This window comes from Vombatus ursinus, unplaced genomic scaffold (genome assembly GCF_900497805.2).
Source record: "Vombatus ursinus unplaced genomic scaffold, bare-nosed wombat genome assembly UNPS02014801.1, whole genome shotgun sequence".
Lineage (NCBI taxonomy): Eukaryota > Metazoa > Chordata > Mammalia > Diprotodontia > Vombatidae > Vombatus > Vombatus ursinus.
Window position 1 is genome coordinate 16,613,450 of NW_020954579.1, and position 144,179 is coordinate 16,757,628.

A 144,179-nucleotide genomic window follows, 5' to 3' on the forward strand; every position below is an offset into this window, starting at 1 on the left:
AAAAAATCTAGTCCCCAAACCCCAAGATATTTTATGAGGTTTAAGTGATCAAAAATTTATATTCCTTTGGGCAGAGTATCCACATGTAAGGGTATGATTTCCCCTGTGGACAGAGGGAGAGGAGAGAGAAAGACAGAGATAGTAATTATATCCATGGGAGCAGATGGGATCACCAAGTGAAGTAATATAGGAGAAGAGGGTCTAGGACAGAACTCCGAGGGACACCGATGGTTAAAGGATGTGATCTGGATGAGGATCCAGCAAAGGAGACTGAGAAGTGGTCAGGAGAACCAGCAGAGTGATGCCTGAAAACCTAGAGAGAAGAGAGTGATCAACAGTGTCAAAGGTTGCAGAGAAGTCACGGAGAATGAGGATAGGGAAAAGGTCATTGAATTTGACAACTAAGAGATTATTTATAACTTTGGAGAGAGTAATTTCAGTGGAATGATAAATTTACACACCAGATTGTAAGGGGTTAAGAGAGTGGAAAGGGAGAAAGTGGAGATACCTGTTGTAGATGGTCTTTTCAAGGAGTGTAGCCACAAAGAGCCAAGGAGATATAGGGAGACATAGGACAATAGTTAGCAGGGATGAGAAGATTTGGAAGAGATGCTGTGGAGAGTGGGATAGTGAGTTGATAAGGGAGATATAGTAGGATTGCCTAGCAGCAGTGAGGGCCCAATTGAGGTTGTAACTCACCATTTTGTAATGTGTGCATAGGAATTTCTAATCAAGAACCACAAAGAATCCATGGTTGCAAAAGTGTTTTGGGAAAAGTATTTCTCATTGTGCAGACTTCCTGCCAGGATCCATTCTAACCAAAGTAAAGATTTTGAGTGCAAGCTACTCCAAGATATATTAGCTTTGCTAGATGAGAATCTAGAGCTATATCTTACTATGCCCATTGGGATCTCAAAACTGAACATTTCAACCCCAGCTTGCTGAAAATATTAGTGTGGAGAGATCATGGGTGAGGCACGCAAAGGATCACAAGACAGGTGGTTTATTACTCACAGGCTTCAAAGACACCACTTTCCAACCCTAAAATCCCACAGGCTTAGGCATACAGTCAGATGCAAACCCTGATTAAGAGTTCAGATCTCTGGGTTTCTGCTCTTATATATGCAGTCACAAGAACTAAGTGGAAGAGGGGCCTTAGGAGAAGTTAGTCAGTGGGCAGTCTGCACTGCCAACCCCCCTCAGCAACCACCAGGGCACTATGTGATCAACATTGTCAAAGGTTGCAGTGAAACTTTGCAGACATGGATTAGATGAAGTTTGTTTAAGTGATTATGATTATTAAAGGTTTTAATTCCCCATCTAAATGTAGCTGACCAAGCCCATTATTGGGACTTAGGGAATTTTTGATACATAAGCAGGTCAATCAGTGGTTAAATTTGGAGTCACTTCTGTCAGCTCAGGTCTGGCTAGCTTAGCAATAGGCTAATGCTCATAGTTAGAAACACTGAGACAAAAAAAAGTCAGTGTCATTTCTAGCACATTATGTATACAATTCCACCAGGATTGATGCCAGATGTACTTGCTGATATTTCAACAGGGGCCACACCTACCTATGGGCTTGGTCCACACAAAGGCGGGGTTTAAAATTGACTGACAGCTCTGCCTAACTATTCAGCAGTCCAACAACAAAAACAATCTGCTACATTTGCTTCAAAGCATAGAGTTGCCACACGTAGAGGCTGTAGATCAATAACTCTGCAATACACCAATGAATATGTGACATTTTTGATTGTTTCTTAATGATACAGATCACACCCCATCTTCATTATTCATCTTGTGCGATTCTTGTCCATGTTATCCCTAAGGTCACCATAGGGAGCCACCCAACATGTTGGTATCTCAAGGATTCCACTGGGGCTACACCCTGTTGTCTCTCATCCTCATCCATCTGACCAGGCTACCTTCTTTTCCTTTCATACGTTAATGACCTATTTTACCCCTTTTTGTCTTGAGGGTGGTTGTGTGTTGCAATTTACTCACATTCACTATTAGGAATGCCACCTTTCTCCTTCATCCTCTCTCCCCCCCCCCCCCCAACATCTGGTACAAGTTTGTGATGGGTAAGAATAAGAATAATAACTAGCATTTATATAGTGCTTACTGTGTGCCAGGCAATGTACTAAGTGCTTTACAATTATTATCTCATTTAGTCCTCACAACTCTGGAGATAGGTGCTATTATTATCCCCATTTTACATTTGAGGAAATGAGGCTAAATGACTTATTCAGGGTCACGTAGCTCACACATGAGGTCACATTTGAACTCATGTCTTCCTGACTCCAGGCCAAGAACTCTATCCATTGTGCCACCTAGAAGTATACCACAGTAAGGAAATGCTCACTGTTAAAAAAAGGTTATTGTTTAGTTGTGTCTGACTTGTTGAGACCCCATTTGAGGGTTTCTTGGCAAAGATACTGGAGTGGTTTGTCATTTCCTTCTCTAGCTCATTTGACAGATAAGGAAACTGAAGCAAACAGGGTTAAGTGACTTGCTCAGAGTCACGCAGCTACTAAGGCCAGATTTGAACTCAGGATGATGAGTTTTCCTGACTCCAGGTCTGGCATTCTATCCATTGTGCCACCTAGCTGCTCTTTAAAAAAAAAGGTGCCCCAAATTTTTCTGAACTATTCAAATCTTACTGACTTTAATGTCTATCCCACTTTTATTTACTCCTTAAACAAATATAAAAAGAAGTTGATAATTGGGGAAGAAAATCAGGTCAAAGAACTCAGCTACTCAAATACACACTTTCTCTGTAGGTGAATTCTTTTGATCTACAGATTTGTCTTTTTTAATGAGAAGCATCAGCCACTAGGAATGTCAGGCTAGCAGTTTTATGGACTAAGAGCAAGGAAGAGGGTGTAGGTCAGATGTCCTGAAGTCAGTCTGCTCCAGTAGAGTGGGTCAGAAAATGTGAGTCTGAATTCCTATTCTGCTACTTCCAGGCAAGTAAACCACTCAATTTCTCAGCTTCAGGGTCTTCATCAAAATGTGAATTTTACAGATGAGAATCAGAGATTTAGAGTGGAAAGGGATCTTAAAAGTCATGGTTTGACCCTGGGCAAGTCACTTAAGCCCAATTGCCTCACCAAAAAGCAAAAAAAAAAAAAAAAAAAAGTCATGGTTACTGTTCAGTTGTGTCCAACTCTTTGTGATCCCATTTGGATTTTTCTTAGCAGAGATACTGGAGTGGTCTGCTTTTTTCTTCTCCAGTTCATTTTACAGATGAGGAAACTGAAGCAAACAGGATTAAGCGACTTACCCAGGATCACACAGCTAGTGTCTGAGGCCAGACTTGAACTCAGGAAGATGAGTCTTGCTGACTCCAGGCCTGGCACTTTATTCACCATACCCCCTAGCAGCCCAAAAGCTATTATTACTACATCTGAAAATGCACATTTACAGTCTAAATAATTATATATATGATTTGGGAAGTCTGAAGATGGACCAAAATTGGGCAATTCCCACAGATGAGTAAACCCATTGAGAATGAGAACTAGAAAGAGTTATTGCCCAGAGACTAATATGGGAAGTCTTGATCAAGAACTCCAATTTATGGTCCAATGATTTTCTGGAGAACAATTCAGAACTATGCCCAAAGGAGTATAAAACTGTATACCTTTGACTCAGCAATACCACTGCTAGGTCTGTATCCCAGAGATGAAAGAAAAACAAAAAGGACCAATTTGTACAAAAGTATTTATAGAAGCTCTTTCTGTGGTGGCAAAGAACTGGACATTGAGAGAATGCCCATCATACTGAGGAATGGCTGAACCAGTTGTAATATTTGATTGTGATGGCATACTTTGTGCTATAAGGAATGATGAGGGGGATGGTTTCAGAAACACCTGGGAAGACTTATAAGAACTGATGCAAAGTGAAGTGAGCAGAACCAGAACACTGTACACAGTAACAGCAATAGTGTAATGATGATCAGTTGTGAAATCTTGGCTATGCAATGATCCAAGGCAATTCCAGAGGACTCATGATGACAAAAGCTATCCATCTCCAGAGAGAGAACTGATGAACTCTAAGCACAGATTGAAATTTTTTTTCAATTTTTTTGGCAACATGGCTAATTTAGAAATATGTTTTGCATGAAAAAAATGTGAATTCCTTAAAAACAGACGCTATCTTACTTTTCTATTTGTATCCCTAGCACTTCACACAGTGCTTTGCATACAGTAAGTGCTTAATAAATGCTTTATTCCTCCTTGAAAAAAAAATTCCAACTCTCCATTTTATGATAAACATTATTCTGGTCACCATTCCTCTACTCCTTTAATAAATTATGGCATAAGGAGGAAGACTTTGGTGGAAAAACGATTTGTTTCAGGATCTAAAAGCATCCTGACACTCGGGCCTGTTACACCCCATTCAGAGGGAGAAGACAATATTTGATAATCATAGGAAGTGCTAGGAAGTCTAGGGGAGGTGGACCAATGCTGCCATCACTGAGTAACATAATTCTTAACTGATAATCTTGGGGGAAACACACCAGTTGGGGCTCAAGGTGATGACATTAGAGCACTGTTTCCAACATATCTTTTTGTTCTGTGAACCACTTTTAACAACAAAATGCTGGGAACTCCCAGGGTAATTTAATATACCACTCATAATATTCTGCTATTATTTACTACTTAAGGAGCCATTAAAGAAACTTTAGTACAACCCCCCTTGGGGATTTGTAAACCATTAGAGAACCATAGCCACTTCCTTAGAAGCACCCCTAGAACCCTGATGGAGAGATGTAGTGTTGTCCTAGGACCTGAGACTTATCTGTGAGAGAGCTGAGTAAGGATCTTCAGAGCCAATGCGGGCTTCACTGTGAGGCCAGCACCCATGATATTTCCTCACCCTCTCTTTCTTTTCCTTTTGAGAAATGACTGGGGGCAGGTAGGTGGCTCAGTGAATAGAGCACAGGCTCTGAAGTCAGGAGGACCTGAGTTCAAATCTGGCTCAGATCAAACACTTGACACTTACTAGCTGTGTGACCTTGGGCAAGTCACTTAACCCCAATTGCCTCACTTAAAAAAAAATAAATAAATAAAATAAAGGAAAAGGAAATGACTGGCCAGGGTTAGAGGTGTAGATTTTGGTCATGGAACAGAGGGTAGCTCAGATCTAGAAGAGAAACAAACTAGAACCCTTGACCTCCTCAGCACCCACATACCACATAGTCTTCTCTATTTGTCTAGACTTAATGTCATTTCGCTTCAGAGCCCAGAGAAAATTAAGTAGAATCTCGTGTCTGCTCTCACATGAGAATTGGGTTGGAGTAGTTACCTTCAAAATCAGCAATGCTTAGAGCACAGAGAGGTGCCCCACTGCTTTGATTATTACTTCACATTGCCCTTGGGATCCTATAGTTTGGGAGGAAAAAGGAGTGGGGTCCCACTACCTCTTGTAAAGGGGTAAAAAAAGACAACATTTTCAATAAAGTAATCTATCTTCACATCTGATAAATTTTCAGCCTGGTGATAGGAAAATCCTGTTATGTTTCATTCCAAATACTCTTCCCTCAAAACTATGGTTGTACACTCCAGAGAGGTTACCCACCTTGCAGGTATTCAGGAAAGAGCAGAGGAGCAGCTGCTTTCTTTCTCTCCTTTCCCCTAAGCCCCTGCCCCATCCCTATTACAAGTAAAAGTCCAAAAGACCATGCTCATTTGGAAGGCCCCAGATGGTCAGGTACAGGCTGGGGGAACCTGCGGCCTTAAGGCCACAGGTAGTCTTCTAGGTCCTTGGGTGCGGCCTTTTGACTGAGTCCAAGTTTTACAGAACAAATCCTTGTATTAAGGGGATTTATTCTGTGAAGTTTGGATTCAAAGGGCCGCACTTGAGGCCCTAGAAGGCCACATGTGCTCACGAGGCAGCAGATTCCCCACCCCTGGCTCTGGTACATATAGACAAAATGATTGACTGGGAACCAGGAAACCTGGGCTCCTTTCCCAACCTGTTGGGTCGTTGTACAAGTGTCCTCATGGATCAAGAGAATCCAGACTTCTCTGAATGCTTTATGTAAGACCTGTGTGAAGACTTCCTTTCTCACAGATCCATGCCCCCATGCTCTCTCTACTCATGTCTACCATCCTGGTTCAAATCCCCAGCCAAACTGACCTCCTTGCTCTTTCTTGCACACGACACCCCAACTCCCATCTCTGCATCTTTGCCTTCCCCACCCTCCATGCCAGGAATGCTCTCTCTCAAACTGTACTCTTAGGATCTTGTTTCCTTCAAAATTCTATTCAAATGACACTTACTATGTGAAATGCCCTTCCCTTAGATATACACACTCACTGCCATCCCTGAGAGAAAGTCACTATTTGATGTCTGGGCCTGTTTCATTTTTATCTTTATGGTTAGTTCCTAGCACAGTGATCAGAACAAAATCATTGCTAATAAATTCTCTTTGAATGACTGACTTCATGGATATGTACAGTTCAGATATAGGCTTCACCAGGACCAGGAAGCAGCAAACATAGGCTGTAAAATTGCTAGTACAATGCTCTGTACGGGCTATATAAAAAAGAAGGGTCTGGAACAGAGATGATTAATAGAATAAGAGCCAGGACTCAAAACCAGGGCCTCTTGACTCCAAGACCCTCTGTTACAAATTTAAAAGTAAGGCTGTCTTCTTGCAAGGCAAATTGGAGAACAGGATGGCATAGGAACTGAAGTGAGGACCTTTTCTCCCTGGGTAAAGTTTGCCCAAAATAGAGAAGTCAGTGATTTACTAACATTGCCCTCACATTCTTTGACTTTGAAAAAAAAAAAAGTTTGTAATCTCTATCTCTCCTAAGGAACTACCACCACATTCCGGAAAGAGTCAGCTCAAGGCTTGATGTTCCTGCGTGGCTGAGGAAGTTAGAAACTGACTCCAAACTTTAGTATAAGTGTTTATTTCTTTCTCCTGGGCAGGTACATCCACATTCAGGCAGAGGTTTCCCCATTTTGCTCCTTCAGGAGCCCCCAAAAGAATGTTCCATTTACATGCGTTAAAAATAGCTGTCCTAGTTACAACAATGAAATGTTAAGAAGCAAAACCTTGTGTAACTAGTCACTCCTAGTCACATGGTCCATGGTCACAGATATTCAAAGGCTGTTTCTATGGTACAGAGTATATACAGGTTATTATTAGTGAGGGACACAGTGAGTCACTGATAGTTCAGTAGCTCTAATGGAAGAGCCCTGGGTTGGGATGGCCTGGCATGCCAACACTGGTTTTACCTGCCATAAGCTAGCCAATACTCCACACCGTCAGCATTGTTATTCCAACAAGGGAGCACTTCCAAAGCTACAAGAAGTCGCCCCATCTCAAGCTAAAGTAGAATTTTATTCCTGCTCTAGGAGGAGCTTGAGCATGTGCACTTTGGGTTGGCAGGAGATTGGAAGCACCAAAGACCCTAACCTTTAATCCTTAGGAAGGCAGAATGGTAGGGCATTATTTCCTCCTGGTTCAAGAGCCTATTTTCACAATGGAGGTAAAGGCTGGTAGCATAGTATATGAAAAAAAATATGTCAGTGGTAGGGAAGAGGTGTGACACAGTAGAAGACACATTTTCCTGCTTGTTACCAAGACTCCACATCTTCCTCTTGAAAAAGAGAGAAAATTTTGCATGGAAATAAACGTGAAAAAAGTAACATGTCTCTCTCACCTTTTCCCCAGGGTGAAAATTCAGTTCCATTATCCTGGTTAGCTGCCTCTCTCATTAAAGAGACTTTCTTCCTGAGTGGGATGAAACCAGGATCCTCTGCAAGCACTAGTAGATGTCTCATTCTTAGTTTTCTATTGCATTTTATTAAAAAAAAAATTCTGCTAAACCCAGGGGAGCTGATCAGTACTAAGAATAATACCAATATATATATATATTTTTAAATGTAGGAAATGAACTCAGAATCCCACATCTTAAAAGGATAATGTGTTGAAGGTTTCTCTCCTTTTGATAACCAATTAAAAAAAAAACACTGGAGGAAAAAAAGAGAGTTATATGCCTTTTCAAATGTTTATAGAAACACCTGAGACCAGCCCTATCACATCTGATAAACTCAGAGCAGAATTTTCATTTGTGGAGGAAACAAGGTGGTCAAAGACATAATAGGAAGGCTGGTTGTCCAAGGGCAAATGTGAATGATGCATGTACACAATGGAGGAGACCAAATCGGCCCCAAATCGCAATCCTAAAGTCTCCTGGAAGACTATCAATGTGCACTATCCAATGCTATCCCTTTTTTTCTGTCTCTACCACCTTCCCATCCCTATGTCCCATACTCAATGAACTTATTTCTACATGGTAAGACCACTGATACCAAAGAGTCAGTGTAGCCCTGTGGCCTATTTATTTGGACAGTATCAAACTACTTATTTCACATTTAACTTCTCTTTAAAAAAACAACAACTCTTCCCTCTATTTCAGGCAGGTAAAAAAAAAAATCTCTCCTAATCAGTGCAGTTAGGAAGGAGAGGGAAGAGGAGATTAAGAGATCTGATGACCTGTGCTTTTGACTCAGAATAACTATCAAAATGTAACAGAAGACAAAGTCCTCAATGAAGGTCCAAGGAGAGACAGCTCTGTCCCCAGGCTGCAGCATCTGGGACTGTCCAGGCCTCCCACTTTTTCTTTGAAAGGACAGAATGACTGAAATACAACTTGGGGAACAGCAGCTTCTAGGCTCTCACCATAGGGCATTTCCAACATGGAGAGGAAGACAGTTAGGGAGGCTTCGGCATGCACACCCTAGAGACTCCTGACATCTTCTCTTTGCCTGTGGTTGGCAGTCTGCCATGTTCCAGCACTCCAGCCTTGCTCAGGAGCCTGTCCTCTCTTGAATCAGCTCCACCAGCTCATGCTCTCTTCAGTTGAGCTTGTTTCATTCCCTTAGTTCATGCATTTTTCTAGTTTCCTGTAATTTCTATTCAAGAAATATAGCTTGTGTTTTCTTTTGGAAAAAAAAAAAGAAAGAAAAGAAAGAAACCACTGGAAGACTACTGGGCTGGAAACTCATTCCCGTAATGCCTCATGTGCTCATCAGTGACGGAAAGGTATGTTGCCCTCATGCTGGGAGTGTACTGGAGGGAGAAAAGAGAAAAAAAAAGAGATCAGGAAATGTATTTCCATTATCACTCCTTATTAGACACCTTGTTAGTTAAAGTTACATTAGAAAGTTCTAACAGTATAAAGACGTTACACCAGCAAAGGAAGTCTAGTATGGCATTCACAATCAGAAATGCACATGAGAGAATAGGATGTTCATAAATAGGGCAGTGTTCTCCAGACTTTTTTTGCAAAGAGGAATGAGTTAATCCATAGAGTCAAAACACAGAAGGAACATTTCTTCAGGAAATACCAAAGTGGGAAAGAGCACACAGGTCTCTGTCATACTGAGGGGATGAGGGGGAGCCCCTAATGTAAACCCTAAATACCTCTGAAGAGGGACAGTAGCCTTTATGAGACTTTTCTAGCCAAGAGCTCAAGAGGTACTAAAAATCCAGGCCTCTCAACGTTACTTTGCCTGCTTTAGAACAGATGTTCTTAACCTGGGGTATGTAAACTTGTTTAAAAACAAAACAAAACAAAACAAAAAATCCACTGTATTTCAATATCATTGGGTTTCCTTTGGAATCCCGTGTATTTTACTTTATCAATTTGCAAACATGTTGAGAAGGGGTCAGAGGCCTCACCAGACTGCCAGAGGGGGTCCATGACACCAACAACATTAAGACCTTCTGCTTTTAGAAGAACCACTATTAGCTAGCATATCTGAAGCCTTCTTAATCATCTACCCTCAAAAATCCTGAGATCTACATTTCAGCTTATAGTTTATAAGAAGGAGGAGGAGAGTGGGTCTTTCTGTGGTATAGTTCTTTTGAAAAACCCACCTCCAAGATACGCATGTGATATGTGCTTAGAGAGCAGATTATTCTGCCTTTGCTAGCTTAGAAATAGAGACTCAAATTAGTCTCTGCCCATTTTAAACTGGACGGCTTACAGCCAAGGCTGGAAAGGCAGCTTTTAAAGTAGGAGATTCAGTCCACAGGCCACTCCTAAGAGGTGTCTGCCTGCTGTGCTGAACTATTTCTAGCTTCAAGTTTTCCCAGCTAGCCCTGCTGGAAGTTCCTGACCCGTTCACCCTAACACCAAGAGGCATGTCAATACCACAAGCCAGGTGCCTGCCTTCTTCATACTGCAAGAAGCCAGCTGACCTCCGGGATTCAGGGATAGGGAAGTGGTCAGGAGTCACTGGCGAAGAATGAGGCTAGTAATAATTAGCATACACGGAGAAAATGGTTGAGGGGTCAGGTCAGTGGACAAGAAGCCAGGTCTTTTAAAACAAGGTTGATCACATCAAATAACCCACAATTCCTTAAATGGCCCCAAGTAACTTAAAATATCCATGGGGATTGATGCAAGAGAGGATCTCTAACTTCCAAGAAAAGGCAATACTGTGGACCGAGGAGGTGCGGCTGGGTGCTCTGGAGAGGACTTTGTTAATCTATAGCCTACACTATTAGGCCTCGGGGAAAGGAATGTGCATTTATATAGTGCCTTACTATGGGAGTGGGGGGTGGGGCGCAGCAATCTCCAGTTATCCAGATCTACATCTTGCTAGGGGAAGAAAGTAAGGCTGGTGACTGCACAGCCCTCCCTCACTTAAATTCAATTCATTTGCAAGTTGTGGCATTCTTCAAGAACTAAGGATAAACAATATGCACCAGGCACTGTGCTAAGCGTTTTACAAATATTTCATTTGATCCACACAATAACCCTTTGAGGAGAGTGCTGTTATTATCTCCATTTTGCAACTGAGGAAACTAAGGCAAACAGAGGTTAAGTGACTTGCCTAGGGTCGCACAGCTAGTAAATTTCCAAGGTCAAATTTAAACTCAGGTCTTCCTGACTCCACACCCAGTGCTCCTGCTCTCCCAAATTCTTTTGCCCATGAAATTCAGTGGTTGTGAAAGACCCCAGACTAAATTTCCCTGCTTTTAAACCATTTCTTTATCATTTGTATTACTTTGAAGCACCTTCAGCAAAATGCACAGTACCTTAGCCCCAGGGGGAATACTCATCTTTGAGCTTGCTGCCTGGGCTCCCTCTGGTGCTGGGGCAGGAGATAAATTTACTATATTCCACTATCTACCATTAGAATTTTAGATGCCAAAAGCTACTCTCCTGCATCAGTCACTATATGTCTAGGGACTGCAAGAAGATTTTAATATTTAATGCATCTCGTTAAGGGAAATCTGTTGAGGCAAAATAGAATTAAACATTGCCAAACATAAATTATTTTTGATTGCCTATTTTCTCCCCTCATAGGCATAGATAATCAACAGCAGACCTTGGACGCAAGGCTGAAGGGCAGATAAAATAAGAATTCCTTGCCAGAGTTCTAAATTGCCTGGGACCCCTTCTCCTGGATATGGGACAGGCCATTGGCTGCCCAGCCCAACCCAGCCCCAGGTTGAACCTACCACCCCCTCAGCCACTCTTTTGTTTTTCTCCTTGTCCCAAGGGCTCCAGAGGACCCTCAGAAGCGGCTCAGATCTGCTTCAAAAAGGCATGAGCAACAGTACAGCGGACAGAGCCCTGGACCTGGCCATAGTCAGGAAGGTCTGGGTTCAAATCCCATCTCAGACACCTACTGGGTGACCCAAGTCCGGTGTCCTCTCTCTGTGGGCTGTAGTCTCCTCATCTGTAAGAGGAAGGGGTTTAGAGGTCTCATCGAGCTCAAATAATCTGCCCCGGGGGTGGGGTGGGGTGGGGTGGGTACAATCCTGGCTTGCTGCTCAATCTCCCTCACTTTCTCCTATGATGTGCTTTCTGCCTTCCCAGGACATTTCATTCATGACCAGCGCAGTCTGGATTACTGACCAGTTCTTCCTCCTTCTGCCATCTGACTCCTGCAAGAGTCCAGGGCTCCAGGGCAGCTAGGTGGCACAGTGGATAGAGCGCCAGCACTGAAGTCAGGAGGACCTGAGTTCAATTCCAGCCTCAGACCAAACACTTGACACTAGCTGTGTGACCCTGGGCAAGTCACTTAACCCCAATTGCCTAAAAAAAAAAAGATGGGGGGAGGAAAAGAGTTCAAGGCTCTCACAAGTTATCATGGGGGACACAGGTGAGAGGCTAACCCTCAATGGGAAAAGACCAAAATAGGAGTTAACACACTTCCATTATCCACCATCAATAGGGAATTAGGTGGTCCACATCAATACATGCTGCAGACAAATGAAACCTCAAGCAGACTTGGAATGACAGGACCTGGATTCAAATCCTAGCTTTGCCACTTATTTATTAGCTATATGGTCTAGGGTAAGTCACTTGAGTTCTCTGTAACTCTTTCATCTCATCTGTAAAATGGGGGGACAACTAGGTGGTGCAGTAGATAGATCACAAGGCTAGGATCAGGAAGACTCATCTTCCTGAGTTCAGATCTGACCTCAGACACTTAATAGCTCTGTGACCCTGGGCAAGTCATTTAACCTTGCTTGCCTCAGTTTCTCTACCTGTAAAATGAGCTGAAGAAAGAAATGGCAAACCACTTCTATATCTTTTCCAAGAAAACCCCAAATGGGGTCATGAAGAGTCGGACATGACTGGAAAACAACTGAACAACAAAAATGGGAGGGGAGGGTTGGATTGGATGGTCTCTAAGGTCCCTGCCAGCTTTAAATCTATGATCCTATGAACTGCTCTGTGCCTCAGTTTCCTCACCTATAAAATGAGGAGGTTGGGCTAGATAGCTTTTAAGGTCTCTCTATTTTGAAATCCACAATCCTATGGCACTCTAATCCCTTCATTCCTCCTCTCCCAAAATATCCATTATTGTACCCTGCTATAATTCAGCAGTGAAAGGCACTGTGGATAGATGGCCAGGAACACCCAAGCTCGAGCCCTGCCTCTGACACATAGTGTGACCTTAGGCTAATTACTTAATCTCTCAATGTTCTACCACAGAGGGGGTCAAACTCAAATAGAAACTGGTCCACTGCTGCTCAGTCCTTTCCGACTCTTTGTGACCTATGGACCAAAGCACACCAATGCTGTCCATGGGATTTTCTCAGTAGAAATACTGGAGTGGTTTGCCATTTCCTTCTCCAGTGGACTGAGGCAGATAGAAGCTAAGTGACTTGCCCAGGGTCACACAGTTAGGAAGCTTCTGAGGCTGGATATGAACCCAGATATTCCTGACTCCAGGCCCAGTGCTCTATCCACTGAGTCACCTAAATGCCTCTTCATATAAGAATCCCTGAAGACAGTTTATTGACTTAAAAAACCAAATGTCAACATTATCTATGTTCTATTGTATTTTTATTTATTTTGTTTATTTTTTTTTTATCTGGTTGCAGGGGGGAGTGTTGTTAAGTGTTTGATACCTCTGCTCTACAAAATTCCACAAGACCACATATAAATTACAGAGAAGGTGCCAACTTTCATTAGTCAAGGGAATAACTCTACCCAGGAGTCCCCTGAATATTTCAGACTCTTTACATTTCATTTGATCTACTCTAAAGAATGCCAGATGGTGGACAGCTCAGGATCTAACACCAGCCCAGCCACTGTGGGATCTCCACCCCTTCTCCTCCACTTTCCCTCCTTCTTTCAAAAGGAAAGGCTGTTAAGGAGGGAGAATTTGGGAAAAGGGGAATTTATTGCCATGACTTAACTTTAGTAGGCTAGAGTACCGTGGGGGGAGGAGAGGCTCTTCCGATCAGCGGGACGTTCTCATAGCGTGGGTTCCCACCAAAGAGCATCGCTTGGTTCCTGCAAGGTTGGAGAAGACTGCTTAGAAGGGGGAACAAGAAAGCTAAAATAGAGGGGGAAGGTGAAAACAAAAGGGGAGAAGAAGGTACAAACAAGCTGGGTACAGGGCAGGCTCACTTCAGGAGGGAGATGCCCAGATAGGAAGATATGGGATTTGCGGCACCCCAACAACTGTCTACATCTAGAAATGTCTATTAAACACTCACACCTGCCCTTTGGTCATCCAGTAGAGACTTGTACATGTGATATGATATGATATGATATAACACAACATAATAGAACATAATATAATAATATAATATAATATATAATAACATATCGTAGCTGCTAAATATCACTGGCTGAGTACAAGGACAGAAGGAATGGCTAGTGAGCACACATTAGGACCTCTGCCCCAGTCCCTGGATCTCTCCAGGATTAGGGCTTCTTAACCTGAGGGCTGTGGACCTAAAAACAAATTTTTTTATAATTTTATAATTTTATAATTTTTATAAGACAATTATAATTTTATAGTAATAGAATTATTTCCTTTGTAATCCTACGTATTTTGTTTTATGCATTTAAAAACATTATTCTGAAAAGGTGTCTATGATACAAGCTAAGAACTCATACTTTGTGATATTTTTTGTTCAATTGCCTTTACTACCTTTCTATGCAGCCCTATCTTGTCTTGATGATTCTAACCATGGTCAGTGGTGCCCCAGCCCAGGGCTAGCTCATCACAGGCCATGTACAGGGGACGCCCCTTTCATTTTATGGAGTAGGGGCATTTTCTCTATCCTGTTGGCCTAGGAAGTCAGATGCAGGGAAGCCCTCAGCATCTCTTTTTAGGCAAAATAGAATTATGAAGGAATTTTGTACAATGGTTTGTTTTCCTAACTTGGGACTGGGGGAAGCTGAGGGTGCTGAACCCACTCCTCCCCTTGGCCTCACATGTATTCTGAGACAGGGGCATTTGAGACTGTCTGGGCTGGGGGATGCAGGCTGGTCTGACTGCCCAGGCTGCTGCTGTAGCTACAGAAACTTCGGAGTTGCCCCCGGGTAGGGTTGTGGGCAGCAATGCGCCGGGCCTGGGGGTTGAAAGGGTCATCTTCATCAATGTCATCGTAGCTCCTGTCCCTGAAACAAGAGGCAGAGCATGGCATGTCAGAGCTAGGAGCATGGGTCAGAACACTAGGCGTCCTTAGCCTGGCATTCAACGCCTTCCACAATTTAGCCCCCAACCCACCCTGCTAACCTTGTTGCCTGCTACTCTACATGAACTCTCCACCCTAACCAGTCTGGTCTTTTACTTGTGTCCTCTACAACTGGAGTACCCAGCCTTTTGTCATTTTTCATCCAAATAAAACAGGAGTCAAGACTCACCTCCTCCCTGAAGTCCTCCATGACCACATCAGCCCAGGACAACCTTCCCTGTCTCTAAATACCAATAGCACTTATCCATACCCCTTATCTACCACTTCCCACGTTACCTTTACTAAATAGGACACTTAACGAGCAATACAAGACAGTATAACATTTATTTTCATATGTATACATTTTCTTTTGTGAGAACCTTGAAAGTAGGGACTTGTGTTTTATTCTGACCACCTCTCCACTTCTGGACCACAGGAGCCTTCTCCTCACTATGGCAAGGCCTCTGCCCCCGTGGCTTCTGCCTCTCATTGGTGAGTTCCTCCCAGAACCTCTATTTGAGGTCCTGCCTCTATTAGTGCCCATGCTAGCCATCCTGTTTTCTTCAAAGCTAGGTCAGTCCATGGTGCCCCAGATCTCCTCTCCACCTTCCCCTATGTGAATACCTTCCCTTATCTGCCCATCCCCTGCTTTTCAGCTCTCTTGTATGTCTTGTCTTTCTTTTTCTTGTATTTGTGTTCTCACGGTTTAGCACAGGGCATACAGTGAGTGCTTACTACATGCTCCATCTACTTATCTCTAGCTATCTCCCTATCTCTGAAGGGACAGGGTAGGGGTGTCTTCTCACACTTCTCATTTGAGTCCTGTTTCATCTTTATAATTTTGTTACATTTACTTTTGATTTTTTTTTTTTTTTTTGGTGTGTCATTCTTTCCATCGACATTGCTGGAGTTACTGTGTATACTGTTTTCTTGACTGTTTGCTTCACTCTGCATCAGTTCATATAGATCTTTCCATACTTTTCTGTATTTATCACATATAATTTCTTACAGTACAATAATATTCCATTACACATATGTACTACAATTTGTTTGATTATTCCCCAATTGTTGTGGATTTATTTTGTTTCTAATTCTTAGCTATCACAAAAAATGCTGCTATAAATATTTTGAAGTATATGGGGACTTTTTTTCTTATTGATGGCTTTCTTAGAGTATAAAGCCCAGTAATGGGGTCTTTGGATCAAAGGGTATAGATATTTTAGTCACTTTATTTGCATAATTCCAAATTACTTTCCATAATAGTTGTACTATTTCACAACTCCATCAACAATGTATGCTACCTTTCCACAACCCCTCCAACATTGACTCCTGCCATTTTTGGTCATTTTTTCCAATTTGCAGGATCTGAGTGTAAAACCTCAGGGTTGTTTTCATTTGCATTTCCCTTATTATTAGGGATTTTGGAGCATTCTTTCATGTGTTTGTAAATACTTGGCAGTTTTTTTGAGAACTATTTGTTTATATCCTTTGAGCATTTATTTATTGAGGAATGGATATCAGTCATATATGTGTGTATATAAAGAGAGACAGAGATAGACAGAGGGAAGGAGAAAGAGAGAAAGAGAGGGAGAAGGGGAGAAGGGGAGAAAGGGAGGGAGGAAGGAAGGGAGGGAGGGAGAGGGAGAGAGAGAGTTTTTATATATCCTGGATATCAAACTCTTCTCAGAGAAATTAGATACAGATTTTTTCCCATTTGACCACTTCCCTTCTTATCTTAGATGCATTAATATTGTCTGTCCAGAAGCTTTTCAGTTTCAAGTAATCAAAGTTATCTATTTTATATTTTGTTTGCTTCTATTTCTTGTTTGGTTAAGAATACATTTCCTACTCATAGTTTTGAGAAATATATGACCTGTTTCTCTTCTAATTTTTAATAGCATGATTTTTAATGTTGAGGTGTATCCATTTTGAAAGTTTTGTGGATTATGGTATAAGATGTTAGTTTAAGCCTAATTTCGGCCAGACTGCTTTCTAGTTTTCTTAGCAGTTTTGATCAAATAGGGAGTTTTTTCCTAGGTAATTTTACATGTGCTACTTTATCAAACAATGGGTTATTGAGTTCTATTATTTCTGAATCTCCCTTGCCTATCTAGTCTGTTCCATTAATCTCTCTCTGCTCCTTAATCAATACCAGATGGTTTTGGTGATTGCTGCTTTATAATATAATTTGAGGTCTAGAAGTACTATTTTCTCTCCATCCTTGGAGAAGCATCATCATTTTCCTCAATATTCTAGATCTGCTTTTCCAAAGGAATTTTGTTATTTTTTTTTATCAAGTTCTGTAAAGTATTCCCTTGGTAATTTGATTGTTTTGGCATCAAAAGAACAAATTAATTTCAGTTGTATTGTCATTTTCATGAGCACTGAATATTCATCTAACTATTTAAGTTCCTTATTTTTTTAAAGAATACTTTGTAATTGAATTTATACAAGTCTTCTGTGTGCTTTGGGAGGTTGATACCCAGATATTTTGTGCATTTTGTGGTTATTTGAAATGGGATTTTCCTTTCTATTATTGCTTCTTGTGTTTTGCTAGTATTACTAGAAATGTAGTTGATTTTTAAGAATTTATTTTGTAGCCTGCAACTTTGCTGAAGCTATTATCTCAATTAGTATCTTTGCTGACTCCCTAAGATTTTCCAAATAGACCATCATATCATCAGCAAATAGGGGTAGTTTTATCTCCTCCTTACCTATCTTTATTTCTTTCTCTTCTCTTGTCTTATTACTATTAGAATTTCCAGAACTACATCAATAAATGAGGAGAGCGAGCATCCTTGCTTCATGCCTGTATTTACTGGAAAAGGTTCTAGTGTATTCTCATTGCTTTTGATGCTTGATTTTGGTTTTAGATTGATGCTTTTTATGATATTAATTCTCCAGGACTAGATATTCCTCTGTGGAAATCATGTGGTTTTAGATATTTTAGTTTTTAATATGATTAATTATGTTGATTATTTTCCTAATGTTGAACATTCCTGGTATAAATCTCACTTGATCATAATGGATGATTTCTTGGATAAATTGCTGTAGTCTGTTTGAGGATTTTGTTTAAAATTTTTGAGTCAATGTTCATTAATGATATTGGTCTATCTCTTTCTGTGTTTTATCCTTCCCTAGTTTAGGGAATTAGGTATTAGGACTATATTTGTTTCATAAAAGGTTTCTAGTGAGGTGCTTTCTTTCTGAATTTTTGAGAATAATTTGGGTACTGTTCTTTAAAAGTTTGATAGAATTCTCCTGTGAAACCATTAGGACTAGGATGGTCCTTCGGTAGTTGCTTTACAGCTAAATCTATTTCCTTTTCTGAGACTGGGTTATTTAAGATTTCTAACTGGTCTTCTGAGACTTTGGTTATTTTATATTTTTAAAGGTATTTCTCTATTTCTTTTGTGTTCTCAGTTTGCTTAGCATATAATTGAACATAATATGTTCCGATTATTCTTATTATTTCTTCTGGTTTTGTTGTGATCTCAGTTTGCTCATTTGCTATTTTACTGATTTAATTTTCCATTCTTTTTAATCATACTGGCTACGGGGTTACCAATTTTAGTAGTCTTTTTAGAGATCCAGCTTTTAGTTTTATTTATAATTTCTGTTGTTTCCAATTTATTTCCCCTCTAATCTTTATTAACTTTTCTTTTGTGCTTATTTTAGGTTTATTTGTTGGATTTCTAATTTTTTAAAATATATATTAAATTCATATCTTTCCATCTTTGCATCTCCATTATGCTTAGCATACAGCAGAAATTATCTTTCTTGGTTGCTAGAGAAAGTATGGGCAGCAGTGGGAAACAGAGAGAAATGAGACTGATAAGAGAACACTAGTATAACCTTCTCCCGCCCCACCCCATTCATTCTATAATGTAAGGTCTCCTGTAACACAAGACAGTGAAGGGTAGCAACAGAAAAGGAGCTGTCTAGGGCACACTGTCTGCTTAGCTTTCTAGCTGTCTAGCTTCATCCTGGTTTCTTCTAACTACCTTTTAAGGCTTAACATCAGAGGAATTCATCCCTAAGGGGAGGGGCAGCTCAAAGATACCATGGTCTAACTTTAGTAAAAGCATTCCCCAACCCAACCCACTATGATCACCATCACCTCTCCACATTAAAGCTCCTAAAATTTCCTGGATACTTCCACAGAAAATCAACCACCTGCTGAAGGCTGAAGCCTCGACCATTCTCCCACTCTCTTCTAGACTTATATGGGCTCTTGTTGCTTAAATCCCAGAGCAGAGGACCAAGACTGGTCATCATATCCCTCCTTATCCCTTTGCAGAGATGAGAAACAGGAGGAGACTCCTGTCTTCTCTCTCCCATCAACCTACCTCACAACCAAATATTTCCAGGCCTGAGGCCCTGCACAGATCATGGTCGAGAAGGCCATGGCAGCCAAGAGGGAGAATAGGCCAAGGTAGAGCAGCCCTTCAACGCCATCATAGCAGATACCAATTAGGGCATCAAGGTAATCCTGGAAAGGGATGGAAAACTCATTCTGGAATGAACATGACAACTCAAGGTGCCATTCTTGTTGAGTACTTCTTCCTGCCCTTCCCTCTAAAGTAGGCATTTGTTGTGAATACTTTCATGTTATCATAGACCAGTTCATTGTCTCCTATCACCTTACATTTTTGAGGCAGCTAGCTGGCACAGCGGATAGAGTACCTAGCTTGGAGTCAGGAAAACTCATCTTTCCAGTTTAAATCCAGTCTCAAAATCCAGCTATACTAGCTGGGTGACCCTGGGCAAGTCATTTAATTCTGTTTGCCTCAGTTTCCTCAACTGTAAAATGAGCTGGAGAAGGAAATGGCAAACCACTCCAGTATCTTTACCAAAAGAACCCCAAATGGGTCCACAAAGAGTTGGATGTGACTGAACAAACATAGCCTTATATTTAGATCTTGAAGAAACTTTAAAGGCCATCTAGTCTAACATCCTCCTAAGAGGTTACGTGATTTGTCCAAGGTCACACTGGTACTAAGTAGAGAAGCTGAAATTTGAATCTAGGCCTCTTTCCACTGCACATTCTCTATATAGGTATAGTACAGTGGACAGCGCCTGGCCTTGGAATCAGGAAGACCTGAGCAAGTCACTTAATGTCTGTATGTCTCAGAAAACTCCCTTGGTTTTATCTAAGTTATAGAGATCTGAAATTTCTGTTGTAGAGGAAGCTCCCAAACTAGTAATATCTTGCCCTTACAAAATATCAGATCTTTTTCTCTGGTGTGCACATGCTCTCTCTCTCTCTTTCTCACACATATACACACACATATATATATATGTTTTCTGTCCACACACATAGGCCTTCTTTAGAGGGCAGGGACTGGGTCTCTCTAGTTTTCTTTGCGCAAACAAGTCTTTAAATAATCCTTTTGGATGATAAGAGAAAGGCTGGGATCCTAACTCCCCAGGAGAACAGCTGGGTAGGCTGGGGATTGTGTGTCTGCAGTATGGGGCAGTGACTCATCATTCCCTGGAACAGAAGGCTTCAGTGATTTACTCAGAGCCTCCTTCTCCCAGCTGCTAAAAGGAATCTCAGGAGACTCACGAACCCCAACACCCTCCCCTTTACTCTACAGCTATAGCTCCTTCATGGTGAAGCCTAGCCTAGGTCTCAAAGCAACTGCTCCCCACCTGCCATCCTCCGTTGGTCACCCTAGCTTGGGCAAAGCCCTTAATCCTGCAGTGCAGGCTGTATTCCCCTCCCCAGCTAGTATACCTTATGCAGCCCTCTGCAATCTAACATGGCAGTCAGCTGATGGAGGCTGGACTCAGATGAGTTCAGCAGCAGCTGTATCCCAAGCAGATCTTTCTGAAGTGGAGAGAGGGAGACAAGGTTTATGGTTGCAACAATAAGCCTGCTTTTGCAAAGCAGCTTTTAAAACCAGGGGGAAGAAGCCAACCCGGGAGGAAGAGGGATGGAGAGAGAATGCATTACACATTCTCAGCACCCTCTCAAAAATACTGGAAAGCAAGTCTGGCTCATGCAAGCGGGAACCTGGCTCCAGGGAACCAGGTGGGTAAGGGAGAAGGAGGAGGAGAAAGGGCAGGGGAAAGGGAAAAGGGTGCGATGGGTATTAGTTTCTAGCCGAGGCTCTTGGATGCTCTGAGTTACAGGCAGTTTGCAGGTCATGATGTGATCACAGGATGTGAGTTTGAATCAGAAGGGACCTCAGAGGTCATTCTGTCCAACCCCCTCATTTTCCAGACGGGGAAATTGAAGCTCAGACAGGAAAAGCGTGATTTGTCGAAGATCCCACAGAAAGTTTAGAATCAGAGGCAGTATTCTAACTGCCTACAAAGATTAAGATAATCCTCAGTACATTCCTAACCATCTGAGAGGGCATGAGGGAAGGGTGAGGAAAAAACCTCTTAAATATCAACTGATGCCATGGTAAGAGAGAGATTACCCAGGCTAGATCTGGTGCCCAAAGGGCCTTTGTCAGTCCTCATTCTACTGTATGACCCTCTCTGGAAGATGGACTAAATGATCATGCCTCCCGGGCTTTAGAAAGACATGAACACTACCCTTCTTCCCCCCACCCTCCCACTCCTACTCCCCATCCTTACTTCCTGCTGGATGCACATTTCCTCTCCTCACCTCTGCTGTGGGGAATAAGGGCACTGCAAATTGTAATAGGCCAAGGACCTGGATCTGCATTGTAGTTAATGATCGCTGGAAGATGGTCAATGCCTGAGAACAACAGAGAAGCAGAGCATCAGATGTCATTTGCCATTCTCCACCTTCACACTCAGGAGCCAAGGATGCACTAGGATCATTCTAGGGACCCTGCTATTATAGACCCTGGGGCTCAATCCTCCCCATGAAGTCAACGTGGACCCTTAGAACGAGTTCACCAGAGCATTCCCGATCATGCATGCCCCCTTCCAGCTAGCATTGGAATCTCCTTCATCTTCAGGCCCGAGGGTTCCTAAAATCCATTGTATGTTTTCCCAGCACAAATTGCCCCAGAATACAACAACAATACAACAAAACTAGACTGTTGAGGGTTTTAACATTTATATGTTTGCAAAGCACTTCATAGATACGATCTCATATGATCAACAATCCTGCGATGTAGGTGCTGTTATTGCTGTATTTCACTGCATAATCATCGCAGGTTTTATGACAATTTATGTAAAAAAGTGGGATGCGACCATTATGTGAAGCTTTAAAAATGTGTGCTGGTATTACTTAAAAATCATTTATTATAAGTGGAGCCTATATCAGAGTGCATGCCATGTTGGGGGTTGGGGTGGGGAGAGCAGTGGGAGGGGAAGAAAATTTAGAACTCAAAATCTTATGGAAGTAAATGTTGAAAACGAAAAAGAAATAAATTATCAAAGAAAAAATAATTTATTACTAAACTGTCTTTGGTGCAAGATTAGGATGCATGGAATACTTGTGAATATACATTAAAATTGAATACTGACAATGCACAAGTGCTGAGAATTCTAGGCTCACAATGCATGAGCGAGAGATAAATCCATATCCATATGCCACTGGTGAATACATGGCTGCTGTTTACCTTTTAAGCAGAGTGACAAACAGAATTATACCATGTGACGAATCGTGACAAAAGGTTCCAAACCAATTTTGGGACTGAAAAAACAGGGTGTGACAATTATGCAGTGAAATACGGCATTCCCATTTTACAGATGAAGAAACTGAACAAATCTTTCTCTAAAGGACAAAAATGAGGTGGTAGCAAACACAGCCCTAGAAACTACACAAATTTATTCTTACTAGCCAAGATGCAGGTGGTGATGATGGGGAATTTGGAGGAAACTGTGGTGTTATGGAGGAATAGGGCAGGGAAGGATGTGCATACCTGTTGGAATGGGTTACTCAGGCCCTGGCTGCAATACAGGTAGTAACGGGTTATCTCTGAAAAGCAAAGACACTGGCTGTGATGAGGGTCCTAATTGAGCATCCGCCCACTGGCAATCCAAGTGGCCCTCCCTCTGCTTTCCAGAGTCAGCCTTCCTCCTAAGAGCCATCCAGATTACCTCCCTTCAATAACCCCTTGAGGGCTCTGTCTGAGTCTGCTCTTTCTGGAGATTAGAAGAGCAAATGAATCGACAACCATGTGTTATACACCAAGCTCTGTCCTAGATGCTGGGAGAGCAAACCATCACAAGGAAAAGAATGACTGAAGAGAGCAGAAAACCAGGAAACCACATATTCTAGCAAAGGGGTGGGCATGGGAGTGGGGGAAGGGAAATGAATAAAAGAAGGAAGGCGTAATCACCAGCCTAAACTAACTGGACATAATTTGGCTTCTTTGCATTGATTCATCCCTTCACATTGCTTACCTGTGCTCATCCGGCCCTGCGTGACATTCAGGATGAACTTGTCCGGAGCTACACAGAAATCACTGGTGCCCTGTGGTAAAGAATGACAGGATCTCAGAGCCAGAAGGAAGGGGCTTTTATAGTCATCTAGTCTGACTTGTATCTGAGCAGAAATCCCCGTCCCTAACACCCCAACACTTCAGCCTTTACCAGAAGACTTTGAATGATAAAGAACCCCACTATCTCCTGAACCGGCTCACTGCCCTTTGGGATGACTCTAATAGAAAGGTTTTTTTTATCTCATTTTCAAGTTAAAATCTACCTTTTTCTAACTTCTACCCATTGCTATTAGTTCTGCCATCTGGTGTTAAAATAAATCGAATCCTTCTACCTGACAGCCCTTCAAATACTTAAAGGCAGCTCTCCTGTTCCATCCCTTCCATTCCTGCATAAACCAAGAGAGTGAGGGAAAAGTAGGTTTCAAGGAAAAACCACAGAGTCCAAAGCTCACAAAACAAAACATTCTGGCTGCTGCCACAAGACAGTAATATGTCAGAGACTGCAGTGATGTGTGTCTAAGTCATTTTCATATATCTGTGCTCTGCTTACCCAAGCAAACTATACAATCCTCAGGGATCAGGGAGGGTATCTTTTCTATTTCTTTTAAAATCTCTCTACCAGGACTCATGACAACACATTCTACTCACCTCCTGACAGAGAAAGAGGTAAATGATCAGAGTACAGAATGAGACATAGATCCACATGAATATATACATACATAGATGTGTATATATACAGACACACATATATGTATGACATGGCCAATGCAGGAATTTGTTTTGCTTAATTATTTATAACAGGGGTTTTATTTTTCTTTCTTAACAGGAATGGGAAGGGAAAAGCAGGAGAGAGAGAAGATGGATCTTCATTGATTGAATCAAATTTTAATTAAAACAAATCCTCTCTTCCACCTGATGTAGAACCTCATTATTTCCCTTAGTTCCTCTTTGTGAAGGGCAAATCAAAACAAAATCCATCTTAAAGTCAAGGGATTTCTTGAGAAGGCAGTGTGGTGTAGGGAAGGAAATACTGGGGGAGGGGAGGGAGCAAGCATTTGTGCTCACGTGCCAGGCAACGTGCTAAGTGCTTTTACACTTATTATCTCATTGGATTTTCACAACAACCCTGGGAACAACCCTGTGCTGTTACTATTGAGGAAACTGAAGCAGACAGAGGTTAAGTCACATGCCTAGGGTCACACAGCTACTAAGTGCCTCAGTAAGTGAACTCAGGTCTTCCTGACTCTAAGCCCAGCACTTTCACCACTGGGGGTGTCAAGGGATCTGAGGCTAGATTTGAACTCAAGTCTTCCCGACTCCAAGGCCAGTGCTCTCTCCATTATGAGTGACAGGGGGTGAGGGTCTGGTCCTGGCCTGCCACTGACTCACTCTGTGACCTCAGGCAAAGAGAGCTTTGGGTTCACATCCAGACTCTTGGCACGTAGTAGTTATATAGTCACTGAACTTTCTATACCTCAGTTTCCTTTTCTGTAAAACAGGGATAATAATATCAGTAATACCTATTTCATAAAGTGTCATGAGAAGCAAATGAGAAGACATGTATAAAGTGCTATGTAAATTACAGTTATTATTACCATAATTTGTAAATAACAGATGCTAACACTTGTACTGCTTACTTCATAGGTAAGCATTTAGGTAAACCTCATGGTATAATAGATTTAGAGCCAAGAAGGGACCTTAGCGGTCGTCTGGAACACTCCCCTTATTTTACAAAGAGGGAAGGTAAGGACCAGAGAGGTTAAGTGACATGTCCAAGGTCCCAAAGGCAGGGCTGCAGCATGATTTAGCAGGACCTGGTCCTAATAATTCCGTTTTTTCATTCTACAATAATTCCATTAATGGTAGAAGCCAGAAGACCTGGCTCCCAATCCCGGCTCCTCAAAATAAACTATTTGACCCTGCACTAGCAATTCAGGCTTTCTGGTCCTTCAATTCCTCCTCTATAAAACGAAGGGGTTGGATCAGATGATCTCTTAGCTCTAAATCTGCAATCTTATGAACTGTCTGTCCTCTGACGCCAAAGCCAGCGCTCTTTCCACTTGGACCATGATCTCCAGATAAGTGTGAGCCACTGTGATAAGGAGGATTCCAAAGAGCCACTGCAATGCATGGCCCCATAAGTCTAGTTCAGGGTGACAGTGGTGCCTGGGGGTAGTGAGGGCTTTGGGATAAAAGGAAACAGTGCTTGGGGCAAGAGGGAGTTGTTTGTGACCTTCTGCAGCTGCTCTGTCCAGTCCTGTCACTGCAGTGGACCCATTCCAACTCGGGGAATTAGCTCCTACCCACAGCGGGAAGCTCTCCAGCCAAGATCCCTACCCCACCACCACTGGTGTAATAGGCTAGCTGTCACATGCTTTGTCCTGATATAGAAGCACTGGATGTCATCTACCAGTGCAGTGAGGCACGACAACAATTCAATTTTGTATATAGTTGCCATCTATCTGTATTCTGTACACACACACACACACACACACACACACACACACACACACAAGAGCTAAGCATTTCAGAATGCTGCAGGAGAGGGAAGAAACAGTGTGTTGTAGCACAATTACAAATAACTGATAAAATAATTAATATCCATGATAATACAGGTTGGCAAAAGGCCTTCTTCCTCCCTCTATTCCCTTTCCTTTGATGGGCTCCCCAAAGCAGTAGACAGAGTAGCAATGATGAGGCATGCTACCCACCTCCAGAGAGGTGACGGACTTGACACAGAATGAGACATGTATTTTCAGATCTGGCTGACTGGGCAGTTTTTTGTGCTTGACTACGTATATTTGTTACAAAAATTTTATATTTCTTTTTTTTTTCCCTCAATGGGCACAGTGAGGAGGTGAGAGGAAAGAAAAGTTAAAGAAGGTTCCTTCTCCATCCTTCCTTCACTTCAAATTGCAAAGAGGTGAGAAGGAAATCACAGACAAGCAGAAAATTACATGTTGAACTTACGAGATACTTTAAAAGTAAAGCCAATGCTATATAATAGAGATGTCCGGTTTCATGTATAATTCTTTCCTATTGCTTGTTCTACATTGTACAGGATATACTCCTTTTATTTAGTGTTAAGTTCAGAATTTTAAAAAAATAGAGAAAGGGAGACAGAGTATGTGCTTGAGGGAGGGAAGATGAAAATATAAGTAGTTAAAAAAAGATCAGATCAAGTACAAGAGGCTTCTGTTCCTCTTTTGAACCTATCTTTTTCCTTTCCTTCTTTCTTTTTTTTTTAAAAAAGTAAAAAATATGTGTTGAATAAATGTATATATACGTATGTGTATACACACACATATACACATACATGTGTGTAAATAGGTATAGATCTATCTCTATATATGTTTATCTCTTTATATATCTATCTACACACTTTCCAGAAAACATTCAATCAAGCACCTCTAACCAAGCAAGTTCCCTGAAACAGTCTGGTCAAACTGCCTAATAACACATCATTTTTCTGGTTGAGTTTTGGAATCTAAGCAGGGCCAGTGGCCTCGTGGCCACAACTGTCAGCTGGGATATGCTTGGTCTGACCCGGCTCTGCCTTCTCAAGGCCAATCCTGTTTCTCAGTAGCCATAGACATTACAGGTAATCCCTGCCTTGCTCACCTTCCCTGAGGATGCTGCCTCCTGCAGGGGTGGGTGCAGGTAGAGGGAGAGGGTGCAGGGTGTGCCACTCCTCCCCCCATGAAGCCTCAGGTGTCTGTCTCCTTGCTAATGAAGACAAATACACGGTGTCACAGCTGGTGCCCATGGGAGAAATTACCTAATAATCAGTCCAAACTGGAAAATTTCTAGTTGGTTGACTAAGAAAGGGAGAGCAAACACATGGGGAATTGCCTCCAATAACCTCAAATTCTTGCTATAGGAAGACACAAGCTTGGCAAGCCCACTAACTAGTTATAGACTCCTTTTGTGTAGGGGTTCTCAATCTGGGGTCCATGAACTTCTAAATATTTTGATAACTGTGTTTCAATATCACTGTTTTCCTTTGTGATCCTCCCTGTTTTACTGTAGGCACATAAAAGCATTCTGAGAAGGGCTTCACTAGATGCCCAAGGGGTCTGTGACACAGAAAAAATGAAGACATCCTGTTTGACTGATACTTTACTCTTGGAAGACAACGTGGTATATAGTGGAAAGAGCCCTGGCTCCAGAGTCAGAGGACACAGCTTCAAATCCTGCCTCCAACACTTAGTAAACCTGGGTGACCCTGGGCAAGTCATTCAATCTAGCTGCATCCCAGTTTTCTCATTTGTAAAATGAAAGCAATGGATCCTAAGACCTCTGAGGTCAGTTTCAGCTCCTGATCTATGACTCATAGATGCTCTAAGGGCAGCTAAGGAGAACCAAGTTCAAATCCAGCCTCAGATGTTTACCAGCTGTCTGACCTTGGGCAAGTCACTTTACCTCTGTTTGTCTCAGTTTCCTCATCTGTAAAATGAGGATAATAATAGCATCTACTTCCCAGGGTTGTTTTGAGGATCAAATGAAATAATAATTGTAAAGTGCTTAGCACAGTGACTGGAACATAATAGGTGTTTAATAAATGTTAGCTAGTAGTAGCATTAGCAGTAGCAGTAGCATCAGTAGAAGTAGTGGTGGTGGTGGTAGTAGTAGTAGTATGAGAACTTCAGAGTCCAATCTAAGCAGGAATTCCTTTTAAATCATGACCCCAATAAGTGGTCATCTAGTCTCTACATGAAGGCTTTCAGTGACAAGGATGTACCCAATTTACTGAGGTTTTGGCTGGGGGTCTAATTAGTAAGAAGATTTTTCTTATATCAAGTCAAGATCTGCTTCTCTGAAAGGAATTCCCACTGCTCTATGGTAGCCCTCTGGGGCCAACCAGAATCTTCCTAAATGTTAGTGCCTTCCCTCTGAGGTTATAATTACCCAGTATACACTGGTTTCTACATAATTGCTGGCATGTTGTTTCACCCACCCTTGAGGCCTGACTAAACTCATCAGGGAAATGGCACCCTCCTCGAGGGCAGGGGCTGGTTTTGTATCCCTGACAGCTAGCTGAATACTTAATAAATGCTGGTTGACTTGGCTTCTTCTACATGACAAATTTTTTACAAACTGAATCTCTCTGACTCCTCCTATTTCTATAATTATGTACTTTTTATCTCATTCTTCTAGGATGGAAGCCTTTACTTTTGGCATAGCTGACCAAGAGCTAGGTTTGTAGCCAGAAAGACTTGAATTCTACTACCACCTGGACAATCTACTGGCTGTGTGACCCTGGGTTGGTCACTTAACCTCTCAGTGATAGAGACAGCTCTCTAACACTACAAGATACAGGGAGGATGCCAACCTGTACCGAAAAGAGGGAGTTTCTTCATCTTAGAATTCCCCTCAACAATGAAATCACAGGGGCAGCTAAGTGGCAAAGTGGATAGAGCACCGGCCCTGGAGTCAGGAGGACCTGAGTTCAAATCTAGCCTCAGATACATAACACTCACCAGCTGTGTGACCCTGGGCAACTCACTTAACCCCAACTGCCTTCACCAAAACAGAAAACAAACAAAAAAAACAATGAAATCACAGGTCTGATCCTATCCCCTAAAAATACCTTTTAGCCTTAAATGTTTTCAATGAACGAACACCTACTTTCTCTCCCTCCCCCCCCCCCCAAAGGGAAAAAACCCCCACAAATCCTTGTACATATGCATAGTCAAGCAAAACAAATTTTTACCCCAATTAAAATTTACAAAGCTTTTATACCTCTTCTTTCCTTTAATCCTCAAAACAACCCAGTGAGGGAAGTGGAGCAGAGAATACACTCACAGTTGGGAGAAATTGAGATACAGAAAGGTAAGGCATCCAAGGTGTCAGGTTTCTGACTCCCATGTGCCGTGTACTTTCCACTACTCTACCTCAGGTCAAATACCAAGAATGACATGACACTGATGGGGGCTCAATCCTAGGCGGCAGAGAGTAATTGTTGGTGAGGTGGGGGTGGGGGGGGTGTAGAACTGAGGATGGGGTCAGTGCAATACACATTAATGTTAGTCTTCTGGCCACATTGCTTTAGCAACTAGGCTGGGAGAGTTAGGCTTCAGCTCCAGAGGCAACACAAAATCGTCTTTACACAATAACTCATTGACAGCATCACATCCCCTCCCCATCTCCTCCTCCCACCACTTCCTTTTAAAATTCATCTGTATTTCAAATCCTATCAAAGGCCCATTCAGCTGGTCTTTCTCTGCTCAGCTCTCACACAAAGGCCTGACTAAACTCATTAGGGAAATGGCATCTCTAGTTCACTCTCTTGCTCCCAGAGGAATGCAAGCGATTAAATCAGGACTTGTTTCCTTAGAACTAATCGGAAAAAGGCTCCTCCTCTCCCCCTCCCCCCTGAAAAAAAGGGGGGGAATCACGCTGGTACAAGCTGGAATCTGCAAGTAACTCACAGGCTGTCCTGGTACCAGGCTTTTGGGACAGAGGAACAGCTTGGCAACTTGCTAAATCCCTTCACACTCACGCTTCTCCATTTACTAATATGTCAATAGGAGTCAGGGAGCTGTGAAGTTTGCTGCTTTAGCTGGCAGCCCAGCCTGGCTTTATCCCTCTCAGCCTCCCTCTCCTCTGCTGGCATCCACAGGCCCTTCCTGTCCCAGCCCCCTCAACTCGGCTTCGCTTCATCAGACTCACTGTGTAGCTGGTCAGTCAACAACAACTATTACCACCACTGCCACAAATAACTGACTTTTTTTTTTGCTTTTTGGTGAAGCAATCAGGGTTAAGTGACTTGCCCAGAGTCACACAGCTAGTAAGTGTTATGTGTCTGAGGCCAGATTTGAACTCAGGCCTTCCTGACTCCAAGGCCAGAGCTCTATCCACTGAGCCACCTAGCTGCCCCAATAACTGTCATTTTTATTGTGCTTTAAGGCTTACAAAGTCCATTACACCATCTCATTTGGTCACTGGAGCAACCCTGGGAGGGAAATGCTATAATTACACTCTTATTCTCAGTTTACAGATCATAATATTTTTCTGTACGAGGGAACTGTTTTGGGAGGAAGGAAATGCACATTTATTAAGCCCCTTACCACGTGTCAGGCACAATATTAAGAGTTTTGTAAGTATCCTATTTGATCTTCCCAACAGCCCTGGGTGGTAGGTGCCCTTATGATCTCTACTTTACAGCTGAGGACACTGAGGAGACTCATCATCCTATAAGATGAAATCAGCTGTGAAACTCATACCTCCCATAAATGATTTTAATTACACTCCTATTTTATTCCAATCAACATTAATTAGTTTAGTGTGATTCCATAGGGGTAGTGATTATTAGTAATTATTAGCATTATATTTGTCTATCAATATACATTTAGTTAATCAACTAATATTAGTATAGGAAAGTCCAAATTAACCTGAAGTTTACATTTGGGGATAATTAAATAAGAGAGGCTCTTACTTATAATAGGTTCCAAACTTTAAACTACAAGATTAGAAATTCACTTGCGTGTTATGAAGCTCGCTTGCTTAATCATAGGAAGCTAACTAGAGGACCTCCACTCTTTCTTCCTGCTGAGTAGGGGACCAAATCCAGCATGGCAGAGGTGACTCAATGACATGGAAAGTCCCCCAGTTATTTTTGTTGCCCCTCCATCCCTAGACACCCCTCTACTGCCCAACATGGGGAGATGGCCAGGAGCACTTGGCCAACAGCTGACTCTGCCGGCCTGTGGCCTGCCTATCTACTGGCCCATCAACCCATGAGGATGTTCTAACACCTGTTGACCAGCCCCAGTCCATGGGCCTGCTTGTCAGCTCAGCAGGACCTCCTGGAAGGTCAAGATATAGGTTTGTCAACCAATGGGATTCTTTATTTTATGTAGACCCTCCTGGAGGGTCGAGGTCAAGATCTATCAGCCAATGAGACTTTATTTTTTGTGTGCTTCATCTGTATGGTCTAGATATCAAGCACTATAAAAGAGAGGCCCTGGAGGAAGGGGGCATCTCTGATCATGAAAAAGATGAGGTCCCATACATTAAAGGGGGTCAGGTCGCTTTAATAAACGGTTATTAGCTTAGAGCTCTGCCTCAGTTTCTTTTATTGCATACTAGACATTCTTTGGACCCTACACTCCTCTGTACACCATGCCCCCGCACCCCAAAGAGAGGGTGAAGGGTAGAGACTGGATAGCTCCTACCAGATCCTCCACCATTTAAGGAGCTTCCCGCCTCCTCAGCTTCTTTTCATGTGTAGTCTTCTTCCATTAGATTATGAGCTCCTTAGAGGCAGGGATTGTCTGCTGCCTTTTTATCCCTGGCACTTAGCACAGTGTATGTAGCACAGTACATAGCAGATGCCTAATTAATGTCTATTGACTTGGACTCTGAAGTACAGGGAGGTTAAGTGACTTACTCAGGATCACACAGCTAGTAACTGAACTCAGGTCTTCCTGAATCCAGGCTCAGAGCTCTATCCACTGAACCACCTCGCTGCCTACCACTACCGCTGCCGCTGCCACTACCACTACAGGGAAAAAATCGTTGCTGCAAGTACAACCCTAAGAGATGAGGACACTGCTGCTGAAAGAGGTTAAGGATTTGCCCAGAATCTGTAAATGGCAGAGACGGAATTTAAGCCCAGGTTAGAGTAAATACGATCGTTCCTGTTTTACAAAAGAGAAAACTGAGGCTCAGAGATGGTGAGTGATTTGCCTAAGGCCACACAGCTAGTAAATGCCAGCACTTCGACTCCAACTTAAGTTTTATGACTTCAGAACCAGTTTCCGATAAGCCACCACAGAGGTGTGTCCGGGAGACCGGTTGTGTCATTTCAGTTGTATTTGACTCTCCGTGACCCTGTTTGGGATTTTCTTGACAAAGATATTGGAATGGCTTGTCATTTCCTTCTCCAGCTCATTTGACAGAAAGGAAACTGAGGCAAACAGGGTTAAGAGACTTGCCCAGGGTCACGAAGCTATTAAGTGTGGGAGGCCAGATTTGAACTCAGGTCTTCCTCATTCGAGGCCCCGAGCTCTATCCATTTCACCACCTAGCTGACCAGGGGAATATCTAACAGCAAATCAGTCAATAAGCATTTGTTAAGGGCTTAGTTTGTACAAGGCACGGTGCTAAACACTAAAGGGATGCATAGAAAGGAAAAAATAGTCTGTGCCTCCAAGAAGCTCCCTTTGTAAAGGTACTCAGGAAAAGCTCCGCCCCACCCCACCTCAGCTCCACTCAGTCCCCAGGAGATCAAATGGGGTAATAGCACCTATCATTTCCATAGCTCTTTATGGTTTGTAAAGAGCTTTACAAAAATAGTATCTCATTTGATGCAACAACCCTGGGAGGTAAGGGCTATTATTTACCTCCATTTCCTCATCTGAGGCTAAGGAAGATTTTAATTTGCCCAGGGCCATGTAACTAGTAAGTGTCTGAATCTGCATTTGAACTCGGGTCTTCCTGTCTGCAGGCTCAGCGCTGCTCTGTGCATTACGGTGCTACCAAGTGAAAATGGAAGATAGTTTCAACTTTCTAACTCCTTATACCCCTCCTTTGGCTAGGGCCAAATGTCACTCCCTTCCTCTTTGCTTTGTCTTGCCACTGAACTCAGATGACTCAGGAAGAGAGAGTGAGACTGACAGCTGTGCGAAGCTCTGCCTCACTTCCGTTCAATTCACGCTAAGTCAAGATATCACCTTCGAGATGTCATCGCTCCTTTTGGAAAATGAAGGACAAACAACATCACCTCTTGAAACAGGGAACATCTTTGTAAGATCATCTAGTCCAACCTTCTCATTTTACACATGAAGAAACTGAGGCTCAGAGAAGCAAAGGTCACACAAGTGGCAGAGAGCTGGGATTTGAACCCAGTGCCTGGGATTTTTCACTTCGTCCAGTGTTCTTCCCATTGGCTCACCTACACACACAGCTGGGGGTCATTCTACTTGCCTAGCCAATAGGGGATCAATTAAGTCTCAAGGGTCAAGTTGCCCCTGTTATCACAGCTGTCAGCTTCCCTCTCTCCCCAGCAAAAGTCACCAAAATTTAACCAGCAATCACCAGGACCTAACATGGTAGTGTAGGATATGCACAGAATGAAGAAACACGGGTTTGAGTCCCAGATCTGATGATAATTTTCTGTGTGAACCTAGGCAAGTCATTTAACTTCTTTAGGCCTCAGTTTCCTTATTTGTCAAATGAGAGATTTGAGTCGCTGACCTCTCAAGTTCCATCCAGCTCCAATATTCTGGGATTCCATATCAGAGACAGGAAACACTGACACCACAGAGGTCCAACCAGAACCCCAGAACCAGGGAGTCTGGACTTCAACCATAATTCTTTTCCCTTTTAGGCCATTTCTAGGGAATAACTGGAGAAGTCAGATTCACTCATACATTGGGCCTGCTAAGCTCTGTAGGGGTGAGAGGAAATGACAAGGAGATAGAGAGACACACGTAAGCACAGGTGTATATCCACACCCATAACACACACACACACACACACTGCCCTCCGGTGACTCACCACTGCAGCTGCTGTGTCAGCGGCCAGGGAAGCCCAGCTGAGGAGGAGAGTAAGCACGCCACAGCAAAGCATCCTGGAGAGAAATGGACATAGGTAGTACAGGCTTCCTCCTACCCTATGGGAGCCTAGTCATAGACTTAAGATCTACAGGTGAGGTGCAGCTAGGTGGCGCAGTGGACAGAGCTCTGGCCTTGGAGTCAGGAGGACCTGAGTTTAAATCCCGCCTCAGACACTTGATACACTTAACCCCATTGCCTCACCAAAAAAAAAAAAAAAAAAAAAAAATCTACAGGTGAATGGGACTTTAGAAGCCATCGAGCTCAACCCCCCTCATTTTTCAGATGAAGAGATTGAGGCCCAGAGAAGTTAAATGACTTGCCCAAGGTCACACAGTAAGCTGAGATGGGAAGACAGGTCTCATGACTTCAAGCTTGGCACTGAACTAATGCATACTGGTAAGGGAAGCCTCCTCCCATGTGGTGCTTGTGGCTTCTTAGAATTCAGCAATTAGGTCCACCTATTAATTACAGTGACCATGACATGGGGAAAATCTATAGTGGGCTGGGGAGGCTACAAGGGACCTATGATCCTCAAGCAGTACAAATAGAAAAAAATAATTATGATTTGCTCCTGGTACAAAATAGTGCCAGAAATTGCTGCGCAACCAGGACCTAACATCTTGATGTACTTGGGAGAGAAAAGGGCCTAGCAAGTCCCAACTTCTCTGAGACTACATATTAGTCTCAGACTGCTAAATTAGATGCTAATGTGCTCCCTCTCCTAGGGCAAAGGGGCCTCAGAAAGACTGGGGGTGTTTTCAGTTTGCTGTGGAATTACTGGTGCTCAGAGTTGGAGTCTCTTGGCACCCTGATGGTTTGCCTGCTCTCTCTTCTACTCTTGGGGCTCTGTGAAGAGGCCCCAAGTCTGCCAGTCTGTCCATGGCCACAGAGGTGGCAAGAGACATTAAAAATGGTGGCCATGTTTCTTTAGTATAAGACACTTCAGAGTGGGGGCAGGACTACAGGGATACAAGGATTACAGGAATACAGGCAGGGATACAGCCCAGCTATGGACATATGCACAGGTAAATGTCAAAGCAGTATGCTGCAGTGGGAAAAGTACTCTATTTGTAATTAAAAGGACTTGGGTTCAAATCCTACCCTACTACTTAATATAGTGAGCTGGGGAGGAAGCTACAAGGAATCTACTGTCCAGAAGCAAATGGCAAAGTGCTAATTAACATTTTCTCCTGGGGGCTGGGGGGATACAGGGGCAAAGCCCAGTAAGCTGTCAAAAACCTATATGATCTCCCAGCAAGTCATTCTATCTCTCTGGGACTCATTTTCCTTATCTGTAAAATGAAGGGCTGGACCCCTAAGATCCCTCCCCTTTCAGCTCAAAATGGACGATTCTATGCTTCTATTCCTGTGGTTTGGTACAAAGTTAGTTGTTAGGGTGAATGTCTCACAGTCTCATGACAGCTCTGTTGAGGGAACTTTCCCATGGTAGTTCTAGCTTCTATCAGTAGAAGCTGAGGGTCACAACATAGTTGCATGGCAAAAATAAGGAAGTCTCCCAGGACCTCTCCTTTGCTGACCTGAGCTCCCACGGTTGGTTTGGCTCTCCTCTCACTGGGAGATGAGTCCTGACACGAGCTCCAGCAGACCTGATGATTGGCTATCACAGGGGGATCACGCTTTGAACATGCATCACTAGGGCCATAAAAGACAGCTAACTGCATTCAATAAACGGAGCTTCTGCCACCTTGCTGTCTCCCGACTCATCCATGCGTCTCGGGGTTACAGAGCATTGAGCTGGTCTCATGCTCATCACTGCAGCGGCTGCGTCAGTTAGTCACTGCCATCATTTGGACTCAGAGGATTTCTTGAGTCCTTGACAGCTCTAATGGTCTATTCTTAATTTCTGCTCAAGCAGCGAGCCAGGAAATAGGCAGCTTTGGGGGATGCACCAATGAATCCATCCAGCCAGGTCGGAGCTTAGCTTAGGGAGGGGGTAACCACACATATCTTGCCATTCCCACCTCCTCATTTTATTGGACACCCCCAAATCAAAGGAGGTTATTTATTTATTTAATGTTCACTCATTCATTCATTCATTTATTTATTATTTAGGGTCAAGGATACTCACGTAGCTAGGAGACATTTGGAGTGCTTAGCCAGCCCCAGGCAGGCGATGAGGCAGATAACCAGGTCCAAGATGAAAAGCAAGAGATAAGAAAGCCACCTGGAAATGGACGAAGTGGGTAGTGATCAGAGAACTGAGAAATAGGAGATTCACAGGCAGCGCCTGTATTTCTAAGGACATCTGGACATTTCTGACATATCCCTTTCATTATCAATGAAATGCCCATCACCTACAGTTAAATCATTGAATAAACACAGTCCCTTCCTCAAAATGTGAAATAACCAAATAGCCAATGGGGTCTGCTGAGGACGGGAAAGCCCGGAGCATGATCTCTGATTGGGCCTGGAGGAAAGAAGCTGCCTTGAAAGAGGTGTCAAGGTGGAGTGGAAGGAACTCTGGACTGAGGTCAGGAGATCTGAGATGTGGGTTGTAGCAACTAACTAGCTGTACAACTCTGAGTAAGTTAGTTCCCACTTTGGCCTCAGTTTCCTCTTTCCAGCCTTCCTAAAGCAAAGCAGTTGGATTAGTTCATGGATTGGTGCGCAAACTATAGCTGAGGACCCAATCTGGCTTTGTACACTCTGTGAGCTAAGAATGGTTTTTCACATTTTTTAATATAATAAAATTTTACTTAAAAATGTAAAAATCAAGAGCAGCTAGGTGGCACAGTGAATAGAGCACCAGCCCTGGGGTCAGGAGGACCTGAGTTTAAATCCGGTCTCAGACCAGATGCTTGACACTTACTAGCTGTGTGACCCTGGGTAAGTCACTTAACCCCAACTGCCTCAAGAAAAAAAAAAAGTAAAAACTATTGTCGGGCAACTAGGTGGTGAAGTGGATAAAGTAACAGGACTGAAATCAGGAAGATTCATCTTCCTGAGTTCAAATTTGGCCTTAGACACTTACTAGCTGAGTGACCCTGGGCAAGTCATTTAACCCTGTTTGCATCAGTTCCTCATCTGTAAAACGAACTGGAAAAGGAAATGGCAAACCACTCCAGTATCTTTGCAAAGTAAACCCCAAATGGGGTCACAAAGATTCAGACATGACTGAAATGACTGAACAACAAAAAAGTCCATCCTTAGTTCACAGATTGGCCATGTGGGGGCCAACACGCAGCATAATTTGTTGCTTCAAACCCCCTTCCATAAGATAAGGGTCACAACCATTCTGTGATTCAGGGATAATTTTGCTGTTTGGACAAGAACCGGTATTTAACTATGAGCTCATGATAAATTGTTGGAAATAGCCAGCAAGTGTCTCTCTGCACTTGTAGGCCACTTTGGCTATCCAAAGCCCAAAGCAGGCCTCAGCGTGACACAGTTCTGCTTCAAATCTTGGATCCAAGGAAGTAGCTGGGGCTCACTGCTGACTTAAGCAAACTCCAACATGAAAAGCTGGAATAGTAAAAGAACCACAGAACCTGGGAATTAGAAGGGAATGCAGTGACCTTTTGGTCCAACTCAGCCCTGAAGGGACCATTCAGCGTAACCGAGCTGAGAAGTGGTTGTCAGCCTTTGCTTGAAGACCCGCCGAGGAGGGTGAACTCACCCCTTCCAGGGCAGTCACCCATATTGTGTCTGCACTGTTCTAATTATTAGAAAGTTTTGTTTTGGTTTCCTGGTATCAAGCCCAAATCGGCCTCTTCGACACTCCTATCTACTAATCCTGGTTCTGCCCTCTGGGACTAAATAGACCAAAATCAGGGCAGCTAGGTGGCGCAGTGGGTAGAACACTGGCCCTGGAGTCAGGAGGACCCCGAGTTCAAATCTGGCCTCAGATACATAACACTTGATAGATGTGTGATCCTGGGCAAGTCACTTAACTCCAATTGCCTCATATAAAAAAAAAAGTAAATAGACCAAAGTTAATCCCCCCTTCCCCATGGTAGCTTTAAAATACTTGAAGACAACTTACATGTTCCCCTTGAGTCTTTTCTAGGCTAAAACGTCCTCAGTTCATTCAACTAATCCTCATTTGTCATAGATTTTAGGGCCTTTCCCTACTGGTTGCCCTATTCTCAGCATGACAACCTTTTATTGTTGTTGTTCAGTTGTGTCTGACTCTCCATGACCCCATTTGAGATTTTCTTGGCAAAGACACTAGAGTAGTTTGCCATTTCCTTCTCCAGCTCATTTTACAGATGAGGAAACTGAGGCAAGGGTTAAGTGACTTACCCAGGGTCTCACAGTTAAGTGTCTGAGGCCAGATTTGACCTCAAGATGAGTCTTCCTGACTCCAGGTCCAGCACTCTACTCACTGTGCCATCGAGCTACCCCCACAACAACCTACAGCTTATTTATATTCCTCTTAAACAGTAATTCCCAGAACTGAACATGATATTTCAGATTAAGTCTGATGAGGGCGGACTTCAACAGGACTACCGCTTCCCAATTTCCAGGAGCTATGCTTCCTATCACCTGTTGGGACTGCAATATCACAATACTGAATTTTTGTAGACCCCCCCCCCCAACCCCTCAGGTCTTTTTCAGAACTGTACTCCAATGCTGCTTCCCTCATCTTGTACTTGAGATGTTGATATCGTCTACCTACCTGTAAAACTTTACATTTATCCCCGAGGTGTTCTCTATTATTAGATGCTCTCACCTGCCAAAATTCTTTTGGAACTTATCACATGCTTAAAAAAAACCAAAAACCAAGCTGTACATAGCAGATCTGCAGTTTCACAGACAATCTTCTTTTTCTGTTCTACACATGTATGGAAATGCCCATTTTATTTATGGTTAATTAAAAATAAATTAAAAAAACCCCCTTCATCCAAATACTCTCCATCATGTTTCTCTCCTCTGCTTCCAAGATTTCTTCATATGAAAGGAGATTCCAACTCCCTTCTTTTATGGATAAGGAAATTAAGGGCCAGAACTGGGGAAGTGACTTGCCATTGAGCGGCTACTCAGTGGCAGAGCTGGTACTAACCAGGTGTCTTGATACATATGTTACCTCTTCTGTACATACCCTGAAATTTTGACAGGGAGGGCCAGGTTGTTCAGGACAATAGGTCACTCAAGGGTAGAGTTAACACATGAATGGGATCTGCAGGACAAGGGCTTTGCTCATATTTTATTAAGACAGGTCCAACTACAAATAACCCTTTTCCTTGATAAAGAAAGAAGAGCAAGGCAGATGACCTGACTCGGTCATTTGGCATCATGGATGAATTAAGCTGATCTCTGTCACTGCTGTTCCTAAACTGTGGGCCCCGGTGCCCTTATGCCACAGCAAACTCACAGGGGCTCTGTAGGAGACTGGAAATTTTGATCTCATTACTTAGTACGCAAGACTTAGGTTATTTCTTTTGGCCTAGAGGTGCCTTGAAAAAATGATTGAGACACTAAGGTTGCTATAAACTGAGAACGTCTGGGAACCCCTGAACCATGGGCTTAGATGCTCTCAGCTGCCAAAATTCTTTTGGAACTTATTACATACTTAAAAAAAAAAAAATCAAGCTGTACATAGCAGTTTGTGCCTCCTCTGAGCAGAATATCAAAATCTAGGGACAATATATTATAATATACTATAATGGATAAGTGCTCAAAACATAAAATAATTAGAGAGCAGGAGGTATCTTCCAGGTCTATGGTTACAGGGAGAATTCAATCAATCAGTCAGTCAATAAATATTTATTAAGCACCTACTATGTGCCAGGCACTGTTCTAAGAATTTGAAACCAAATAAACAGAGGAGGTCACAAAAGATGAAGTAGGTCAATTAGATTTTACTAAAATGTATCTTTGATATGTGGCGCAGTGGATAAAGCACCAGCCCTGGATTCAGGAGGACCTGAGTTCAAATCCGGCCTCAGACACATAACACTTACTAGCTGTGTGACCCTGGGCAAGTCACCTAAACCCCATTGCCTGGCCAAAAACCAAACCAAACCAAAAAAAAAAACCAAAAATAAAAACCAATGTCATAAAATGTATCTTTGATTTTATCAATCTGGATGTTTGCTCTAGTGATACAAATCACAAGCCATCCTATCCACCCTATCCAATGTACTGGAGGCCTTCCTTGATTTTCCCCCACACAGTGAGAATAACAATGGAGTTTTCAAAAGAATAAAGGGAAATTACCAACAGCCATAAGAAATAAAAATGTTTCAAATGCAAAATGCAAATTTAATAACACTGAACTTTTACCTCACAACCATCAAATTGGCAAAGATGACGAAAGTCAGCAATATAACTCAAGCACACTAATATACCCTTCGGGAGTTGTGAATGGTTCAAATGTTCTGAAACATGATTTGGAATTCTGTGCTCAATGTCACTGAACCATTCTTATCCTTTGACCCAGTGATCCCAACGTAGAGCTTAAGGAGGTCAAAGACAGAAATGTCCCATATATTCCAAAATATTTATAGCAGCACTTTTCATGTAGCAAAAAATTGGGAACAAAGTGGGAGCCCATTGGTTGATGAACTTGAGTAACATACTTAAGATAGTGAATAAATAAGATGTGATTTAAAGAGGAGATTATTCAAGGTATTTGCTTGCCTTAGAGAGGGGAGGGGAAGTGGCCATGAAAGGATGCATAAAGGCTGACTTAGTCTTTTCATTTGTCTTGGCCTGGGCTCTAGAAAAGTGAACATGGCAGACAGTAGGAAGGGCACTGGATTCACAGTCGGAGAACCTGGGTTCAAATTTTGCCTCTGCTATTTCTTACCTGTTTAACTTTGGGTACATTACTTTGCCTCCAGGGCTCGATTTCCTTATCATGGAGGTTGGAGTGTGTGTTATACTAGATGACCTTTAAAGTCCCTTCAGACTCTAAAACTGATGATTCTATGACCTACAAAGGGCAGAGCTAAGGGAAGGCACACTCCACTAAAGAAGGCCATCAGCTGAGAAGACAATGATAATAATGCAGATTTAACTTCAAAGTGTGTCAAAAGTACTCTTTTTTTTTTTTCCCCTGGAGAGCCATTTGTTAGCACACTGCTGCCTCTGGCTCTGTCTTCCTCTTTTCAATGTTAGGCCATTCCTATGGCAGCCTCCATGACGGAATACCAGGAGGCTGGACCCAGGGCATAGGCTTGGCAGGTCTTTGGGAAATTAACTCTACCTCACCCCTTGGGACTGGGAAATGTGGAAATATATAGACCTAAGTCTATATATGTTATTATCTATGTAACTTATATCAACTAAGATTATAAAATATCAAGAAATATTTGTATGCTATAAATAAATGAATGTGCTATAAAACATTATGAAATAATATTCATGGTCTGAAGTCCCTAGTTTCACTTAAATCAAACACCTCCTTAGTCTTTCTAACGTAAGACATAATAAATTCTAGGAAGGGGAAAAAAATCCAAGGAAGAATTTTGATTCCCTGAAACTAGAATTATTCATTTGTTTTAATTATGGTGACCAAGATAAAAGTGGGAATGTATTCTTGTTCAATCCAATTAAGAGAAGTGTCTTTCTATGCACCTTTGGCCAGATTGAAAAGGGAATCCTTGGTAGTGGTTTTAGTGAGAAAGTAACTAGTCTCAGGAAGACATTTTCTCCAAGGGTTCACTAGCATTAATATTACCATTAAGCAAATCAAAAACACTAAACTTAAACTTTATACTAGAGGTTCTCAAAATGTGGTCCAAGGACCCTCTGGGATCTCTAAGACTATTTCAGGGGGTCCATGAAGTCAAAGTTATTTTCATAACAATGACAGGACATTTAAATTTATAATACAGTAAATATTGATATATAGATATTTAATTATATTAATACATTACCTATTATTTATACATGTACATACATACACATACATACATATACATACACATACATATATATATAAAAAATATATCCCACATGATTCCTGTAAAATATGTATCTCCCATATGACCAAAAGTTCTTGGGATCCTTAATAATATTTAAGAGTTGTAAAGGGGTCTTGAGAACAAAAAGACCTATATATACTACATTTACCATTGTTTTACTTTGCTGTGGAATTTTGTCTTTTGTTTCAAGATCACTCTAAAATGTAAGTGGACATTGCTTGAGTCACAGAAAATTCTAATTAGTTAGGGGGGACTTTGCCCTTTTGGACTTTTCTCCAGGCAGGAATATTTGTACCTTAAGAATTCTCTCTGAAGGACTTTGGCTAAAATGCAGAGTACAGAATTTTTCTTCCAGAACAGGAAACCTAGCTAGGAAGAAGGAAGAAGGAAGGAAGGAAAGAAACATTAAGCACTATGTCCCAGACACTGTGCTGAACACTTTACAAAGATTACCTTGTTTGAGCAAAACAACAACTCTGGGAAATAGGTGCTATTATTATCCCCCTTTTACAGTTCAGGAAACTGAGTCAGACAGAAGTTAAGTAATTTGCCCAAGGCTACCCAGCTAGTAAGTGTCTGAGCTGGATTCCAGCCAAAATTCCTCATGGTGTTTTAAAATCTTGCCTCCACCATGGCCATTTGCCCCTTCAGCCCTTCCCTTACTCTCTCCATTCACAAACATCAGTATACTCAGAATGTTTCAACACATCTTACCACCAATGTGGGTATTTCCCCCACTGCTGCAGATCACAATCTTTTCATTCTACAAAACTCACATACATGTCTTCTCATGTAACTTTCGCATTGGATACGGCCACTGGGCTGTGGCCTTCCTCTTGTTCTTTTAACATTCTGTGGTATCAATACAGAACTTGGGCTGTCCATCTGTTATTTCTTCCTCAAACTACATGACCAGCCCACCTCTCAGACCAGTGAAGTACATGCCACAGAGCCCAAAGCTGGGTTATAAAAAGATTTCAAATAACAGAACCTTTTTGCCTTGTTAAAGGAAATAAAAATACAAATGAAGGAGCAGTAGCCAGTGAGCCTTAATTTAAAAAACAAACCCAAAAACATTTATTAAGTACCTACTCTGTGCCAGGCACTGTGTTTAGTGTTCTACAAATATCTCATTTGATCCTAACAACAAACCTGGGAGGTAGGTGCTAATATTATCCCCATTTTACAGATGAGTAAACTGAGGCAGATGGAGGTTAAATGACTTGCCTAGCATCACACAGATAATAAGTGTCTAAGGCCAGATTTGAACACAGGTCGTCCTGACTCTAAGTCCTGGGCTATATCCATTGTATCATCTAGCTGCCTAGGACCCCAAGTCCTAGAAAATCCTAAGCAAATTAATGGCCTTTGTGTTCATGTTAACTAAGCAAGTTAATGGCCTTTCACCTTACTACTTTCTGCCTGATTGCCAGGTTCCTCATCTGGCCTTATCAGTTATTTCTATGTTGATCTCCCACTCCAGGAGGTTGGGCCAATCCCAACATCTTTCTGTGCCTTAATTTCTTCACTGTAAATGAGAGAATTAGATTAGATCACTTCCTAGGTCAGGGCCATTTAGTTAACAGCTAACGGAATAGCAGAAAGGAAGAGGAAAAAGATAAGAGTGAGAGAAAAGGGGCAGCTAGGTGGCACAGTGGATAGAGCACTGGCCCTGAAGTCAGGAGGACCTGAGTTCAAATGCGGCCTCAGACCAAACACTTGACACTTACTAGCTGTGTGACCCTGGGCAAGTCACTTAACCCCAATTGCCTAAAAAAAAAAAAAAAAAAAAAGAGTGAGAGAAAAGAGGGAGGGAATTTTTTCAGGTCCCTAAAGAGTCAAATCTTTTTATCTCCTACATACAAAAGCCCAATAACATTTTTTTTCATTCCCCTTTACTGCCAATGGTTTTTGGCTTTATTTACACTACAAAGACCATGAGAGAGGTGGGCATGGGGCTGGAAGGACGCCACAAAAGCAGGGGGGGAGGGAAGAAGCTGCCCCTATCCCAGCTGCCATCTACAGACCCAATTAAAATCTTCTTGAAGTACAAAATGAAGGTTCAGACTTTACTACATTCACAGGGAAGAGGTTCTGGTGTTCCCAAAGAAGGGAAGCACTCCCAACTCCTCAAACAAGATTTTCCTTTCTCCTGAAATGCATTTCACACACCACAGAAAGGTGCAAGGGGCCCCGAAATCACCTGCATTTTACAGGCCCGGAAAAACTGAGGCAGAAAGAAGAAAACACAGTTACTTAGTGACAAAGAGGTTGACCAAGGTTATATAGGTAATTGACAGAGACAGCATTTGAACTCAGGGCCTCTGAGTTTTAAAACAGTTTTGACTTCACAAATCCCCTTGAAAGAGTCCTGGAGATGCCCAGTGGTACCAAGACCACACAGAAAGCGGCTGCACTCTCCCTGCTGCTTCTGTAGCACATTTGTCTTCAACATTGTTTTTCACACTTTAAATTTAAAATCTCTTGGGGTTTTTTTCCTTCCTTAAGAGACTGATGTGTTTTCAATATTTCGTGTTAAAATACCTCTAATTCAGTTCACAAGAGTTTACATTTGAATTAAGTTTTCCAGAATCAAAATTCCACAACTTTTTTCAAAGTCTAAAACTGTTCTAACATATAACTTCCATTATAAAGGTGAAAGAGAGAAAGAGAAAGGAGGGGAGAGAAGAGAAGTGAGGAGAGCGGGAGGGAAAGGGAAAGGGAGAAAGAAATTCTAGTCATCTTCTCGTTACCCAGGTTCCAGTCATCATTGTCCTTCTAGGCATGCAATCGCTGCCCCAGCTCAGACCTTCCTTACTACCTGCCTGCACTATTGCAATAGCCTCGAACTGGTCTCTGTCTGAAGTCTCTCCCCACGCCAAGCCATCCTCAACTCAGCTGACAATGTGACTTTTCTAATCACTTTTCAGTCTGTTGTGAATTTCAGGGCTTTGTTGGGGTAAATACGTTCAAGCCAGGCAGCCTGAGACCTCTTCAGGCAGCCATTTAAGCAGGGAGATGGAAAGCATGATTTTCTCTCACTATGTTTCCTACACCTAGGATAAAATGTAAACTTCTTTGACTTGTGAAGCTTTTCACTGCCTGCCTCCAACCTACCATAATAGCCATTACAGTGGCCAGTGTTCTTCCCGGTCTTCCCAAAGACTTCTAGATATTGTATGTTTTGGGCACCTTGTATTTTAGAGATTACTTAATGACTGGACAGTAGCATCTACAACAATCCCTCTTATCTCATGTTTGAAATGGATCCCTATGCCTCCTTTATTTTATACCTGGGTTAGTTTACTCAATAAACATTTACTGAATGCTTACCATGTGCAAGGAACTAGTTGGGGAGGGGGCACAACATCTCTGATTCTTCTATCTCATTTGCTATACTCCTCTCCCACTCAATAACAAAAACAATCATTGTTTCTATATTATGTTACCGTTTTATAAAAAGCTTTCTTGTTTAACAGTATATAATTATTATTATGCCTATTTAAGAGATGGGGAAACTGAGTTAGAGAGAAGTTAATTTATTTAGAAGTTACGAGCTGTGGGTAACAAAGAAAGCTAAAGAAACTCCATTTTGTCTGCATCTGCTCGTATTGCAACCCCTACCCTGTCTGCAACGTTCCTTACTGCTCAAACAGCAGGGACAATCTGATCTATCAAGGCTGTAGGTTACAAGAGATTGCTAACCTGAAAAAGGGACTTTTCTATTACTAGCCCCCAGCAATAGGTCTTGTCCAATCCTAAGGTACCCCATACCCAATTCACTTCCTGCCTAAAGTGAAACTCAATGCACAGACACACACATCTATATATATACCCATATAAACTTTATATATAAGCTATATACATGTACATACATACATAAGTTTTATGTAAGTTTATATATAGGTGGCACAGTGAATAGAGCATTGGCCCTGGAGTCAGGAGGACCTGAGTTCAAATCTGACCTCAAGCACTTACTAGCTGTGTGACCCTGGGCGAGTTGCTTAACTCCAATTACCTCCAAATAAAAAAACAAAATAAACAAAAAAGAATACATACACGTTTGTATACACACACACACACACACACACACACACACTCTCTCTCTCTCTCTCTCTCTCTCTCTCTCTCTCTGTCCTTTTGTTCCTTTGGTGGGGCTCCCTTGCTGCTGAACTCAATAAACCCTTGTTGGTTCCTAAATTTATGGTACTGGGTTTGAGTTATGGTTTTGGTTTGGGTACTGGTTCAGGTTCATTCAAAGTCCTTCACAATCTGGTCCCTACTTTCCTTTTCAGTCTTACCTCTTATTATTCTGTCAGTTACCCTATGCTTTAGATAAACTGAACCATTCACTGTCCCCCAAATACTGCTTCAGTTTTTCTCTCTGTGTCTTTGTTCAAATAGTCCCCTCTGATCAGGATACTTCTCAGCTCCTACAGTTCATCAGTCAATGCAGTCGCTAAAATATGTCGCCTAAAAGAGAACACCACCTTCCTCAATGCAGACATTATATTTCTATTAGGACAGTCAAAGATTGCATTCTGATTTTTGAACAACCTTGAAACACTATTTATTGATTGATGTTGAACTTGGCCTTCACTACAACCCTGAGATCTTCTTCCACATGAACTGCGGTCTAGCCACACCTCTGTAGTCTATGTGGATACAGCACATCAAATCCTTTTTGAAATAAACCTCTCTCCAAATGTTCTAATTCTCAGTGAAGACTGAACCATCACTACCACAATTATGAAAAGGCCGATATTAAGCACCTAACAGTGCACAGACAAAACTACAAAGTTCTCTCACAATGAAAATCTCCAGGTAATAAAAAGTTTCTTATGCCCCAGAGGACAGCCTTTAACTAGAAGATTATTTCATCCTATGGTTCGCCACTAATCAGAAGAATCTGGAAAGCACTTTAAATATTTATGCAAAAGAATTCAATTTGTATATGTAGATACAGCCTCATTCTGCCTTCTGTAAGTTTTTAATCTAAGATATTCTTCACAGAAGAGTAACACCCACCAAAAAGTGGCAAAGCAAATTGTGGAAGAGGAGGCAATGGGGAGAGAGTCATACTGCTCAAATTTATTAAGTTTCTACTATGTGCCAGTCACTGTGCTAAGTGCTAGGAATACAAAGAAAGGCAAAAACATGGTCCTTGTCCTCAGGAAGGTCACAGTCTAATGGAGGAGACAACCATGCAAAGAAGATAAAGACAGGACAAACTGGAGTAGCCTCAAAGGGAAGGCACTAAGACTAATGAGGACCTGGAAGAGCCTTCTTGAAGAACTTGGCATTCTGGCTGAGAAGCCAGGAGCTGGAGATGAGAAGGGAGAGAGGTCCACGGTGGGCAGTCAGTGAAAATGCTTCCAGTCGAGGAGTGTCACATGTGAGGATCAGCAAAGAGGCCAGGGTCACTGGACTGAAGAATCTGGAAAGAAGAGTAAGCTACAAGACTGGAAAGGCAGGAAGGGGCCAGGTTATGAAGATCTTGGAAAGCAAAACAGAGCATTTTATATTTGATCCTGAAGGTGATAGCAAGCTCCTGAAATTTCTTTATTTTTTTTAATTTATGGAATAAAACAAACATTTCCATAACATAGTATTACAAAAAGAAGATTGCATATGAAACTGCAAATCCATTATGTACAACTTGCTATTCTTTTCAAATATATAATAAAGTTTCATGTAAATTTTTCTTCTCCTCCATATGGCTACCATTAGACATAGTCATGTATATACATAATTATTCTATACGTACTTCTATTTATCAGTTCTTTCTCTTGATGCAGATAGCATCTTTCTTCATATATCCTTTATAGTTAATCTGGGTATTTATAATAGTCAGAATGACTTATTTGCTCAAAGACATTCTTAAAACAATATTGCTGTTACTGTATACAATATTTTCTTGGTTCTACTCATTTTGCTCTTCAATTTCTTGTATGAACTTAACTCTCTAAGGATTAGTTCTAGACTCCCATGGCATTTCCTATGCATGGAAGGGGATTTTGTCCTGGAGATGAGTCTCTCTAGCCAATTACCTCTAGAATATCTTTTCTGTGCAGTTGTTCTGTGTTTACTATGTCCATATTTTGTATTTATTTATATGTGTAACAGCATATAATAATACTTAATAAACTGGATGTTACACATCACTAATGTGAAAATATGTTTAATAGGAATGTATATGTATAGCCTATATCAGATTGTGTGTGTTCCTGGGGAGTGAGGGGAAGAAGGGGGGGGAGAAAAATTTAAAATTCAAAAGCTTATGGAAGTGATTGTTGACAAATCAAAATAAATTAATAAAAAAAAAAGAATGAGAGGAGGAAAACTTTCATTCCTCTAGAAATTTAAGGTTTTTTAAGGTTCTTACTATGTGAAAAAAATTAATAAATAAACTAGATGGAAGTTCAGAGATAACTGAGATGTCATTTTAATAATTAATGTGGAAATATTAGAACATTATATAAATGCTATCATCATCATTATTGTACAATTCCATATTACCACTACTTTTTAATAAACAGAGATTGACATGCTTAATAAGTATTTTGATATTTTTGAATTACAAACTCCTGATTTTAGGAGTGAACCCAGAGAACAAAAATAAGGAAACGACAAAAATGCTGAAAAGAAAGGTGAAAGAATTAGAGGATTACAAGGTAATTCATGGCAAGGTCAGGGCTGGGGAGACCACTCAGGTAGCACTCTGAATTTTCTGATTAACTAGATCAGGCAAAAAATACCAGACACAGTAAAAATAGGAGACTGCACCTGGGAACTGATCTACAAATGCCTCACTGAGGAAGAAGAGTTGGTTGGAAGAACAGAAACCTTAATGAGAAAAGAGGCCTGAAAGCAAGGAGACTGAACAGAATTCTTGTCATACTGAGGCTATTCAGGACCAAAGCAGAAAGAGAGACCTTACCTGTAGATGACTAGATTCTGTGAATGGAACAATGACAGTAGGCCAGATTGAAACTAGACATATCATTGCAAAGGGATAACATAGGTTAGAGTGAAGAAGCTTTTCTGGGCAACATTTTCTGGGGAACAAACTCAGGAAGTCTTTGTCAACAAAGTGACAGAGTCACTCTGGGATTGGCAGGCATCTGAGTTAGAAAAGATGAGCAGCTTAATGGAATGCCTCAGAGGGTCCACTTTTGGACTTGCACAACGCTGGAAGGATATCCAGCCTGGACTCTGGTCTGAAAACACTAGAAAGATCATTTGATGTTGGTGGGATGCCCTGGGAAGAGCCCATTGACTTTGCAATTTGTATGAACATGAGTAAAGAGGCACCTACAGAGCTGAGCAATAGAGCCTGAGGAAGCAGATGAGATTAGAATGGAAGTATGCAATGGCTTGATACAGAGCCCAGACAGAAAATGGCATCCAGCTGACATTGATCTATATCAGCCTGAACCACTTCTGAAAAATTAATGGTGTAGTTTGTGGAATGGAATGCACAATAGTGTTTGCCCCGGTAAGATACAACATCACCGAGGTGCACAGCATATTCTCAGGTATGGGCTAGAGAAGCACAGAAAGAGAATAAACCTGAATTGAAGACAAAAGTTTACAGTGAACTTGTTACAAGAGGGAACCATACACAAAACTGTCCTATTTGTGAAGCCAAAAGACCAAGGAACAGAGGTCATAACAGTCTGATGCAAAATCACCACAGCGCAATACAAATGAAGCAGCTTTCCTTTCCTTCCCTCCTTTTTCTTCACCTTCCTTCCTTCCTTCCTTCCTTTCTTCTTTCCTTCCTCCTTTCCTTCCTTCCTTCCTTTCTTCTTTCCTTCCTCCCTTCCTTGGCTTGGATGGACCCACAAGTGATGAATATACCCCAAAGAGGAAAGCAGAATTGGCATATGAGAGGTTAAATTCCAAAGAATCAGCTTCAGGAAATGGAGATGGGACAGTGCATTCTGGACCCTGAAAACAGATGACTTCAGCATCAGCTTCATCACAACCTGATACAAGAACATCATTGATACACAACCACAGGAGCAGAAAAGCAAGGGAAGTAGCAGGTTGGGGGCCAAGCACTGCTTGGCTAGCATGCGGTACCCCCATGTCCACGACTGTTGTGTGCTGCACTGAAGCTGCCACCCTTGGACACAAGTAGCCTGTGCCACGGTTATCATCCTTTTGCCCCTTTCTATGAGCCACCCCCTCCCCACCTGCACGAGAACTGGGCAGAGGGCATTTGAACCCCTCCCATCTAGAATCCCTTGTCTCAGTACCCTGCAGTTCAGGAGGAAGATATTCAAAAGACATTTAGTATCTTACAGCTCAAATCCAGAAATTCAAAGACAAGCTAAATTTCAAGCAGAAAACTCACAATTCATTTTCTAAAAGATTTTCCTCCAGAACCCGAAGATGATTTTTAACAGGGACAGCTTTAACACTAAAGATCCTCTGTACATCCCCATTCAATCAATAAGAAGTTATAGTGGAGGGGCAGCTAAGCGGCAAAGTGGATGCAGCACCGGCCCTGAAGTCAGGACGACTTGAGTTCAAATACGACCTCAGACCAAACACTTGACACTTAACTAGCTGTGTGACCCTGGGCAAGTCACTTAACCCCAACTTCCGAAACAAAAAAAAAAAAAACAAACAAAAAAAGAAATTATAGTGGAGTGGAGAAAAAACATGAAGAAATTTAGAAGGCAAAAAGGAGTTGTTCAAATGAATGTTCCTAAATATGAAAAAGGGGGTCAGCAAAAAACACTTATTTTAAAGGTTTGGCAGAAGTCATTCTGGTCACCCATAGAAAAATCATAAAAAATAAAATCTATTGAGTCAATTTTTAAAAATTAAAAAAAAAAAACAACAACCCACAAGGATGATTTGAACTTAGGTTTCTTTTCTTTTCGCTCCTATTCCAGTATCCTTCACAAATATTGTTCAGTCAGCTTAGAAAACTAATGTGAATTTGAATAAACAGGTCACACAGGTGCCAATCAAGTGTCTTTACCTTGTAAATACTGTCTCAGCTCAAAACAACAGGACTTGTAGCAGCTCTGCTTTCAGTGACAGGTGAACGTGCTGGAATATACTTTGACACACTGAATATGATGAAAAAAACACTAATTTCCAACTCATGCATGTGCATAAGAAACTGTTTTTGCTTACCACATAGAGACATTTGAGGCCCCCTTGAACTCTTCATGAAATAATGATGGATAAGTACTCAAACATAAAGTACATTGTGAATTGGACTGGCTTTATTTCTTTTAGATGTATATGGATTTGAAAGAAAATTGTGTTCTCAGGTAAGGCAAAAGTACATTAAGTAGACAATTTTTGCCACATTTATTATTGCATTAATAAATCAAACATCACTTGGGAAAAAAAGAGAAGAAATCAGAGATCACTTATCTGAGATGGACAAAGGAGGATTGAACACACACAGAATTTAGTACATAAATATATTAAAGTCAAGGGGTTAAGTGGAAAGATAATACTGGGGAGGAAATAACTGCAAGCAAAACAAACTTTCTCATCTCAAAGGAAGGAGGAGTAATAGATGAGAGAAGAGGAACAAAAGCAAAGAACTACACTTTCAGGAGGCACCTTAGAGTGCTCTTAGATAACTGGGGAATGGTTGAACAAACTGTGTTTAAATATAATGGAATACTGTTGTCCTATATGAAATGATGTAAGAGACACTCTTAGAGAATCCTGGGTAGCATGAACTGATGCAGAATGAAGTGAGCAGAACCAAGAGAACAATGTATGTGAGGACAACAACAAAGTAAAAAAAACAAAAAAACAAAAACAATTTTCAAAGAAGTCTTATCAATGCAATGACCATGCCTCCAGAGCACTTTTGATGAAGCATGTTACTGGCTCCAATAGAGAGATAATGGACATAAAGCTCAGAGAGAGACATATATTTTTGGCTGTGTAAATTCATTTTGCCTGACTATACTTATTCATTCCACGGATTTTTTTTTATTTTTTGTTCTTTTTCTTGGTTAATGGGGAAAGGGAGCACTTACCAATAATAATGCAAAAAAAAGGCCATTGAAACTTTTTTTTTGAAGTGCAAAGAAGAGAACAGAAAGGAGTTCAGAAGAAAGGAAAGTTTTGAAAGTAATATGTAGAATTTATTATGTACTTTTTTTAAAAAAAAGCAAGTGTTATAAAATGGAGATTCTTGGTTTCAGAAAATCCTCTTTTTGTATTCTGTGTGTACAGAAATGCTCATTTTTGCTGTTTAAGTTCATAATAATTTTTTTAATTAAAAGAAGATATAATCAGAGAGGCAAAACTATTTTCAGTTAAAATGTAAATTATATGACTAGATATTTGTCAAATGTATCTGAGAATAAAATGTCTTTAGTTTAGAGGAAGTGGATTCCAAGGATCCAGTATTGAGAAACAAACAATGGTATGACATTTGAGATTGTTATCAGAAATTTGAAGCAAGATGACAAAATTTTGCTGAAAAATGCTGTTGTTCAGAGACTATGGATGAGCCTTGAGAACCACATAGAAAGGCAGAAACATGAAGCATCTCAACTGAAGAAAAATCCAGAAAGCAGGGTAGAGATGGCCTGACTCACTCCATCAATAATCTATAATAATCAATCAACAGACATTAATTAAGCACCTATTATATGCCAGACACTGTGCCTGTGAATATACAATAAATCACAATTTTCCTATTTTAGATACACAGAAACAGTTAGATGTAGCTGATATCCACAGCTTGATACACAAGAAACATTAAAGAAAGATCTTTCCAAAGAAAACTGTTACTTTAAAATAGTAGTGTAAGAATGATAAGGCATGGCTTCCATTCCATTTCGCACGGGAGCTCCTGAAAAAGGTCCTGCTTAAAGCAGACACAGAATAGAGAAAATAACTAATTCTGCCTAGGACTGAGAAGGATTCTTGTTCAGAGAGGTGGGAAAAATCGAACCCAGAAATGGAGCTTAGAATCTCTGCTCTAGAGTTCCCTGAACAGATAAGCCAGAGTTTAGAAATACTGGTAGTGAGTCTCTAACATCAACTACCCTAGGTACAGATGTAGAAAGGTCAACAGGTCACAAAAGAATCAGTACAGAAGCCAATCTGCCAATTAATTAAATTATGATGCTGTGAGAGAAATGGTTACCCCTTCAGCTAGATGTAGTTCACTATTGAATTACATGTTGAATTTACATGTTACCAGGATTTTAAAAAAATGTATATGCAGTGTTATAAATGTATTGTCATTGCTGTTCAGTTGTGTCTCACTCTTTGTAACCCTGTTTTCGATTTTCTTGGCAAAGATACTGGAGCAGTATGCCATTTCTTCCTCCAGCTCACTTTACAGATGAGGAAACTGAAGCAAACAGGGTTAATTGACTTACTCAAGGTCACACAGCTAATAAGTGTCTGAGATTGTTGTTATATTTAGCTATTATTATGATTGTAATAGCTAGCTTTATTATCATTTTTCTCCTTATTTGAATAAAAAAAATCAATCAATATTTATTAAGCACCTACTATGTGCCAGGCATTATCCTAAGTGCTGCTATTTGAAGCAGCCTGACAAGTGCTGCTTTGAATTATGATTTGTGTGTTGTATAGAATATTAATGTGGACTTGATATACCTCTAAATCATTTTTGGGGACTGAAAATTTTGACTGTGGGGAGAAATATAACACTAGCTTCTCCCAAAGTACAGTCCCAAAGACTATATGTAATGTTATTGCATCTTTGAGGACCAATGGAACCTTGGAATGACTGCTTAACTGTCATTCAACTGTTGGCAGTTTAGATGTCATTTTATGAAGAGTCTGTGAGGAGACTGAGAGCTTGACCAGTGTTCTGGAGAGATTAACTGTGATAGGTGAAGAGAGGACAGAGGAAAAGGATTGAGAGAACTGATTTCCTGAGAGAACTGCATTTAATCCATGGAGAGAATTTTTGAGAAAAGGTTATCCTGAAAGGACTAAATGGATTTGTGTTTCCAGAATTAAGCAGAAGTTAGTAGTTGTAGCAAAGCTAAAGGTGACTTTGGCTGTAACGTTTCTCACAACTGACACACTGGAAATCTTTTTTATATCTTGTTTGTTACAGTAATAATAAATCATATAGCCAATACCTTGGAGAGACAGAGACAGAAACAGAGAGACAGAGAAACTGTGGTGGTGTCTCATAGCTAATTAATGAAGGAAATATTGCAATTTTATCACTTAACTTGTAAATATCAGAATATACTCCTTGATTACATTAGAAGATGGAATAAAAATGAATAAGAAAAATGGTCCAACAGCAGGCAAAGAGAGGGACAAAGCAAAGAGAGGGATGATCACCACACACACACACACACTTCACATGGAGCAGCTCACCTGCTTCATATGTACAGGTTCTTTTCCTCATAGAATACAAGCTCCATGAGGACAGGGACAGTTTATTTTTCTCTATGTATCCATGGCACTTATCGTAGTACTTGACACATAGCAGATGCTTAATAAATGTTTATTTAATGACTATTGAGAAGCATAGAAAGACTTATATAAACTAATACAAAGTGAAGTAAGGAGAGCCAGGAAAGCAATATTATAATTACTACAACGTGAATGGAAAGAACAGCTAACACCAATCAATCAATCAACCAAAACTAAAGAAGAAATAGGAACACACACACACACACACTTCTCACTTCTTTTTTGAGATGAGAGACCACAGGAGTGGAGCGATGACTGTAAGACAAGATTTTTTTTGCTGAATTCTGTTTTTCTCTCCTCTTCTTCCCCAACCTTTGGAAACTCTGATACAAGAGATGGTTATCTAGGAAGGGGAAGGGTTACAGATACAGGGGGAATATCTATAAAAATCTATTTTAAAATGCTTGTAGATTGATTGAACTCACTCTTAGTGCAGTGGTTTCTTTCTGCTTGTGATGCATTAGGTGTGTTAATGGGAAAGATATAGGGGCCAGAGTTAGGAGAGTAGCTGGAGAGTAGCCAGTCCAGAAATTGGGGGTTAGCCCTGAAACATTATTGGTAAATGCTTTCAGACCATCAGGCTGGAGAGTTTTCAAGCACTGGAAGGACAGAGGAGAGTGAATGTGCACAGCCCTTACTAGTCATGCCCTTGTTTACTGAGTCCTGTTATATGTGCTCTTAATGTGTGTCCTGTCTCCCCTCTGCACTGGAAGCTTTCCAAGAGCAGAAATAATTTCTTTCAATTTGATTCAATCCAACTCTACAAGTATTTAGTAAGTGCTAGACACTACATACAAAGACTAAATGAAAGAAAAACACACCCTGCTCTCAAGGAACTTACATTCTACCAGATCTTCAGGTCATGATGTGTGCTGAGCTATAAAAATGCAGTATTAGTCACATTCGTCTTAGCACCAGAGACAGAGTACACATCCTCCTGGGAGCCAAGGCTCTTACAGAGTTGAGTTTGGACACTGGAAGGTGTTTACAAGGCTTGTGAGATGTTTTAAGCACCCAAGGCTTTTCTGAATCAGCCTGTAGGAAGGAGAATGAGATCAAGGGAGGGGAAGAGGAAAGGAAAGGAAAGGAAAGGAAAGGAAAGGAAAGAAGGCTATAACATAGAGCTCTATAAAGCAGGCTTATGGCAGAATGGTGCCTAAAGGAGTCTCTGGGATTGGATATTTGGCAGTCGCAGGGGAAGTTACCTCTAGATGGTAAATCTGCCACCTCCCCCAGCTACTTTCTTCCTGCCAACAACCCTTCTCCAAGGCTATATTGCAGCCCTGTCCTCACTGGCCTCCTCAGCCCTATGTCCTGCATGTAAATACTTAATCCTATTTGTGTATTCATTCAATATCTTCATCTTATCCACTGTTACCAGATTAACCTTTCTAAAACAACATTGATTATTCACTAGGCAACAAGGTGCCATTGAAGATTTTTGAGCCTGGGACCAAACTCTTGGGCCAGGCATTCACGACCCTCCCCATTTGGCTCTCGCCCTACTTTTTCAGGCTTATCTCATAGAGGTCCATAATCCCTATACTCCAGTCACAATGCTATTCCATATGCTCCATATCCCCCTTACCTGCTGAAGTTCTACTCATTATTCATGGTCCAGTTTAAATTTCAAATCTTCTATGCAGCCTCCCCTGAAACCCCTGGTTGGGCATATAAATTGGTAAGGAGAATGGCTGGAGGCAATGAAACCCATCAGGAGGTTACTGAAATAGTTCAGGTGAGGGGTGATGATGACTAAAGTAGGGTGGTGGCTGTGTGAGTGGGGACATTAGTGTACTAGAGACAGCTCAAATGTGGCAATGTTAAATTTTCAGTGTGAGCAGGCTTGATTTATTGTTTTTTGATTGCCTAGATTTAAGAAAGTGATAGAGAAAGGTAATAATGCAGATTAAACTTTAAAAGAATATCTGACACACTTTTAAAGTGAAAATGTATCTGGTGGGGGTGAAGAGGAGGGGGAGGTCCGGATGTTAAACATTTACCAGTACACACCTGCCCCTACCTCTAAGTTACTCTTCTTTCCCTAATAGTATTTCAAATCAACATTTGTTACTCTTCTTTCCCTAATAGCACATCAAACCAACACAGTAATTGGCATGAATTTACGCAAATAGAGTAAATGCTTGTTAAATTAATTTCATTCTTTTTGTCCCTACATTCTTCCTGTAGGTGTCTTTGACTTTGGTAAATACTTTGAGGGCAGGAAGCTTGTTTACATCCATCTAGGAAGTACTCAAGTTGTCACTACTAACAATCATCTGTTTCTTCTCTCTCTCTCTCAATCAAGGTTAAGTGACTTGCCCAGGGTCACACAACTACTTAGTGTCTAAGGCCGGATTTTGAACTCAGGTCCTGACTCCCAGGCCTGTGCTCTATCTCCTGTGTCACCTAGCTGCCCTCAGCCATTATTAACTCTTCCGGATGTCTCCCTGGAATTCAGGATATAGACTTAGAGGAGACCAGTGTTCTGCCTACAGTTCCCTGTCCACCACCTCCTCTCTCTCACCTGTAATATTCCACATAGGTGGTCTTGTTTGCCACCTCAGTCAGCTCCATGCTGACATCCCTCCACACAGGCAGGCCTGAGAGCTGTAGGATGATGTTGCCTGACATCTGCTGCACGAACTTCAACGTCTGGATATAGTCTCCCCGGGTGGCAAAGATCTCACTGAGCCGGGCCAAGTGCTGCTCCAGGTTCATCTTCATTTTCAGCGTGGTGCCTGACACCTGGGGGTGGGGCAAGAAGAAGAGAGGGGTATAAGAGAGTCTGTCTTTCAGGGTGGGAGCAAACAGCTGTCAGATGCTGGAGGTATGCAAGGCAGGCAAACACTCAGGGGTCACCATGTAGGAGGAACAATTTCTTAGCCTGTATTGGTCAAAGTTAGGGATTCTTACTTTGGGGCCCAAGGACCCCCAGGGGAATCTGTACTTAGATTTCAGTCTGTGAATGTAAAAAAAAAAAATTTAATAACTACATTTCAATATAAGTTGTTTCCTTTGTAATATATTTTATCTTATGCATTTAAAACATTCTACTGACAAGGGGTCCCCCAGACTGTCAGAGCGGTCCATGACATAAAAGAGCTTAAGAAATACATATACATATACATACATACATATATATATATATATATGTTCTCATAAAATGAGAATGAGATCTGTCATGAAAGGAATATATAGGGATATGGTAAAATAGAATTATACAAATTATTATAATTTATCTATGTATCTATATACTGAGAAAGGGTATTTTTTTTTACATGGAAGTTATTTCTTCTCATTCAAATAAAAGTATTTCATTCTTTTTTCAGTTATTGCTCTCTGTTTTTGTTGCCTTTGCTGCGATTCTGTAAAAGTGCAATTAAAGCCTCACTGAAGTGGTGTAAGAGTCAAATCTAAAGGAAAACGGAAGCTTAAATTCAAACTCATGTAGTATTACTTTAAAAAATAAAAAAGAGTAAATGCACATATTTTTAGTGCCAGAAAATTCTATTATCCATAGCCATACATATTCATTTTGCATTCAGTCAAGTCATGTGTTACAGTAAAGACTCAAAACCTCCTCTGGTGGTTTCTAACACATGAAGGGCACAAATCCCCAACACATTTGTGTACAGCAATTAAACTATGCTTCAGAAATATAAATGGCTCGTCCCATCTCTGGCAGTGGGAGTCTGGGAGAAAGAAGATGCTCCAGGTGCTCTTTCTGGGTCAGGTCACTTCACAGCTGCTCACCTTCTTACCCTTGAATCCAGTAAGGGCCCTTACCCTGCTCCTCCTTCAACAGCACACTGGCAGGAGACAGACTAAACCTGCTATGTTCCACTTCCAAAAAAGGTGTGTGTGTTGCGGGGGAGGGATGTAAGTAGGTGGAGAAAGAAGCTTCCTAATCTGGCCCAAACCAGATTGCTATTCCCAGATCTGGCTTCTTACAAGAGAAGTGAGATCCTTGATCAAAGGGGACAAAGGAAAAATCCCCCGGCCCCAGTTTTGTTTGTTTTCCTTCACTAGGAGTAGGAGATGGATTCCAGTTCTCAAATTGTTTTTATAATAATGAATCTAATGTTTAATGATTAGTTTAGTTAATGCTTAACCCCACATTCTAACATCTTTATAATACAATCCCTGTAAAAATAATCAGATCGGGCCATTAAAACTGCTATACAGACTGAAGATGAGCAGAACTGAACTTCAAAGTCTAAAAGCAAAATGAATTTCTGTCTCCAAAGAACACCACCAGACTCACACAAGAGGAGGGGTCTATGTCTTTTAGCTCATAGGCTTTGAAGGCTGGTGGTTATGTTCCCGTCTCCACGACCAGCGGCAACGTTCATTTAGGCAAAGGCAGAAATTGTAAGTGATGACAGTGCTGCTGCTGTCCTTGATTATCAAATGAGCGGCACCTTAAGGAAACGGTGTTAGTAAGGCACTTTTCAATGCAGCAGATACAAGGTTCTTCAGTCTAGGAAATCAGTCTGGGATTCTGCCAAACACCTCTCTGCAGCAGGATGATAGCCAGGCGTTTTACCAAACAGAGCAGCTGGTTTCTCTTAATTTTCACCAGCTTTAGACTTCACCTTCAAATGCAAGTCAAAGTAAGGAGTCTGGATTTTGAAATGAAGAAATAAATGCGTAACTGAATACAGAAAAGTATGTCTCAATCCAGATAGCTCTGCAACTTTCAGAAATTGATGAAGGTGGAAAAAAAAATCTTTAGAAGCAGAAACTAATAATGATTAGAAAATGAGGCTAATTATTATTAATAACAATAGCTTAGATTTATTCGGGGTGTCCCCAAAGTCTTAGTGCTGTTGTAAGCTTAAAAACCTTTCTCAAGTACTAGCTTAATATAGCTTAAATTTGCAATAAGACTTTTGGGCCATCCTGTATAGAGCTTTTAAGATCTGCAAAGTGCTTTATGTAAATCTGATCCTCACATACCCTATAAGGTATTATTAAATAGTTCCATTTTACAGATAAGAAAAATGAGACTGATAAGTTAAATGATTTGCCCATGATCATGTCTAGTAAGCATCTGAGGAAGACTTTGAAATTAGGTCTGAGTATGGCATCTGAATTATTATTTTTTTTAAATATTGGACCACACAATCAGAAACACCTGTATACAGGCCCCATGAATTTAATTAATTAAATTTAACTTCAGTTATAATTACTAACTGATCCAGGTCCACTGTAATTGAAGGCAGCACTTATATAGCTGTAGTGGGGAACATATAGTAAGGGCCCGCTGACTTCAGCGGGTCCTAACTGTGACAGTACAACAATTTTCCACTTGTTTCAGTGGAGGAAGCCTCTTTACACCAAAACAGATCACATCTGCAATTTAGCCTTTAAAAATCTGACTGTGAGACTCTGAGAAGTTACATGACTTGTCCATAGTCACACAATGAGCAGAGTCCCATCTGTGGTAAGATTTCACTGAATCACAGAATCTGGGAGGTGGAAGGCAACAGCATCCAGGCCAAGCTGAATGCTGGCATGGAAAGATTCCCCACTTTAACACACCCAACAAGTGTTCCTTCAGCCTCTGCTTGAAGCCTCCAAGGACAGGAAACCTCTGGGGCAGCTAGGTAGCACAGCAGATAGAACACCAGCCCTGAAATCAAGAGGACCTGAGTTCCAATTTGACTTCAGACACTTACTAGCTGTGTGACCCTGGGCAAGTCACTTAACCGCAATTGCCTCCCCCCGAAAAAAACCCCAAAACAAAAAAGGAAACCTACCATCTCTTGTCCATTCCATTTCAGGACAGTTTTAATTTTTCTTGATAACTAATCTGAAGTTCAATCTAAAGCAATTCCCACTCAGTACTTTTAGTTTCTGCCCTCTGAGGCCAAATAGAAGAAATTTAATCTCTCCTTCATATGCTAGGCCTTCAAATATTTGAAGCTCTCAAGTCCCTCCTGAACCTACTTCAAGCTGAATAGCCCCAGTTCCTTCAAATAATCCTCATACGACATGTACTTAAGACCCTTCCTCATCCTGGCTTTGGTCCTCCGGATACTCTTTACTTTACTAGTGGACCCAGACACATTCATTCTACCAGTGGTTCTCAACTTTTTGGTCTTAAGGATCCATTTACACTCTTTTAAAAAAAATTGGCTTTTTTATAAAACAAATTTATGATTTTTATCATTGTTTTCTTTTTAAATTTTGAGCTCCGAATTCTCTCCTCCCCCACCCCCAGCCTTCCCTCATCCACTGAGAAGGCAAACAAATGATATCAATTGTACATGTGAAATCACACAAAATATATTTCCATATTAGCCATATCACAAAAAGTAAAAATTAAGCAAGAAAATTATATTTCAATTTGCACTCAGAGTTCATCAGTTCTCTTTCTGGAGGTGGATAGCATTTTTTCATCATGAGTCCTTTGGAATTGTCTTGGATCATTGTATTGATCAGAGCAGTGAAGTCTTTCACCATTGATCATCATTACAACATTGCTGTTTCTGTGCACAATGATCTCCCAGTTCTTCTCACTTCACTTTGTATCAGTTCATGTAGGACTTGCTACATTTTTTCTGAAACCCCTCCCTCGTCATTGTCAAACACAAGACTCAAAAGAAACATAAAAAGGTAAACATGAATGAGTAATCCTAAGGAACTTAATAAAGTTAAACTGTTTATATTCCTATATGTGAAGATGATACATGTAACTGCTAAGAATTTTATCATTATTAGGGCAGTTAGGAGTCTACATAAACAGAGGGCATGAATGTGATTCTGTTATGTTGAGATGCTCTCCAAAAAAGGGGGAGGGAAAGAGTGGGATAAGAAAGAGGGATGCACTAGGAGTAGGGAAAAAGGAAAGGCAGAGTGAGGAAAATTTTCTCACATAAAAGGCACACAAGGATAATAGTACTCCATCACAATAAATCAGCCATTCACCAATCGACAACCCCTTGATTACCAATTCTTCGCCACCACAAAAAGTGCTGGTATAAATATTTTTGTACATATAGATCCACTTCCTTTTACTCTGATCTCTTTGAGGTACAGACCTAGTAATGCTATTGCTGGATCAAAAGGTATTATGCACAGTACTATATACCTTTAAGCATAGTTCCAAATTGTTCTCCAGAAGGTTTGGAACAGTTCACAACTCTGCCAACAGTTTATTAGTGTACCTATTTTCCCTCATCCCCTCCAGCATGTCATTTCTGTTACGTGTGAGGTGGTACCTCAGAGTTCTTTTAATTTGTCTTTCCCTAATCAATAATAATTTAGAGCATTTTTTCATATGACTAGAGATAGCTTCGATTTCTTCTTCTGAAAATTGCCTGTTCGTATCCTTTGACCATTTATCGATTGGGGAATGGCTCTAATTTTAAAAAAAAAATTAACTTAGTTCCCTATATATTTGAGAAACAAGGCCTTTATCAGGGAAATTTGGTATAAAAAATTTTTGACACTGCTTCATTATCTATAGTACCTATTAGCAAAATGTAGTTTCTCTGATCATCTCCTTTAACTGGGTCTATTTTTGCTTTTGCTTTGTCTGAGATCATGATTGCTACCTCTGCCTTTTTTATTTTAGCTGAAACATAATAGATTACACTCCAGCCCTTTATTTTAATTCAATGTGTCTTTCTGTTTCAGGTGTGTCTCTTGTAAACAACATATTGTTGGATTGTGGTTTCTAATCCATTCTGCTCTCTGTTTCTGTTTTATGGGCGAGCTTATTCTATTCACATTCACAGCAATAACTGTGTATTTCGCTCCATCCTATTTTCTTCTGTTTTCCCTTTTCTCTCTATTTTTATCTTGTCCCTCCTCAAAAACCTGTTTGCTTCTGATCACTGCCTGCCTTGATCCACCCTCCTTTTTGTAACTTCCTGCACCCCACATCTCTTATCCCCTTCCCCTCCTATTTCCCTCACTGATAGCACAGGAAGATATATTTCTATACCCAACTTAGTGGGTATCAATATTATTCCCTCTTTGAACCAACTCTGATGAGTGAGGTTCAAGCATTGCCTGCCACCCCCCTCCATTATAAAAGCTCATCCCTGTGCGACTTTCATTTGAGAAAATTTTCCTCATTCTACCTCTCCATTTTCCCTACTCCCAGTGAATCCCTCTTTCTCATCCCACTCCCCCCTCCCTTCTTTGGGAGATCATCCCAACATAACCAAATCACATTCATGCCTTCTGTCTACATAGACTCCTTCTAATTGCCCTAATAATGATAAAATTCTTAGCAGTTACATGTTACCATTTTTACATATAAGAATATAAACAGTTTAACTTTAATAAGTCCCTTAGGATTACTCTTTCATGTTTACCTTTATATGATTCATCTGAGTCTTGTGTTTGAATGTCAAATTTTTGATTTAGCTCTGGTCTTTTCATTAGGAATGCTTGAAAATCCTCTATTTCATTAAGTAACAATTTTTCTCCTTGAAGGATTATATGAACTTTTGCTGGGTTAGTGATTTTTAGCTGCAGTCCTAGCTCCTTTGCCCTCCAGAATATCCTATTCCAAGTTCTCCACTCCTTTTACAAGGAAGCTGCTAAATTGTGTGTGATCCTGACTGTGGCTCCATGATAATTGAATTGTTTCTTTCTGGCTCTTCGACCCGGGAACTCCGGGATTTGGCTATAATATTCCTGGGAGTTTTCATTTTGGGATCTCTTTCAGAAGGTGATCAAGGGACTCATTTCTATTTTATCCTCTGGATCTAAGATATCAGGGCAATTTTCCTTGATAATTTCTTGAAATGATGTCTAGGTTCTGTTTCTGATTATTGCTTTCAGGTAGCCCAATAATTTTTGGATTCTCTTTCCTCTGTTTTCCAGCTCAGTTGTTTTACCAAGGAGATATTTCATATTTTCTTTTATTTTTTTCATTCTTTTGACTTTGTTTCATTGTTTCTTGATGTCTCATAGAATTAGTAGCTTTCACTTGCCCAATTCTAATTTTTAAGGAATTATCTCCTTCATTGAACTTTTGTACCTCCCTTTCCATTTGGTTTATTCTGCTTTTTCAGGAGTTCTTTTCTTCAGTGAATATTTGTGCCACTTTTACCATTAAGCCAATTCTATTTTTTAAGGTATTATTTTCTTTAGTATTTTACTGTACCTCTTTTACTAAGCTCTTAATTCTCTTTTCATAATTTTCTTGCATCACTCTCATTTCTTTTCCAAATTTTTCCTCTACCACTCTTATCTCTTTCTTTGACTCTTCCAGGAATTCTTGTTGGGCTTTGGCCCAATTAGCATTTTTTTTGAGACGTCAATTGTAGCTGTTTTCATACTGTCACCTTCCTCTTAGTTTATGTCTTGGTCTTTTGTGCCACCATAGTAGCTTTTATAGTGAAGTTTTTGCTGTTGTGGTGGTTTTTATTTTGTTTTGTCATTTCTTATTTTTTCAAGTCTATTTCTTGACTTTGACCTTTATATTAAAGTTGGGTTCAGCTCATCTGGGGACAGGGAGGCTCTGTCCCAAGCTTTAAGGCTTTTTTGTGTCACTGCTTTCAGAGCTAGTTCTGGGGGTCTACAAGTTTTCAATACTTCCAAGGTGGTGTGATATAGGGAGAGGTGTGTTTACTGCTCTCCTTCTCTTTGCTCTAGTCTTTATCCAGGAAGAACCCTTGCTCCCCTGCAGCTGCAGGTGCTGGTGCTCCTCTTGGCCCTGGAACTGCTACCAGGGCTCCTGCTCCCTTGTGACCAACCATAAGCACTCCTCTCTGCCCTGGAACTGTGACCCAGAATTGCCTATGGACAACAGAGCTGCCAATCAGCACCAGTTGCACCCAGTGCCAGCATGGAGTACCCTGTAATCTCTTTCTAACCAGTTGTCTGACCCCCTTTCCATCTCTGGGCTGCTGTTGCTGCAGCCCCCCTCTGCTGGTGCTCCTGCCATGCTCTGGGCTGGCCCCTTCCTGTTCACAGACCTTTTCTGCTGACCTCCTAAGTTGTCTTAGGCTGGAAAAATGTCTCACTCTGACCTTTTGTTGGTGCTGCTGCTCTAAAATTTGATTTGAGGAGTTATTTTGAAGTTGTTTGGAGGGGAGTGTTGGGAGAGTTCAGTTGAGTTGCTATCAGGAGCTACCTCCTCCTTGCACTCTTAAAATTTATTGAGAACCACAATGAGCTTTTGTTTATATTGGTCATATCCACTGATATTAATTGCATTAGAAATTAAAATTGATACAGTAACTTACCACATGAATAATCCACTATGACCAGGTAGGATTTATACCGGGAATGCAGGGCTGGTTCAATATTCGGAAAACTATCAGCATAATTGATCATATCAACACCAAAACTAACAGAAACCACATGATCATCTCAATAGATGCAGAAAAGGCTTCTGACAAAATACAACACCCATTCCTATTAAAAACACTAGAGAGCATAGGTATGAATGGACTCTTCCTTAAAATAATAAATTGCATCTATCTAAAACCTTCAGCAAGCATAATATGTAATGGGGACAAGCTAGAAGCATTTCCAATAAGATTGGGGGTGAAACAAGGATGTCCATTATCACCACTGTTACTCAACATCGTACTGGAAATGTTAGCTTTAGCAATAAGAGAAGAAAAAGATATTGAAGGTATTAGAATAGGCAAAGAAAAAACAAAGCCATCACTCTTTGCAGATGACATGATGTTATACTTAGAGAATCCCAGAGAATCAAGTAAAAAACTACTTGAAATAATAAACAACTTTAGCAAAGTTGCAGGCTATAAAATAAATCATAAATCATCAGCATATCTATACATTACCAACAAAGCCCAACAGTAAGAGATAGAAAGAGAAATTCCATTTAAACTTACTATAGACATTATAAAATATTTAGGAGTCTACCTCCCAAAACAAACCCAGGAACTCTATGAACACAATCACAAAACATTTTTCCTGCAAATAAAGTCAGATCTAAATAATTGGAAAAACATCAGTTGCTCATGGGTAGGCCAAGCTAATATAATAAAAATGACAATTCTACCTAAGCTAATTTACTTATTCAGTGCCATACCAATCAAACTACCAAAAAATTATTTTGTAGAGTTAGAAAAAATAATAACAAGATTCATTTGGAAGAACAAAAGTTCCAGAATATCAAGAGAACCAATGAAAAGAAATGCAGGGGAAGGTGGCCTAGCCATTCCAGATCTTAAATTGTATTATAAAGCAGCAATCATCAAAACTGCTTGGTACTGGCTAAGAAATAGAGTGGTGGATCAGTGGAATAAGTTAAATATGCAAGACACAGTAGTCAATGACTATAGTAATCTATTATTTGATAAATCAAAAGACCCCAGCTTCTGGGATAAAAACCCACTCTTTGAAAAAAACTGCTGGGAAAACTGGAAAAGAGTATGGCAGAAATTAGGCATAGACCAAAATCTCACACCACATACCAAAATAAAGTCTAAATGGGTTCATAATTTAGATATAAAGGCTGATAGTATAAGCAAACTGGGAGAGCAAGGAATAGTATACCTGTCAGACCTATGGAGAACAGAAAAATTCATGACCAAACAGGAGACAGAGAACATTACAAAAATCAAAATAGACAATTTTGATTACATTAAATTGAAAAGTTTTTGCACAAATAAAGCCAATGCAACTAAGATCAGAAGGAAGGTAGAAAATTGGGAAAGAATCTTTACAACCAGTCTCTCTGATAAGGGCCTCATTTCTAAAATATATAGAGAATTAAGTTAAATTTATACGAATACAAGCCATTCCCCAATTGATAAATGGTCAAAGGATATGAACAGACAGTTCTTAGACGAAGAAATTAAAGCCATCTATAGCCATATGAAAAAATGCTCTAAATCACTATTGATTAGAGAAATGCAAATCAAAACAACTCTGAGGTACCACATCACACCTATCAGAATGGTCAACATGACAAAACAGGAAAATGATAAATGTTGGAGAAGATGTGGGAAAACTGGAACACTAATCATCGTTGGTGGAGTTGTGAAATGATCCAACCATTTTGGAGAGCAATTTGGAACTATGCCCAAAGGGCTATAAAAATGTGCATACCCTTTGACCCAGCAATAGCACTTCAATGGCTGTATCCCAAAGAGATCACACAAATGGGAAAAGTACCTACATGTACAAAAATATTCATAGCCGCTCTTTTTGTGGTGGCAAAGAATTGGAAATTGAGAGGATGCCCATCAATTGGGGAATGGCTGAGCAAGTTGCGGTATATGAATGTGATGGAATACTATTGTGTTATAAGAAATGATGGGGGCAGCTAGGTGGAGCATTGAATAGAGCACCGGCCCTTAAGTCAGGAGGACCTGAGTTCAAATCTGGCCTCAGACCAAACACTTGACACGTACTAGCTGTGTGACCTTGGGCAAGTCACTTAACCCTGACTGCCTCACCGAAAAAAAAAAAAAAAAAGAAATGATGAACAGGCTGACTTCAGAAAAACCTGGAAAGACTTGTATGGTCTGATGCTGAGTGAAGTGAGCAGAACCAAGAGAACGTTGTACGTAATAACAGCCATGTTGTGTGATGACTAATACTGATAAACTTAACCCTTCCTGGTAATACAAGGATAGAAGACATCTCCAGAGGCCTTGTGATGGAAAATGCTATCCACATCCAGACAAAGAACTATGGAAGTCGAATTACTATTTTTTTTTCTTCTGTTGAGTTTTGTTTCCTCTTCCTGATGGTTCCTCCTATTGGTTTTAATTTTTACTTACAACATCACTAATGTGAAAATATGTTTAATATGAAAAAAAGAAATTAAAACTGATAAAATTTTAGAAATATTTATTTCTTAATTCATTTAAAAAGAACAATATGCCCATTACATGTTAACATGAATAACATTTTAATAAAAAATATATTTACAAAACAAAAAGTATTAATGGAAAGAACGGCATTGTTTTTACATATTTTTGCAATCCTCTTTAATATCTTAATTAACAAAAGACAGCTGGATTCATATCTTTGTTTTTGCAATCAATATATTGCAATGTTGCTTTGGTTTAAGTATAAGAAGAAAATCTGGCCTCCCATAGGTATGTAGTTAGAAAAGAGACAAAAATTTTTCTGATAAAAATATTAAGCAGGTCAGAGAGTAGTCAAGCAGGCCTCATTTGGCCCATGGGGGCCTAGTTTGGATGCCAAAACACTAGTCAAGGTCCATGTATCAAAAGCTTTATCTAATGAGTTTGGGGGATTAAAAAAAACTCCCTTAGCTTCTGTTTTGAAAACAAATAATTTTGTAATCTGTTTGATATTGTGGAGGATACTGACAAGAAAACCTAAGAATTTTGCTTGTTTTATTATAGTGCTGATGGTATCTTTTCTTCTCAGGGTTTTTCCTCCCCTCACAAACTGGGAAGAGCAAGACCTAGAGGCTTTGTCCAGGCCTTGGACAGCCTAATCACCTGCCTCCTCTCATCCACTGATACTCGATCTGGGCTCATTCCCTACTGGCTAACAAATTCCCAGGCCTTCTTATTCCCCCAAACACTATGTTACTGCCAAAGAGCTAAACCCTGCCTCTCCAAACCTTGTTGCCATCTCTCTCATCCTATGAACCTACTCCCACAGATGCACCCTATGTGCCCACTCCTTACACTACATTCTATGCTCCCCGCAACCCAATCTGTAATTAGCTTTCATTTTAGATCTCTTCCCCTCCTCCTCTTTTCATTTCCTGGCCCTCTTTGAGGCTTGGATGACACTGTGTCCTTGGCCATCCTTTATATTACAAGTTGTACCCTATCCAAATTTATCATCCAATCCAGAGTCTGGTGGCTTTTCTCCACTGCTTCCCAGGATAATCTTCAGCCTTTCTCAATGAATTCTGTGCCTAGTTCACAGTCACCCTCTCTATTCCAACTTTTGTCCTCATAGTAGGGAATTTCAACATGTGTGTTCAGGCTCCCTCAAATGCCCTAACCTCCTGATTTCTCAATTCCTATTACCTTCACTCAGCTACACAAAGGTATGGTCACACCCTTATCTTGCCATTGTCCATAAGTGTTTTGCTTCTATGATTAAGAACTCTGAAATCCTGTTATCATTTTTTCCCCTAAACTTATTTTCATTCTTACCACAACTTCTAATCTCTCCACATCTCAGGGTTTTTCTAGGCCATTCCCCTTGCCTACAAATACTACTAAGTCTTTTTTCACATCATTCCCTTCCATGCACTCCAAAATCCAGTCATAAGGGCCTACTTTGGTGTTGCTCAGTTGTTTTTTAGTCATGTCCCACTCTTTGTGACCCCATTTGGGGTTTTCTTGGCAAAGATACTAGAATGGTTTGCCATTTTTTTCTCAGCTCATTTTAGAAATGAGGAAACTGAGGCAAACAGGGTGTAATGACTTTTCCAGGGTCACATAGCTAGTGTCTGAGGCCACATTTCAACTCAGAAAGATGAATTCCAGGTAGGGGGCTCTATACACTATGGCGCCACCTAGCTGGTCAACTTGCTATTCCTCAAACATGATGCTCCATCTTGGTCTCTTGACACGGCCGCTGCAGTGGTGAGCATGAGACCAGCTCAATACTCTTAACCCGGAGGCTCACTGAAGAGGCGGGAGACAGCGAGATGGCAGAAGCTCCATTTATTAAGTGCTAGTAGCTTTCTTTTACATCCCTAGTAACACCTGATCAAAGCATGATCTCCACGTGATAGCCAATCACTAAGTCTGCTGGACACCTGCAGCCCTTGTATCAGGGGTATGAGTAGGACTTTTCTCTCAATGAGAGGAGAGCCAAGCCAACTGTGGGAGCTGCGTGTCAGCAAAGGAGAGGTCTTGTGAGACTTCCTTGTTTTTGCCACGCAACAGGTTGTGACCCTCAGCTTCTGCCAAGAAAAGCTAGAACTCTCATGGGAAAATTCTCCCAACAGTCTCTGTGGCTTTGCACTCGCTGTGTCTCATGCATAGGATGCACTTTCTCCTCAACCCTTTTTGGAATTCATGATTTCCTTCAAAACTCCCCTTAAGTGCCAGCTTTTACATAAAATCTTTCCTGATCCCTACTGTTGTTAGTGCCCTCCCTTCACAAATTACCTTGTGCTCAATTTGCACATATTCTGTATTGATGAATATATGCCCTTTGTTTACTAATACACGTATGTGCTGTTTTCCCTACTAAATTATAAGTTACTTGAGGACAAAGACTATTTCATTTTGGTTTTTGGATCCCCAGTGATTAGTACAGTGTCTGGCATATAGTAGGTGTTTAGTAAATGCTTATTGATTGAGGAAACTAAGAGATACTAGGTTCACAGACTTGCCCAATACCAAGTCCAGGTCATTTGATATCTGTGCCCAGTTTTATTGTATGCTATTCCTTTAGTTTAGTGGCTTATAAATGCATTTGTAAAAAAACACAGAAAAACTTTCACCAATGAATGCAACCTGCCAATCTGCAATTATAAATATGCCATAATTTTCCACTTAATAAGTGTAATGGCAGCTTATGAAGAATTGCCCTTGAGAAATGGTGTGATGGAAGTCATCACAGAAATGAGCAACCAGAAAAGATGGTGGATTGGCAGTGTGGCATCAGTGAGGAATGGACAGGCCTAACACATTACACCAGAGGTGTTAGACATATGGCCAGCCAGAACCAGATTAAAATGTAATTGGGAAATGTTTAGCCAAATAAATAAAAAGAAAGCAACACTGTAACATAGATAATGCTAATTTGTGGTTTTGTAAGTCAATGAGGCCTATAGTACAAACTGGTAAGAAAAACACTTGCATATGATATCATGTTTGACAAAACCAGGAGAACTGTTTATGCTGCAATAATGTAAATTAAAACAATTCTGAAAGGCAGAAAAATTCTGATCAATTGAGTGACAACTTAGGACTTCAGAGGATTGATAGTGATGACCTTTCTCTTGGCACAGAGGTGGGGGAACTATCGGTGCAGAATGAGGCATAAGATGTCAGATGTGGCCAATGTATTGATGCATTTATTAAGCACTTACTATGTGCCAAATGCTATGCTAAACATTGGGGATACAAGAAAAAGCAAAAACAATCCGTGTCTTCGAGAAGCTCACACTCTAATTAAGAGAGATGAGGTGTGAACAACTATGTGCAAACACATATATGTACATATGTGTGTATATATGTGTGTACATATACATACATACATACATATACAAACATAAACATATACGATAAATTGGAGATTATCACAGAAGAAAGGTACTAGCATTTAGGAGGACTGAGAAAAGCTTCTTACAGAAAGTGGAATTTTAGCTAAGACGCAAAAGAAGCCAGGTAAGCCAACCTCTTTTGTTTTACAGATGAGGAAATTGAGGCTCAGAAAGAAGTTACTTGCTCACAGCAGTCACAGAATAGAGAGAGAGCAGGGTATATGTAGTGGTTAGAATGTTGAACTTGGAGTCAGGTTGAGATTGAACCCTACTTCACATACTTACTAGTTGTGTGACCCTGAACAAGTCACTTAACACCGCTATCTCAATTTCTTTAACAAGAATAATAACAGTACCTATCTCAGAGGCTTAAGAGGCTCAAATAAGATAATATATGTCAAAGCACTTTGAAAATGTTAAGTACTATATACTATCTATTGTCATTTGAAATTTATTATTATTGTTATTATTTAGTTCACATGCATATTCCAGGTTACAAAGAATTTCCTCCTCACAAAAAGCTGGTGAAATTAGGTACTGAGGTGAACTGATTTTCCCAAAGTCACAAAGCTACACGGAGCACCTAGGTGGTGCAGTGGATAGAGCACTGGGCTTGGAGTCAGGAAGACTCTTCCTGAGTTCAAATCTGGCCTCAGACACTTGTAAACTATGTGACCCTGGGCAAGTCACTTGACCCTGTTTACCTCAGTTTCCTTATCTGTGAAATGAGCTAGAGAAGGAAATGGCAAACCACTCCAGTATCTGTTTGCCTCAATTTCCACTCTAGTATCTCTGACAAGAAAACCAGAAATGAGGTCATGAAGAGTCAGACAGGATTGAACACACACACACACACACACACACACACACACACACACACACACAGAGCTAGATAGAGGCAGAAACAGAACTAAAATCTAGACTTCCAGCCTTTCAGGCTAATACTTTCCATTATTTTTTTTTTTAATATTTATAGAGGGCACGAAGTGCGCTCAGTGGCTGACCTGTACTTCCTCACCTGCTCCCACAAAGCTCATTTGTGATCAGTCAGAAAGATGTGCAGAATCACTAAGTTCATCTCCCTCCTGCACAGGGGAGGCAGAGGTCCTGGAGACAGATTATGGTCATTTTATTACCCTAGGCTCTATCAGTCACCAAGCATGCTAGAAAACTGCAGGCCTGCCAAGGAGCTGAGTCACTATGAGGTCAGTAAGCAAAGGAAGCTAAAGGTCACTGGAAGGAGAGATAGGATCATGGGTATAAAGATTGGGACAAGGATCCACTTTGTTGTCCGAGCAGCATCCCGTCTTAGACGCAGGATTGCCGTTAATAAGAAAACCGCCCTGGTGGAACTGATGGAGCAGAGAGCCAAGGACTCAGTCCTGCTTGATCATTCCCACATATGGGAATTCCCCTCTTCATCCCAGCCCCTCTTCCCTACACCCTCTCTCTCAACAAATTAATAATATTAGCCAAACTTTTAAAGCTAAGGTTTGCAAAGTGAGTTTCATGCATTATCTCTCAATCCTCACCACTCTGAGAGATAGGTGCTATTAATGTCCCTATTTTAGAGATGAAGAAACAGAGGCTCAGCAGGTATATGACTTGTTTATGGTCACAAAGCTAATGGAGTCAGAGCCAAGATTTGAACTGGAATCCACTCCCACTGCAATGATTTCTCTCAAAGTTAGGGGTGGCTCTTACTAAAAACAAACAAACAAAACCAGAAAGAACTAAAGTTAATTCATATCAAAATCTGTGAAGAAGCCAGGAAGGTCATCAATGTTTAGAGGCATTGATAGTTTCCCGCATTTTGTGGCTAGAAGCCACTGGCGGCACAGCAGATAGAGTGCGAGGCCTGCAGGCAGGAAGACTTGAGTTCAGATTTGGTCTCACACTTAATTGCTGTGCTCTGCCTCAACCTCCTCATCTATAAAATGGGAGAGCATGTACTTCCCAGGGTTGTTGTGAGTATCAAATGAGATAATATTTGTAAAGTGCTTAGCACAGTTCCTGGAACGTGGTAGATATTTAATAAATGCTTGTTCCTCCCTCCTTTGTGGGGAACAAACTGACAAGTAGATGAATTAAGGGTAAATTAAATACTCTTCCTCCCACCTAACACCTGGGGTAGGACCACACGTTTTAAGCCCTGAGCTGGAACCATCTCCACAGTCCCATTCCCAACCTCTACCTGATTTTCCCATATTACTTAACTGCTCAAAAAACTCATTCTTGGGACAAATCTCCAGAAGCTGAAAAACATGCCACAGGGGGCTCAGACTTGGACTTGTTGCCATCATATCCTGTGGACCCCAAAGTGTCCAGTATAGGAAGAGGCTTTCTCCTCTATTCTAGCAAATTTCCACAAACAAAAGTACTAGGTACCTTTTGGGGTTTTCCCCTCCTGCCCCAAACTACCAACAGACTTTCCAACAGTTGTTTCTCAAAGCCCCCCCGTCCCGAGTTTGAGAATAAGGGATGAGGGGTAGCTAGGTAGCACAGTGGACAAAGCACCAGCCTTGGAGTCAGGAGGACCTGAGGTCAAATTCAGCCTCAGACACTTACTAGCTGTGTGGCCTGGGCAAGTCACTTAACCCTGATTGCCTCCAGAAAAGAGAGAAAGAGAGGGAGAGAGAGAGAGAGAGAGAGAGAGAATGAGAATAAGGGGTGAAAGCAATGACACAGTAGCAGCTTATACACAGAAGGCTCTTCTCAGGGGTAATACATTCAGCTGGGATAGAGAGAGATGGAACAGTTACAGGGCAAATACAAAGTCCTTCCCTTTGAGGATTTAGTGGACTGTAGGAAACTGAGGAGAAATATCCCAAGACTCTAGAGCTATACCAGGGCTCAAGAGCAACTGGGCAAAGGGCCCTATGAGGTGGAGAGTTTTGTTTTATGACCTTCTCTCCATAGAGACCCCCTGCATCACCCCATTATTTCCTTTGTGTATCTGGATCTTACCCATAAATCCCAAAGGGCCAGAAAGTCCACCTCCCAGGGTAGGCTATAAGATGGAGATAAAAAGGATATTTCATCTTTTCCCATCACGGGGAATGAGGGTATCCCTCTCCTCCCCCACTCCACAATGCAGAAGGAGACACAGCACATTCTCCGCATGCTAGTCATATGTCTAGGCACGCAAGTTCATAGCTTCGGGGCTTCCCAGTGGGGGCTAGGCTTCCTCTTTCTGAGCCTCAGTTCCTTCACAAATGTTAAACAGTAATGTGGATCAGTTCACACAAGTCTTTCCACATCTCTTTAAAACTGACTTTTCCCTAATTTCTTACAGAACAACAATATCCCATTACATTCCAACGTCTATCAGAATTTGTTCAGCTGTTCCCCAATTGATGGACATCTCCTTTTGTTTCCATTTCTTGTCATCACAAAAAGAGCTGCTATAAATATATTTGTATGTACAGGACCTTTTCCTTTTTCTTTGATTTCTTCGAGGCACAAGCAGGGGTATGCTGATGCTAGCCTGTAACTGCTCACAAGGGCCAATTGTTAGATTTCCAGCGTGAGCATTTGCATCTCTGAAATCAGCAAACACTGCAAAGCAGGCTTTGGTTTGTTTTGTTGATTGTTTTATACTTTAAAAAGTGATGGAGAAAACGTGAATAAATCAGATGAAACTTAAAAATATGCGGCAGGCACATTTTTTCAGGAGAGCAGGTTGATAAGCATTTATAAAAATACTCCCCAGAATATCGACCTAGCATTGGTATCACTGAGTCAGTTAAAGGGCATGCACAGCTCAGTAACTTTTGTGCATCATTCCAAATCGCTTTCTAGAATGGTTAGACCAATCACTCTCAGCTCCACCAATAAGGGTTGGGGGGAGGGAGACTAGAGCTAGCTCTTCAAGCTTCTGGAGAGCATTCAAAATGCCAATAGGAGAATCCCCCTGGCATTCCTTCAGTGCAAGGCAGCTGGTATGGGGGAAGTACAGGTAGAACTGTCCAGGAAATTCATGCTCACTCCAAATTTCGAGATACATCAAATTCAGCTGCTATGATTGCTTCTGGAGGCAGTTGTGATACAATGGGAAGATCACATAATTTGGAGTCAGGAGAGCAGGGTTTAAATCCTGACTGTTCCACTTACTGGCTACATGACCTCGGGACACTCATACTTCACTTACTTCTCAGCCTTGGATTTCCCACCTGTAAAATGGGGACAATAATGCTTGCTATCTACCTTGGAACTGTTGTGAGAGGACAAACGAAAAAAAAAATATGTAAAACACTTTGTAAGCCCTAAAGTGCTATCGAAATATAAATTATTATTACCGCTCTGAATTTTGGTGACATGCTTCTCAATTCCTTTCATCCTGGTGGCTCCTGCCACCACTGCTAATTGTACCCTTTCTCAAATTTCTCCAATCTTGAATCTCAAACCACATCTCCCTTTACCCCTTCATCTAAGTGATTTACACCCAATTCTTTCTAGACACGGGGACATTAATCCTAAATCTCTAGGGCTTGGCAGTAGGTGCCAGTGGAAGTTGGAATGGATAGGGAATCAATACATGAGAATTCTCTTTCCCCAGACATCGGATCTCTTCTTTACAATCTCATTCTTCTGTTGGTTTAACATACATCCCTCTGTCCCAGGGAAACAGATTTCTCTAGAGGTGGCCACCTGATCCTGGGTCCTCTGGTAGAGTCATGCATCTAGAGGTGAGCAAATCCCTTCTCTCAAAGGCTCGGATTTTCCACCTGTAAAATGGGAACAATAATACTTGCTATCTACCTCCTCTCTTAGTCTCAGTTTCCTGACCTATAAAACAAGAGGATTTGACAAGATGACCCCTAAGGTCCCCTCCAGTTCTAAATCTGTGATACTATAAATTTGGAAAAGGAACAGCTGCCTCTTTAAGATGAGCTCTTTCTGAGAGACCAAGGGATTATATCCTATGAACAGCTTATGGGAGGAGGGGTAGGAGAACACACAAATAAATACAGGTCAAACTCTGTTACAGTAAGCTCAAGGGCATAGTCTCAATTCTCTGATCACAACAAAGTCCTCTTGGTAGTGATCGGATTTGAATAAGGAGGCCATTAACCATTAGTCAGAGCTTCTGGGATCTTTTGAGGCTCAGAGTTTGCCATTGCATCGGTTATCAGTCACAACGGGATCAAATCCGCAGGAGCCTTACTGAGGGTAGATGTCCAATCGTCCCATTTCCCTTCAGCTCAAACCACTCCCCTTTCCTCCTGTCTCCTTCTCCCCTCAATTCCATAACATGTGACAAGTTGTCACATCTGGGAGACCAGAAACCTCAGAGTTATTTGGGGACATCTTCTGAATCCTGAAACTTTGAGGTGAAGCGTTTACCTCCATGCATTTAACAATATCTGGCCTCTTCTCTATTTCCTAAGAACCTACGGCTCATCTGGTAGAAATTAGGTTTAGACTAATTTATTACACCATATTACACAATAAATTCAAAATAGATATGTGACTGAATATTAAAGATCATATCATTAAAATCAGCATGTGTGTTTCATAGGTTTGGGTAGGGGAAGAATTTTTACTCAAACAAGGGATGGCAGCAATTAAATAAACTAAAATAGACAATTTTGATCAAATAAAATGGAAAAGCTTTTGTACAAGCAAAACTAGCATCTAGGATAAGATGTAGGAAGAGACCAACTGGGAAAAATATTTGCACCAACAACTCTGATAAGAGTTTGATATCCATTTTACATAATAAAAAGACTTAAGTCCAAAAGCTATTTCCTGATAGATAAGTGGTCAAATGATATGAACAAACTCCAAAATAATTACAACCTATTAACAACCATATGAAAGAATGCTCCAAATTACAAATAATAAAAGGTGTACAATAATAACAATAACTCAGATGTTTAACTCCATACCCAGAAAATTGGCTAAGATGAGAAAAGCTGGGAATAGTCAATGGAAGGGTTATGGAAAGGTAGGCATATCAATGCATTGTGGGGAGAGTCATGAATTGGTACAAACACTCTGGAAAACTATTTGGTATTATGCAAATAAAGTGCCTAAATGTCCATATCTTGCACCAGAGATTCCACTGCTAGGAATATATTCCCTATGGAAGAAATGACTGGGGAACTAAATAAATTGTGGATCATGAACATAACAATATTATTACTATCTTGTAATAGACATGATGAATATTGACAAGTTGGGAAAGACTTACACAAACTGACGCAAAGTGAAATAAGCAGTTAAGAAAACAACATACAAAAGGAGGACAAAAAAATGTAAATAGAAAGAACCACCACCTTAAAACAAATGAAACTGAATGCTGCAAAATTATAGAGAGCAAAATTGAGCTCAAAGAAGAAATATGAGAAAACATCTCCTTCCCCTCCTTTGCAAAGTTGGGGTCCACACACATAGAACATTGTATGCCATTTTTTTCTATGTTGATCAGATTTGTTGAATTCTCCACCCCACCCTCTGCCCCGGCTTTTTCCTCTTAAAAAAAAAAAGTTTTTGTTATAAAGAGATTGCTCTCTGGGAGAGGAAGAGAAGAAATACACAGAGGAAAGTAAGCAATGTAAAAACAAAAAGACAACAGTAAAATCTATTTCTTTTAAAGAAGGCTGTTGCTCAAATCAGTCACCCTGAGGCCCTTGACTTAGGAATACACCCAGAAAACACTAAAACAGAGGTTCCTAACCTTTTTTTATGTCACAGACCTCTTTGGCAATCTGATAGAGACCCCTTTCTCAGAATCATGTTTTTAAAAGAATAAAATATAATACGTAGGATTGTAAAGGATACTGATTATATTGATATAGTTACATATATATGTATGTGTATATACATACATATTTACTTACATACACATATACACATTCATACACACACATACACTCACGTAAACTTCATGGACCCCTGGTTAAAAACCCCTGCCATAGATGCTAGATAAACATCCTGCTCTTTAAAGACCCTATTAACATCCTAAACTGAGTAAGAAGACGCTTTTTTTTGGTGAGAGAACCAGAATTTCTTTGATCTCTTCATAGTTTCAAGGTCTGACACTTGAAGGAAAAAAGAAAAAGAGTTTAGAAAGTGATGTGAGTTGGCCACAGACAAAGGCCCCTTAAGAGAGCAGTAAAGGGACCGCTTCAGGCACTTCTGAAAATAAGTGCAATTAGATCCTTCTTTAGGCAATGTCTGGGGCCTTTTCTACCCCACAGAGTCTACTCAATTAAAATAGTTCCCTTATCACTCCTGTTCCTGTCTTCTTTGTTGGACCTGAGGATAGGCCTTTACTCCATGCTCATGGAAAGGGAAACTCAAGCAAAAACTGAAAAAGGCACACAGTGCACACCCCTATGTTGGGAACCCAAAGCAGACCTTGGCAAACTAACTCTAGGATCTGTTTTGTCTTCACTGTCTTCACAACAGCACAACAGTGGTAATGCCCATCCCAATATCCTTACCAGTTCATCAATCCCTGAGAAGGTGTGGTTGGCATTATCCAAGGAATAGATCAATTGGTATACTCCATCATTGGTTTCACTGTTTCCATAGAAACCGACTCCCACTGCGGCGCTATGCATAAGAACAAAAAAAAAAGTTAGAGGTAAGGGGAAGGAGAGAAGAAAGAAGAGAACCTGATTCTGATGTCAGCTAGAGACCCTATCCCCTCTACTCTGCCCCCATAATGGTGAAGGTTTTGGCCAGGTCCAAATGGACAGCCAGGAGAAGGGAAGCACAAACTTAGGTGCCAACAATTATTTTTCAACCCAGTAAACTTTCTATATTAGACATTTTCATTTCCTTCTTTTGCATAGGTCCTTTAAAATAAATAAGAGTTCATTAGGGATTTCCCTAAGCAGCCACACTAATTTCTTTTCATGCCTCCCTCACTGGGATTATCCTTTATTAGAATGTCACTGTTTCACCTTTTAAGATTCCCATACCTCCCATCCCATTTCCCCCCACTGGTCAAAATTTTGATACATTTCAGAGTTGAAAGGGACTTTAAAGGTTGATTCCCAATGCAGTTGATTCCCCTCCTTACAACATCCCCGGAAGGACAACCAGCCTTTGCTTGAATACTGTGAGTGATGAAGAATTTGCCCTTTCATAAGCCAGCACCATTGTTGGACAAGTTCTGTTAGAATGGTCTTCAATACACAGAGCCAAAACACTTCAAACTTCCACTCACTGTTTCTAGTTCTGCCTTCTGGGTCCAAGTAGCATTAAGTCTAATCTCTCTTTTAGATGGCAGCCTTCAAATATCTGAAGACAGATTCCACATGCCCCTAAACCCTGGGTAATTGTGGGACAAACCACTTTTCCTCTCTGGTTCCACTTCCTCACATGTAAAATGCTGAGGTTGGACTAGAATAATCTCAAAGGTCCCTTCAAATTGTGGAGTTGGGATTGAAACCCAGGTCACATACTCCTAGTCCAACATTCTTTTTGCTGTACCAAGTCACTTTCTTGATGCTTATCACCAAAGGGCAACTAGATGGCACAGCTAATAATTTTGGATTTGGAATCAGAAACACCTGAACTCAAATCTCACTTCAGGCACTTACTATGTGGCCCTGATCAAGTCATTTAACTTTGATTTTGCCTCAGTTTCCTTATTTGTGAAATGAAGATAATAACAGCACCTACCTCTCAGGGGTGTTGCGAGTATCAGATGAGATATTATTTGTAAAGTGCTTTGGAAACCTTAATGCACAATATTGAAGAGGTTAGGGGTGCCGAGATCCTAAGAATGCCAAGGCAGAGTTGCCTGGAACAAATTCACATACTCAAGCCTTCTCTTAGTCAAGTGGCAAACTGAGAAATTGGGAGGCTTCCAGAGACATAATCTTAGGCTGGGGCCCAAGCACCCCATCATTGTTCCCCCCAGTTATTATTATTGTTAAAGAGGATAATATTTCTTGATACGAATACTTAAGGGCAGCAGATATTCTTAAAAGGAATTAAAAAATCATAAATATGGTATCCCATTCCCTATTACCAGTAAATGTGGGGTGCTTCATTAACCTTTTAGAAAAAACCTCTGCAGATGCTAACTGACCCACAAAGAAAAACTCACAGAAGACACAGATGCAGAGGGTTCTCCTACTGTCCAATAGTGAAAGGGATGGGGAGGCAGGGTATTCAGCATTAAAATCTCAAATTTCTACCCTTCCTTCCAAAACATCTTGAAAGAACTGACTAATGCATTAAAAGGTATTGATCCACTCTGAAGACGGAATTGATTCTGGGCTAGAATCTGGCTTTGTCCTGATTCCACTGTCCAAAAACAGCATTCAGAAGAAAGAAAAGGGAATATATAGGGGCAGAGGTCAGAAAAGCACCTAACTCCTGGATAGCTGGCCAGTGAATATGTTCAGTGTAGTGCCAGACTGATTATTTAGGGAGCCTTTGCTGGTGGTTTTTGCTTAGGGTTGACAAAATCCAAGCCAGCTGTGGAATGACCCACCCTTCCTGATTAAAGAAGGCCAATCTTCATTCTACTCCCAGTTGACTTTCTGGACTTTGTCCTTTATTGAATTTCTCAATTTTAACACTACTCCTCAGCTGCAATCTCACCCTGAAATTTTCCTCCTCACCTTGGAACATTCACTTGTTCCCCCTGTGGCATTCTCAACCCAAGACATTCCTCTGCTATGCCAGCTCATATTCCCTTCTCCCATTGGAGAGCTCCTCCGGGGGCCTCCACTTTTGGAAAGGGTCCAGGCTGGCCAACCTTCATCCCCCCCCCCACCCCTGCTTCCTGGATTTCAACACCAAACCTGGGGCTTCCTTCCCCTCTACCCACTCCCTTTTCAGCTCCCTTTCTCCATTAAAATGTACACTCCTTGAGGGCAGACACTGGTTTTCTTTTTGCTCATTTTTTTTTTGGCTAAGCAATGGGGTTAAGTGACTTGCCCAAGGTCACACAGCTAGTAAGCGTCAAGTGTCTGAGGCCAGATTTGAACTCTGATCCTCCTGACTCCAGGGCCAGTGTTCTATCCACTATACCACCTAGCTGCCCCTTTGCTCACATTTCTACCTGGCACAAGATATGCATTTAATAAATGTTTGTTGACTGATTACTAAAATCATCTTGTTGTTGTTCAGTTGTTTCAGTTGTGTCCAACTCTCTGTGACCCCATTTGGGGTTTTCTTGGCAAAGATACTGGAGTGGTTTGCCATTTCCTTCTCCAGCTCATTTGACAGATAAGGAAACTGAGGCAAACAGGGTTAAGTGACTTGCCCAGGGTCACACAGCTGGTAAGTATCTGAGGCCAGATTTGAACTCACAATGATGAGTCTCCCTGACTCCCGGTCCAACACTCCATCCACTGCACCACCAATGGCACATGGTAAACACTTTATAAATGTTTGTTGTATGATTTCTAAAGTCATCTAATCTATGTAATCCATTTGCTCAGAATTTTAATTATTTGATAGTAAAGAAGTTGAAGTTTTGTTTGGTTTTTTTAAGGAAAAATATTTCTGTGTTCACATTAAACTAGCCCAGTCATGAGGCAGCTAGGTGGCCCCTGGCCTGGAGTCAGGAAGACTCTTCTTCCTGAGTTCAAATCTGGCCTTGGTGACCTTGGCTAAGCGACCTTGGGCAAGTCACTTAACTCTGTTTGCCTTGTTTCCTTATCTGTAAAATGAGCTGGAGAAGGAAATGGCAAACCACTCCAGTATCTTAGCCAAGAAAACCCCAAATGGGGTCACGAAGAGTCAAACACAACTGAAAAACAACTAAACAATATCAAGCCCAGTCATGAGGGGATCCTGGCAGGAGCATTGGGTGGGGAGGGCATCTAACATAGGATCGGGCTCCCCCTGGTCATGACTGCATGACTCAGATGGCTCCAAACCAAAAACCAAATTTAACAGAAGAGCACTGTCCAAGGCCGTGCCCCTGCTGCCCCACAAGGGGACCTGCTGGCCACCAGGGACCTTTCCCCAGCCCTCCCCTCCCGGGCCAGGAAACTCACCAGCAGATGAGTCCGGCTACCACAGAGGTCCAGGTGATGCAGGAAGACTTGGGTTGCTTGGTCTGGACCTCCTCATCTTGGTTACAGCAGCACAAGCAAATCAGGTAGACGGTGATGAAGATCAAGTTCAGGCCCAAGCAGACACCGGCCACAAGCCCCAGTAACAGCAGCGACTGAAAAAGTCACAACAACCACTCATGTTTTAGAGAGGGGCATCAAGGCTTGCCAAGCAGGTAGGCAGGTGATGCGCGTATTGTTATATCCATTTTACAGGAGAAAACCAGGCTCAGAAAACATAGTGGGGGTGGGGGGAGGGAAGAGTCTTAATGGGGGTCCATGAACTTATTGATAACTATTTCAATTCAATTGATTCCCTTTGTAACTCTACATATTTTGTCTTATTCATTGATTATTAACAGTTCATCCTGAATATAGTTTGTTTGTACAGGGTCGTTGGCATATTGTCCCCTCCATTAGACTGTGAGCCCTTTGAAAGCATGGACTGTCTAGTGCCCTTCTCTGTAGCCCCAACTGCTTAGCACAGTAATCGGGAACATAGTAGGTACTTAATAAATGTTTAATGACTGACTGAGAAGGGGTGCCTAGGCTTCACCAGATTGCCAGAGGGATTCATAAAAAAAAGTTAAGAACCCTTGAGGTATGGTGACAGAAAGTCAGTCAACAAGCATTTATTAAGCATCTACTATGTACCAGTTACTGTGCTAGGTGCTAAGGTACAAAGAAAGGCAAAGACAATTCTTACCCTTTCCCAACATTTGTACCTTAAGAATCAAATTCTTTAACTGTTCATTAGTTTTGTTTAACACCATTGTATACTAAATTTTTAAGGAGAATTTAAGGAATGAACAAAAATAATGCATGGCTAAGGGAAGAATCTGTAGGTAATAAGGAATTTGTGAGTCTTTTTACAAAAGACAATTTAAATATGTTGACAACTTCAAGGAACTCACATTCTCATGGGAGAGACAACATGCAAATGAGTAGGCACTTACAAGATACATACATAGCCAATGTCAAAGCTAGAACTCAAACCCAGGTCTTCTCACTTCTCAAACTAGAGCTCTTTCCACCAGGACTGGAGTTAAACTGCCAGAACACCAGGGGGAGGGGAACAATTATTTATTAAGAGTCTACTATGTGCCAGGCACTGTGCTATGCATTTTACAAATACTATCATTTGATCCAGGAAACACAGAGGCCCTTTTATCCTTGGGAGAGGTGGAGAGAAGAAAGGAACCAAACTGTGAACATATATTTGACAAACATTTATTGAGTACCTATTGTGTGCAGAGAATTGTGCTAGGCATTGAGGTTGATATAAAAAAAAATACCAGATACGATAGTCTCTGTCCCTTAGGAATTTATGGTATATAATTGAGGAAGCCAGTTACAGACAGGAAACATTTAAACCCACTACACATAGTCACTATATGTGTGATACAGTAAGTGATAAAAGAGTTTAGAGAATGGGAAAATCAACGTGAGCTGGAACAGTCAGAGAAGGTCTCCTGGAGGAAGTAGGGGATGAGCTGGTCCTTGAATAAGTGATCACTGGATAAGAGGAAGGGAGGGTTGACTCTTCTCTCACAGAATCCAGTCATTTATTAAGCACATACTCTGTCACTAAGTCCTGTGACCTAAAACTCTTAGGCTGTGGGCTGACACAGAAATAGCAGAAGGCAGTCCTTGATCCCATGGGGATCATGGTCCAGCTGAGAGGCATGGGACAGTATCATAGCATGTAATTCAATAAGCATTTATTGGGTGACTGCTACAGACCTGACACTCTGGTAGGCAATGGGGATGCAGAAATCATCAAGTCTAACTCCATTTTACAGAGGAGGAAACTGAGGCCCAGAGAAAGGAATTGACTTGCTTTTTAATTTTTTTTATTTTTTTAACAACTCTAGTACTTTATTTTTCTCCAATTACATATAAAAACAATTTTTAACATTCATTTAAAAAATATTTGAGGTCTAAATTCTCTCCCTCCCTCCTTAAACTCTTCATTGAGAAGGCAAGCAATTTGATACAGGTTATACATGTATACTCATGCAACATATATTTCCATATTAGTCATACTGTGAAAGAAAACACAGACAAAAAAAACCCACAGAAAAATAAAGTAAAAAAAAAAGTATGTATGCTTCAACCTGCATTCAGACTCCATCAGTTCCTTCCGTAGAAGTGGATAGTATTTTTCATCATAAGTCCTTCAGAGTTGTGTTGGATCTTTGTATTGCTACTGGGAACAGCCAAGTCACTCACAGGTGATCACTGTACAATGTCACTGTTGCTGTGTACACTGTTGGCCTGGTTCTGCTCATTTCACTTTACATCAGTCCATGGAGTCATTAGCTTCTACTTGCCCAATTCTAATTTTGAAGGAATTTTTTTCTTCAGTAGCTTTTGTGCCTCTTTTTCCATTTGGCTAATTCTGTTTTTTAAGGAGTTTTCTTCAATGGATTTTTGTACATCTTTTTTCCATTTTGCCAGTTCTGCTTTTCAAGGCATTCTTTGTTTTCATTGGATTTTCATGCCTCTTTTACCATTTGGCCTATTCTGTTTTTAAAGGTGTTAGTTTCTCCAGTATTTTCTTGTGTATCCTCCTTTACCATGTTGCCCATTTTTTTCATGATTTTTTTTTTGCATCACTCTCATTTCTTTTCCCAGTTTTTCCTCTACCACACCTATTTGATTTTTAAAATCCTTTTTGAGCGCTTCCAGGAATTCTTTTTTGGGCCTGAGATCAATTCACAGTTTTCTTTGAGGATTTAGATATAGCTGTTTTGACATTGTTGTTTTCTTCCGAGTTTGTTTTAATCTTCTCTGTCCCCATAGTAACTTTATACAGGCAGGTTCTTTGTTGTTGTTGTTTGCTCATTTTTCTAGCTTATTTCTTGATTTTTAACTTTATGTTAAAGTTGGGTTTCTGTTTCGGAGGTGGAGGGGGCACTGTCCCAAGCATCGGGTTTTTCATGCTGCTGTTTTCAGAGCTAGCTGTGGGGTCTGTAAGTTTTCAGTTCTTCCAAAGTGGTATGATCTAGGGAAAGGTGTGGTCACTGCTCTCCTGGCCTATGCTCCAGTTTGTGAGTGACCACAAACACTCTTTTCTACCCTAGACCTGTGACCAGAGTCCCTGCTCCTACTAGTACTCTTCTTCACCACGGGACTGAAATCTGGAATGACGTATAAGTAATGCAATAGAGTCCTGCCCTCAGTGCCAGAAAAGAGTGCCCTGTAACCTCCTTTTGACAAGTTGTTTGACCCACTTAGTATCTATGGGCTGAGAGCTCCAGAAGCCAACTCTACTAGCCTGCTACTAGTTTGCCAGGGCTTCACCCACATTCCCCTCCTAACCCAGTGAGATAAACTTTTCCTGCTGACCTTCTAAGTTGTATTGGGCTGGAAAATTGTTTCACCTTGTCCTTGTGTTAGTTCTGCCCCTTAATTTGTTTTGAAGCATTATTTTAAAGTTTTCTGGAAAGAAATTGGGAGAGCTCAAGTGAGTGCCACCATCTTGGCATGCTGTTCCCCCCACCCCTCCTGTACTGACTTGCTTGAAGTCAAGTCCTACATCTCGTTAGTGGCAGAAGAGGAACTAGAATTTAAGTATTCTAATTTCTATTACTATGTTTTAACTTTTTTAAAAAAATTATTTTATTTTTATTTCACAGAACAAGCATTTCCATAACACAGTACAATAAAAAAGATGATTGCACATGAAACTGCAAATCTACCATGGACGACTTGCTGTTCTCTCCAAATATACAACAAAGTTATCAAGTAAATTTCTTTTTTTTTCTTCCCTCTATCCCACCTCCCTGTTCTCTCTCATATATATGTATATCTGTATGTGTGTATATGTATATGCATGTATGTATGTATATAGGTATACATAGGTATATATACCTATATATGTATATGTGTGTGTGTGTATAGGGATGTGTGTATATGTATATATATACGTAAAATTATTCTATACATATTTCTGTTTATCAGTTTTTTCTCTAGATGCAGATAGTGTCTTTCTTCATATGTCCTTTACTTTTGATTTATGTATTCATAATAGTCAAAACGACTTAGTTGCTCAAAGTTGTTCTTAAAATAATCCTGCTGTTACTGTCTACTGTATAAAATTCTTTTGCTCTGCTCACTTTGTTCTTCATCATCCCTGTTCCTATCTGTTACAGTATATGGAACCCTGACACAGCAACTTAGAAGCCAATGAAGTCACCAAGAAGGAAGAACAGAACATATCAGCAGTTATAGGAATTCTTGCCCTCCTGGACAGGAGGCATGGCCTGGTTATCTCAGCAACAGGTCACTTCCTCTGGCCTGCTCAACCCCTAAATACTCTATCTAGGGTGTTACTATGATGAGGACCCCTGAATAAGTCCTCATTCTCAACTACTGCCTCCAGCCACCTCCAATCCCTAACACTACCAGATGGCCACCATCTGGCTTGAGGTTTAAGTACATGCCAGCCAGAATTGGACTAGTCTCCAATTGGCCACTTGGATCTGGGGGCTCACCATATGCCCAGCAACACTCCTTGGTCCAACAACACCTGCAGCCTTCCATTCTGTGGCCTGAGCTAGTCCAGCTTCAGGGAAGAATGTATACAGGGAGAAAGGCAGATCAGATGCTGCTCAATAAGCCAATAATATATACTGCATTTCTATCATGGGCATATTTTGTCTGCTGGGAATTGTATTGTTGGGGCCAGACAAAGAGAGCCAGCAGATACTTTCCTTATTCTCAGTGATCTCCCAGTTTAATGGGGGAAGGAAAATGGGCACACTTAAGGGGAAAAAAAAAACAAAAACACTAAACCAAAAACAAACAACAAATAACAAAAATATCAGTCAGCCTCTCTCCACTCTAAATGACCTGACTTCTCTGAAAAGCTCAAAAGGTCAGTAGAATCCCATCAGAAACTCCTCCCCCACAGAAGGCATCCTCAACCACAAATGAAACCACTGCAATCTCTCTACCCTTATCCTTTCTCCTAAATCAGGGGATCTATGAGTTTGGATGAGGGGAAAAAATGTTATCTCTCTAGATAGTCTTGCCTCCTCATTCATAACTTGGAGGCTGCAGTAACTCTTAGACAATATTCTAGCAGAACAGCTGAAGGACAATCCTCTGGGGCTGTCTTCACTCACACCCTGGCCTGACTAAGGGGTAGTGTGGGAACCACTCTCTGGTAGGATGAATGAGAGGGAATGCTGGGATTTCCCTTTGGAGTCTCTTGGAGGAAAAAGTGCTAGAGAAACAGGGAAAGGATCTAAGGAAATAGGGAAATGGTGCTGGGGAGAGGGGCAGGTTGAGGTACCATTAACAGGGTCCAGGAGGCAAAAGTAAGATGTGACTGGTACATAGAGGAGGTAGTCCCCCAACTCCAACATGGATATTATATTCCCCAAAGTAGAAAATTATGTACTGGAGGGAGGGGAAGGAGAAACAAATTCAGAAGACTCATATGCCTGAAGCCATCTTCAATGTGTAGGGGAGAGGAGACCCATATATACCACTAAACTTCCAGTGATTGGTAAGTTTTAGGCCTTAGAGATGGTCAGTCAATCAACAAACATTTATCAAAGCTATGTGTCCAGCATTGTACTAAGGGCTGGAGATACAACGAAAGACAAAAAACATGGTCCCTGCCCTCAGGAAATACATATTCTAATGGGAGAGACAACATGTAAATGATTTTTGTTGTTCAGTCATTTCAGTCGAGTCCAACTCTTCGTGACTCCATTTGGGGTTTTCTAGGCAAAGATACTAAGAGTGCCCATGATAGAAATGCAGTATATATTATTGGCTTATTTCCTTCTCCTGTTCATTTTACAGAGGAGGAAACTGAAGTAAGCAGGCTTATGTGACTTGCTCAGGGTCACACAGCAAGTAAGTATCTGGAGGCCAGATTTGAACTCAGGAAAATTAGTCTTCCTGACTCTCCAAGTTTGGTGTTCTATCCACTGCACTATCTGCCTGCCCTATAAATAACTAGGTTATAAGATATGTCTATAGATACATCTATATATCTTCTCTCTCTCTCTCTCTCTTCTCTCTTTCTCATAGTTGGAAGGGAATCTGAGGTAAAGACATGACATTAGTAGGTAGGGAGGCTGGGAAAGGTGTCCTGCAGAAGGTGGGATTTGAGCCGAGGCTTGAAGGAGGCCAGGGAAGCTAAACCCAGGAGCTAAGTGACAGAGCATTCCAGGAGTGGGGGATGGTTAGCTGGCCTGTCAGAGCTATAACTGTCTGTCAGTAGATCTCTCCTGGCTTGAGGTCAGACATGAGAGGATACAACTGGCCATGTTCCATGTCCAACCCCAGCTCCATTTGCTTCAGAGAAGGAAAAAAAGTCAAACCCTTTCTCCAATTCAATGTTCCAGCTCTCTTAGGAACCCAGGCACTACGACGAGACTCTTCTGAATCTATGCTACCAGGTGACCCTCCTCTGAAGCAAAGACTCTGGGGCCAGAAGCCCAAAAGCTTTCCCCACAGAAACCCTTTTTGTGATGGAGTCAGGGCTCTTCTGCTCCTCTCCCCTAATTCTTCACAGAGAGGCAGCCAGTCTAAGTAGCAATCTCTGCTCCTACATCTCTAGAGTCTTAGATTTTTCTGAGCTGGAAGGTGCTTTAGTTTTTGGCCAACCCCCTTAGAAGACAGATGGGAAAGTCAGCCCAGGAAGGAAAAATGATTTGGCCAGGCTGGCTAGAGGAAAAGGTGGGCTGTGCTGGGCTTTGGGAAACCACAGAAGAGTCGAGGGGGCGGGAAGGGGAAGAAAAGGGACTCTTACAGTGGTAAAACAAATCTGCCACCTCGACATCAGGAAGACAAGTCCTCTTGTCTTAGGGAGGCAGAGGATTGAACTACATTCCATGGAGATGGGAGGGATTTCTGGACCATTTCAATTTCTCCTATGTCGTTCCTCTAACATAAACAGCTTATGGGACATCCTAATGTCACACACTCCCCAAGTCCATCAGTCTAATATAGAAGCTGGCTACAGACAGGTTACCGAAAGTATGATCCCCTCTCAGCAAACACACCCCTGAAGCCCTTTGTTAGGATTTTTTCACCTCAAAATCCTTCCTCTTTGGGGAGAACATATAGGAGCATGGGAAGGGGAGAGAGTCTGACATGGGAGGGGAGGCCTCTGGATGGGAAAGGAGCATTTAACTAGACAAACCATTTTCTCATAGGTCCCTGTAAAGTGTCACCTGCCTCTCAGGAATAATCAACTATTTTTATGTATGTATTTAACATGGCAGGTCCTCTGAGTGGATGTGGTTGTGGTTGTGGTTGTGCATGTCCATGTGTGTATGTGTGGGTGTGCTCAAGTGTGTGCATGCTGCATGTGTATGCATGTGTGTATTGGGTGAGGTGTGTTTATGTGTGTACGTGTGTATTTTGTGTGCAGAAGGGGACCACACACTCTATGTGGAAGCCAAGAACTCTATTCTTCTGCTGCTATGCCCTGGCTGGCAGAGAACTATTTAACCATCTCCTCTCCAACTCTCCAGATGGGATGACTTACTACCAGTGCCCTAGAGGTGGAGAATCACAGAACCATAGAATGTCAGCTACATTAGCTAACCAGACCACTCATGTTATTGATGAAAAAAACTTGACGCTTAAGGTCACACAACTAGTCATTAAGTAAAGGGCGGTGGTGGGTTAAGAATCCATTTCCTGATTCCCTGAGCATCATCTATTAGGCTTCCTATATTTTCCTGCTATATTCCCATCCCAAACCACAGATCTGTAATACTAGTATCCTCCCATGGACCCTCACTAATACTGTATTTCACCTCATAAACATTGCCACTGCATAATCGTCACACCCCATGGTGGTTTTTTTCAATTCAAAAATTGGTTTATAATTTTTCATCCTGTAATCGTTGCATGGTATAATTCTGTTCATCATGCTGCTTAAAAGGTAAACAGAGCAGCAATGTATTCACCAGCAACACACGGATACACATTTATTTCTTGTGCATTGTGAACTGTGAGCTTAGAATTCTTAGTGCATGCACATTGTTAGTATTTCAATCTTTCTTTCTTCTTCTTTTTTTTTTTAATATGAGGCAATTGGGGTTAAGTGACTTGCCCAGGGTCACACAGCTAATAAGTATCAAGTGTCTGGTCTGAGACCGGATTTGAACTCAGGTCCTCCTGACTCCAGGGCCAGTGCGCTATCCACTGTGCCAGCTAGCTGTCCCAGTATTTCAATTTTGATGTATTCCATACATCCTAATCTTGTACCAAAGACCGTTTAGTAATAAATGATTTTTAAGTAATACCGGCACAATTTTTCAAAAAATTTCATGTAACAGTCACACCCCACTTTGGGCATAAATCTGTGACGATCATGCAATGAGATATGGTAATAACCAGTATTTATGTAGTTCTTTGAAATTTGCAAAGCACTTTATGTATTTTATATTACTTGACTCTCAAAACAACCCTGAGAAGTAAGAGTTATTGTTATTTTGTTGCCTTTTTTTAAAGGTAATCCAGGTTAAGTGACTTGCCCAAGGTCACAAAAGCTAGGAGGTGTCTGAGGCTGGATTTGAACTCAGGACTCCAGGGCAAATGTTCTATTCACTGTGCCACCTAGCTGCCCTGTGCTATTGTTATTAACCCCCATTTTACAGATGAGGAAACTGAGGCCGAGAGAACTCAAGTGACTTTCCAAGAGTCATATAGGTAGTCAGATTCTGTGACAGGATTCGAACTCTGGTCTTCCTGGCTCCAAGTCCAACACTTTATCCACTATACTGACTATTGCTTTAGTTCTAAATCCACTGCTCTATCTACTATACCACATTACCTTGATACACATATCCAATACCATGTCCCAAATTCCTAAAACCCACACCTCCATAAATACAGCCTTAGCCCCCTTATTCACCAATTTTAGCAAGGTTTTGGTTTGTTTGTTTTTTTCATTTTTTAACAAAGAAACCTGGGTTTGGAAACATTTCCCTCCAATGGGGTACTTCACAGCAGGTGAGCATCAGAGCAATACTGCTTGAGAAGCAGCTGTGACCAAGGCACCACTCTGATCACAGGACAAGATGGCAGCTGCTTTTCTTCATAGGAGACATGATAGCCTGGACCTAAGGCACCTCAGTAATGGTCTCTCCTCTGGCAGTTTAGCCTGGAGGCTGAGGGAGGGGTGACCCTTTCTTGTCCTTCTTGGGACAGCCTGCAGAAGGAGAGATGCCCAGTACAGGAATGACCCTGTTGGGCGGAAATGGAGCTTTAACAAGGGCAGGGATCATTCAGAGAAAGGCAACTGTCCCTGACCTTTAGCTCCTAGAGGGTTTACTTGCTTTCTCTGGTCCAGAGAGAGCTCAGTGTGACAGTCTAGTGACTCTGACTTCATGCTGGGGATGAATGCCATCTCCTCATCATGACTGCAGGTGCTTTCTGATCTCAGCTATGCTGGGCACGGGGCCTATGGAAGATGCCTTCTCCCTCTAGGTAATTGGGCAGCATGGTACAATGGGAAGAGTGATGATCTGGAGTCATAAGGCCTGGCTTCAAATTCTGGCTCTCAGACACTTATCACTGTTGTGACTGCAGATGGATCACTTAACTTTCCTGGGCCTCTGTAACACGAGAGGGTGGGACTACATGAGCCTAGGTCTAAACCTGGGAGCCAATGCCCTCCAGTCTATCAGCAAGTAGGTCTCAATTCTGGCTTCCTCTCACCCCTTCCTGGATCTTGGAACAAGGGCAGTGGGTGACGGTAATTATACACTTGGTCCAGGTTTCTGCCTCTTGAATTATAGTGTCAACCAATAAACATGGGAGATAAAATTCTCTCTGCCATGTCCTAAAGAAATAGCTGGCCTGTGAAATAAGAATAAGTCAGAAGGCTGGCATTGGGACACTGTGTGGTTTTTTTTTTGAGACAATAGAGGTTAAGTGACTTGCCCAGGGTCACACAGTCAGTAAGTGTCTGAGGTTAGATTAGAACTCAGGTCTTCCTGACTCCAGGACGAATGCTCTATCCATTGTGTCACCTAGCTGCCCTAGCCTTGGGATTCTGAAAGAGGATACTCTGTTTCTATAGCTTTCACCATCCTTCGTCCTCTGAAGCCCTCTTATGTACATTCATACTCTACTTTGGGGACCTAGGCGTTGCAGTGGAGAAAGCACTGGGCCTGAAGTCAAGAAGACCTGATTTCAAATCTGGCCTCAGACACTTGCTAGCTGTGTGACCCTGGGCAAGCCACTCGACACTGTTTGCCTCAGTCTCTCATTTGTAAAATAAGCTGGAGAAGGAAATGGCAAACCATTCCAGTATCTTTGCCAAGAAAACCCCAAATGGGGTCATGAAGAGTTGGACAGAACTGAAAGCAATGAGCCATAACAACAGAATACTCTAGTCGGCATTATATTAATGTCTATGCAGCAAGGTATATGTAGTTGTTGGTGTTTTTAAATGCTAAATTTGGAGTCAGGAGATCTAGACTCGAATCCAAAGCTTTGTGACAACATTTAAGTTATATCCTCTCCAGGCTTCAGTTTCCTCATTTGTAAATGGTGTATGATAATATCTGACCTATTATCACAAGGTAGTTATAAGCAAAGAGCTTTGCAAACATTATTCTATATAATGTGAGTTAATACATATCTTTTGACTCTTTGTGAAGGAAGGGTGAGATTTCTTTGCATCCTGCCACAGTGGCCTCAAATATGGTGGGCCTTCAATAAATGAAAAGTAGATAGGGTACTGGACTTGGACTCAGGAATACCTGAGCTCAAATCCTGCCTTAGACATTTACCTTGTGACCCGGGGCATGTCACCTAAAAGTCTCTCTGTGCCTAAGTTTCCTCATCTGTAAAATTGGGGAGAGAGTTGGATTTGGTGACCCCTAAGGCCCCTTCCAGTTCTAAAATCTCTGACCCTATAAAATGAGACATTGCACTGTAGTGGATAGAGTTGGGAGCCTGAAAGACCTTGGTTCTACCTCTGCCCCATACTGGCTCTGTGATTCTGTGCTCTAGCAATTCTCTAAGACTTTTCAAGAGATCTTAACCTTTTTTTAGTGTCTTGGATTCCTCTGGTACTCTGGGGAAGTCAAGAAACACTTTTTCTGAATAATATTTTTAAATGAATAAAATACAGAGGATTACAAAGGAAACCAATTACTAGTGCTGAAAATGTTTGTTTTTTTTTTCCTTGTGGCAGCTGGGGCTGACTCGCCCAGGATCACACAGCTAGTAAGTGTTTGAGGTCAAATTTGAACTCAGGCCCTCCCCACTCTAGAGCTGGTGCTCTATTCATTATGCCACCTACCTGCTCCTAAAAATATGTATTCCCCTTAACCTCCCCCCACAAAAACAAAACAAAACAAGGTCATGGAACTCAGGTTAAGAATCACTTCTCTAAGGCTATATCCTCTGCCTCGGTTTCTTCATCTATAAGATGGGGATAATAATAACACCTACTTCCCAGGGTTGTTGTGAGGATAAAGTGAGATAATATATGTAAAGTACTTTGCAAACCTTAAAAAGCTATAAAAATGTTTGCTCATTGCACAGAAATTGGAGGAAGCTTCTTGTTGGGAGCTCCCTATGCCAGTGAAACAACAGGTCCTGTCCCTATATTCATTCTGCTCACCTTAAGAACCCTTGGGTCTATGACAAGTGACTGTCAGTCCCCAAGCCAGGTTCCTATTGGATTCTGAGCCTGTTCCTATATTGCGCTTCCCTGTGGCTCCCACGCCTGTGCTTGTTGTCCCACGGAAATTGCCAAAGCCAGGTCAATAGCCTAGATTCAGGCTTCTTTCCCTACAAGGATGCTACCAAGAGGCCCTACGATTAACTGTCCAGGTCATAGCTGGGAACCAACTCCAGCAGTCAGGGAACCTTCAGGACTTGGATCCTTCAACATACCATCAAGAAGGAATGACCCATAGTCACCCAAGGAGGAATGAGAGAACAAGGACCTTAGTAAGGTTGGTAGTATTCCCACTCATCTGACTGCCTACACCATAGAACTTGAAATAACTTCCCATGGTCTTTTCTACCACCATTCTAAGTCCCCCTTTTTCTTTAAGACCCTATTCAATTATTATGTCCCCCAGAAAACCTTCCCTGATGGCACCATTTTAGAGGAAGCTAGAGTAGGTATAGTGCTGGGGCTAGAAGCAGGATGACCTGCCTCAAATCTGACCACAGACGTCTACTAGCTGTGTGACCCTGGGCAAGTCACTTGATCCTGTTTGCCCCAATTTCCTCTTTTGTCAAATGAGTTGAAGAAAACCACTCTAGTATCTTTGCCTAGAAAACCACAAATGGGGTCACGAAGAGTCAGACACAACTAAAAAATGACTGAACAATGACGTGGACTCCTCAGAATAATGTTTTTGAGTGTATAGAGTAAAACACATGAGATTATAAAGGAAAATTTCAATTATACTGAAATAAGACCTAACAAAATATATTTTTAAAGTTCCTTGGAACTCAGGCTAAGAACCCAGGTACTAGAACATGGAGGGGTATTAAATCTGTGTGGGTAGAGGGAATCAGGATCCTGGAATTTCAGAATTAAAAGAGGCCTAAGAGGCCGTCTAGTCTAACTGTGCCTAACTAAACAAGAATGCTCTTCTAGGACATTCCCAACAAGAGCCTGAATGACCTGAACCTGAAGCTCTTCAGTGACGGGAGGATATCACCTTCTCTGCTGTTGTGTTGGGATGTTTGTCCAGCTAAAATCTGCCTCTTTACAACAACTCCCCACGAACCTGCTCCTAGTTTTGCTTTGGTGGCTAAGAACAAATATATCCCCTTTTCTACATGAAGAGAGCTGTCTCACCCCTTCCCACCCAAGTCAAAAGAATACATATGCACGGGGCAGCTAGGTGGCGCACTGGTTAGAACACCTATCCTGGATTCAGGAGGATGTGAGTTCAAATCCTGACCTCAGACACATAATATTCACTAGCTGTGTGACCATGGGCAAGTCACTTAACTCCACTGCTTAGCCAAAAAAAAAAAAATATGCTGATGAAATCAAGTGTTTTCTGTCTTCTCAATTAGCTTCTTTTTGTTTTGAGGAGGCAATTGGGGTTAAGTGAGTTGCCCAGTGTCATACAAGTAGTGTCTGAGGTTGGGTTTGAACTCAGGTCCTCCTGACTCCAGGCGCAGTGTTCTATTCACTGTGATACCTAGCCATCCCTTCTCAATTAGTTTCTAAAGCTTCCTGTCTACAGAGCTCTACAAGAAGGGGGTGCTCAGTCTCTTACGACTGCTTAATGACAATAATAATAATTTGTTGTTTTGTTGTTCAGTTGTTTCGGCACAAATTCTGAAGCCATGGAGTATCCTGGGTTCAAGTGCTGCCTCTGCTACTCATGACCTGCATCCTCTTGGTTAAATAATCAACCCTCCCAGGACTTCAGTTTGCAAAAAAAGGGGGTTCAACTGGATGACCTCTGAGGTCTCTCACCTCCAGATCTATGATCCTATGTCCTGTCCTGACAGATTAGACCAAATCATTCCAGAATGACCAGTGGGGGATTTGCTAACAATCAACTAACAACCTAAGACATGAACACCTCAAAACTACCACTCCTCTCTCCTGTTGCTCTGTTATTTCAGTCATGTCTGACTCTTCATGACCCCATTTGGGGTTTTCTTGGCAGAGATACTGGAGTGATTTACCATTTCCTTCTCCAGATCATTTCACTGATGAGGAACTGAGACAAACAGGGTGAAGTGACTTGTCCAGGGTCACACCACACCAAATGCTACTAAGTGTCCAAGGCCAGATTTGAACTCAGGTCTTTCCTGACTCCAGGCCAAGCACTCTATCCACGGCACCATCTAGGTGCCTTCTGTCCTAATTTACAGGACTGAGTCACAAGATCCTCAGGAGGCTCTGGGATAGAGGGGACAGACTATCCCAAGCTTCACACTGGCACTAGTAGCCAGAGATTGCACTCCTGGTATGGTCAAGACTTTGACAGTTTCTGCGTATGTCTGCGTTTCAAAGGGTAGGAAGAAGGCCAGAGAAGGGGAGAGGGGACGGCTAGATAATGATGCACAGACTAAACCAGTAGTAGATTCATACTAGAATTATCCAATCACCAAGCACAAACATGAATGAGAAAAGTGAATTCAATGGAGGAACATGGTAAGACAGAGAGGGAAAAGTAAGGCAGCCTGACTATGAGAGACTCTGCCTTACTTTCTGGGAAGTCTTAAGTTATCGCAGTCCTGTATCTGTAGTCAAAGGTGAACAACTGGCCATAGGGAATGGGGTGGGTTCAATCCTGCCAGTAACAGGTGCTAGCCAGACAAAGGCTGTCTTTTGGTGCTAGTCAATCGGGTGGAGGCAAGAGGAGGCCGATTTCCAGCTGCCCCTCTTCTATCACCCTTTCTCCTAAACTCAAAGCAAATAGCTAAGTGCTATTTGACCAAGTCCAGCTGCTGGATTCTCCCTTAGGCATACACAGAAAAGCCTGCCAGGCAGGGTTTCTCTTCTGATCTGGGAAATCACATTTGATCACCAGAGCTGCCTTTTTTCATCTATAAACAGAGAGCAGAAGATTCCCTGGAGCTATCCCTAGACAGTAGGTTCCTGAGCGAATAATTCAAGGATTTCTGATTTCATCAGTGTGAAATCCCTACCCTGACAGAAAGGGGTTACAATTTGCATATCCTGGTTTTCATGAAACTGTGGCAGAATAATCAATCTTTCGGTAATGAGTTTCTTCCCCCCCTAATACTAGGCTCTTCCTCAAAGCTTAGGGATACCTGATGGAGCTCATATTCTGTTGATACAGCCTCCAAGAACTGAGGGTAACCTCTGTGCCATGATGGAGGCACTGGATTAGTACTCTTGTGGAGAAGTTGAGATTGAATACAGACTGAGCTGGGGGAGGGGGAAGAGAAGGGAGAAGCATTTTTGAGAACTGGTTCTTGGAATAGCAAGTTGAGAGTTTGGCCAATGGACCTAAACCAGTTTCTGCTACCTGCCTGTTTTCACTCAGTCACCCGAAGGTTTCTTTGCTATTCTCTTCCCTCTCAAAGAGAGAAGAACAAGTTTCCACCGGCGCCCAGGGGTCCAGAGGATGCCAAAATTTTCTTTTCACAGAGCTAAGCCAAACCAGGGGGGAAAGGGCAGGGAAAGTGAGCAAGCGTTCAGGCATACAAACATACACACACACATGCATGCACACATTCCCTGCAACCATGGAAGAAAAAGGGAAAGGCCCTGTATTCCTGTCAGGGAAGGAAGTGGATTATGTGACCTCGGGTTCTGGCTCTAAAGAAAGACCCAGGGCTCTTTCCCATACCCTTTCAATGCCAGCAGCTCATACTGTCCCATGGAGAGGAAGCAATTCTTGGGGTCAAAGTCTCTGGCATATTAGAAGGGTCAGAGAGCACTGATTAAACAGATTAGGGCAATATCAAAAGCTCCACCCTGTTGCTCCTCCCTCCCTCATCCCTATAATACTGGTCCAGCTAAAGAAACACAGACTCAGACTAGTTCCAAGAGGCAGGAGAAACACTACCTGAGTCAGTTAAAGCTGATTAAAAAAAAAACTCTTCTCAGCCTCATTTGCTGGATTTTCATTCAGGTGACACTCACTAACTGGGTATCTCCCAAGGTTATCTTTGGTCCTGTCCTCTAGATTATCTCATTTGGTGAGTCATCAGTTCCAAAGGGTCCAATCACCATCTCTATGCAAATGAATTCTCCAAGTTATTTTTCTAGCCCTGCTCTCTCTCCCAGACTCCCAGATTTTCATCACCAACTGTGTATTGGACATCTCAAACTGAACAAGTCCAAAAAGAACTCATTATCTTTCCTCCCAAGTCCTCCCCTCTTCCCAGGTTCTCTGTGACTGTTGAGGAAACCACCACCTTTCCAGTAAGATAGGCTCACAGTCCTGGTATCATGCTCAGTTCCTCATATGAAGTCTCCCCACATACCCAACCTGCTGCCAAGTCCTGTTGTCCACCATATCTCTACTCTACGTCCCCTTCTCTCCAGTCACACAGCCGCCTTCTCAGAGCAGGGTCTCATCACCTCCACCTAAACTATTGCAATAGTCTTCTGGTTGGTTTCTCTGCCTCAACTCTCTCTCCTCACTCCAGGTTATCTTCCATTAGCTAACAGAGTGATCTTAAAGATTAAAGACTTTTTAAACGGCTGTACCACCCACACATGACAGAGAATATGCTCAAAGTATTAGAAATGCATGGATTTGTTTATGAAAAAAATTGTGATCTTAAAAAGCTCAGGTCTAACATCACCCACCCTCCCCCCATTCAATAAACCCCAAGGCTCCCTGTTACTTCTAGGATAAAATATAAAATCCTGTTAGGCTTTTAAAGCCCTATATAACCTGGCCTCTTTCTAATCTTTTCCCACTTTGCTCTCCTCCACATGTTTCTCACATACAACACTCGATCTCCCCTCTTTATTTTTTTACTGGCTGTCTCTCATTCCTGGAATGTTCTCCCTCATTTCTTTCAAGACTGCTCAAATTCCACTTTTTTCAGATGGCCTTTCCTTACCTCCCACCCCCACCCCAAATGCTAGTGCCTCTCATCTGGGATTGCCTTTCATTTACACAGTACATACCTTCTATGCATGCATGAGAATGTGAGCTCCCCGAGAACTGGGGCCATCTTACTGACTTTCTTTGCACTCCCAGAGCTTAATGCACGATTAGCACTTAATAAATGCTTGTTGACTGACTAGATACAAGATTCTTTGACAAAAGAGGCCTGTGAAATAGTATTTTAAAACTCCAGCCTCTCTTTTGGGAAAAAGGTGTTGATGGTAGTGGGGAAGGATGGGGAGAGGAAAGCGATGTTGGGGGTGGGGGGTGATTTGTATCTTCTTGTACAAAATGACTAATATGGAAATGTTTTACATGATTCCACAGGTATAAACTATGTTGAATTGCTCAAGAGTCTCAAGAAGGGGGGAGGAGAGGTAGGGATAGGATTCCAAACTCAAAACTTTTTAAAAAATGTCAAAAAATTGTTTTGACATGTAATTGGGGAAAAAATAAAATATTACATAAAAAAGGAAATTAATAGGAAAACAGGTAGAAAAAACAATGGGTTAACACCAGCTTTCTGCTGCCATAAGCATCTTGGGGATAGAACCTAAAGTGTAATTAGCCTCTAGACAACTTTAATGCTTTCTGATCCAGGGCCTGAAATAAAAGAGGAAGGAGAGGAGAGGAGGAAGTGACTATGTTAATGAAAGGGGAAGCTGTCCCATGCTGTTACCCAGTGCTATCTCCTGTATAGATAAGGAAGTGACTTGTTGGATGGCCATAAAGTCTAAAGATCACTGCCAGGTTTAGGAATTGATTACCTATGGCTCTCCTATAACAGGTACCATACCTGAAACTCCATTAATGTCAGCTAGGCTTAGCATTACCTCTCCTCCACTCCCCCCTCCTCCCACCAAGCAACAGCAACAGCCTCCTAATTGGTCTCTCTGACTCTAATCTCTTCCCACTCTAATCCAACTTTCACACAGTAGCCAAGTTGATTTTCCTTTAAGCATAATGTCACTCTCCCCTCCTTTCCTCAATAAACTCTAGTGGCTCCCAACCCACTCTAGGATAAAATGCAAATTCCTATGACTGACTTTTAAATCCCTTTGAACCTCAGCCCCCATCTATCTTTCCTGGCTCATCATTCCCCTTCTACATTCCACGGTTCGGCCAAATTGGCCTCCTTGCTGTTCTTAACACAGAATGCTGCTCCATCTTCCAGCCTTTGCACTGTATGGCCCCAATACTTGGAATGAGCTCTCTTCCTCATGTTCTCTTCCTAGAAGCTCTTATATCCTTCAAAACTCAGCTCAAGCTCTACCTTCTGCATGGATGAAAAGTTTTTTTCTAACTCTACCAGTGCTCTTTCAAAAAGACATTGTATTTATTTTGTATTTGTTCTGTATGTCGTGGTGGCCCACCAAGCTGTTTCTTCCCCAATAGTACAGAAGTTCCTGGAAGGCAAGGAAGGACTGCATCACTTTTGTCTCTGTAGGCCCAGTGCCAAGAACAGAGCAAGGCGCAGAGTAGGAGACTTAATAAATGCTTGTTGTTTGATAGTCTTATCACTGTATTATCCTTCATTATTTGTCTTTGGATCCCCAGTGCCAAGCACAGGGCATGGCACATAGTAGGAGCTTAATAAATGCTTGTTTGATCGATAGCTGTATCACTTTAATATCCTTCATTAGAAGAGTCTTCAATTCAAGTAACCCCAAAAATAGAAAAGCATCAATCCAAACAGGGATTTGGGAAGAGGGTCAGGGACAGTAAGTTCCTTATCGAGAAAGCTGGGAGCGGGAAAGATAGAGGGGGAGGGGAGGAGTAAGACTACAAGAGGGAGTATGGAAAAGTTAGATAGAAGACAGTAGGACTACAAAAGAAAGGGTGGGAAAGATTAGGGGGTGGTGGGACTAAGGAACTGAGGAGCCCAGAGGGACTTCTCTCTTCAAGCCCAAACTACTCCCACCAAAGCAGGCCAGAAATTAGGAAAGAAAATAAACTCATTGATCCTCACCCTGGAATAGCTGTTTAAAACTACACTGGAGCAGCCAGCTCCTTCATATTCTCCAGGCCCCTCCCTACCCACCTTCCAGGGCCCCCTCCCGTACTTCCTAAACTAACTGCAAAGAAACCCTGGGGCAAAGAGGCTACCTCAGTTTCTAAAATGATTTGCCTCCCTTAACGCTTTCACCCCATGCTCCCAGTCGCTAATTCCCAGTTTCCCCACCTTAGGAAGAGTCCCAGAAAGAAGGGAAGCCCGGGGAGGGGGGAGGAGAGGAGGAAAGGGGAAGACTGAGGGGAGGCGGAAAAGGGGGAAGCCGAGAGGCAGCAGAGGAGCAAGTAGGGGAGAGAGTCAGGTCTCCAGGAAAGGGAGGTGGGGGGGGGGGGGCTGAGGGAGAAAAAAAGGCAAAGGGCTGGTTGCAGAATGGGGCAGAGAATGGGGCTGAAGGACAGCAGGACGGGAAGGAGAAGCCTAGGCTGGAGACCTCGCCCGGGATTGCACATGGACGGAGTGTGGGGTGTGGGGCGCACTCACTGACCTCCTGGTAACTGGGGTCCTGGGGGTTGAAGGTGCTATCCACGGACTGCAAGCGCAGGCTCAAGTGCGGGAAGCTGTGCAGCCAGACGGCCCACCAGGGCGCGATGTAGTCCACCCGGGCGGCCGGCATTGCTCCTGCCCCTCCGCCGGTCCGTCCGTGAGTCCGTGCGTCCCGCCAGCCAGCACAGCAGCAGCGGCAGCCGAGACCACTGCACGGGGCGCGCTCCCGTCACCATCCCTCGCAGGCTCTCCGATCCCTCCCCTCTCCCCCGCCCCCGCGCGCGCCCCCGGCCCCGCCTCGCCCCTCGGCTCTCCCGCGCGGCTCCGGGAGGGAGGCGCCTGTGAATGAAGGGACCCGGGAAATAAAGAAGTCTCTACTGCCGCCCGCCCTGCCCCCGCTTCTGGGCAGGATCAGGATCTGAGATTTAAAGCTGGGTCATCAGGACCCGGGTCAGACAACGGAAAAGTAACTTACCCAAGGCTCTACAACAAGTTTGAACAGGGGCATAAAACTATTATAGATTTAGTTACAGATGAGGAAACTGAGGCACAGAGCGCTAGGGTCACACAGCTAGTAAATGGCTTAGACAGGATTTGAACTCATGACTTCCTCACTTCAAGTCCAGTGCTGGGGTCCACTACTAAGCCATGCTGCCTCAGGTTGGCATGAGTTGCCTTCCAAAGCTTTATCATCCCCTAATCATCAATGTGTCTACCAGATGTCTTTCTTGCAGACATTTATCATTACTTCCAGTCTTACTCATCACTACTTTATACTGCTGATTATAATTATTAGCTAGCCAGACCCAGAGGAGGGACTGACTACTCTTAGGCCCTGGGGTGAAGGGGGGAGGGGGCATATCCAGAAGGGGCATTTAACACATTGTGAGCATCCAGGCAAAATTAACCACGATAATAATATCTGGTATTTAAGTAGGGCTTTTCTCACAACCCTGTGAGGTAGGTAATGCATGGTTTATTTATCTCCATTTTATAGCTGAGGAGACTAAGGTTTGAAGATGAAGTGATGGCCATTGTGGCATAGCTATTACTCTGGGCCAGACCCGACAGTCAGATGGTTCAAGCTAGGGATTGAAATCATGAGACACTCCTAGACCAGATAACATTTGACTAAAGGAAGCTGATTTAACAAAATGGCAAAGGAGTGGCTATTCAGCAAAGACTGAATTCAGGAGGATGCTGCTCCCTTCCTCTCCATATGGAGATTAGCCTTATCAGGAGAGGGTATTCACTCCTGGAGGTAGGTGGGTTGTAGTCCATCAGCTTGAGGAACTTCTTGCACTGGGCTTTTCATGCCTTCGGTGACTGGGACACTTTGGTTTGAGCCACAGGTTCCCAAAGTGGGTGATACTGTCCCCTGAGGGGTGCTGGAACAATGTGGGGGTGGGGTGGGGGTGAGGGTGGGGCAGTAGTAGCCTCAGGTGCAATTAGGAGGTATTGAATAAAAATAAGGGAGTAGTGGACATAAGGAAAGAAGAGAAGAGAATTTTGAAAAACGGTTCATACATGTTTCATCTGTTGTGTGACAGAGTTAAAGTTGTAGTGATTACATTGTTTTTCAAAAAAAACCCACAGAAAATGCCAGTCATAACCTAGCAGTGGTCAAGTCTGCCGGCAGGTCTTAACAAGCAAGTGTTGGCAGGTGAGCCTATCTCGATTTGTGGGGAAGTCCAGCATGCATCAGCAAGAATATGTGTGTGGAATGACTTGTTTACAATATGATACTATACTGTTACATGATACAATATCACATCATCAAAATTTCAATGCAGGAAAAAACCCACAAATTTACAATAAATTAATGAATTTAAGATGTGACATTAAAAAAATTATATATTTTTTGAAATGACTCAAATTTAAAAAAAATTAAAGGGTTAAAGAAAGTAGATTTCTGGGGGAGGGGGAGGAGCACTGAGTAATTTTTTTGAAAAGGGGGTAGTAGGCCAAATAAGTTTGGGAACCTCTGGTTTGAGCCTTAGTTCCATGGATCAATTAAGTTTTGAAGGTGTTTTCGTTAACTTTCAAGGGAAAAGTTAGCATAGCCTATGAGGAGTAGATGTTACTGTTATTACAGCTATTAAATTTTAAAAGTGGGATTGGAGCTCTAAACTGCTAATCCATGATACTTCCTCTATATTATGAGTGATCCAACAAGGATAGGAGAGAGTGAAGGGCTAACAGATTAAGGTATGAGCAGGCAGAAATAGGAAATACACCACATAGACCTCTCTCTTCTTTCATTCTCTGCCCTGACACTATCTTCCCATCCAGGAATGTTATAAGGAAGATTCTTGTTCAATCATGACTGCTGAGATTCCATGTCAGTGAATCACTCTCCACCTCACAGTTTATATAGTATCTTCCTTTTCCCATTCCCCACTGCAACTGCTTCACTCCTTTCCTTCTGGATGAAAAGCAGTACATATAAGCCACAGCAATGTACTGCAACTGATTCTCTCCCTTTCTCTGTCTCTTCCTATGCTTGCAGCCCACCGGGGGGTGTTGCTTAGCTTGGTGCTCAATAGGCTGCTAACTCTTGTAATCTACAGATCCTCCACTCCCATTCCCCAACCACAATTCAGTTTCCCTCTTGATTAGCAATAATAATTTGCTTCACATTTTTTATAGCACTTAAAATTTATAATGCACCTTCCTCCTAATAAAACTATGCCATTAGGTAATGCAAGATTTGCCCCAGTTCACCTAGATAGTTTTGGGGCCAGGACAGAATCCACATCCTTACCCTGTGGGGTAGCTGAAATAGAGTGTAGAATGAGCAGCCTGAGGACACTCAATCCTTTCTGCGCCTTCTGGCCAGCTGGATTAGGAGCAAAACTTAATCCTTCTCAGGATTTTCCTATCTCCTTTCTGGGGGCTGGTTAAGGGTAAAAGTCTTTTCTCTGGTCCCTACTCTCTTTTCTCTACTCTCTCTCCTTCTCTCTGCCCTCTCCTCCTCCCCCTTCCTCCCCCTCCACCACCCCAGTCCCTTTTCTCTCTGAAGAGCCAGTTTGTGTTTAGTCAGTTTGTATTGAGGATTACCTCACTTTCTAACCACTTTCTAGGACTACTGCCCTCCAGGTCCAGAAGGTTAGTGGGGTAAGGGGACAATACACCACAAACCAAGTCAATAAAACACTTTAACAAGTGTCAACTGGCCACAAGGCACAGCTGGGAATGCAAAGGCAAAGATAAGATTCTGTGAAATAAAAATGAAATAGTGCCTGCCCTCAAGGAGCTTACATTTTAAATGCACAAAGAAGTGCACAATACTTTGAAGAGGGAGAAATTGGACTGGCAATTGGGGGCAGGGTAAAGTGAGAATTAGGAAAAGCTTAATTCAATTCAGGTAATATTTATAAGGGCAGCTAGGTGGCATAGAGCATGAGTGCTGGGCCTGGAATCAGGAAGACCCATCTTTAATTCAAATATGGCCTCAGACATTTCCTAGCTGTGTGACCCTGGGCAAGTCAATTAAACCTGTTTGCCTTAGTTTCCTCACCTATCAAATGAGCTGGAGAAGGAAATGGTAAACCATTCCAGTATCTTTGCCAAGAAAACTCCAAATGGGGTCATGAAGAATCAGACACAACTGAACAACAACAATATTTAATAAACACCTATAGTGTACAAGGCTCTGTGCTAGATGCTAAACCTATATAGAAGAAAAATACCAAAGCTCATGCCCTGGACCTAGAGGCGCAGGGGTGGAGCACTATATGAACAGCAATTAAGTGTAATACTAGGCAAAGAAGAGATTCAAACAAGGTGTTCTAAACACTTGAGAAAGGAAAGATCACTTTCTTTGGAGGTTGGTAATGGAGGGAGGGGAGAAAAAGTAGAATATTAGCTCCTCAATGGGAGGATCTCTGTTTTTGTATAAGGATTTAATAAATGTTGAATTGAATTGAAGTAACTCAAGTTGGAGTCTGAAGGTAGAGAAAGATTTCTACTAGCTAACACCAGAAGAGAATATAGTCCAGGAATGTGGAATATTCCTTGAGAAGTAAGGAAGCAGGAGAGTTCTTGGTGAATTCAAGGAATGGTTTTTTTTTTTCTATTAGGAAATGGACAGGAGTCCAGTTTGGCTGGAACATAGAGTGGGTGGAGGGAAGTATCATAAAGTTGCAAAGGCAGATTGGAACCAGACTGTGGAAAACCTTAAATGCCAGGCTGAGTTGGTACTTTATCCTCAAGCCACAAAGGAGCCACGGAAGGATTTTGAACAGGGGAGTGATATAGTAGGACCCCTAAGATAAGAAAACTATTTTGATACCTGGTGAAGTATAAACTAGAAGGGAAAAAGATTGGAGGCATTTAGAAAACTATTTCGGGGCAGCTAGGTGGTACAGGGGATAGAGTATCGGCCCTGAAGTCATGAGGACCTGAGTTCAAATCTGTCCTCAGACCAAACACTTAACACTTACTAGCTGTGTGACCCTGGGCAAGTCACTTAACCCCAATTGCAAAAAAAAAAAAAAACCAAAAAAAAACTATTGCAAAAATTCTGGAGTGAGATTAGAGCAAGCACTAACATTTCATGGTGGTAGTTGAGTAGGCAGAGAGAGAAAGGATGGATTTCAGACGTGGTCTAGAGACAGACCAGGCAGGACGTGGCTACTAACTGGATTACAGGATAGGTGAGAAGGAAGACTCTAAGACATTTGTCACTTTTTCAGGACATATTTGAAACATAATTCCATAGACAATGGAGCATACGCCAGAAATTCACTTCAATGTACCTCACATGAAGCAGTGGTAGGATCTGGATTTGAAATCAAAGTACCTCAGTTTGAATCTTTGGTCTGCCAATTATTAGCTGTGTGTTGTTCTGTTGTGTCCAACTCTTCATGACCCCATTTGGGGTTTTCTTGGCAAAGATACTGGAATGATTTGCCATTTCCTTCTCCGGCTCATCTGACAGATGGAGAAACTGAGACAAATAGGGTTAAATAACTTGCCCAGGGTCACACAGCTAGTATCTGAAGCTAGATTTGAACTCAGGTCTTCCTGATTTCAGGCTTGGCACTCTATCCACTGCACCACCTAGCTGCCTTTAATAGCTGTGTGACTTTGCACAAATGACTTAACCTCTCTGGAACTCCTCAGTTTTCTCATCCAAAAAAATGAAGGGGTTTGACTAGATGACCTCTAAGATCCTTTCAGCTAGTCTATGAGCCTATGATAAAATTCAACAAATATTTATTAAGTGCCTACCCTATGGAAGGCCCTGTGTTAGATGTTGGAGCATCAGAGATAAAAAGGAAGCAGTTTTTCTTCAAGGTTTACATTCTATTGGGAGAATGCATGTACCCAATGAACACATAACTTAAAGTGGGAGAGAGCACTAACAACTGGGAGCATCCCAAAAGGCTTCATCTATAAGCCTCACCTGAATCATGTATGGAAGGAAGCTGGAGAATCTAAGAAAAGTCAGAAAGGACCTTCTAGGAATGGCTGACCATTTGTACAAAGGCATGCAAGTGGGGCAGCTGAGTGGCTCAATGGATACAGCATTACACAGCAGGCATGGAAAACTACCTGTTCAAAGGCAAGATGATGGGAGAAAAAAAACCATCATGCAAGGAAAAGCTAATAGATCAGGTAGACTGTGGGTATAAAGATGAAAAATGTAAAATGACTTGAAAGGTAAGTGGCAGCCAAATTGTGGAAGGCTTTAAATGCTAGACTGGGGAGTTTATATCTTATCCTAGAGGCAATAAAGAACCAAGGAAGATTTTTGACTTAGGGAAGTCACACAAACCTGTGTTTTTTAGGGATATCAATTTGCCAGCTGTGTGCCAGATTTGTAGAAGGGGCCCCACCAACTCTAAGATTCCATCATTTTATATACACAACTCTGCCCTGGCCTGCCTTGCAGAAACAAAAGACAATTTAATATTAGCTGTCATCTGGTTGGCTTTGATGGGATCCCTTGTAAAAGCACTGCCTGGTTTGGATGGCTGGCAAGGGGAGGCTGGATTGGGGGGAAAATAGGTATAACAGGTATTGGCGGATTCCCAAAGAGAAGTGTTTGTGTTATGCATCCTCCTAAAGATTCCTTCCTTGTCCCACCTGTTTGCCTTAGAAGGGCCCCAGGGTCCAGCCCTTCTGTCTGATTGCTATCAATACTCCAAGGTCAGCAATTCTGGGGAAGCAGCAAAAATGAGGAGCCAATAGCTGGCTGTCTCTGCAGCACCAGTTAAGCAGGGTCTCAGTGTTCTATACGGTACAGAGGGGACTTTGGCAGTGATTAATGACACCCCTGCCGGAATTATATGCTGGTGGTTTCTCTAGTTTCTTCCTAGCCATCTCTCCGGCCCTTAAACACATCCATATCTGGTGGAATCTACAAATTTTATCATTACAATCACCATGATGATCATGATAAAATCTCCTATCCCCTTCCTAAATCTCCCACCATGGGCATATACATATGAGGAACAGGGTATGTGGGTTGGTAGTGGGAGAATAAGAATATACTAGAACTCTTTTTTTTTTGCCCCCAATAAATATTTATTAAGCATCAGTTAAATGTTGGGGATACAAAGAAAGATAAAAGATATTCCCTGCTCTCAAGGAGCTTCCAAGCTAATGGAGGAAACAACATGAAAACAACTATGCCCACCAAGATATAAACAGGATAAATTGGAAATAATCAATATATCCAAGACAATTCTGAAGGTCTTATGATGAAAAATGCTATCCACCTCCAGAAAAAACATGAAGCCTGGATGTAGATTGAAGCATGCTTTTTTTTTTTTTTTACTTTTTCTTTTTTAGCTCTGTGTTTTCTTTCGCAACATGGCTAATATGGAAATATTTTGCATCACTTCACATGCATAATCTATATCAAACTGCTTGCCTTGAAGTAGAATCTGGAACTCAAAATTTAAAAAAATGTTAAAAAAGTAAAATTAAAATTAAAATAAAGGGGTTGGGGGAAAAAAGGAATAATCAATAAAGAAAGCACTAGAATTAAGGGGGATCTGTACAAGATTCCTATAGAAGGTGGGATTTTAGCTGGGACTTGAAAGAAGCCAGGGAATCTAGAGAGCATTCTGGGCATGAAGCATAGCCAGCAAAAATTCCGAGTCAGGAGATGGAGTGTCTTGTTTGAGAATTTAAACACAATAATGCAGAATAAATATTTATGTCCTCCTTTTCTATCTCCCCATTTCTAATCTTGCCCTTTCTTCTTCCATATCCTGTGACTCCTTCCCCCTCCTATTCACACAGTCCCTACCCTAGTTCATGCCCTCCTCACCTCTGGATGGAGTAAGTAACACGTCTATTAACTGCTCTCCCTATGTTCTGTCTGATCCCTTTCTCTTTAGTTACTAAACTGATATTCCAAAAACACATCCAACCATGTCACTCCCCTGCTCAGAAATCTTCAATATCCCAACTGTCTTTAGGGTAAAATGCAAACTCTTCAGCCTGGCATATAAAGATCTCCACCATCTAGCTCCTAACTACTCTTCTAGTCTAATTTCATATTATTCACCTCCATATACTAATTTCCCGTCAGACTGACCTGCTAGCTCTTCCCCATCACTAACATTCCACCTTCCACTTGTATTGTTGTTATTGTTCAGTCATGTCTGACTCTTTGTGACCCCATTTGACATTTTCTTGGCAAAGATACTGGAGTGGTTTGCCATTTCCTTCTCCAGCTCATTTTATAGATGAGGAAACTGAGGCAAATAGGGTTAAGTGACTTGCCCAGGGTCACACAGCTAGGAAGTGTCTGAGGCCAGAATGTTCCTGACTCCAGGACTGGCATTCTAACCACTGTGCCACCTAGTTGCCTGACCTCTTCCTGAGGAAGTCATTTGTCATTTATTCTATAATGTGGCATTTGGAAAAATTCTAAAAGCTCTGTTAGTGTTATTAATATATCTGTTGAAGATTCCAGACAAAATATTGGGCAGTTTTAAATAAAAGAGGTGTGTACTACAAATCCAATGCCCCATATCTCTCCAACTTCCTGTTATTTTGAAGGGATGAGAAAGTTGGCTGGCAAAAGCACCTCAGGATCTTCATTCTACTTCCTCCCTTAGGTATTTTCCCGAGACCTCCAGCGATTTCATTTTAGTCATTCAACAACATTGACTGAGGCCCTAAAATGTTTACTCTGTATTGGCTGTTTTGGAGACAAAACCAAAGAAATAGAAGACACTGTTCTAGAGGTGGAAGGGACTGACTGTGTCCAGTTACTCTTAACACCTTCATTTTACAGATGAGGAAACTGAGGCCTAGAGAGGTTAAATGACTTGTTCAAGGCTAGATGTGGAGGAAAGAAAGGCTAAAATGAAACAATTCCTATCCTCAAGGAGCTTACGCTCTCTCTGGGGAGACAATATACATTTAAGTAATCCATTCAAAATAAATGCAACGTAAAATTTTTTTGGGTGGGGGGGGGAGCACTAATAGCTTGAGGGAAGAAATCAGAAAAGGCTTCATTTCTTAGATAATACTTAAGTTTGGAAGGAAATGAAGATCATAAGAAGCTGAAGTGAGGGGGGAGTTTTTTTTTTTTAAATGAATAATAACAGCAGGGAAGCCAGATCACTTGGACCATATTGTGTAAGAAAGGGACTAATGCATAATAAGATAGTATCAATAATTCTATTAACATCTCAATTAATGCGTAAGACAATAATATATAAGAATGGAAAGGTACACCAAGGCTAGGTTGTGAGAGGTCTAAATCCCATTATCAGGTTATAATCTCCTATCATTCCATCTCTTCTGCCAAGCCTTGAAATCTTTCAGAAGTTTCCTGGGTTGTTAACCCTGGTCTTGCCTCACTTTCCTTAATTCCCAATCTTGACCCTCCAGTTACTCAATTCAAGTCTCTGCTATCTATGTAGCCAGCCAACTGGATCATTACAAGTTTATGTTAACTACCCTCAACTGAGTCCTCACCAATCTTTTTTATATCTCCTCCACTGGTTCTTTATCCTACTCCACTGAGACTGTTCCAAACGGCCTCTTCTTTCAAGACTCCCTAACCATTCCCTATCCTGATTATCTCAGCTGAGGACTTGGGCTAATAAGTTACTGAGAAAAGAGAGACTGTGAGGTTCCTCTTCTCTATCTGTTGTTATCTTTGCTTATACTCTCCTTAACTCCAGTTTCTTAGGAAAACATGACCCTTCTCCTTACCAATGTCAGTCTCTCTACCATTACCCTTGAGCCTGCCCCCTCCCATCTTCTCAAACAGATTGTCCCCATACTCATATTCTCCTCTCTGTATTCTTCTTACTCTATTTGCTGGTTCCTTCCCAGTTACCTACAAACACTGCTACCTTCCTCATCCTAAAAAAAACTAAACAAAAAATCCTTTATTACAGCTTACCATCTCCTCAACTTACTGTCCCAAATCTTTCCTTCCTTTCACAACCAAACTCCTAGAAAAAAGTGGTTACATCTCTCCTCTCACTTCTTAATTTACAATCTCTCACCCAACCTCATCATTTAGGACTCTCCAAAGTAACCAATGATCTCTTTAATTGCCAAATATAATGGACTTTTTCCAACTCTCATCCCAGTTGATCTTTCTGCAGCATCTGGCACTGTCAATGCTGTCTCTCTTGGTTCTCCTACCTGTCTGTTTCTGCTGGATCATCCGTATCATGTTCACTGTGTACGTTCCCTAGGGTTCTGCCTGGGCCCTCTTCTATTTTCTCTTATATGAGGATCTTACCAGCTCCCTTGAGTTTAATTATCTCTCTGCAGATGACACCCAAATCTATATATCTAACCCTAGTCTCTCCCTTGCTAGTTACAGTTCTCCAATTCATATGTCCAAAACCGGATCATCTTCCCCTCAAATCTCTTTTCTGAAGGTCCCCATTTCTGTCATAGGAACCACCATCCTTTCAGTCACTTAGGTTTTGCAAATTCAGTGTTATCCTGGCCTCTTCATTCTTCTCTCCACATATTCAATCAGTTGCCAAATCTCCATATGATCAACACCTCCAAATCTTTCACAACTCTCTTCTCTCTCCTGACAAGATCATTAAACCTAGTTGAGGTTTTCATCTCCTTTTGCCTTGACTTCTAGTCATCTCTTCTACATTGTGAGGGTTAGGGGAACAGCACCCAGAGATCTGGAAAATCCACATAAAACTTTTTGGCCCTCCCTACGTACTAGAGAAAAAGTCTGATTTTTTTTTTCTTTTATGGGGTGTTTGCAGTACCTTATTGTAACGTTTAAGTATTTGGTTATAGGTTGTGTTGTCTGCTGGTCTTCGAATGTCTATGGCTTCTGAAAAATTCCCCCCAAATTCCCACTTTATTATTCGAACTCACAATATATGGAAACCACAATGGGGAAAGTCGAGATGCGGAAAGAATAACTTCGTAAGAGCCTCAAGACTATTTAGGTTTCCCTGCTCGAGTCTCTCCCTTAATACAGCTGCCAAAGTGATTTTCCTAAAGTACCAGCCTGACCAAGTTACTTTCGTACTCAATAAACTCCAGTGGTTCTCTTTTACCTTTGGGGTCAAATATTTTTGTTTTGGATGTAGTTAATTTCTGGACGATTCTACTTTAAATTCAAACAATGGGTTGCTTTTCTTTCATTGTGACATAGCTCCACCTAGTGACCTACCAAATGTTTACCCTTCCCTCCCTGTCAAATAGAAGACAGTGAACTCCTAGATCTGTGTCTCCAAAGTGGGATGCCAAGGGATGTAATATCCCACTGGGATATAATATTAGAACTTTCAAGGGGCAACCCAGTTTATGCAAAACAAGTGTCACTCCCAGTGCACAGTGGATTGTGAACTTATTTGTTAAAAATATAGAAATGCAACCCTTTATTTTCCAAGAACTCACTGACATTAAGGAAGATGGAAATTTACTAGCTGAATTTCAAGAAAAACTTTTGCATTAGCGAAAAATGAGTACTGTGATTTAGCAAATGTAGCCAATGGTGTATTTCTTCCTTTTAGATCTATGTGTCTTCAGATATTGATAGTCATTAAAACCAAGTATCAAAATAAATTTAGAACTGGACCTTTGAATTGCTATTTCAAGTGTTAAATTTTTTAAAATGAAGCATATCCAATCACTTTGCTCTTAATAAAAATGCTAATTTTTTTCTTTTTTTTTTAGGAAATTGGGGTTAAGTGATTTGCCCAGTGTCACACAGCTAGGAAGTGTCAAGTGTTTGGTCTGAGGCCGCATTTGAACTCAGGTCCTCCTGACTTCAGGGCCGGTGCTCTATGCACTGTGCCACCTACCTGCCCCCCCAAAATGTTAATATTTTAACAAGACCAAAAGGGTCTACAATTAGCCAAAAGACTACTTAAAATCTGAATCCTATTAAATTTCTATTTTTTTTCAATACCGTACATAAGTACAACAGTATATGTAAGAAATTTATAAATATTAGAAGTGCACATTAAATATTTTTTTTTAACTGATGGAGTGCATGATCAAAAAAAGTTTTTGAGACTACTATGTCATATCATATCAAAGGCCCAAACCTAAGAAATACAAAGCACAAACTATAGTCACGTATCGCTTTAGATGTTATTTTGTTAACTTTTCTTATGTAACACACATATCAAAGTAACAGTTTAATTTTTTAGCCTCCAAGACTGATACTGAGAATCTTAGTTATTAGAACTGCAACATTTATTTACAAGTTTTTTTTGAAAAGGATCCTATATACCAAAATATTCACAGTAGCACTTTTTGTGGTAGCGAAAAAATCCAGAAACAAAGTGGAAACCTGTTGATTAGAAAATGGCTGAACAAATCAAATGTTGTGTCAAAAGAATCTGGGGAATATGAGAAATTAAGAGAAACATGCAAAATTCTTTGAAATGATAGAGAGAACCAGGAAAAAAATATACTCAATGACTAAAATAATGTAAATGAAAATAACATAATGAACTTGAATATTGTATAATTCTAAGAACAATTTGGCACTGGAGAAGAGATGAGGAAACGCACTGCCCTCCTTTCCTTGGAAAGGGAGGGGTGGGCAAGATGTGAGGGTAGGGAACTGTGGTCAAATAGGGTACTTGTTTCCGATTGTTTTAACTTTTTCCTACAAGGGATGGTTTCTCTGTGAGGGTATACAATCAGAAACTCAGACAGATGGAAAAAACAAAAGGCAACAATATAACATTTTTTTGAACAGTTCGACTATACATATTCAGAAAAAATCATGTCAAGAGCACATATTGCCCAGATTAAGAAAACTGGCTGGGAGCCCAGAGTTAGTCGACATGGACAAATGTTGCCAACAGAAAATAAACTAGGTCCAGAACTGAGGAGGGTTCAAGCTGGATTCCAGTTGAAAACTACCAGTTTTCAACTATTAAACAGTATCTAGGAATAGTGACTATGACCTCATAATAAAAAAAAAAAACAACAATCACAGGTAATCCAAAAGGCAATGGAAAGACACGTTTGCGTAAGTAAGCTGCAGCATATTACCAATGACTTAAAAAAATCAACAGACGTTATGCAGCTATGTGCTAGACACTGGAGACAGACAAAAAATTAAGCTGTTCCTACTTCTAAAGAGTTTATTGGAAAAGATACGGGCTTGTCATATAGTGAGGGTAACAAATAACAAGGGAGATTGATTGAACATGGATCCAAACTATCACTTGGAGACAAGCCAAATGTAGTCAGATGAAACATTCACCCCAACCTCAAATCAATCACACCCACTTTGGGATCATACCACAGTCCCTACACTGATACAGAAGGCAGAACCTGTGGGTGTTATTGACTCCCACACATAAGAACGCAACAATAGATACCTTGAGACACTTTTAACACTTTTCCTATCAGATCACTCAAATGCTGCTAAATCCTTTTTTTTTCCTCGAGGCAATTGGGGTTAAGTGACTTGTCCAGGGTCACACAGCTAATAAGTGCAAAGTGTCTGCTCTGAGACCGAATTTGAACTCAGGTCCTCCTGATTCCAGGGCCAGTGCTCTATCCATTGTGCCACCTAGCTGCCCCAGATATGAACCATTTCTTTGAGGGCAAGGCAATTAGGGTTAAGTGACTTGCCCAGGGTCACACAACTAGTAATTATCAAGTGTCTGAGGCCAGATTTGAACTCAGGTCCTTCTTACTCCAAGGCCAGAATTCTACCCACTATACCACCTAACTGCCCCTGATGCTGCTAAATCTTAGAGGGAATTGAGAGCGCAACTAAAATTTAAATAACTTTTCCCACATTTCTGTGACTGCTCAATCATTCATTATCATTACGCTTGTGGGTGTGCCCCAAAATTCTTTCCTGAACCCTCTTCTCTACTTTTGTGGTAACCTGAGATTAACTTCAAGTGGTTTAATTACCTCTATGAAGAGTCATATATATTTATGTATAACCCTGGTCTTTCTTGTAAACCAGTCTCATATCACCAATAGCGACACTGGACAATTAAAGCTGGAGGTAGCAGAGACATCTAAGTCAACACAGCCAAAACAACTTATCTTCCTGTTACCCCCAATTCACTCTTCTAAACTTTGTTATATCTATTGAAACACTAGCAATCTTCTGGTTTCTGGAATCATAACCGCAGTGTTATCCGTGGACTCTCCATCTTACCCATGGCAGCTTGCCTTTTTCCTTTCAAAGTACCTATCTCACTGTGACTCAGTCAAAAAACCTTTATCAAGCACCTACTATATGCTAGGAATGGTGCTAACTCCTGGGAATACAAAGAAAGGCAAAAGACAGTCCCTGCTGTCAAGAAGTCCAGTCTAACAGCAACACAACATGCAAAGAACCACACACAAAAAAGTTATAGAGAACAGGTGAAAATCAACAGAGGCACTAGAATTGACAGGTTAAGAATAGCTTCCTGGAAGTGGGATTTTGGCTGATGAGGGAGGACATATTCCAGGCATGGGGGACAGCCAATGAAAATGCTGAGTTCTAAGTGCCTTGTTTAAGTAACAGCAAGGGTAGTTATTTGATGTGGAGCTTGAGCAAGCATGTAAGGGAGTGAGAGAGAGAGAGAGATGGTGAGGGCCTGCATCAGCACTACTGAGAAGGGTATGGTATATTCTTGTTACAAAAGTGAAATCCATAGATTCTGGCAACTGAATGGATATGGGGGAACAGTGAGATGTGAGGAACTGAGGACAACAGCCAAGTTGTGAGCCTGGGGAACGTCATAGTGGGGAAGGTAACGTAAGGTATTTGACTTTCAAAGCCCACCACAACTGGGCCTCATCTTATTTCTCCAGCTTCACATATTGCCTTCTTTCACAAACTCTACAATTGGCTTCTTTGTGTCAGAATTTGCCTTCTTAAACGCTCACCCTAACAATCCTGTATTTGTTCTATACATACTCTTGTATACACGCTGCCTCCTCTTACCTCTCTCACTGCACTAAAACCAGTGTTTATTATTTGACAAGCATGAACGTGCTTTCAACAGCTTCCAGTCCCGGGCACTCTTTCCCTCAGTCTGCCTGGACTGGTTTAACACAATACTATCAAATCAATATGTTAACATCAGCCCCTCAAAGTCAGTTTTGGCTCCCAGGATTCATCTTCAGAATCAGATCGAAAAAAATCATGTCCTATCCAACGATGGAACATCTGATCTCAAGATTACAATAAGGCCAACCAAAGAAAAGGGGTGGTGGAAGATGGCAAACAAACCATCTCCACAAACGAATTCTTCAGAAGCAGTAACGTAAGCATCACCTCTCCCTCCAAGAAAAGACAAGACACCCAAGAATTCTTTTTTTCCCTACATTTTAATACAGGTGGAACATTGAATGATTGCTTCACTTCAGCTCTTTCACAGCCAAACCTAGAGGAAAGGAGACAGAAAAGATAAGTCACCCAGAAGACAGACTTTCACGGTAATTACCACTGTCTGTCTAGAAACACTTTTAACATTTGTAGTGTAGCTAAGGGAAAAGTTGGCAAAGCCTAGCCAACATCATCAGTCCCCAAAGATGTTTAGTTTAAATAAGCATTAAGACTGACTGCAGTGAAACAATGAAAATGGGCCCACACACCCAGACAGTGAGAGATTCCAATTAAGTCATACAAATCTAAAGCTACATTGTCTCAAACCCTCCCCCCACCCCCAAGAGGACAGCAGAGAAGTCGGTTCCTAAAGTTTCAGTTTAGCTTAGCTGTAGCCTCTTTCATGAGTCACTCTTCTCATTTGGCAAATATTAGAACATCTTTATTTTTGTTAAGTGTTTTATATTACCTGGGCAGGTAATATAAAATCTAGATCCCTTAGATTGGTAAGTCCCAATACAGCCGAGATGATCTAACAATAGCTCATAAGCAGTGGTTAGAGTTAATAAATGACTTTCCTCATTATCTTGTGTCAAGTATTATTACACCCATTTTACAGATGAGGCAAACACCCATGCTTTTCCCTATTCAACTCCATTTTTTAAAAAATGGACTATATTCTTGGTCAGCTTACATAGTATAGCTGAAATGAGAAGCACAGTTGAAAACCTCAATTTATTCAAGTTAACCAGAAAGAAACTGATAACAGGTGACTTCATGCCTTTGCCAAGACAAGCATTTCATGTAAAGAATGCAATCATATCCAAAGAAATACATCCATGACACTAATCACTACATATGATAATAGGTCAACCTACCAAGGCAACATCATGGATAGAGTGCTGGACTTAGATTCAAATCCCACCTCTGTAACCATGGACAGACTCACATATTAAATTAAAACAGGTTGTGAGCCCTCACACTAGGAAATATCAGTGCTTTATGTGAAACACTCAAGTAGGCAAATAGCCACATTTCTGTAGCTCTTTCAGGTTCATGAAGCACTTCCCTTCACAATCAGACTACAAGGTAGGCAGGACTTACACCCTGTTTGGTCTTCTGGCTCAAAGTCCAGCACTGTTCTACTGTTCCCAGTAGGCAATACCTGGAATAAGCCAAGTGACAAGACTCACCAGGATGTGTCTTGGAGTTGTTTACAAGGCACAAAAGCTTACAAGCAAATCAAATTGATAGTCCCTTAACAGTAGGGATCTTGGAAGCACCAACTTTATAAATATAACTTACGATCAAAACACAATCTAGCCTTCTCTCACATTCTCGGTTGGCCCTTTTAGAAAACAGGTTCCCATTTCAGCCTTTGTGCCACAGACTTTTAGGCCAACTCACCAGGAGGCAGGGACTGTTTAAGTTTCTCTGCCTTCTCTTTGTCTGTGATAACCAGTGTGTACAGGTATCTGCTGCAGCGAACCTTAAACTTCACATTGTCCTTGTTTTTCTTGATCTTGACAGCTACAAGAAAAAGGCCCCAAAATTACTATGAGAAAGCACAGGCAACAATGCCAAAGAAGTGGAGGCAGCCATTTGGGGGATGGAAAGGAAGCTAGATTGTCCAGTAGTCACTTTTCAAGACCATGTAAATGGTCTTGAAATGAGACTGAACAGCAGAATTATACATCATTTTCCCAGCCTTCACCAAAAGACAGATATTTCCCTACATCAAGAGCAAAGCTTTTAATAAAACCTTACACCAAGTTTTAAGATAAAACCTCAAATTAAGGACTAATCTGTTTGAAATCTTACATCTGCATAATGGCAAGGCTAATGCGAAAAGTGTCAGCATATTTCCATACATTCTAGAGGTACGTAACATGGGCAGAACACATCTGCTTCTTCGGATTGGGTTATAGTAATTCCATCAGAATCCTCAAACTCCTTGTTTTACATTTTAAAAACAGCGTACAGAAAACCCCAAGAGCCTATCATTACAAAAGCTGTTAGAATGCTAACAAGTAAGAAGCAGGTGGTTAAGTACTGAATTTAGGTTATTTGTGTCAAAGTACTCAAGCACAAGTGAATGAAGAGAAAAAGTGACACACAAAACATTCCAGAGGTAAGTGGACTTACAAGTGAATTAACTCAACATCAAAACCTGCAACTTCAGCTTTTTCAACACTTTTAGGGGATACTGATGTTAAGGGCTGGCACTCACAAGAAATAGCACTCCAGTAATTTGAGGCCACAACCAAAGCTTCATATAAACTCAGTAATCTGAATTTCCATTCAAATGAGCAAATTCTTATGTCCCAACATCTCTACTAAACATTCTACTTTGTATAACAGCTGTACTCATAAAAATCTGGATGCCAAATGAATTTCTGCAAAATACCTTGTATATGAAGTAGAGAATTCAAAAGTACCCATTGGTAGGCAGGTAACCTAATTTAATACTTTTGCAAGTTGAGCACTGGATTAAAAATTAGATAATTTAGGTTCCTTCACTTATTGGCTTTGTGATTCTGGGAAAAATCACTTAGCCATAGCTTCTTCATCTCCATATCCTGAACCTATTTATTCATACTTCCCACCTCCTCTCCCCTGAGCCCCCACATTTAATTATTTGCTACCTTTCAATATACCAGTCTCTAGTTCCATTTCCTAGGCCAGTTATGTGGCACAGTACATAGAGTGCCAGGCCTCGAGTTAGGAAGACCTGAGTTCAAGCCTGACCCCAAATACTTATTAGCTGTGTGACCCTGGGCAACTCACTCAACCCTGTTTGCCTCAGTTTCCTCATCTGTAAAATGAGCCGGAGAAAGAAATGGCAAACCACTCCAGTTATCTTTGCCAACAAAATCCCAAATGGGGTCATGTAAGAGTTGGATGGAACAACAAGTCCATCTCCAGATTTTACTGGATTTAATTAAAACTTGATACATGTAAGAAGTACTCTAAGTATCAAGTACTACAAAATTACCATTGTAGCATTTAGAGCAGGAAAGATCATGCACTTAAGTTCCCTTCTATAACTGAGGACCCGAAAAACTGTGGATTTCTGTCAGGATTTGAACCTAGTTCCTTTGACTACAGATCCAGTAATTTTTCCAAGGAAGGAAAATATATTTCCTGCTGGAGGGTGAAGAGGACATCAGGAAAGGCTCCACAAAGGGGGTATTCATCATTCAAAAAAAAAAAAAAAAAATTTGTTATAAAGGCATGCCTGAGTCCTCTTCTGAACTTCCTTTGTAAAAATTTGTTTCATTGACCCCCCCCCCATAACTACCACTATCCACTAACTCCTTGTTCCCTAGAAGTCCTCCTTTAATTCTCCCCTTTCCCTCACTCCCAAACCAATCAGATGTAGTCTGAGTATTCATATGGGGGACACTGGCATAGGGATGAAACAAGAAGGTTCACGTTGGGCTAAGTTTGCACCTTTTCTTTGGACTTAAGCCTCAAAGAGGCTGTCCTAAGAAAGGATGATAAGAGACAGAGGGAAGAGGACAGGAGTGAAAAGCAGGAAAGACAGAGAAATTTAATGGCTGAAAGCTAATATTTGGGCCCACTACTGGCTCTAAACCCTAGCTATCCCATATGTGATGTCTTCCCTTCTCTGGGCCTCAGCTTCATCTCCTTTCTTGGCAGGATCAAGTGAGAGCTGGTACATGTAAGCAATCTTATAAGACGATGTAATGAAAAGTGCTGGATCTAGAAACAAAGGGCCCAGGTTCAAATTCTAGTGGCTACTTAAAGTGCCTTCCAGCTCTAACACAGTAATTCCTCCTCCACACTCACTCAGACTCTTTTTTACTTATCCCAAGCTAGTATTGCTTAAAGTCACTGTTTAGTCTGACAATGGCTCTGAGCTTCTTTAGTCCCTATTCTGCCACTAACTAGGCAGGGAAGTGGGTTGAACCAGATCTCTTTTAAGTCTCCTTTAAGACTACTTAGTTCTATGACTCTAAACAAGGGGTTAACATTTTTTGTGTTACGAATGCCTATGGACCCCATTCTCAGAATATTGATAAATACACACAAACAGGACATACTGGATTACAAAGGAAAGCAATTATATTGGCATAACCCCCCCAATCCTAACTTTGTGATCTCAGATTAACCCTTGATCTAGGCTGAGTATATACTAGTGCTAGACAAAACAAAACCCCAAAACCATGCATGCTATTAATAAGAGTCTTATCTCAGGGAATGTGAACAGTCCTGAGTTCTAGACTTCATTATGTATGCCATAAACAGCTTGCTGCAGCTAATTTGATTCCTTCTAAATAAATTTTTCTCTAAAAAATGCACATTTAGCCAGCATTTGGGGGTGCAACAAGTCTCCCACAAATATCTGAAGAAGCAGGAAAGATAACTTACATTTGGCATCTTTTCGCCTGGCTGTCAGCAGGAAGTCTTTTATTTCCTCGATTTTTCGGGGCTGCAACACAATCAAAACACTAGTTGGTTATCATTGCTGGTAAAGGCTATCCCATCCTCCATAAGAAATGACAAAACCAATCAATCAATAAATACAAAATTCTTAAGTACCAAGCACTGGCCATAAACTACAAAGAATTACGCAAACTCTACTTACTGGCAAGGAACTTACTTGTAGAATTAGTGTTAGGAAAAGCATAAGACAGCATCTAGTTCAGAGATTCACCTCTTGTGCCAAGGACTCCTCACGAATAAGGTTTTCAAATACACAAAATAATGCAAAATTATAAAGAAAGCCAATTATATTGAAATAGCTATCAAGACGTTTTTAAAATAGAAGCTCACAGCTTTCAGGTTAAGAAACCCTGATCTATTTCAATACCTTGATTTTAGTGATGAATTAAAAAAAAAAAAAAAAGAGGCCCAAAAGAGGTGGCCTGCTTAAAGTCACAGTGAACTAAGATTTGAACTCAGGTCTTATGGTTAAGGCTCCATTCCCCAAAAGGAAAAGCACAAACAAAAGAAAACAGTTTGGCATAAAAGGGATACCATGCTAGGCAGGGGAATGAGGCCTTGGGTTCAAATTCCACCTCAGGTGGTCACTAGCTGTGTGACCCACACAGCAAGTCTGGGAGGCAGCTGGGAGGTGTATAAAGCGCCGGACTTGCGAGTCAGAAGGTCGGAGTTTAAATCTAGCCTCATGCAATTAACAGCGGTGTGACCGTGAGCAAGTAACTTAACCACCTGCCTCAGTTTCCTCATCTGTAGAATGAGGACAATACCCCCTATCTCTCAGGGGTGTTGCGAGGGTGGAATAACACCTATGTAAAGCGCTTTGTAAGTGGTAACTATTATTATCTAGTCACTTCACCTCAGTTTTCTCATCTGTAAAAGGAGAAGGCTGGGCTTAGGGAGCCGCTAAGGTCCCTTCCAGCCTCCCCCCCCCATTTCTGAAGGAAAGCAGGCCTGTGGGCACACGGACGCGGGCCTCGAGAACTCACCATGGCGGCGGCGGCGGCGGGACGAGGGGCGGCGTGGGGCCCGAGAGATCGCGCCTGCAAGAGAGAAGGGGAACATGGCGTCGGCGGGACGGGACCCCCAGCGTTCCCAGCCCGATTCCCCGTCCCGCTCCGGGAATAAGGTCCCTGGTCATAACCCACTTACGCCCACCCATCCCCTGGAGAAGCCCCGAGCAGCCCCTGCCTCCCACAACCGCAGGATGGCACCGGATTGCCCCACGCCTTACCACGGGAGAGACACTCACAACTTCCAAGGAGCCGAGGAAGACGCAAAAGGATGAACTTCCACTTCCGGCCAATTAAGACCGCCCACAGTAACCCGGCACTACGGTATCCGCGAGGGATCAAACATCATAGTCTTGCGTTTCCCTTCCTCCCTTCAGTCTCTCTTGACCCGGTGTGACCCAGAATTCTGATTTACCAATATTGATCTTTTTGAAGCGACTGTACATTTACAAACAAACAAATCCACCCAGGGTTTAATGTAGGGAAGCTTTCCCCCTTCCAATCTATCCTATTTTCCACTGCCTGATTATTGAGTTGTGAAAAGATCCCTGAATATGAAATGGGTACACCTGGGTCATTGTAGCTCAGCCACCAACTTGTGTGATTTTGGGGCCAGAGGTTTTAAAATCTTTGGGTCTCATTTTTTCCACCAATAAAGTAAAGGAGTGAGTGAACTCTATAGTTTTGTGATTTCAGTGCTTAGTGCAACCCTTAGCACAAAGTAGGCACTTGGTAAATGCTCGCTGATTCTTAGGGGAGAAAAAAATTTTATACACACACACACACACACACATATATTCCATCCTAGAGTTTGTGATAGTGAAGAAGAAGTCTAAGCACAGTGTCACATACACCCTAGATTTTCAGAGATTTCAAAATGTTCAGAAGAAAGATGGGTCTAGGTGGATAGATCTATCCAGAAAGATAGATCCATGGACTAGTATGCCTCTTCATTTCCCACTCAGCTGTATTTTTTTAACTTCTCCATCATGTCCCACAGTGACCTTTTCATCCTGCAAGATCATCTCAGCCTTAGAACTCACACCTCATCATTGCCCTCTGCCCGTAAAGTGCCTCTGCATGGAGGCTGAGAGGAGAGCTTCTCCCATATCCTTCATTTAAGGTGTCTGTCCAGGCTAGCCATCTCTTGATTTCCCACCCAGCTGAACTCCTTTGTATATCACCTTGAGAGTAGGGGCAGATATTGGTAGCCTGTCAAGGTTGGCTGTTGGGATGAAATAAGATACTCATAGGTCACTAATTAAAAAAAGGGGTTTATTTAACTATCATAACATAGAAACCATATCAGCAAGGATACAACATTACTCAGCCTTCTTGGCCTCCTTATGGAAATGCATCTGGTCTGATTGGTAGGGTACTGTGACTCACATAGTTTTAAAGTCCCCACTAAATCTGAGAAGTCTAGACTCATTGTGAATGGGACTTTTTATGACCAGAAAGTTGTATTAAGAAAGGCAGGGGACAAGTGGTTAATAATAACTGACATTTCTGTTAAAGTTTGCAAAACATTTAGCATATATTGACTCAATTAATCTTCACATAATCAGTACAAGCCTTGCCTTACTGTTTTTCTTATATATTATTGCTCTCCATTCTCTCTGTGTTTCGGCCGTACTGGTCTACTTGTTGTTCCTCACAGATGACACTTCATCTCTCATCTCTGGGCCATTGTACTCTGGGCCATTCCTGAAATGCTCTTCCATTTCTCCTCTGCCTTCTTGAATCTCTGATTTTCTTTAATACTCAGCTTAAGCATCAATTTTAGAGATGCCAGTCTTGGTTCTCATAGCTCCTAGTGCCTGCCATTATCAAGGTTATCTTGTATCTGCTTGTATTTGTTTTGTACATACCTAAATATGTCCACGTTGTCTTTCTTCATTAGAATGTAAGCACCTAGTCTGACTGAAAATCGAAGCATACTTTTTAAAAACTTTATTTTTTTATTTGTTTTCTTTCACAACATGACTAATATAGAAATATGTTTTGCATGATGGCACACGTATAACTTATAAAAATTGCTTGTGTTCTTAATGAGGAAGTGAGAGAGTTTGAAATTCAAAATTTAAAATTTAAAATGAATGTTAAATTTTTTTACATGTAATTATATATATATTTTTGAATGTAATAATATATATTCAAATATATAAATATATTTGAATGTAATAATATATATTTACATGTAATTATATATACATACATATATATATATATTTGAGTGTAAGCTCCTTGAGGGTAAGAACTGTTTCACTTTTGTCTTTATATGCCCAGAAGTGTGTATAACACTTTACATGCAAGGAGTATATGGGGTTGTAAGGAAAGTGAATTTTAGTGTGTGTAAAGTGGATTTTTTGTTATTCTTTCTTAGAGTTTTCTTCTCAGGGTTCATACCCATAACAATCTCCACTTCCCAGGTGTTAGATAAGAGTTCTCACAATCATGGTTCAAAACAGTTTCTAACATTCTTGTGCAGTAGATATAGGGGTGAAGTGATATAAAACTGTGAGGCTATCACTGGCAATGTGCTTTCTTTGTATGTTGCCCTATAAATAGCAGGTGGGTACTGGTCAGTGACCCCCATAGGGGTGAATGTGCAGGCTGAGTGCTGTGCGTGCCTTGATCGACCCCCATCAAGGCTTGGGAGGGGGAATCTGTGTGTTTGCCTCAACCAGCCCCCATTGAGGCTTGAGGGGATTTAGGGGAGAGTACAAGTTGTGCTGGTCTAGACTGACCCCATGGAGATGAAGGGATTGTTGCCCCCCCTTCATGCCAGCCTCTGAGAGAAGGGTTGTTAGGGAATTCTGTAGGAGTTGGGGCTCCCATTATCAGCAAACTCCCTTTGAAAATACTAGATTAGAATAAAGTAAGCTTTTTTAACCCCTAAGTATAACTCCATTCCTGTCTTCCTGTCTGACTGTATCAAAAGCCAACCTGCTAGTGAGAAAGGTGCTGGCAGCCCTCCTGTGTCTCCCTCCTAACAAATGGCGTAGTGGGTGTGTTTACTTCTCCAACAGGGGTGTTCAAGGAGGACTAGCACTTCTGGTTGTGAGGGCTTGCTGAGCCCTTTTCAGGGCTGTTCATCCTCCTTTGGTGTCAATCCTCACCTGTGGCTCCAGGCAACTGTAGCATGGCAGGTGCCACACCCCAGTAAACTGTCTCAGTAGATGGGCTACACCAGGTTGAGGGCCTCAGACCTGTCAGTGAGCTAAGGTGGTATCTACCCCAAGCTTAGGATGACTTCCCCTGGCAGAATAGGCAGTTGAGAACACTTTGTTTCAATGGCTCAAGCAGGTGCCGTGGAGTGCTTCGAGCTTGGTCAGACATCAAAGATATCCAAGGTCATCCACTGCATCTAAGGCAGTGGAACCTGAGTTCAGATCTGGCTTCAGAAACTTATTAGCTCTATGATCCTGGGCAAGTTACTTGATCCTGATTGCCTCTCCCCCCAAAAAAAGAGAGAAGGAAGGGAATAAAGTGGGAGAGAGAAGAAGTAGGAGCATATTTTTGAGATAATTGTTTATGAGGTGGAAGAGAGAGGGAAAGAGTTGGGAGGTCAGAATGGATAGACATGTGCTTGAGATAAAGAGATAGTTCAAAGGAATAGAAAATAGGAATAAGAAGTAGTAGTAGTGATGCAGTTAGGGATTGCTGGGAACCCTGAAATGTCAGGGTTCAGGGTGGATTTTGCCTAGAAAGAATTCAAGCACTCAAATGGTCTTCCAGTCAAAGTGGCAAGATTTATTGTACCACCAATAGTAGTTCTGGCAAGATTCCTAGTGAATCTGCAGCTTAATGTGGGTGAGACTGATACTTATATACAAAAAAGGGACAGTGAAAAGATCTGGATGGGATTAAGGAGTGGTAAATAGCCTGGGGTGGGCCAGGTGCAAGAGTGAAAGGAGTATTAAGTGGTCTGGGGTGGGTCAAGAACACTATGAAAGGACTGTCAAGTATCTAGATGGGCTGGGCCATCTGCCTTGGGTGAGATACCAATGATCTGGGCTGCTGAAATGTGTGGGAAAATTCAGGGACTGGGTTGCTTTCAAACACATGGTCTTTTTCCTTTTTGGGGTCCAGGTCCTATCACCCCATCAGTAGTATAGTAGTAATAGTAGAATGTAGGCAATCTGCATTGAGGCCCCACATATTTTATCATTCAAAGAAAATGAGTAAGAGCTTTTCCAAAGCTGTACTTCATTTTTTGAAGGCAAACGGGGTTAAATGATTTGTCCGCAGTTATATAGTAAGTGTCTGAAGCCAGATTTGAACTCAGATCCTCCTGGCCGGTCTCTATCCCCTGCACCACCTAGCTGCCCCCAAAAACTCTACTTTAGCCTGATCATCCACCTTCTGTAGCCTTTCCTACTTTCTCCAAGTAGTAAAAGGTTTGTATCTGGAATCCCTTTTTAAAACATTGGATGCCCATAACAACTTGAGAGCAAGAAAATGTTGGTGAGCAATTTGCCTTCCTTTTATCTTACTGGAGGATATAGCTCTCAGAAGCTTCTAATCCTGGCATTCAAGAATCGGTCTCTATACCAAACCTGACTCGTCTTGCCAACATGGACTCCTGTAATTCGATAGTCTCTGTGTGAAGCTCATATCCCTGTTTCAGTTCTTTCAAACTAGATGTCCCAGAGATGTTTTAAACTCAGTAAGTTCAAAACTGAACTTATCATCTTTTCTTTAAAACCTTTCCCTCTTCCTAAGTTCCCCATTACTGTTGAGTGTACTCATCCCTCTCCTAGTCATCCAGGCTCTCAACCCAGGTGTCATCCTTGACTACTCATTCTCTCACCCCCCCCTCCCCATATCTGATCTGTTGCCAAATCCTATTGATTCTATTTTCATATCCTCTCTAGCATGCCCTCTTCTGTCCTCTAACACTGACACCACTCTGGTGCAGGCCCTCATTATCTCACCTGGATGATTGCAATAGCCTACTGATTGGTCTCCCTGCCTTAAGTACCTCTGTGTTCCAATCCATCCTCCACTTAGCTGTCAAATTGATCTTCCTAAAGCACAAGTCTGACCGTATGACCTTCTGATGCGGTTTAGGGGTTCAGGGGTGCTGGGACCCCAAAATCATGACACACAGGTCCTCCTGGAAAGAATTCAACCCAAGCCTTCTTTCAGCCAAAGACAAGGTTTATTAGAACATCCATCATATTGGGCAGACTCTTAAGGAGTCTGAAGATGGGTAAGCAGTGGCAAGATTATAAGAATCTGAGCATCTTAATGGAGACAAGAGGAACCTTATATGCAGAAAGACTGTAGGAGGGATCTAGGAGTGGCCAAGTAGTTTGGGGTGACTGGAGGAGGGGTGTAAGGAGATCTGGATGGGAGTGGCCAGTAAGCTGGGGTGAACAGAACTCCTGGGACCTGGACAATGGAGCCTAGCTAGGATTAAGTGTGGGAAATGGCCAGGGGCCATAGGGAGATAAAACAATGGAGGGGAGATTGGGTGTAACCAAAACGAAAGGCCAGTTGATGGGATTATAGCCTCAGGGGAACCCCAGAGATTTGGCCATGTGGGAAAGTCCAGGGTCACTTCTAGTGGTTCAATGGCTCCCTGTTGTCTCTAGGATCAAATACAAAATCTTCTGTTTGGCTTTTAAAGCCCTTCATAAACTGGCCCCTTCCTACCTTTCCAGTCTTATTACACTTTACTCTCTTCTTTCCCTTCCCTCTTCACATCCGTTCTTCTACCTTCCCTACTGTCTCAGTAACTTAATTCTCTCAGTAAAACTTTTGAAAGTGAACTATCAGGAATACTTGCTACACATTCATGATCCCTCTGAAGGGGAAAGGGAGAAGGCTGTTGTGAAGGAAAGTGAAGGAAAGAGATCTTAGTTCACTGTTCAATTTGAGGATACCTGGCTTACTTCCTATCTGTACTCCAGTCCCACAGTAGAAAGGAAGTCCAAAGGAGATTTGTAAATAGTTCATAAGTCTATAGCTTAAGTGTCTATTTGGATTGAGAATAGTTATCAATTTTGACATAGAAAGCAGATGCTAATGAACATTAGAGAGATGGAGTTGAACCTACCCTGGAATATATCAAATATAGATAACTGGGAACTGGGAAAAACATGAGAAAGCATCTACTTCAGTCCTCTCATTTTACAGAGAAGGAAACTGGGGATCATAGAGAAGAGGAGACCTGTTCAAAGTCCAGCAAAAACAACACACTCCTTAACTTTGCCCTGGCTAGTACAGACATGGATTCAGGCTTGTCATTCTTTGCATGGCTACTTTCATGCAATCAAGTCAAATTATCATAGTATATTCATTTCCTTTTAAAAAGTTGTTTATTGGGCACCTAGGTGGCACAGTGGATAGAGCTCTGGCCATGGAGTCAGGAGGAACTGAGGTCAAATCCAGTCTTAGACACTTGACACTTATTAACTGTGTGACCCTGGGCAAGTCACTTAACCCTGACTGCCTAAGCAAAAAAAAAAAAAAAAAAAAAAGGTTGTTTATTTTATTTCATTTTCAGGTCTGAATTCTCTTCCTCCTACCTTCCCCTTCTCTCTTCTACTCACTAAGAAAGCAAGAAAAAAATGAAATCTGCTACAAAAATGTAGTCAAGCAAATTCCCACATTAGCAACGTCATCTCTCTGTCTCATATCTATCTATCTATCTATCTATCTATCTATCTATCTATCATCTATCTATCTCTGTAGCTACCTCTGTATCTCTGTAGCTATTTCTGTATCTATCTGTTTATGAAACCATCATCTGGAGGTAGGTAGCATGTTTCATCATGAGTCCTCTGGAATTGTGGTTGGCTATTGTGTTCATCAGAGTTCCTAAGTCTTTCAAAGTTGTACAATTACTAAGCACCTTTTTCATGAATAGAAATGGCGCTAGGTCCTTTCTGGGATTTTAATGAAATGGTTTCTGCCCTCAAAGAGAGTATACCTTTAGGACATCGCATGACAATGAAAATTAGACTCTTTCCTTGGGGTTTCACTGGAAGCTGGAAGAATTGGTATATATTGGCAGGATACTGGCTGGCTTCAGCTACTCAGAGAGCCAGCAGAAGGGCAGAGAGTGGGGGGGGGGGGGGTGGCGGCACCTCTCCAGTCTCTTCTTCTCCTCAGGCATGCATTGTACTATCTCACTGCCAATTATTCACCCTTCTCATTTTTTGGACTAATTAGGATGCTAGAAGACAGGAACTGGACTTACAACTAGCAGCTTCACAAGAAGGCAGAGTAGCCGGAAGCCTACATGGTGTGATTTGAGAGGTGCCAGAAAGATCCCTTTCCTCTCTCACAAAATTAAAAAAAAAATCTTCCTCACCATCTGTTATAGGGACTGGAATTGTGTCATCAGAGATTAATTCCTTTATATTTTTTCTGTTTGATGCTTACCGCTCTGGGGATAGAGCTGGACTGGTGCTGATGATCAGGGACGTAATAGGCCTCGAGGAAAGAAACTGCCTGGGGCTAGGGAAGAGGGGGAGGGACTGGAGAAGAGTTTGGTCCAAGATATTATTATTATTGCTATTATTTTAAGATTGGATCTCCCTATTTCTCCTAGGCTGGAAGGGCAGTGGCCACTCATGGGCCTGATTCCATTACCAATTGTCAAGGGAGCTTTCACCTGCTCCATTTCCAAACTGGGCCATGGTTTGCTTCTTCATAGCAAACCTGGTGTCTTCCCTGCAGCTCCCAGAGTAGGTGAAGAATACAAGGAAGAAGAAACACAAAATTCTGGCAAAGGACAGTGTGTCTCACACAAAGTCTTTTTTTATTCTTTTTTTAGGCAATTGGGGTTAAGTGACTTGCCCAGGGTCACACAGCTAATAAGTATCAAGTGTTTGGTCTGAGACCGGATTTGAACTCAGGTCCTCCTGACTTCAGGGCCAGTGCTCTATCCACTGCGCCACCTAATTGCCTCCACAAAGTCTTTTTGATATAATCTTATATTATACTTAACTGTGTACACTTCACATCTCCCCCTCTCCCACCAAGCTTCTTAAACAGCACGGTCTGTCATTTTTTTCTTTTTCTACAAGCACTCAACAGTGTCTTCTTTATCGGAGGTACTTAATAAATGCTTGTCAAGTTGAATTGAAGCAGGAGTATGTTAGCTGTAAGTCACTAAGGGTCTGCACATCTTTATCCTTTAAGACATGAAAGGGAATTATATGAAAGTGAATACTCCTGAGAGATATAATACCTCCAGCCATTATTATCAATCACTTCAGGAGCAGGGACACAGATTGAATTTGAATATAAAAGACTTGAATTTGAATCCTGATTCTGCAACCTCTTGCTACATGACCTTGGACAAGTGATTTTCTCTGGCTCTCAATTTTTGCACTTGTATGACGAATAGGTGGGAATAGATGACCTCTCTCGTCTCTGTCAGCTCTAAAATGGTACCTGCTCTATACTATAGGAATAATGAGGGCAAATGGCCACAAGAGGGAGCAAAGGCATGTGAATAGAAAAAGAAAGTCCTGAAAGGCCATGCAATTTAAGCCTTAAATGCTAGAATTTCAGACTTGTGAGGGACTTTAAGGATCCTAAAATCTAAAGCCTGGAAATGACCAAGAGGTCATTCTACCCTTCTATATCCAGGTCTGACTGTTCTTTCAACTACCTCAGGAAGAGAGTTTGTAATTGTTATAGTTCAGTCGAGCTGGACTCTTTGTGACCCTGTTTGGGGTTTCCTTGACAAAGATACTGGAGTGGTTTGCTATTTCGTTTTCCAGATCATTTTACAGATGAGGAAACTGAGGCAAACAGGGTTAAGTGACTTGTCTAGGGTCACATAGCTACCGTTTGAGCCCAGATATGAATTGAAGAAGATAAGTCTTTCTGACTCCAAACCTGGCACTCTATCCACTGTGCAATCCCCTGGTAGTAGACCTGGGATCTCATTAATAGGAAGGGCTCTGAGGTAAGAAAATTCTTTTTACCAATTCTGGTCAACAAGTTTTCTGCAATTTATAGTCTTAGAGAGTTGCCTAGAGCATTGAGAGGCTAAGTAACTTGCTCAGGGTCACACTATCAATTAATCAATAAATCAATAAATATTTATTAAGTAGCTTGGTGGGTCAGTGGGTAGAGCACAGACCTGGAGTTAGGAAGACCTGAGTTTAAATCTGGTCTCAGACACTTACTAGTGTCTTTGCCACGAAAACTTCAAATGGGGTCAGAAAGAGTCAGACATGACTGAAACGATGAAACAAGAACAGTAACAACTCTGTGCCAGGTTTTGTTCTAAGCGCTGGGGATATCAAAAGAGGCAAAGGATAGTCCCTGCCCTCAAGGAGCTCACACTTTAATGTGCCAGTGGTGGTGATGTGGTTTAGGGGCTCAGGGGTGTTGGGACCCCAAAATCATGACACACAGGTCCTCCTGGAAAGAATTCAACCCAAGCCTTCTTTCAGCCAAAGACAAGGTTTATTAGAACATCCGTCATATTGGGCAGACTCTTAAGGAGTCTGAAACCTGGGTAAGCAGTGGCTAGATTTTAAGAATCTAAGCAGTGGCTAGATTATAATAATCTAAGCAGTGGCTAGATTTTAGGAATTTGAGCTGTGCCTAGATTATAAGAATCTAAGCAGTGGCTAGATTTTAAGAATCTAAGCATCTTAATGGAGACAAGATGGACCTTATATACAGAAAGTCTGTGGGAGGGATCTAGGAGTGGCCAGTAAGCTGGGGTGAACAGAATTCCTGGTACTTGGATCCCATGGCCAAGGGAGAATGGATTATAGCCTCAGGCTAACTCCAGAGATTTGGCCATGTGGGAAAGTCCAGGGTTTTTCCTTTCTGGGGCCCAGATCCCAACCCCATCAGTGGGACATGAATCCAGGTGTTCCTAGCTTTAAGGATGGTTCTTTATACACTACTCTATTCTGCTTCCATAAGTATGTAAAGAGAATAAATCAAAATAAATTCTAAAAACAGTGGTTAGGGAGAGAAGTCACTCAAGCTTGGTGAGAGCAGGGAAGATCACCTTTACCAAAACTTTGTGCTTCATGTAAAAAGGGAGGTTTGAGCTGCATATTGAAAAGGGAGGGATTCTGTTACTTCTATGAATAGTGGTTTACATTCTATAAAACATTTGCATATCCAGTGTGTTATTTGCACTCTGTGAGGGAGGTATGCAGGTACCTGCTCTGTTTTCTGTGTAACTACATAGAACTGCTACTCTGGCTCTTGCCTCCCTTCTCTAAAGGGACCACTAATTCTGTGTTCGCTTGCATAGACTCGGTTTAGTCCTGGAGGACAGTGGCCCTAATGAGAGGGATCAGGCTCTTTTTTTTTTTTCACCCTCTGGGTCTTTATACCCATACCCTGGACCCTTAGGAGAAATCATTTAAAGTTTAGATTTGATTTATGGGTCTTCCTAAAAGGGAGAAGTATTTGATGTACAACGTAGATCAGATATAGGACAACTATTTATTTCCTACACACAAAAGAAATGCTTAAAACACAAAAGGCAACACTCATTGATAAAGACTTAAACATGAAAAAGCAATAACATAATTATTATTACAGTGGTGAAAGTTGGTACTTAAAACATTAACAAGGAGTATTTGGTGAGATTGCTGAATAGGTAATTTACCTTCACCAAGGCTGTGTGTGCCAGAACAACTCCCTCAAGGTCCATGTTTTTTGGGCAAGCCAGGGAAGGGCAGAGTTTGGCTTGGCGGTCATACCTCCTTTGAGAATCATGATTGTAGCTGCAGGGCGTTCCTCCCTCTGAGTAGCCAGCATTACTGTTGGGCCCATTAGCTTCCAATTGTCTTAAACTCATGAAGTCATCTCCAGGGCTGGAAATACCCATCTCATGATCTTTGTTCAGTTACCTATGGCTAGGGAAAGAAACAAATTAAAAGAGGCTGCCAAGGGCCCAAAACCTAGGCTTAGGTTCAGGAATCACTTATGTTTAAAGTCTTCTTCATAAATGCTAGAGTGGGGATGGGATAGAAGAAATCATCTTTTTTTTTCCTCACAGGAAGAGAAAGACAGAGAGAGAGAGAGAGAGAGAGAGAGACAGAGAGAGAGAGACAAAGACAGAGACACAGAGAGAGATAGAGACATAGAAACAGACAGAAAGAAACAGAGACAGACAGACACAGAAGAAGGGAAGGAGAGAGAGAGGGATTGAGATAGACTCAGAAACACACAGAGGGATAGAAGGAGAGAGAGGGAGACAGGGAGGGAGATAGTGGTCTTACCTTCCCTTCTTAAAAAGTCTCTGAGGTCTTGGAGAATACTGTTCTTCCAAGTACTTTTTCGAGTACTCTGCACCCAAGAGTCTCAAGAAAGTACAGGTGAAAGGCTCTCAATAGCCTTTCAAATACCATATGAAGAAGTCCCAAGCAGTCCATTCAGTATACATCCTAGACAGTCCCCAAATTAATAGTCTTCAGGGAGGACACAGGACTTCTAAAACTGGTGGGCCTAGAGATCACAATTAGTTTTAAATGCAAAGTTACACAAATTAAACAAATGGCAGGTTGCACTGTTTATTATTTTGGGGGCATGATTCTTTAGGATCCAGAGAACATTCACAACTATCTCTGATCGCTGAGTGCCAACATATCACTCTGGGTCAGTGGGGAGCCCCTTGTATGTGGCCAAAAGCTTGATCAGAAGCATCACAGACAGAGGATCCAAGGCAGCAAGGTATCCACTATTTGGAGTTCCCTTTCTTCCATATTACCTTTCCCACGCTTCAACCACAAAGGCCATTCTAATCCAATAGAGCCAATTGATGGCAAATACTCTAGGCCAGGCCTGACTGAGGCTAGCTTATTGGCATAGGTTCAAGATTGGAAAACAAATAAAACACTTGCAGACTGTCTAACAGGCAACAAAAAGAAATTTACTTAACAATAGAATGGAAAGCTATTTAGTAAGGATAGAACGCTGATTTAGTTGGGTGCAGCTTTCCTGCAATGGTGGTGCACCAGTCAATAGCTTGTGTCAGATCTGTGGGAAGAACCCTTGACTCCTCATGTACTAGTGTTTGTATTTAGGAAAAAAGGAAACTACATCTATAATTTGAGCCTTAGTCTCCTAGGTCAATTAAGTCTCAAGGACAGTTTCAATTCCTTCCTCCCTCCTTCCCTCCTTCCCTCCTCTCTCTCTTTTTCCTTTCTTCCTTGCTTTCTTCCTTCCTTCCCTCCTTCTTTCCTTCTTTCTTTCCTTCCTTCTTTCCTTCCTTCTTTGCTTCCTCCTTCCCTTTCCTCCCTCCCCCCCTTTCTTCCTAAAAAAAATCCTCCCAAACAAACAAACAAAACAACCCTTTCATGCAATTTGGTCATGTCCAAAAATGGAAGTCTCGTTCCTACACGCATTTTTAGTCCATCTGGCAGGAGATGGATAGCATACATCCTCTCCAGCCCACTGGCACCATGGTTTATCATTGCAAGTTCCAATATCTTTTAAGGAAAACCTATCCCTTTTTTTTGCCTGCCTGGGGTAAATGTTGCTAGATCGGTGAATGCCTTGTTCCCTTCAGAGTCATTTATTGTGAGTGGGATTAATCAGATGGAAGACATAGTCTCTGCCCTTAAAGACTATAAGACAAAACACATACACATGTTTAAGAATTCTTCCAAAGCAACATGCTGGGGAGTACAAGTAAATATAGTACAAACAGAATAAGCCCAAGAGGACAAGAATAAATGAGCTCAGTAGAAAGAGTCAATCCTGGAAGGCTTCTTAAATGACAAGCAGTTAGTCAATAAACATTTTAAAAGCACCTTCTAAATACAGTTATCCCTTCCACATCATGGCTTTCCCCATTTTGCTTAGATATATTGTAGGTCAGTGTAAGAAATTAAAAGGGGATTTTAGGGGAGTTTTATGGAAGCTGCAGATGACACGGAAAAAGTTTAGAAACTCAAAAATGCATAAAATATAGGTATAGTATAGTATAATATTAACATATTTTATCTTTTAATACCATAAACATACCCAAATTTTATAATAAGGTATTATAAACACCCCATAAAAGAAATAGAAAAAGAAAAATTCAGATTTCTCTGGTATGAAGGGAGGGCCAGAATTTTTTACCAAGATTTTCCAAATGGGGGGGGATGGTGCCGTGCCCCTAACCACCCCCCCCCAATGTGGAATGGATAACTGCTAAATTCTGAGAATACAAATATGAAAAAGAAAGCCATTCCCTGCCCTCAGGGAACTTACAGTCTAATAGGGAAAGATAAGATACAAAAGGAAGGCAATTGAGGACAAGTTTTCCATGACTTACTGAAGGAGAGGGAATTAGCAAATGGTTGAGAGGACCATGTATGGGCCAGTAACCTGGAACAGTAAGAATTCCTTCCCTTTCAGGAGTTCAGACACAGTGTTAGGTGAAATCTCAGATACCACAACTCCAATCATGTTCATTCTGTCTCAACAGGGGCCCAGAGTTGGTGCTGCCCTCATTTTGACATACACCCTTCTCTGGTCCCCTGCTTCCCATCACTAACAGCCTTAACTTCAATGAGCAGTATGTGGGGCATCCAATCTGCCACCATAAAGAGGACAAATTAGAAGACGTCCATGAACAGGGAGGAAAATAATATTGGGGAGGGAGATAATCCATCAGCAGTGTAAGGGACAAGCGCTACCTCTATATATCACCATATGCCAGGGAGAAGGGACATTAGATAGGGGGGAAAAGGCAGAGTCCCTTTACAGTAAGGGACAGGTGGGCAACCTATCTGCTTATATATATCTTGCATTATGCAGTGGGAGAGAGGAAATCAATAGAGTTGTCAGGAATTTAATGCATTCAGCATTGCAAAGCTTCCCATCTCAGGATGCTTCAGATGAATGCTTCAAATAAAAAAAAAAGAGGAGAGGAGAGGAAGGGGAGAGAAAGGAGTTAAATACCCTGACAGGCCAGAGGGGAAGAGGGGACACTTAGTGTGTCTCTGGGAAAATTAAAGTCCATAAATCATTAAGTTGTAGAGAGAGTCCAGAGTAGGGATGACAACAAGTAAGAACCTTAAAATTAGAAATGTTATCATATAGGTCTCCTACCTCTCCTTTATCAGCCAGAGGGCACCTAAGTAAGGCAGGATGAATATGGCTGTGATCTTCTTCCCATCCCTGCCATCGAGGTTTGTCTGGTTTAACCCCAGGGAGGACCTGAGGACGATGAGGATCGGTTTGTGGTGTCACAGTGGAAGGGACCATCAGATGAGGACCCCTACCATTTCTGATGAGAGGGGCCCCTCATTACTCTGCAAATGACAATGGATCAGCTGTGGAGGAAAGGGTATTACTGCAGAGAAAAATTCATTACCTTTATATGTCTTCACCCACAGGACAAATTTTCTGATATCTAATCAGGTCTATGCTCCAGCTAAAGGTATTACTTACTACATTAGATTCATAAGATTTCACTCATTCATAACATTTCATTCTAGTACAGCAAGAGTGGAATTCTGAGGGCTTTCCCATGTATGTTCCATATAGGACTAGTTTCCAGTATGAATTCTCTGATGGTATATGCTCAACCATTAGGACTGGTCCCTGAGGCCTAACTATAAAGATTACCCTATAGCACAGTTTGTGGGAACATAGCAGTGCATCCAGAAGATGTCAGTGGTACATCAGGCTTCATCCTTGAGCTGACTACTTCTGGGCAGTTCCTGCCTATATGTCCAGAGCCACTTTTCTCTTTGCCCCAGACCAATAATCCCAATTAACACTAGAATTTCCGTGCTTGAATTGCATTCCCTCCTCACTTCTTCCTCTTAGCCTCTTTACCTTCCTTCAAAGCTCAGCTCAAAAGCCAACCCCTTCAAGAAGTCTTTCTTAATTCCTCTAGTTATTTGACACCTCCCTGATATTACTTTGTATATATGTTGCATTTATCTGTGGGCACATTTTCCCTTCAGTAGAATGTAAGGTCCTTGAAGGCAGGGACTATTATTTTAAAATCGTGCGATTTATCTACTTTTATTCTTTTCAATGAATAAAAATTTATCTTTTTCTCTCTCCTACCTCTTCACTTCCTTAAAAGAAAAAAGAAAAAAAAAAAACCTTGTAACAAATATGTACAGATGGGGCAGCTAGATGGCGCAATGGATAGAGCACTGGCTCTGGAGTCAGGAGGACTGAGTTCAAATCCAGCCTCAGACACTTGACACTTACTAGCTGTATGACCCTGGGCAGGTCACTTAACCCTGATTGCCTTGAAAAAAAAAAAAGAAAAACAAACAACAACAACAACAACAAGAAAAAACGCCCCAAAACTCAAAAAACCAAATATACATAGTGGAACAAAACAAATTCTTACATTGGCCATGTTCAAAAGCATTGCATCCTGAGTCCATCAGCTCTCTGTTAGGAGGTGGACAGCATACTTCAACACTGGTTCTCTGGAATGGTGATTGGTCATTGGGTTAATCAGAGTTCTTGAGTTTTTCAAAGTTTTGTCTTTACAATGTCATTGTATAGATTGGTATCCCGATTCTGTTTACTTCCTTCTGTATCAGTTCATATACATCTTCTCAGATTTCTTTAAAATAGTCCCTTTCATTATTTCTTATGGCTCAATTCATATTCACATAATATAATTTGTTTAGCTATTCTCCAGTTGATAAATATTCCCTCAATTTCCAGTTCTTTACCATCGTGAAAAGTACTGACATAAATAGGTAATGAGCTTTTTTATGTTTTCTTTCTATCTCATTGTCTAACAGTGGCTAACACAAAGTTGGTGCTTAATAATTGCTCGGTGCATGAATAAATGCTATCTGAACTTTCCTTCAACCCCCAAGCTCAGTTTAGTTCCAGAAATGGCCGATCTTTCCCACCATTGTTAAGCCACTCTTGCTGCTGGACTCCAAGCATAGTCCTATCCCTCTGTTCCTTCCAAATTCAGTACTTATTCCAGCCTTTGGAATCAGTACAGGGGAATCTTTTCTCCTTCTTCAGTAAACATTTTCATCAGTGAACACAAGAACTTTCCCCTACTCTTTCTCTATACCTCTTATCACCCTTACCAACATATTTTAGAAATTTGCAAATGACAAAGATAGGAAGACTTGCTGGAGTAAGTATAATTCTCTATAGTGGGCTTAGTGAGATAAAACCTATAGGAGTAATTAAAATTAATAATTAATGATTAAATTAATTAAAATTAAATAATTAAAAAGTAATGGGGAATAGTGGAAAGGATTCTGAACTGAAGACACTGGGTAAATCACTTATCCTGTCTGAGCATTAGTTTCATCTGTAAAATGGAGGTGATAATACTTGTAACACCTACTTCCCAGGAATCTCATGTGGTAACAGTATAAGCCTAAAGATACTATGTAAGTATAAGCTATTGTAAGGTGTGAGAAATAGAATGATATAGAAAGGGAAGATTTGGAATCAGGAAGACTTGAGTTCAGATCCTGCCTCCCATGTGACCATATGAAAGACCTTTCAAGGAGGCAGCCTCATGAGTTTGAGAATCCTGGAGTTCCTGGGTCCCTCAGTCAATATTTGCTGCATTATGGGAGGTTTCTGCATACAATTCTGCAACAATTTTCAGAGAAAAAAGATGGTGCCCACAAGAAGACCTAAAAGAAGCCTCTATAGAATCCCTCACACATTTGGCAGATGGGAAGAGAGAGAAGAAAGAGCAAGAACAAAAGTTGTCTTTCCCTTTAAAGTCTACTGGGTGGGTGACTCTTCCTGGCTCAGTGGCCAACACTCGCTGAAAAAGTTCCCTCCCCATGCTGCCTTCATGGGGACCTAGGGATTGATGTATGGCTGGAAAACCTTTCAACCTGAGCTGAGTCTATGGAACTGCCCAGAGGAAACTTGGTTTAGCTCAATGCATGCTCCATCGGATGGATTCTATTACCATTACACCAAGAATATAATTTTCCCCTCTTTTCATCTATCACCTTTTTGTAACCTGGGGTTCAAGCCTGGATCTTTGCATATGACTCTTCTCATTAATGGGGAAAATGTTGACTCAACTACAAGTGTATGTGAGGGACAGAGTTGGCAAGAGTTCTTGGAATAAAGGACTCCTACTTCCATTGTGGACGTGTGTTTCCAGACCCTCTTCAGGGAGGAAGAGTTTAGAAGGTAGACTTTGGAAGGTAGATATTTAAGAGAAAAATGTTTCCCCAACATGACCTTGATTTTCAGTTTACCTAGTAGAGACTTTGGATAGTTTCCCCTTGGGTGAGATTAGAGTCTCTCTCTGTCTCTGTCCCTGTCTCTGTCTGTCTCTGTCTGTCTGTTGGGCTGAGAGGAGATCGTTATGCAAGTGGTGCACGCTTGAACCCAGAATTGCATTTTAAGCTCAATTCAAGGGTCATCTCCTCCAAGAAGCCCACCCCAGGAATACAGCATATGTACAAATAAGTATAATGCAAGCTAACTTGAGAAGGGAGGGAACTTCATGGGTGGATCAGAAAAGTCTTCTAGGGGTAAGAGGCACTTGAACTTTGAGGGAAGATAAAATTCTAAGAGGCAGAGGATAAGGAGGGAGTACATTGTAGAACTGAGGGATGATGGCTTGTGTGAATGAACAGAGCCAAGGAGTTATATTTTAGCCTAGAGACAACAGGGATCGCTTAATCACTTTTTTTTTTTTTGGAGGAGGGGGGAGACAATCAGGATTAGGTGACTGGTGCAGGGTCATACAGCTCGTAAGTATCTGAGGTGAGGTTTGAACTCAGGTCCTCCTGACTTCAGGGCAGGTGCTCTATCCACGGTGCCACCTAGCTGCCCCCAATCACTTTTTTGAGAAGAGGCCTGACATGATCTTCCTACACCTTAGGGAGATTATTTTGGCAGGTATATCAGAGAGGTGAAGGCACTAGAGCAAAGATTTTCAACCTGGGGTCTGTGAATGTTTAAAAATATATTTTGATGACTACTTCAATATGACTTGTTTCCTTTTATTTGGGGCATTTAAAATATTATTCTGAAGAGTCCATAGGTTTCACCAGAGTGCCAAAGGAGACCTTAAAGGTTAAGGAGAACCCCTGGATTAGAGAGAAATGAGAGCACTTTGGAGAATGTTATAATAATCCAAATGAGAGGTAGAGAGGGGCTGAACTGGGATAATGGTCGGGTGAGTAGAGAGAAGGAAATGAATACAAGAGATGTGACAGAGACAGGATCTACAGGAATTGTTATTTGTCCTTCATTCTCCAAGAAGACCATGACATCAGGGAAGTGATGCCATGACATGAAAGTGAATTGGATTTAAGTGAGGCAGGACTGTGTAAAATCACCAGCCTCACTTTCTCCTCCAGAACCATCTGGGTCCAGTGGTGAGATACAGGTTAGGACAACTGGAAATGGTCCCAGATGCAGTGGGAGACCCTAGGGTTTTTAAGCTAAAGTCTCTTCCTCAGTTTGACTGAGGCAACACCCATTCAGTGATTAAGGCTAGGTAAGAAAAGAGGCAAAGAATGGCCTCTTTACCTAGTTAAAAAAAAAATCAATCTGGGAGGGAAGAACCTTAGGGTTTCTGGCTGAAACAGAAACAATTGCTATTTACATTCATTCTGTGGTAATCAGGGCCCAAACAATGACCAAGTAGGGCTTGGCCTGGGACCTATTATTGGCCAATCAATGGAGGAATTGGCAACTGGTTGAAGATGGAGGGTTAGAAAGTTGGCTGGGCAGAGCATCCACGAAGAAGGCTTCTAATCCCAGGCAATTGAAGATTAAAAAAAATCTTACCTCAAAGGCTAGGGCCCTCTCTTGTTTTGGCTGAGTGGAATTTCCACATGTGTTAATGGTGGCTGTGAGGACCCTGTAATGTTGTGTATTATGACCTGTGTTGATATCTTATATCCCTCCTAATTTGTGCTTAATGAATATTTTGTTTCAGTTCATAGAGGGAGAGATCCTGTTTTAATTAAACTATATGTTCTTCAGAGTTCAGTCTAGTACCCTGAGCACGGTAAATACTTAATAAATGTTTGTCCAGTGACTTTTTGTTTAATGATCATAAATTATACATATATATATGCAAACACACATATATGTATATATACACATTTATATATGTGTGTATATATGGGACAGTTAGATGGCTCAGTGGATAGAGCCCTGGGCCTGGAGTCAGGAAGACCTGAGTTCAAATTTGCCTCAGATACTAGCTGTGTGACCCTGAGCATGTCACTAAATCTCCATTTGACTAGGAAGTAGCTAGGTGGCTCAGTGGATAGAGCGCTGGGCCTGGAGTCAGGAAGACCTTAGTTAAAATTTGGCCTCAGCTACTTATTAGCCATGTGACCTTGGGCAAGTCACTTAACCTCTGTTTGCCTTAATCCACTAGAGAAGGAAATGGCAAACCACTCCAGTATCTTTGCCAAGAAAACCCCAAATGGAGTCATGAAGAGTTGGACATGACTGGATGACTGAACAACAAAAATGTCTGCATGTGTGTGTGGGCGCGTGCATGCGCATGTATACATGTCACATTGCAGGCCCTGAATCCAAGGCTAGTGCTCTTTCCACTGTGTCTAAGTAAAGGCAATGTGATGTTTTCACGCTGTATGGTGGTCCAGATGTCCCCAAATCTGAGCTGCTTGTTTTTCTTCTACTTTTTTAGTTATATTTTGTGTTCTTTATAGACTCTATATTCCAGCCAAACTGTCTCTTGCTTTTTCCATCCCTTATATTTGCACAAGTGCCCCTCCCCCTACTCTTGTTGACAGACTACCCGCTAAATCCAGAAGTAAACTACCTGAGAGGAAGCCTACGGCGGGTGCTCTGTCATATCAATATTATTATTATTTTTTGAGGAAATTGGGGTTAAAGGACTTGCCCAGGGTTATATAGCTAATAAGTATCTGAGGCCAGATTTGAAGTCAGGTCCTCCTGACTGCAGGGCCGGTGCCCTACCCACTGCACCACCTAGCTGCTCCATATCAATTCTTTATTTATTTATTTATTTTTATTTTATTTTATTTTTTCTGGTGAGGGCAATTGGGGGTAAGCGACTTGCCCAGGGTCATACAGGTAGTGAGTGTTATGTGTCTGAGGCCAGATTTGAACTCAGGTCATCCTGACACCAGGGCCAGTACTGTATCTACTGCGCCACCTTGCTGCTACCTTCATATCAATTTTTTATAATTTTTTATAATTTTTAAATTTTTTATAATTTTATAATTTTTATAATTTTTTAAACAGAGCTTTGGGGCAGCTTAATCTGTCTTTGCCTGCTTGATTCTCTCCCTTCACTTGTTGACATCATATTTCCCATAATGTCTGCTTTAAACCTTCTCTCCTCTCTAGTACTACTGCCCCTCATGGTCTGCAGATGATTTAACTGAGAATTCCCTCAAATCTTTTCATTGTTCTTACTCATCCTTCCTGCCTTCTCTTTCAGTCAAGGAACCCTTACAACTCAAGTGTCATTAGAAAACCAAACTCCTGTCCCAGGAGAAAGTGCCCGACAGAGATGCAGCACACAGAAGTTGCCCAGGAAAGGGAAAACCCATTCATCCCATTCCTCCAGAATGAATTGGAAATAGTGCTAGCTTTAGAGTCAGAGGACTGGATTTGAATCCAGCCTCTGCTGTTTTCTACTAGGGTGACTTTAGGAAAGTTAATTCACCTCTCTGGGCCCATTTCCTCATCCATGAAATAAGGGAGTTGGATTAGATGGCCTTTGAGGTCCCTTTCAGCTCTAAATCTACAATTCTTTGATCCTATAAGACCCCTAGGCTGCTTTATTGTGGATCAGCACCTCCAGAGAAGAGACACCAGTGAAAACCAGATTATGCAACTGTACCTTTTCTAAACCAAGAGATCGGCTTGGGTCTGATTCATGTTCTGCAGACAACCCAGTGCTCATAAAGGCAACAGCATCGATGCTGCTTAATGCTATGCCTTCCTGCTCCTTCAATTCTCCACCTAACATCACCTTCCTGCAGCAAAGCATTTCAGCCTTCTTCAATTACAATGCTAACAGCCTCGCTCCATCAATCATTTCCTCTCTGTCATGCATCTTCAATCATGGGAGAGAGTCTCTCTACTGGCTCCTCACCCTTAATCTTTATAAAGATGTTCGACTCCCCAGTGTAAAAAAAAAAATTCCTTGTTTTTATTTCTCCTTCAAGTTGTTATTCTGTATCTTGCTTTCTCCTCATTACCAAACTCCTGGAAAGAATAGACACTCACTCCTCAACTTGTAAGCTTTACACCTGTAACAGTGCTCTCCAAGGTCATGAATGACCTCTTTTATCATTAAACCAAATGCTTTTTCTTTCTGTCTTCCTTCTTGACTTCTTTGTGGCATTTGACTCTGTGACTGCAGTCTCTCTCTTTCTCTCTCTCTCTCTCTCTCTCTCTTTTTTTTTTGAATTTTTACCTCCCTTAACTTTCATGACCCTGCACGCCAGTGGTTTCTTTTATATGTCTCTGAGCAGTCCATTGCTGCTTCATGCTGATTCCATTTTCCTCTAGCCCCTTCTTTATATTGCTCCAACATTTTGTTCTACACCCTCTTTTCTTTTCTCTCTATGCTCTTATCCTTGTGCTCATGGGCTCTCATAATTTAAGGCAGGATCATAAGATCATAGAGTCCAAGTGGGAAGGGACCTTAGAGGTTGTCTATTCCAACCTCATCATTTTGTAGATGAGAAAGCTGAGCCTAAGAAAAGTCAAATGACTTGTCCAAGCTCACACAAATAAGTCAAGTAGAGGAGTTGGGATTTGAACCCAGGCTCTCATACTCCAAATCCAGATCTCTTCATTCACCATGGTATTATACTGCTTCTGTTTTCAAAAAGATGATTCCTAAATTGCCATCTCCACCCAAAATCTTTTCCCAGAACTCTAGTTCTATATTCACTGGGTTATCAACAGTTGTCTTGACTCTTGTCTTGCCATTGGACTCCAGTGACTTTAGAGGAGAGAGAGAGTGAGGCTGATGACCCTGCATAGCTCTGCCTCATTTAAATCCAATTCACAGACAAGTCAAGACATCACCTTCCTGATGTCATTGGTCCTCTTCAAGAATGAAGAATGAACGAGTCCTATCTTCCCAATTAAGTACTGGATAGCTCTACCTAGATGTCCTATTGGCACCTCAAATTCATTGTGTTTAAAACTGAACTTAGGGGGTGTTATGTGGCGCAATGGATAGAGCACTGGCCCTGGAGTCAGGAAGACCTGAGTTCAAATCCAGCCTCAGACATTTGACACTTACTAGCTGTGTGACCCTGGGCAAGTCACTTAACCTCATTGCTTAGCCAAAAAAACAAAAACAAAAAAAAAACAAAAAGAAAAACTGAACTTTTCTTCCATAATCCACCCCCCGCCCCGCGCAAACTTCTCTATTTTTGTTAATGGTATACCTCTTCTCTCATTCTCCTAGGCTTATTATCTTAGAGTAGACTTTGACTCTTCCTTTTTCCTTTCCCTACATATAATTACAATAACAATAATGATGATGATGATAATTAACATTCACATAGTATTTCAAGGTTTAAAAATGTTTTACATATATTATCTCATTTGATCCTCAATACAACCCTATGAGGTAGGTGCTATTATTATGCTTACTTTACAGATGGAGAAACTGAGTCAGAGAAAGGTTAAGTGACTTGCTCAGGGTCCTACAGTTAATAACATCCAATCAAAGTCCTACTGTTTTCACCTTTGCAATCTTCCTTACATGTGGGTACTCTTTTCTATTTTCACTACAACTACCCTAATTCAGACCATCATCTTTTCTATTCTAGATTAGTTTAAGACCCAACTCACGTGTTTTTTCCAAGAAGCTTTCTCTCCCCCCTTATTTCTCCCTCCGTTACCATGATCTCTCCCACCTTGAATTTCTTACAGTACTTTATGTACCTTCTTGACATTTATTTCATCTTTTCTTATATTAGTAAACTATATATCAATTAGTTATGTTCTTGACATCCTCATTACATTAGAAACTCCTTACCGACAGGACCTATGTTGTGTCTGTTATATTTGAAAATTAAGGTAAACTGAGAGACAAAGTTCTGAGAATCATCAATTTATTAGTTAGGCTAGCAGTAACCAATAAATTGGGTCACGGACTTTCTTAATAACCAAAGACCCTGAGGTAGGGCTCACCAGCTTTAATATAGTTTTGAGGCATACACAGCTGGATAGGTGAGGAGGACAATATGATTGATTACAGGGTAGACAACATCATGGGAGTGGGGACAAGGTGACTGGTGATTTTAAAGAAAGTGGGTTAGCACACCCATCTGGGATTAGTGACCATCCCTCTCTGACAATTAAGGAATGTTAATTGTTTTATGGGACCCATCAGCATCTTGCAGACCTTGTTAATAGACCTGAGTTAGCAGACTGCAGGTTTAGAAGGATTTGTTAGGGAGATAAGACCCTCCTTAATTGTACAAGGTTGCGTAAG

General features: G+C 41.5%; 2 protein-coding genes across 4 annotated transcripts; both read right to left on the reverse strand.

Moving 5' to 3' along the window:
• Positions 1-6,907: 6,907 nt before the first annotated feature.
• TTYH2 (tweety family member 2) lies at positions 6,908-100,691 on the reverse strand. 2 transcript variants are annotated; one of them, XM_027873155.1, is made up of 14 exons: positions 100,527-100,691; positions 81,401-81,573; positions 77,876-77,987; positions 56,787-57,007; positions 35,989-36,084; positions 33,841-33,913; positions 23,300-23,369; positions 22,816-22,871; positions 21,585-21,677; positions 20,703-20,795; positions 19,312-19,454; positions 14,721-14,906; positions 13,709-13,787; positions 6,908-9,091 (listed from the first exon to the last, which is right to left on the reverse strand). In XM_027873155.1, exons 1-14 carry the CDS (start codon positions 100,653-100,655, stop codon positions 9,008-9,010), a joined length of 1,608 nt encoding a protein of 535 aa, XP_027728956.1. In that variant the 5' UTR covers positions 100,656-100,691; the 3' UTR covers positions 6,908-9,007. The 2 variants fall into 2 exon arrangements, with proteins under 2 accessions (XP_027728956.1, XP_027728957.1); XM_027873156.1 differs by having other exon boundaries at positions 9,016-9,091; positions 13,691-13,787.
• Positions 100,692-115,281: 14,590 nt separating this feature from the next.
• On the reverse strand, positions 115,282-121,071 carry RPL38 (ribosomal protein L38). Of its 2 annotated transcripts, XM_027873272.1 has the most exons (5): positions 121,018-121,071; positions 120,755-120,808; positions 119,694-119,754; positions 116,706-116,828; positions 115,282-115,356 (listed from the first exon to the last, which is right to left on the reverse strand). In XM_027873272.1, the coding sequence occupies exons 2-5, from the start codon at positions 120,755-120,757 to the stop codon at positions 115,331-115,333; spliced, it is 213 nt and encodes a 70-aa protein (XP_027729073.1). In that variant the 5' UTR covers positions 120,758-120,808; positions 121,018-121,071; the 3' UTR covers positions 115,282-115,330. The 2 variants fall into 2 exon arrangements, with proteins under 2 accessions (XP_027729073.1, XP_027729072.1); XM_027873271.1 differs by lacking the exons at positions 120,755-120,808; positions 121,018-121,071 and adding an exon at positions 119,926-119,967.
• Positions 121,072-144,179: the final 23,108 nt, after the last annotated feature.

Coding starts and splice junctions, on each gene's coding strand:
- TTYH2 (XM_027873155.1), bottom strand. CDS start 100,655: ATGCCGGCCGCCCGGGTGGACTACATCGCGCCCTGGTGGGCCGTCTGG. Junction 57,008..77,875: donor TCTCAGGGATTGATGAACTG/GTAAGGATATTG, acceptor CCCCACCCCCAG/GTGTCAGGCACCACGCTGAA. Junction 22,872..23,299: donor GCAGGGCCGGATGAGCACAG/GTAAGCAATGTG, acceptor TTTGCTTTTCAG/AGATAACCCGTTACTACCTG.
- RPL38 (XM_027873271.1), bottom strand. CDS start 119,952: ATGCTTTTCCTAACACTAATTCTACAA. Junction 119,755..119,925: donor TCCTAACACTAATTCTACAA/GTAAGTTCCTTG, acceptor ATTGTGTTGCAG/CCCCGAAAAATCGAGGAAAT. Junction 115,357..116,705: donor TAAACAGTCCCTGCCTCCTG/GTGAGTTGGCCT, acceptor CCTTTCCTCTAG/GTTTGGCTGTGAAAGAGCTG.